Source organism: Pseudorca crassidens, chromosome 15, assembly GCF_039906515.1.
Source record: "Pseudorca crassidens isolate mPseCra1 chromosome 15, mPseCra1.hap1, whole genome shotgun sequence".
Taxonomy (NCBI): Eukaryota; Metazoa; Chordata; class Mammalia; order Artiodactyla; family Delphinidae; genus Pseudorca; species Pseudorca crassidens.
Genome location: NC_090310.1, coordinates 6,965,665 through 7,094,230, shown reverse-complemented (window position 1 = coordinate 7,094,230; position 128,566 = coordinate 6,965,665). Strand labels below are relative to the sequence as shown.

The window sequence follows — 128,566 nt, the reverse complement described above, 5'->3', positions numbered from 1 at the left end:
TTCACAGACATAGCTGCAATACAAAGGGAAAGAGGAAAAACCCAAGGACTGAACTATATCCTGGTTTCAGTCCTTACATTAAAATTACATTGAGGTATAATATTGTACAACTTCATTTTTAACCTTATTTGCCACGCCTTAGAATCTTTTCTAACTAAAAATGAAACAGAAACCCCACAGAAGAATATTGTTTGGTGTTGCTCTGGTAACCCATGCAATTTGTGTGCAGGCCTATAAATTATTAATCTGAATCTATAATTTTATATTTCAAGATGCCTCCACCTATCACTCATCTCAGATTAAATGAAACCGAAAATAAACATGCAAAGCTTCCCCATCCAAACTGAGATCATAGAGTAACTCATAAAGTATATAAAGTATCAAATCCAAACATTTTAATGTTGTACTGTGTGCATTCCCCAATTATAGTGTATAACGCCTACTATACTTCTCATTTTTGTTGAAAAATGCAGTAAGTATCCATTTTAAAATATACCAAAAAGGGCTTCCCTGGTGGTACAGTGGTTGAGAGTCCGCCTGCCAATGCAGGGGACGCGGGTTCGTGCCCCGGTCCGGGAAGATCTCACATGCCGCGGAGCGGCTGGGCCCGTGAGCCATGGCCACTGAACCTGTGCGTCCGGAACCTGTGCTCCGCAACGGGAGAGGCCACAACAGTGAGAGGCCCGCGTACCGCAAACAAACAAACAAATTATCATACAGTAAAATTGACTTTTTGGTGTACAATGCAATGAATTTTAACACTGGTCTAGATTCACGCAGCCACCGCTACAATCAGAACACAAAACAATTCTCCCAGTCCAGAAACCTCCCTCCGTGCTCTCTTTGCTGTCACAACCTTTTCCCACCCCTAACTTCTGAAAACTCCTGATCTGTCCACTATCCCTGAGCTTTGTGAGAACGTCACATAAATGGATCTTTTGAGATTGGCTTCTTCCTCTCAGCATAATGCCTTTGAGATTCATCCAAGTTATTGGTGTATCGATAGCAGTTCTTTCATTTTTATCGCTGACTTAGTCCATGGTATGGATATACCAGTTTATTTACTCATTCACCGCTGGAGGGCCATTTGGATTGTTTCCAGTGTGTGACATTTCTGCGTGAACTGAAAATTTCACTTTGCTAGTGCAAACACCCAAGAGAGGGCTTGATGGGTCATATGGTGAGTGGATATTTACTTGGTAAGAAACTACCAAACTTCTCCAGAGCGGCTGCACCATCGAGCACTCCCGGCAGCAAGGTACATTTGCTCACCGGTCCCATCAGCACTTTACCCAGTGTCAGTGCTTTTTGAAGTTTAGCCATTCTCATAGGCGTGTAATGGTGTTTCACTGGGGTTTCAATTTGCATTTCCTTAATGACTAGCAGTGAGGAACATCTTTTGATATTCTTATTTACCATTTATATATCCTCTTTGGTGAAGTATCTGTTCAAGTCTTATTCACTTTTCAGTTGAGTTCTTTGTTTTCTTACAGTTGAATTTTGAGAGTTTTTTTTATAAATTCTGAATACAAGTCCCTTTTCAGACGTGTGATTTGCAAATATGTTCTCCCAGTCTGTAGTTTATTTCATTCTCTTAGCAGTGTCTCTCACAGAGCAAAAGTTTTTAATTTTGACAAAATCCAATTTATCCATTTGTTTCCTTCTATAGACAGTGCTTTGGGTACCACAAAAGACACTTTCTAATGGCAGGGTGTACAATTCACAATGAAGATATGAAAGTTATGAACATCTGTGCACCAATTTGCAAAGCATCAACATTTTTTGAGCTACACTTATACAAAATATAAGAAGAAACAGACGGAAGCATGTAATAGAAAACTAATTCATTTCTCTTAGCCCAGGATAAATCAAGTGGACCAAAAAAGAAATGAATGTAGAAAGGGTTTAATAGAATATAAAAAGCCTGAATAACATACTAAGGCAAATCCGACTGATCTATATAATGAATACTGTATGCTGAAAACAGAGAACAGATCTCTTTTGCAGGTGCCAATGGAACATTCTAATGCAGACTTTACCATGCATTAGACCAAAGGAAGAAAACACATCCCCAAAAGAATTATACAGTATTTCATCAGTGGTCAGGGAAGAGTCAGAGAGATGGGGCCTGGGGTTGCACTGGGCTGTGGGTCCTGAGAGCGACTCAGAAAGCACTAACCTCCCCATGCCCTCAGGCCCTGTCCAGGCTGAGGAGGGTGGCATCCTGCTGTAGGGAGAGGCCTCTGGGTGTGGGAGTGGAGTGGAGTGGAGGTGTGAGGTCCCAAATTGTGAGGAGGAAGCATCCCTGGAAACTGCAGAGACCATCACCTGTCCTTCTCCCCCAGAGTTTATCCTGCTTCTGCTCTTGCCCCTCAGAACGCTGGGGCAATACCCTAGCACCTCTCACCCGGACCCCGTCATCTTAATGGTCCAAGATAGCTAGAAGGTCTGACAGGCAGAATCCCAGGAGGGAGAGAGCAACGGAGGGAGGGAGGGAGGGACAGTAGGCAGGAAGGGAGGAGGGGAGAGTGGGAGGCAAGTAGGAAGCTGTCCCTGGAAGCGCAGGCACCCACCCCCATCCCTTTTCATTTCTCAGACTCTAGGAGTTAACTTTCTGGAAGTCACAGAAGAGGTGACTGGCTCTGAAGCACAACACCATCTCAGGACAGAGTTCCTGTCCAAAATCCAGGGCCTCCACTTACCAGCTGATGAAAGTAAGAAAAAGCTTAGGGCTTCCCTGGTGGCGCAGTGGTTAAGAACCCGCCTGCCAATGCAGGGCGCACGGGTTCGAGCCCTGGTCCAGGAAGATCCCACATGCCGCGGAGCAACTAAGCCCGTACACCACAACTACTGAGCCTGCACTCTAGAGCCCGCGAGCCACAACTACTGAAGCCCGTGTGCCACAACTACTGAAGCCCGCGCGCCTAGAGCCTGTGCTCTGCAACAAGAGAAGCCACCACAATGAGAAGCCTGTACCCCGCAACAAAGTATAGCCCCTGCTCACTGCAACTAGAGAAAGCCCGCGTGCAGCAGCAAAGACCCAATGCAGCCAAAAATTAAATAAATGAATAAATAAATAAATTTATTAAAAAAAAAAAAAAAGAAAAAGCTTAACCTCTCTGTGTGTCAGTTTCAGTTTCCTGACTGTTAACGTGTTAAGGATTACAGGGTGTATCCCTTTGGAATGTTGTGAGTGAGAATGAAATAGGGTGATGCTTTGCCACGTGATCAGTCCAGCAGCTGGCAAACAAGCCCTCAGTAAATGCTAATGTGGAAGTAACGCTGAGTCTGGGCTACTCACCAACCCCACTCTGGCGTCCCCATGTTGTAGGCATTCACCTTGGGTCTACAGCTGTCCACAGGACCACTGGCCACGCGGCTAACCATGCAGTCAGCCCCAGACAGGCCCTGCTGGCCTCTGCACCACTCCTGGATCCAATGCCTGGTGTCCCTGGACCACAGCCAGTTCATTCAAGGAACCTCTGCTTTGGGATGGCTCTCATTGGCTGGCTGATACCTGCAGGGCAGCCAGGAGCAGCTGGGAACATTTACAGGAGCTCCCTGGGTGTCATAGATAGTATTTAGTTCAACCTTGCCAGCTGTTCCCAAGAAGTCATCCAAGGTACACTGCTAACCTTTAAACCAAAACCATCATCAGAGTTGGCTGGGGCCTGTGTGAAACCAGGATCCGAGCGAGCAACAGTTCAGCGCTCCAGGATCCCTCAGGTGGGTGCTGGGTCACACTCCTGGATCCTGAGTTCCTTCAGGGTTCTGACACAGAGCAGATAAATGATAACACAGGGCTAAGTGCACTCACTGTGAATTAAATTACACTTTTCATTTCTTTCAGAACCATTACAGCTTACGGATGGAAACCAACCCCAGAAGAGTCCTGATTAATCAGTCCGGGTCACAGGGATATGAAACCCCCGCTCCACCCTGTCCTCAGCTAGAAAAGGGGAGAAAATAAAGGATGTTTGATGAACTGCATGGGAAAAACTGTGAACTGGTTAAATATTTAACAGAACTGTGAAAATAAAATTAGACTATCCAGAGACTGGCTTAAAAATGTGTGAAATACTCAAAACTAGCAAAAGAGGGGAAAGGTAAAAAGAGGATGGACGGATGAGTCCAAGGAGGAATCATATGAAATGATGAAACTTGGATCAAGTATGAATGTTAGGCCAACCTTCAGGAGGGGTCACAGGGAGGGGTGGGGAGAGGGGAGGAAAGCCTCTCGCATGGCTCAGGCTCCCAACTCTGCAGATCAACAACCTGGCTTAACGTGGATTGTAGCAGGGGTCACATCAGGCGCCCTCCAGCCCTAGGTGGGGGCAGTCCTGCAGAATATCCTTGGCCTGAACCAGAGCCCCTGACCCGCTATGAGCACGGGGGTGATGGGAGGACCCCGGTGGGAGTGCCGCGTCTGGAAACCCTTTGCAGCCCTCACCCTTCCACCCCCAGAGCGCTCACCCCCCCCCCCCCCCCCCCCCCCCCCCCCCGCCTAGTCGGTCCCTCCTCCGGGAGCGCGCGCAACGGAGACGCTCGGCGCTACCTGCAGCGGCAGAGCCGGGGCCCGGCCAGGCCCACGCCCAGCGCCCTCCAGCGGATGACCACCTCGCAGCGCCCGAGAACCAGTGCGTGTCCGTGGAGAAGCAGCTGGGGACAGCAGAGGTCCCAAGTCACAGAAATCGCAGGGTGGGGACGTTCACGAAAGAAAGGGGGTGGGCGGGATTCCCTGGCGGTCCAGTGCTTAGGCCTCCGCGCTTTCACTGCGGTGAGCCCGGGGTTCGATCCCTGGTTGGCAAACTAAGATACCGCAAGCCGCAGGGTGCGGCCGGAAAAAAAGAAAAGAAAAAAAAGGAGCGGGGAAGGCGGGTACCGGGGTGGGGGACATCATCCCTGAATTGAAACATTTTAGAAGTGTGTTTCAGTCTTGCACTGACGAGGCAAAGGAAGCCTTCATGCGGTTTGGCAAACGTCTGCTATCCCCAGTATCTGCCCCACCTTCTTCCTTAGTATTAGGACAGCCAAGGTTTAGATGAGTAACCTGTCATCCAGAACTTCCTGTATAGCCAGTTATGACTTTAGGATTAAGTTCTGACCAGTGGGATAGAAACTGAAGTGCTGTGTCTGTGATTTCCAAGAAATGTCCTTAAAGGGAGGAGCGATGCCCTTCTTCAGTCCTTCCTCCTTCCTGCTGGCTGGGAATGTAGATGTGATGGCTGAGGCTCCAGCAACCATATTACACCATGCAGTGGAAGCTACATACTGAAGACAGTTAAGTAACAAAATTCTCTGTAAAGGAACGAGGTCCCCGATATCAAGGGCACCCTGCCAACCCTGCATGGCCTACTTATGGGTCCCTTTTATCTAAGAGAGAAATAAATTTCCATTACATTTCATTCAAGCCATTACTGTGTGGTTTTCTGTCTCACATAGCTGAACTGAATCCTAACCAATAAACAGAGGAGATAAGAATCCTTTTTGTTGGCAGAGGTAGGCAAGGACTGTAATGGAAGTAGGGGTTCCCCGTGTTAGCAAAGGTGGGAGACAGAGATGCAAGGAAAGTATCAATAGAATTGGCAGCACTGGTGATAGAAGTCAGATTGATTACTGGATAAACAGACATGGTGAAGGAAGAAATGGATCAAGGATATCTCTGTAGTGGCAGCTGTGTAGGGTGGGGTCACAGAGGACATTGGGGAGGTTAACATGTTGGACTATGTAGGGACAGGTGTCATGGCTAGACAGGTGAGGTCCCTGTGTTGACAAAGGTTGGAGAGAGGCTAAAGGTAAAAAGAGGAATTGTTCCTGGAAGTTCTATCCATTTTAAAGAACGAGTTCAAGTCCCTGTCCATCTCCCTTGGTGGCCAGAGGCGTCCCTGTTAGTTCTTGTATCCGCTGACTGCCCACAGCACCTCCCGCTGACCCACACAGCCTGTTGATCCAGAGGAGGTCAGTTTGGCCTGACTGTGAGGGCAACTCATCCAGCATTTCTCCTCATGTAGTCCTCAGACCACCCTCATGGGACTGCCCTGACGACCTGTTAAAAACACAGACTTAAGAACTCCACTCAATACCAGATGGATCAGCCCCTCTAAACAGCCCCATGATTCTGACGTATACTCAAGTCCAATCCACCTTTTTTTTTTTTTTTTTTTTTGCGGTACGCGGGCCTCTCACTGCTGTGGCCTCTCCCGTTGCGGAGCACAGGCTCCGGACGCGCAGGCTCAGCGGCCATGGCTCACGGGCCCAGCCGCTCCGCGGCATGCGGGATCCTCCCGGACCGGGGCACGAACCCGTGTCCCCTGCATCGGCAGGCGGACTCCCAAACACTGCACCACCAGAGAAGCCCCACCTTTTTATATGTCAGGAAACAAGAGGCCCAGACAACGAGTGTGGCCCCTCCAGAGGTCTCCCTGCCCGTCAGCAGAACACTGAGAACCCAGTCCAGGGCTTGCTCCAATGCCCTGTGGATCTCCCAACACCTGCACCCTTTATCTTGGCTCTCTCCAGTGGTCAGCTGCTAATTTTAAAACTCTCTGAGATGGGGACACAATCTGCATGATCTCCTCCATGCTCACAATCCTGGGACAAACTGCCGGCTGAGGACACACCGTGTCTCCTCGGCGCATCTCCCAGAGCTGTGTGCAGCTGCAGAGCCCTGGCCTCCTTCTGCAGCACCTCCCGAGCAGGCACAGGGCCTGCATGCCCTAGGACTCCACGCAGACTTGCAGATGCTTCTGGCTGGACATTCAACTGACCCCTCCCTGACCCAGGGCCTGGGGAAGCACAGTAGGGGCTCCAAGATCAGAATACCCTCCCCAGATCCCAACCTAACCCCCTACCGGGCCTGCCTGCCCTTCCTCCCATCTCCCTAGTGCAGCCCTGCCCCTGCCTTCCCCATGCCTGCGGAAGGCGGAGAAGGGTATTGACATAACTGGCTGCATCCCCTTTCTGCCCCAGAATCTGAAGCATCTTCATGTGCAACTTCCCCTTCCCTCTCCTACTGGCTGACCTTCCATATTCCACCCCCAGCTCCACCCCACCCCACCCCCGCCAAAATAAAGTTCTGACTGGCTTCGGAAGACTCCACAAATCTAGAAAAAAGGTACAGATGAACCAGTTTGCAAGGCACAGAGACACAGATGTAGAGAACAAAGGTACGGACACCAAGGGAGGAAAGCGGGGGTGGGGGTGGGGGGATGAATTGAGAGATTGGGATTGACATGTATACACCAACATGTATAAAACAGATAATAAGAACCTGCTGCATAAAAAACTAAATTAAATTAAATTAAAAAAAAAGAAATCTCCACAACCAGCCTTGCCCTTACCTGCCATGGATTCCCCCACAGGTACTGCCCCACTGATGCCATTTCCAAGCGCAGGAGCCAGCACTCACCTCTCCGAGGAGGTCTCTGCTGGGCCAACTCCTAGAACATGCCCTGTCTTTTCACCTTCTAAGCTATCACTAGTTCATGACAACCCCAGGCTATAAGCTGTCCCTGACCTCGCTATCTCCGTGGTCCGGGCCTAGGACTTCATGACTACAGCAGTCAGGTGAGGCGACCGCGTGGCACAGCCCGTTCAGGAGAGTGACAAGGAGGCAAGCCCCCATCACCCTCAAGACCTTTATGGGCCATCCCAGTTTCCAAGGCTGGAGCGGCTGCCTTCGGCGCCACCTGGCGGCCGCCGCCAGAAAGCGGAGAGTGGACCCAGCGCGGGCCGGTTCCCGCGGGACGGGTGGGTAGGCTGGAGGGGGGGTCGCCCACCTTATAGAGCCGAGACCAAGCGGCCCAGGGCCTGGCACGTCTCCGGATTCCCGCGGATCCCGCGGTCCTCGCGAGACCCCGAGACCCGGTGCCACCAGGCCCCTAGCGGCGGCGGACGGCCTCGTCGGACGCTGCGGGGCGCTCGGCGGCCGAGTGAGCGTGCGCGCACGCGCCCGCCCCACGCATCGCCCCGCACCGCCGCGCGCTCGCACGCACGCACACCCCGACGCTCGCCCGCGCCGGGCGGTCTCTCACGCGGTGAGCTGGTAGCGAGCTCCCGAGCCAGCTACCCCGGGAGAGGAAGGCGCTTACGCGCGGCGAGCTAGAGCGGGCACACCAAGACCCATTTTTTTCCACCTCACTTCGCGCGCGTGGGGACGCCGCCGTGGCCGCACCGTCCTCATGGGTGACCCCCTCAGGGCGGGACCTGGGGGTCCGTGCGGCCCAGGCCCTTCCGACCAGGCTGCGCGAGCCCAGACCAGGCCGCTCCCACCGGCCGGCCGCGGCGGCCAATGAGAGCCTGGCGTGGTGATGTCATGCCCCGACCGGATCCTGGTGACGAGAAGTCCGAGGTCACCCGTCAGGGAACCAGCGCACACCCACCCGCGGGGGTTCCGGAAGTTTCCACTGCGGCGGCGGCCTCACCCCGCAGCCTCGCGCGTGCCACCACGTTGGCCTTCCTTGTCTGGTGTCCCGGAGTCACCTCTCCCTCCCCCCGGGGGTCTCCTCCCTCTTCGGGGGTCCCCTTCGTGTCCCCTCGTGATCTCATGTTCACATCCTCATTCTCACAGGTGTCACCTTTTCTCCACCGGTGCCACTCGGGCCCTTGAGGGGGTCCTCAACCGCATTTTCACGTACCGGTCCTCCCATGCCACCCCTGCTCTGTCGTGGCCAGGGACGCTCATTTAGTCGGCCCCCAGCCCCGACTTGTCAATGTGTCCAAGTGTGTCCGTCCGTCTGTGAATGTCGGTCACTGCGTTTGTCTCTGGCTGTCACTGCATGAGACTGTCCGTCTGCATGTGTCTGTCTCCGCGGGCTTCTGTCCTTCTATCTGTCCCTGTGGGTGTCTGCTCCGCCGCTGAGGGTCTCTCTGTCGTGTCTGTCACTGCGTGTCTGTCCGTCTGTCGACGTCTGTCACTGGAGTGCGTCTGGGCCCCGGGGTCTCTGGGTCTGGGCTCCGAGAGAGGGAGAGGGAGAGGAGGTGGCGGCCCGGGGAGGCGGGGAGGGGCGGGGGCGGAGACAGTGGGCGGGGGCGGGCGGGGGCGCCGAGCGGCCCGGAGGGGGTGTGTGCGGGGGGCCGGAGGCGGCGGCTGTCAGAGTCGGCTCAGCCTGCGCTGGGGAACATCGGCCGCCTCCAGCTCCCGGCGCGGCCCGGCCCGGCCGCCTCAGGTGAGTCTCCCGCCCCGCCCAGGACCCTCCTCCGGCCCGCGGCCCATTCCGCATCCTGGGAACGGTGCGCGCCCCGAGGGACCCAGGCTCCCAGACAGGACGCCCACCGCGCCCCGGGGCCTGCCCAGCGACGCCCCCCGACGCCCCACACTCACCCTTAACTCTTCCCTCACCGCCGCATACTTAACGATTGCCCGCGCGGGAGACAGCATCCCGCAGGGCCAGCTGCCGCCTCTGCTCTCGAATTCCTGTGGGGACCCCCGAGCGCCGCTGCCCCTGCTCGCCCCCAAGTCTGGGGCCACTGGAAGATGCCCCCTGCTTGGGGGCGGAATCCAAGCTGCGCAGGTTCCTGGAGCCCGGCTGGGCCCTCCGGGATCCCGCGACCCCAGCGCCCCTGCGCAGCTCCCAGCCGAAGCCCCCTCCCAGGCCCAGGCGTCCCCCTCCCGCGGGGACTCCGTCTCTATTTTAGGGGAAGGGGAGGCTTAGCGGAAGCCCCGAGTTATAATTAGCCCCACTCGGGTTTCCTAGTTAATCTCCATCACCACCACCCCAGCTCAGGGCGGCGAGGGCTGGGTGAGGGGTGACCGGCGGGAGAGGGGGGAGTTCCGACCCGGGGAATTTTGATCCCTTGGCTGGAGATGCCGGAACCGCAGCAGCTGCTGCCCCAAAATAGCGCCCCTGCCCCTGCAGCCGGGGATCTCCGGAGCTCCGAGAACGCAGGCGTCCCGCCTCGCCCTTCAGACCCCTTGGCAATGCCCGCGAGCCCCCAGACCCCCGCCCCAAGTTCCCGGCTCCTGGACTCGGGGCGGGGAGCGCCGTCCTTTTCTCAGTCTTTACTGCCCCCCGCTGGCGGCAGCGTGCACCGCAGCATCGGATGGATGGGGGACTCGAGTCCTGTGGGGCCAGGGCTAGCGAGCCTGTTGGCTGAGGCTAGGCGAGGGGGGTGCGCAGTTGACGGGCATTCGCGGGTACCAACGCGCTGTGTCAGACAGTGGATGAGGCGGGGCTGGGTGGGGCAGGGTGTGGAGTAGGCAGGATTTGGGGTACCCCGGGAACTGCGACTCCCACACCCTGAATGCCCAACCCACACCCTCCCAGGGTACGGCCCTGGCCAACTGCATGAGAGGCTGAGCCTTCACGCCACCTCAAGCTCACCCGTCGGCGCCTCCCGTCAGTGAGGGCCCCGCCCCTGTCGGGTGGGCTGTGCGTGGCCTTCGGCCTCTGGTGCTGGTGCCCCGCACTGCTCGAACTGGGCCCAAGGCAGTCCACCCAGCTGGGGGAAGGAAGTGAGGGCGGTGGGTCTTCTGCGGGGCAGGGGAGGGTATTGCTTGGCAGGTCTGTCTCTGTTCCCTGCATTTGTCCGTCTGGGTGTATGTGTGTGTGCCTGATCTCTGTCCCCTCTTGCTTCTCCCTGTCTGTGTCCTTGTCTCTGCCTGTCTCCCTCCCTCCCTCCATTTCTCTCCTTTCTGCCAACCTGCCCCACCTCCTCTGCAGCTCAGTGATAACCCCTGGGCAAGAGTGTTACCTAATCATCTCCTCCCTCCTGGCAGCTTTGAGCCTTCACCCTCTGCCTTTCTTTCTCCCAGCAGACGCCTGCCTGCCCTGGCAGCCATGAGGCCCCCGTGGTGTCCCCTGCACACGCCCTCCCTGGCTTCCCCGCTCCTTCTCCTCCTCTTCCTCCTGGGAGGAGGGGCAGAGGCTGAGGGCCCAGAGGACCCAGAGCTGCTGGTGACTGTGCGTGGGGGCCGGCTACGGGGCTTCCGCCTGATGGCCCCTGGGGGCCCTGTCTCTGCTTTTCTGGGCATCCCCTTCGCAGAGCCACCTGTGGGCCCCCGTCGCTTTCTGCCGCCAGAGCCCAAGCGGCCCTGGCCAGGGGTGCTGAATGCCACAGCCTTCCAAAGAGTCTGCTACCAATATGTAGACACCTTGTACCCCGGCTTTGAGGGCACCGAGATGTGGAACCCCAACCGTGAGCTGAGCGAGGACTGCCTCTACCTCAATGTGTGGACACCGTACCCCCGGCCTGCGTCCCCCACCCCTGTCCTCGTCTGGATCTACGGGGGTGGCTTCTACAGCGGGGCCTCCTCCCTGGACGTGTATGATGGTCGCTTCCTGGCCCAGGCCGAGGGGACTGTGCTGGTGTCCATGAACTACCGGGTGGGAGCCTTTGGCTTCTTGGCCCTGCCGGGGAGCCGGGAAGCCCCAGGCAATGTGGGTCTACTGGATCAGAGGCTGGCACTGCAGTGGGTGCAGGAGAACGTAGCAGCCTTCGGGGGGGATCCAACGTCAGTGACTCTGTTTGGGGAAAGCGCAGGTGCCGCCTCCGTGGGCATGCACCTGCTGTCCCCACCCAGCCGGGGCCTGTTCCACAGGGCCGTGCTGCAGAGCGGGGCACCCAATGGGCCCTGGGCCACAGTGGGTGTGGGAGAGGCCCGCCGCAGGGCCACGCTGCTGGCCCGCCTCGTGGGCTGTCCGCCTGGTGGGGCTGGTGGCAATGACACAGACCTGGTGGCCTGCCTGCGGACACGGCCGTCTCAGGATCTGGTGGACCACGAGTGGCATGTGCTGCCTCAGGAAAGCGTCTTCCGCTTCTCCTTCGTGCCTGTGGTGGATGGAGACTTCCTCAGTGACACGCCTGAAGCCCTCATCAATGCCGGAGACTTCCATGGCCTGCAGGTGACTAGTGGCTGGAGGGGGTGGAGCTGCTTCCTCTAGGCCTGTTCTTCACCTGCCCCTCCCCGTGGGGACCCAGGCATGAGGGGTCCTCAAAACCCACTCCCAAAGGCCCAGGCTTCTGGGCCCCATGGCCCACTCCTCTCCCCTGAGGGCTCAATCCCAGGGTGGTCCGTGGGACAGAGAGGAAAGGAAATGTGGGTGTATTTTCTCTTTCTCTCTTTCCCTTCCCCCATCTCGAACTCTCTTCCTCCCTGGTCCTGGGTCTATAACTGTTCACCTCTCTGGCTCTTTGTCCATCTGTTTCTGTCTGCCTGTCTGTCTGTGCTTCCCCTCCCCCATCCCTCCGTCCTGTCCCCTCAGGTGCTGGTGGGTGTGGTGAAGGATGAGGGATCCTATTTTCTGGTTTACGGGGCCCCAGGCTTCAGCAAAGACAACGAGTCTCTCATCAGCCGGGCCCAGTTCCTGGCCGGGGTGCGGGTCGGGGTCCCCCAGGCAAGTGACCTGGCTGCCGAGGCTGTGGTCCTGCATTACACAGACTGGCTGCACCCTGAGGACCCGGCACGCCTGAGGGAGGCCATGAGTGATGTGGTGGGCGACCACAACGTCGTGTGCCCCGTAGCCCAGCTGGCTGGGCGACTGGCCGCCCAAGGCGCTCGCGTCTATGCCTACATCTTTGAACACCGTGCATCCACGCTCTCCTGGCCCCTCTGGATGGGGGTGCCCCACGGCTACGAGATCGAGTTTATCTTCGGGCTCCCCCTGGAACCCTCGCTAAACTACACTGTCGAGGAGAGAACCTTTGCCCAACGACTGATGAGATACTGGGCCAACTTCGCCCGCACAGGGTCAGCGGGGCTGAGGGGAGGAGGGCCTCCAGGAGCCAGGGAGGCAAGGGGCGGGGGGAACAGACAGAGAGGGAGGGAGACAAGCAGAAAGGGCGGGGGGGGGGGGGCCGAGTTCACAAAGGAAAGGAGACAAAGGGGGAGAGAGAGAATGACAAAGGAGACCCCAAGAGAAGGGAAGGAGGGAGGAAGGCAAGGTGGCAGATCCTGATGAGACAAGGACAGAGCTGAGGGAGGCAAAGAGAAGAGACAGACAAGGAGAGACAGACAAAGGAGTTACCAGAGCAGTTAGGAGTGTGGATTGTAGAACTGGATCAATTGGACCAGTGATGATTTTTTTAGCTGTGACACACACGAATGCACACACACGCACACAGTTTACCTGTCTGAAGAAGGGGACCATAAATATCCCATCATATGGGTGTCCGCAGAAGTAAACATGATGTTTGTAGAGATAGGACTGGGCCTGAGTATATAGTAAGGGCTCAGTAAGTCATAGCAATTTTTTAAATGGGAGAAACAAAGATGGAGCAGAAGAATTGAGGGAAAAAAAGGAACAACAGAAAGAGGGAGGGCAGGAGGAAGGGGAAGACTCCGGAGGACGGAGCATATTGGAAAAGAGAAAGGATGAAGGAGAATGTGGGAGGGAGGAGACGGGGCTCTCCCTGGAGCCTAAGAGGGAACGGCATGGGTCAGGAAGCAGCCTGCCTCCTCCTACTCTCCATCTCCATTCCCCAGCCCCCAGGGGCTGAGCTTTCCCTTTCCTTCCGCAGAGACCCCAATGACCCCCGAGACCCCAAAGCCCCGCAGTGGCCACCATACACGGCGGGAGCGCAGCAGTACGTGAGCCTGAACCTGCGGCCACTAGAGGTGCGGCGGGGGCTGCGCGCCCAGGCCTGCGCCTTCTGGAACCGCTTCCTACCCAAATTGCTCAGCGCCACCGGTACGCAGGGGCCAGCGGGCAGGGACTGGGAGGAGGCGGGGGAGAAAAGGGGCGCGGAGAGAGAGAGGGAACTGGGAGCCGGCCGGGTGTAACCCCTCTCTTCTCCCCCCAGCCTCGGAGGCCCCCTGCACCTGCTCAGGCCCCGCCCACGGGGAGGCTGCCCCGAGGCCCAGGCCCGGCCTCCCCCTGTCCCTCCTCCTCCTCCTCTTCCTCCTCCTCTCCCGGCTCCTGCGGCTGTGACCACGGCCTCTTCCCCCTCCGGCCTCAGGGGGCCCCTCCTCTAATGAGTGGTCTGACTGTGGGGAAGGGCTCCACTCAGGGATCTCCGACCCAGCGCTCCCTGCCTCCTCAAACCGAGAAACTCAAACTGGACAGGGCTGGGGGCAGGGGGGGTGGGGGGGTGGGGGGAGGACACCTACGACCCATCTCAGGGATCCACACGCCTTTATTGTTTAAATGGAAATGAAAAAGCCAATTTTCTTTTTTTATAAAATTATTATTTGGAGCCTGAGCTTGGTGTTGGGGTGGGAGGGAGGCCCTAGGGCTAGATAGCACCCCCCAGTGGGGCTATAACCGCCAACCATTTCTGTCTCTTCTCTTTTCCCCACCAACCCACGGATCCTCCTCCTCTGATCCCTTCTGTCCCCCTGTCTTCCGGTCATTTTCTCCCCCTCCGTCCTCCTTCCCGCCATCCTTCTCTGGCCCCGCCTCTACCCTCGTCCTTCCCCTGGTCTTCCGTCTGTTGCATGTTCTCCTGATCCTCTTTCCACCACCCAACGTGGTCTCCTACATTCTCCGTGTGCCCTCCCTGAACTCACGTACCCCTCCATGTCCGTTCCCGTCCTTCCCCATGTCCTCCCCCCCACCCACTTGCCGGGCACCCTGGCCGCAGACACGCTGGACGAGGCTGAGCGCCAGTGGAAGGCTGAGTTCCACCGCTGGAGCTCCTACATGGTGCACTGGAAGAACCAGTTTGACCATTACAGCAAGCAGGATCGCTGCTCAGATCTGTGACCCAGGAGGGACCCCCTCGTCCCGCTGCCCTGCCCGCTCCGCCCGGCCCCTCAGCTGTATATACTATTTATTTAAGGGTTGGGATATAACACAGAGGATCCCTAGACCCTGCCCACCCACCCCCGACTTTCCCCTGGGGCTCCCCGCCCTCTGCATGCCTCGGGCCGAGCCCCCTCCCCCGCGGTGCCTTCGCCCCTCTGGGCTGCCAATAAACTGTTACAGCCACAGGAGTGTGCGCGCCTGGGGAGCCCGGGTCCGGGCAGAATGCCTCAACCACTGGGATTGAATGAATGGAGGGATGGGTGCTAAATCTGAGGGGTGGGGTGATGGGCGCCCGCGCCACGCCCCCGCCGGTGCGGCGAGTACCTTCCGCCCGGCGAGGTGGAGCTCACGCCTGCGCAGTGAGGACGGCGGCGCGGACGCGGCGGTGCATTGTGGGAGCCCCGCGCGGCAGCTTGGTGGTGGTTGCCGCGGGCCGCGCCACGCGCTTAAACCTGGGGCCAGGCGAGAGCGACCGCAGGGACTGTACGCCCGCAGTTAGCCCAAGACTCGGGGCTGAGAGGAAGCGCTAGAGCCCAGAGTTCTCCCTGGAGTTCGCTCCGCGCCGCCTGGAGAACGGATCTGCCCGGCCCGGCGACCGCCGCTCCCGCCCACCGCCCTGGAGCCGCTGAAGGACGTCCACCTGGGCCTGGCCCCGCCCGGCCGCGGTGGCGGCCGCGCTCGCCTGGCCCTCCTCTCGGGCCATTACATTTACTATCATTACGGCTGCGACGGCGTGGACGACCGGGGCTGGGGCTGCGGCTACCGCACTCTGCAAACGCTGTGCTCGTGGCCAGAGGGCCGGCCGGCGGGCGTACCCGAACTGGCTGCAGTGCAGGCGGCCCTGGAGGACATGGGCGACAAGCCCCCCGGGTTCCGGGGCTCTCGGAGCTGGATCGGCTGTGTAGAGGCCAGCCTCTGCCTTGACCACTTCGGGGGTCCCCAAGGGCGCCTATGTCACGTGCCCCGTGGAGCAGGGCTTCAGGGGGAACTGGAGAGGCTCTATTCCCACTTCGCAGGGGGCGGGGGACCTGTAATGGTTGGAGGGGATGCGGATGCCCGGTCAAAGGCCTTGCTGGGAGTGTGCCTGGGGCCAGGCACGGAAGCCTACGTCCTGGTATTGGACCCTCACTGCTGGGGTGCCCCGAAAAACCCCAGTGAACTACAGGCTGCTGGCTGGGTGGGCTGGCGAGAGGTGAGCACAGCCTTTGACCCCAACTCCTTCTACAACCTGTGCTTGACCAGCTGTAACTCAAAAAAGCAGCTGCCCACCCTGGACTGAGGCTTCTCTAGCGCCATACCCGTTGATCTAACCCATCTCAAAGGCAGAGGCTGCCTGATGTCAGACCCTCAGGAAGCCCCAGCAGAGCCTGGGATCTTTGGTGTCAATAAAGTGGCAAGGCCCAGCCAACCATGGCCCCAGCTAATTTTTGGGAGCATCTGGGGAAGTATATTACATATATACATTAAGCCAGGAGTCACCACGCAAGTGTTTTTATTGGCAGTAGGGCTGAACGTACAAAAACTTCTCAGAGCTGGATGGGACGAGGCAGTCACAAGTATAGATGATGACCAGGAGTGAGGAAACGTGTATGACTCAAAAGAAATCCACATCATCTGGAGCATCCAGGTCACGGTATTCCACAATGGCCCGTGGGTCTCCACGGACCATCCTGTGAGATTAGAAAGAGGTAAGAGGGGGTGAGATTTGAGGGTCCCTGAAAGGGAGTTTGAAGAGGGCCAAGAAAACTTAGACATCTTAGCCCAGTCTCACCTGTTCCGGGGTTTCCCAGGATAACCTCCCTGGCCTCGGAAGGCATCATAGTTCCCTCGGCCAGCACCATAGGGAGCATGGGGATATGGAGGCCCTCCTGTGGGCACTGCAGGGCGAACAGCACCAGCTATGAAAAAGATCAGTGTTGAGTTGAAAAACTGTGACCTCAACTACATCCTAGCTAAGTTTTCTTTCTCCCAGCCCCAGTCCAGGTCCTTTCAACTCCCTCTTACACTTACCTCCATAGCCCAAGATGGGGGGCCGGGGCTGACCATAGGGCATCAGGCCCTGGGGAGTCTGGTGTGGGTAGGGGAGTCCCGGGGTCAGACCTGGGGGGAGTACAATACAGACAGGGACATGAATTACTGCGGGGGGGGGGGGGGCGGGGCAGTGGCGGGAGATGGACAGCTGGCTTTTTAGTAATATGGCCTGAGAGTGAGGTAGAAACTTCACAGGATACAACAAGTTAAAGAGAACCAGGAGGGGCTTCCGTGGTGGTGCAGCGGTTAAGAATCCGCCTGCCAATGCAGGGGACACGGGTTTGAGCCCTGGTCCTGGAAGATCCCACATGCCTCGGAGCAACTAAGCCCGTGCGCCACAACTACTGAGTCTGCGCTCTACAGAGCTCGCAAGCCACAACTACTGAAGCCCGCGTGCCTAGAGCCCATGCTCCACAACAAGAGAAGCCACTGCAATGAATGAGAAGCCCACGCACCGCAACAAAGAGTAGTCCCCGCTCGCCGCAACTAGAGAAAGCCCGCGTGCAGCGACGAAGACCCAACGCAGCCAAAAATAAATAAATAAATAAAACCAGGAGTCTTTGAACAGTCAAGGGAGAGGGAATGGGGCAGACCCTCATGGATCGTATCTTACTCTGGGCAGGGCCAGGTGGCTGAGCTGGCTTTATCTCAGGCAGAGCTGGTCGCTTGGCATCAGTGAGAAAGTTGTTAAAAAATGCAACCTCCTTCTTCACTTCCTCAATTTTCTCTGCATGCTTGTTGAAGATATGTTTGCGTACAAACTCAGGGCCCTGGGTGAACAGAGGAGGGGGTGAGAACCGAGTCAGCAATGAGGGTTCCCTAGCTCCCCAGACCCAACCTGCAAGGACACTCCGCCTCCCCTCTGTCTCATCCCAATGAGCAGTTCCTCCCCAGGCTCTGAGGAGGCTTCCCGGCTGAACCCTCTCCTCCCACAGTCCTAACACACAAATGTCTAACATCCCAGACCTTGAATTTCTTGCCACTGAGAGGGCACAGCCACTTATCCTTGCCCAGTTCCTGGGTGTTGGAGGTCACAAACTTTTCCACTTCCTGCTCAGGGTCTTTGCGACCCATCTTCTGGGCCTCTTCCTCTGAAAGAGATTCCCGCACACTCAGCAGCGGAGTCAGCTTCTCCTCAAATGTCTTCTGCCATTCTAGCACTGTGGTTTTGGAACAGACGGAGAGCAGGTTGGAGAAGGGGGCCCGGAGGCGGGGATCAGAGGAGAGGGTGGCAGAGCATTGCTACCAGAGCAGAACTAAGGCCAGAGGCAGCTGGGAGAGAGGGAAACCAGGAGTGGGAAAGCTGGGAGGTCACCTTCTCCGTGACTGATGCGGTTGGGCGGCATGGGCCCCCGAACATGGATGATGCCACAGCGGTTGGGCATCTCATCCTCATTGGGGTACTCGCACGTGTTATAATAATCCAGGGAATGCACGATGCGCAAATAAAGGAGGAGTTTGTCCAAAACCTAAGAGAAATGAGAAGCTGAGAGTTCCCCATACACTTGCCCCTTTACCGCCCCGAGCCAGGCTCTCCCACGCCCCACACACCCTGCACCCACTGGCACCTTGATCAGCTTCTCATCCCGCTCCACGTTGATCTCTGCAGGGTTCCCTTCCTTAGGAGGCTCCTCAGGAGGGGCCCCCCCACTGCTCCCCAGCAGCTCCTCCTCCTCAGCGCTCACTTCCTCAATCAGGTAGTCAGTGATATTCTTCAAGATGGGGTTCTGCGAGGGCAGACTCTGGTAGGGTGAGAGAGGTAGAGCAGACAAAACTCCTCAGGGTAGCCTAGGAACCTTCTCATTTGAAAAGGCAATGTGGGGCAGAAAGGAGTTCAGGGCTCGGCTGGGCTGTTACATTTGCCTCATTATTTGTCTTAATTTGTGTACGTGTTCTGCCCTAGCCGATAAGTAATCACTAATACCAATCTGTTTTGATGGAAGCTGGAGATGCTGCTCAGGAGGAGAGGGGCAAATACGGGGGTGGGTACAAGGGGGTCAGTGCTACAGACCAGGTAAGGCCAGAGGTGCCCACAGCACATGAGGGGGAACCAGCGGCTTTTTAACAAGTTCCACGAGGAGTCACTAACCGCTGGCAGAGGCGGCGTCCCAGGCTCAGAGGCCCAGAGCTGGGTCCTGTCATCCAGCGTGTGGATCAGCTTGGCCGCCAGCTTGATGTCGTTGCGCACTATCTGCTTGTGCTGGGTGATGCCGTTGATGTTGCGGACACGACGGGTCAGGTCTCTGTTCACACCAGGGCTCAGCTCACACTCCCGGAGCTGGAGGGAACAGAAGGCTCACCAACACTTGCCAAAGAAGAGCCACTCAAAGACTGGCCCGACCGAGCACGCTAGCGATCAGACTGAGCTCCCTAAGGACAGGGACTGGGGTATCTTGTTCACAGGAACAGTCTCAGAGCCAAACCGAGAGACAACTGCATACAATTCACGTGAGCAGACTAAATGGATGAAATAAGGAGCAGATGGATGAAGCCATCAATGAACGAAGGGATCAGAGACTGTGTGGAGCAGGGGGAGCCCCGCCTTCCCTCCCTCAACAGCCCCACTCCCAGACTCACTCGGATATTCTGCAGGTTCCAACAGATCTCTTTAATGTTAACGCTGCGGTCAAAGGTCACCCAGCCACGACGGAAAAACCTAAACAAGAAAATGTCAGCATAATCCTGGGATGGACGTGATGTTGGCCACCAATCTTCCCCTGCACCTTTTCCCCAGGTATCCAGGGTCACACCTCCCTCCATTCCTTACCTCCTCTCAGGCTGGGGCTCCGATAATGCCACGCGCATAAAGCCGGGGTATCTTTTACAAAGCTGGAAAAGCAGAAACAGAAGCCCCACTTGTGATTCAAGGATTCACTTCTTCCTCCAATCCCCATGTCCTCAGAACCCTGGGGAACTGCCTTTTCATCCTTCCTTGGACTAGGAAGAAACAATTAAGGGCTTAAGAATAACAGCACTTGAAAGCAAACCATGCAACCAGGGCCAGCCTCTCTGAAGGGCGTGGGCCCATGGGAAGGGGGCCTCCCCATCAGAGAAACAGAGATGGAGGTCAGAAGCAGTGCCAGGTTATCTTCTCGCTGTCGCCCCCACCCGAAGGAATGGAGCCTGGGTGTCACCCCTGCCCCCAGTACCATTCTTCCCACTCACAGAAATGATCTCAGCCCGGGAGATGTTGGGCGCGATGTTGCGCATGAAGAGAGAACAAGTCTTATGCAGCGGTCGGGGTTTACATTCCAGCCCAGGAGCGTCCTTAGGCTTCTCCCTCTCTTCTTCCTTGGGCTTCTCCTTTTCCTTGAGTGCTTCCTCTATGCAGGAAGTGGTGGGAGTTGGTGAAAATTTATTGTCAATTGAGGAGGGAAGGATAGAGAAGCTGTCAAACCTCCCCGCATCAGTCCCTCCCAAAAGGCCACCCTCCCATCAATTTCACAAACCTCTCACCTCCCCCCGCCACACCGGTCAGTATGAAGAGACTGGACTAGAAACAAAGAGAATAAAACCTACCAGCCTCCTCCTTCTCCTCCTCGGCCTGGCCACTCTCCGACTCCGACTCCGACTCGGACACACTGCCTTCGTCAAAGCTGTCATCACCACTATGCTTCCTATTCCGCTTCTTGCTGCTCTGTAAGAGCCACAGCAAGGGGAGATGAGTCAGGTACCAGGACCCAGCCCCGACACCGACCCTGCGCAAAGGAGAGCCCACCTTTTTGGCTTCTTTCTCAGAGTCTTCTTTCTTCTCTTCCTTGTCCCCATCACCCTCGGATTTCTTGGTTTTGTCATCACTAGAACTGTCGTTTTCGGCCTACAGGTAGAGACAAATCACCAGGGATGCTGGTCTCCCCTTCAGCCTTTGTCAGAGGGCCCCGCCCACCCTCCACAGCTGAGCCCACAAGTTCGCCTCTCCCCCACCGGAGACACGACCCCTGAGGCAGCCGCATTCTCCTGCCCAGGCGGCACAGGCAGCACCCAGAAGCCCCGGCACTCAGACCTGTTTGCCATCCTCTTTCTTGTCATCCTTCTCATTGGTCTTGCGTTCTCCATCGCCCGGGCCTGGTCCAACCCGGCCTTCCTCTTTCTTGCTGGGCTCCCCAGGCTTCCCTGCCTGTTCCTCCTCCTCCTCCTGCTCCAGGATGCGTAGGTCATTCTCTGTACCTCCTTCCATCTTAATCACAGCTACCAACAAAGGGAGCAGAGGTCACCATCCAAGGGCCCTGGCCTTCAGCCTCTGGCTCTCTGTCCATCTATTTCCATTTTCAACCAAGACCTTGGTGACCAGACAATCCCACCCCTCCCAATCCACCCACCTGCATCCAGCATCTTGACAATGGCATCAGCTTTGTCTATGTCCAGCAGAAGATTATCAAACCAGCCGCTCTCCATGAGGGACAGGAATACCCTCAGTCGGTTTTGCAGGGCCCCCCGGGCCTCCTGCCGACGCTTCCCCACCTCATCTGGGTGGTACTTAGACCGAAACCTGGGAAGGAAGTGGGGAGGGAAGAGGCCAAACAGTCACTGGAGGCCAGAGCCAGGACATGGGGAGGGGCCCAGGAAAATCAGGGGAAAGCCCCCATCCTCTCAAACCCACAAAAGATCATAAAAGCAGAGATGAGGGGAGAGGGGTGCACTAGAACCACCCAATCCCCCCAAAAGGAACCAGAGGTTATGCTCTGAGAAGATCTAGGGAAGAGCCAGGAACTAAGAGCTCTGGATCTGGAAAGAGCATGACTACAGGGGGAGCCAGGGCTGGAGGCAGACTGACTGCCCTGAGTATCTGGGAAACACGAATTTTAAAAAGTGTAGTTTCCCAAAGCTTCCCAGAGGAACTCTAAGGAAATAGTAGGCCCCAAAGAACCTCCCTCTCCTTGCCAACCCCAAACTAGAGTCATTAAAAGGATTGCTCCCACCAGCTCCCTCCATCCCTTGGTGGAAGACAGGGAAACCTGAAATCACCAGAAAGGAAAAGCCAAAAAAGGCAGGATACCTTTCTCCCCCCTTGGGAAGATAAGCAGATGGTGAAGGGACAGGGAAAGAGCAAAGGGAGAAACTGAAGTGCCCTTATAACCTCAGGTACTGCCCACAGGGATCGAGAGAGGACAGGGTGGGGCGTTAGGATAGATCATGAAAAAGGAAACACTTAAATTAGGACCCTGGGCAGGGGGGCAGGAGTGGGGGGGAGGGACAGAAGAAATCAGGCTATGCAAAAAAGAAAGGAGAAAGTGAGAGAAAGTCCCAGAAGTCAAAAACAAAAAGGAAAACTAAAGACCAAACAGACTAGGGGGAGAAAAAAAAAACAGGAGAAAGAAGCGTTAGGCAGGAGCAAGAACAAGGACGGAGAAAGAAGGAAAGGTTCACGAGAGAGTGAGACAAAGACACAGATTAGGAAGAAAGAGGAGACGGTGACAGAACAGAACCACGAGTTGAGCGTAAGAGGAAAGGAAAGCCGCAGGCGTCACCTCCAGGATCTTTACCTTGGCCGCTTGGTCAAACAGAGCTCAAGATTTAACTAGCCGCGCCCAGGGCCCATGCTGGCTGGTGGGCCACCGGCTGGCTCCTGGCTGGGGCGCCCGGCCCGGATGCCCCACCCCCGCGGGACTCCGCGGAGGCGGCCCTGACTGACTAGCTGCCTGAGCAATCACATTCAGCTAAACCGCTGCATTGTGCACAGCAGTGCCCTGCCTGTCTGCCTGGCCGGGGCAGCGCCGTCAGCCCAGGGGCTCATGTATGGGCTGGGTATGGTGGGGGTGGAGGTGGGTTTGCTCCGAGCTCCGTCGATGAGCGGGTGTAGTTCCCAGTTCTGGCTCTTTTCAAGGAGGAGGAGCAGAAAGAGGATGAGGAGGAGGAGGAGCAGGAAGGGGGGAAAAGATGGTTGATTAAAATTAAAACATCCACAAAAGGAAAAAAATTAAAATTCTTTTTCTGTCAAACGACACTGAGATCTTTGCTTTTCTTGTCTGGATTCACTCGTTGCTTTTGGGAGGATGCCATGGCCAAACAGGGTCCCGGCGATCAGGGATGACAGTGACCCAGTATCAGCGAGTGGGAAGCAGTCTGCTGCCCCAAGGGAACAGGTGGCTCTGGCCAGCTGCCTGGAGGCGTCTCACTCACTGAGGACAGTGGGGAAGGGAGATGGCGTGGGGGCCGTGGTGGACGTGGAAGTGAGGAGGAGAACCCATCAGCCAGTGCTGTGACGCTTCCCATCCCCCACCCCCAGGAAGTTCTGGATTGGGGAAAATGGGAAGAGGACAGGGCTGCAGGCTCCGCTGGCGGGGCCAGGGGAAACATGCCAGGGAAAAGACAGCAGGAGAGGAGGGGCACTCACCACTCCTCATCTTTATGAGCCAGGAAGAAATCCTGCATCTGCTGCCTCCGGAAATCCAGCTTGTAGTCGTTATAGCGCTTAACTGCCTCTGTCTCATCCACAGAGTCATCCAAAGACAGGAGAAACTCCTTGAAGGTCTTCATCACAGGTGGCGGCACACCCAAGTCGATCTCTGCTATGCTGCCCAGCCTGAGGGGGGGGCCCGGTCAGGAAGTCTTGGTTGTGGGGGAAGAGGGTGGGGGGATGGCGGGCCGAGGTAGCCAGCTGCCCCCTTCCTTCGCCCACCAGGAACATGACCCCAGGCGCCAGCTGCGGCCACCCCCACGGGCACGCCAGTGTGCCTGACCCACTTCTCCTGGCTCCAGCCGTGGTCTTCAGCAGCCCCAATCCATCCCCCAGGCCTACCGACTCCCTTCTCCCAAGAACCCCAGAACCGCAGGTCTTTACCTGGCCTGGATAGGCAGAACATGGTGCTGCATGATGTGGACGTCTGGATGAACCCAGGGCTGAGGGGGGCCATAAGCTGGGCCCCCACCCCCCCCAGCATAGGGCATCTCATAGCCACTGTGGTATGGGTCAGAGCTGTGCTCATCCCTGAGGGTGGGGGACACAAAAGTCAGACAGAGAAGGCCATCATGTCTCCTGAGCGCAAAGGCAGATGGGACAGAGGGAGGGGCACACCTGCCATGTGGTCTCTCACCCAAGGGTTTAGAGGAACCAAAAAAGATGGGTTTATGGGAACTTTGAGAAAAGGAAATGACCAAGAAAGTTCTCAGCAGAAGTGAGGGAAGACAGCTGAGGCCCAGGTAGAACCGAGGCTGAGAAGAGAAGACAGAGAAACCGTGGCCATCTCACCAGTCTCGCCTCATGCGCTTCTGCGGGGGGCTGAGCTCGTGTCGGGGAGGAGAGAAGCGCTCTCGCCGATTCCTGTCATAGTCGCGATATTCACCCCGACTGCGGCGCTCCCGGCCACGGTCCCACTCTCTGGAGACAAGAACAAGTAGCAGTAAGTAAGACACAGTTGGATATCCCAAGATCACACTCTTGGACAGGCCCTTCCCATCATATTTGAGACACGAGGCTAAAAGCCTGAAATTATAAAACTTCCCTCTAAGAGGAAAAAACTCTTGTCTACTTCCATCACTTCAGCCATTTCCCACAAACTGATGGCCTGCCAACTCCTCCAGCCTGGCCTTTTTCCTGAGCTTCAGACCAACATCAACAACCCCTCCTAGACGGCCACTATCACCTCAAAATCAACATGTCAGAATCGAGCCTATTATTTCTATCACTATGGGCCCAAACTTGCTTCCCCTCTCCTGTTTCCCACTCTCAGTTGCACCAACAGTATCGCCAGGTATCCAGTTATCAAGTGTCACCCTCACCACTAATTTGTTGCTGGCTTGTTAATCCTCTGCCTCAAATGAAAGCTGCCCCACAAACTCTGCCCTAGTCCACGTGCCCCGGTCCTGGCCATTTCTCCTTTAAGTGCAGCCTTGGTTTGTCTTCCCTACCTCTGGTCTCTCCCTTTCCTCCACTCCAAGGTCAAAGTGATCTTTCTCAAACACAAATCCAATCATGCCATGCCCTTGCTTAAATGCCAGTACAAAATACTATTCAAAACCTTCCCTGGCTTCCCTGGTGGCACAGTGGTTAAGAATATGCCTGCCAATGCAGGGGACAGGGGTTTGAGCCCTGGTCCAGGAAGATCCCACATGCCATGGAGCAACTAAGGCCATGTCTCACAACTACTGAGCCTGTGTTCTAGAGCCCACGAGCCACAACTACTGAAGCCCGTGTGCCTAGAGACCGTGCTCCGCAACAAGAGAAGCCACCGCAATGAGAAGCCTGCGCAACGCAATGAAGAGTAGCCCCCGCTCGCCACAACTAGAGAAGCCCACATGTAGCAACAAAGACCCAACGCAGCCAAAAATAAATAAATAAATAAATAAAATTTATTAAAAAAAAAAAAAAACCTTGGTTCCTGGCTGTCATTCCAGGTTCTCTACCCGTTACCAGCCAACCCCATCTCCATCGAACAGAATAAAAAAGAAAATCCTCTGCTATAACCCAGTGGTTTTCAAACTGTTCAGTCTTGGGACCCCCTTTACACTCTTAAAAATTACTGAAGATTGAAGAGCTTTTGCTTATGTGCATGAGAGCTCTCAATACTTAACTGTATTCATAATTAGAACAGAAAAAAAACCTAATAATTTTGAAGTTATATAATAACATAAACTACCCATTTATACATTTTTATAAAAAATGGCTATTTTACAAAAAAATTTAGTGAGAAAAGTTGCATCGTTATTTCATTTACAAATCTGTTCAAGGTCTGGCTTAATAGAGGCAGCTGCATTCTCATGGTATATCCTTCCCCATTCAACCTATCATGATACGCTGTTTGGTTGAAAAATAAGAAGCTCTGGCCTCACAGTGATATGTAGTTGGAAGAGGGAACACTTTAATAACCTTTTCAGATAGCTGGGGCTATTCTTTGCTTTTGATACTACCCAAAACTTGGCAAGAGATAGCTGCTTAAAGGCTAGCTGCAATGTTGAATCTGAAACTAAATCAATGAACATTTTGTACTCTATATTAAAATTCATTATTCTACCTTGCTCTTTGAAAAGATCTTCACACATCTCATTACACGGTATCAAAATATCATAATCTTTAGTATCACTCCCTATCTCACCAGAAAAGTCTTTAAAGTAATAGGAAGCTGTCAAGCTGACACTGGTAGATACAAGTTTTCCAAAATTTTAGTTTACACTGGGAAGTTCCACTTCCTCACTGGCAACAAAACTGACAATTTTCCTTAAAGTAACAAGTTCTCTTAACTTTTTTCAAAATGTCTACCAAATACCCAGATATGAATAAGCACTGTTTGATAGCCTTTCATTCAGGTAACAAACCTGAAGCGGGGCGGGGGAGGGGATGAGGACTGTTAGTTCAGCTCACAACTCAATCCCACAAATGCTCCTCCTCAAGGTAACCACCACACTATATGCAGAAGTGCTTTATGCATCCTTCCTATCATCACATGTATTGAAAACCATAGTCAGCCTTCCCTGGTGGCGCAGTGGTTAAGAACCCGCCTGCCAATGCAGGGGACACGGGTTCAAGCCCTGGTCCAGGAAGATCCCACATGTCGCGGAGCAGCTAAGCCCGTGCGCCACAACTACTGAGCCTGCGCTCTACGGCCCTCGTGTCACAACTACTGAGCCCACACACCACAACTACTGAAGCCTGCGTGCCTTGAGCCCGTGCTCCGCAACGAGAAGCCACCACAATTAGAAGCACGCACACCGCAACGAAGAGTAGCCCTCGCTCTCCGCAACCTGAGAAAGCCCACATGCAGCAGCGAAGACCCAATGCAGCCAAAACTAAATTAATTAACTTAAAAAAAAAAACAACATGTAGTCAAGAATCCAATTTAATAAAGTTTAAAATTCTTATTGCTTCATTAATGACATGAAGTGAAACTTTTTTTTAACTGTCTGGTGCCACTGCCTTGATTTGTGCTAAGGCACCAGCAGTTTTACCCACCACTGCTATAGTACCAGATGCCAGTACAGTGAAACAACAATACTGTCTATCTTAATATTACTATGAAAATAGTTGTAAGCTAACAACAAATGCTGGAGAGGGTGTGGAGAAAAGGGGACCCTCCTACACTGTTGGTGGGAAGGTAAGTTGGCGCAGCCACTATGGAAACAGTATGGAGAGTCCTCAAAAAACTAAAAATAGTTGCCATGTGATGCAGCAATCCCACTCCTGGGCATGTATCTGGACAAAACTATAATTCAAAAAGATACACGCACTCCTATGTTCACAGCAGCACTATTCACAATAGCCAAGACGTGGAAACCACTTAAATGTCCCCCAACAAATGAATGAATAAACAAGATGTGGTAAATATATGCAATGGAATACTACTTAGCCATAAAAAAGAATGAGATAATGCCATTTGTAACAACATGGATGAACCTAGAGATTATCATACTAAGTCAAGTAAGTCAGAAAGAGAAAGATAAATACCATATGATATCACATACGTGGAATCTAAACTATGACACAAATGAACTGTTATAAAACAGAAACAGACTCATAGAGAAGAGACTTGTGGTTGCCGGGGGGCGGGGGAGGAATGCGGTGGGAGTTTGGCTTAGCAGATGCAAACTATTTTCTATAGAATGGATAAACAACAAGGTCCTACTGTATAGCACAGGGAACTATATTCACCATTCTGCAATACACCATAATGAAAAAGAATTTTTAAAAAATAATAAAAATTAAAAAGAAAATAAAAAATAGTTGTAAGCTCAGGGGCTTCCCTGGTGGCGCAGTGGTTAAGAATCCGCCTGCCAATGCAGGGGACACGGGTTCGAGCCCTGGTCCGGGAAGATCCCACATGCTGCAGAGCAACTAAGTCCGTGCTCCACAACTACTGAGCCTGCGCTCTAGAGCCCGCAAGCCATAACTACTGAGCCCGTGAGCCACAACTACTGAAGCCCGCACGCCTAGAGCCCGTGCTCCGCAACAAGAGAAGCCACCACAATGAGAAGCCTGCGCACCGCAACCAAGAATAGCCCCCGCTCGCCGCAACTAGAGAAAGCCTGTGTGCAGCAACAAAGACCCAATGCAGCCAAAAATAAATAAAATAAATTTAAAAAAAAATAGTTGTAAGCTCAAAGACCTCTTAGGGATTTTGAGAACCACTACTCTAAAAAAACTAGAACATGTGCTTTTTTCTGTGCACAACATTATGCCCCCAACTCCAAGGTGCACACTCCACCTGTGTCTGAGGAATCCCCACTCATCTTTCCAAGCCTTGCTAGGTGTCCCTTTCGTGTCGCTCTCCCCTACAACACCTCCACCACTTGTCCCCTCCCTCAGATCTGTTCCCTCAACATTTCACATCTTCATCATGACCTCTCATATATACTCATTTGCAAAATACACCCAAGGCCATTTTGCCCCACACTCCAAGCCCCAGACTGTAAACTCCTTAAGGGCAATAACTATACCTTAGCCAGCTTCAGAATTAAGAACACCTTTTGTTGTCGTCTGACATTCTTAGAAGATACTAAACAAAACAAAGTGCCACATAAAGTCTCCACAGTGAAGAGATATACTGACTGAAGGATTTACTGAACTCACTTTTCAAAACAACACTGAATGAATAAATGCTATTGCAATAAGCCACCTCAAACTTTTTCCCTGATAACCTGTTTCCAAATCAAGCCTGCGCCATCAGCTCACCGATTAGATATTTATGATGTCCCTTAGATAAAAGTCTTCCACAGTTCCTTTAAATATCAGCTGTTTCTCTTTTTTTTAATAAATTTATTTATTTAATTTTTGGGTCTTTGTGGCTACGCGTAGGCTTTCTTTAGTTGCACTGCGCAGGCTTCTCATTACGGTGGCTTCTCTTGTTGCGTAGCACGGGCTCTAGGTGCTCGGGCTTCAGTAGTTGCGGCACGCGGGCTCAGTAGTTGTGGCTCGCGGCCTCCAGAGCGCAGGCTCAGTAGTTGTGGTGCATGGGCTTAGTTGCTCTTCGGCATGTGGGATCTTCCCGGACCAGGGCTCGAACCTGTGTACCTTACACTGGCAGGCGGATTCCCAACCACTGTGCCACCAGGGAAGCCCCTATCAGCTGTTTCTTAACAGAAACACCTCAACTATAATTAACTCAAGAACATCCCAAAAAGCTAATCACTAGCTGAGTCAAACCTAATCAATTAACCCAACCATCACTATTCAAAGAACTCTTTCAGTTTTTAGGTTAGACTATTACAAGAAATTTACATATCCTGCTAGGGTACTTGTCTGACAACCTCTCCAGTCAAGTCAATTCTGTAATACTACTTTTTTTGAATCAACATTTTTGGGGTATAATTTACAAACAATAAAACACACACACAAACACTGGTTTTTCATACTTAAACTCTTACCTCTATTGCTTTGATCTGCTGGACATTTCAAAAATCAAGCCACAGCTAGCTCCTTGGCCAAGAGCAAATAGGCTGAACCACATGAAACGGTCAAGTATGAGCGATTTCATATGGTTCGCTCTAATAAAACCTTAAGGGAAATGCAACGAGACTTGAATGCAAGAGAATAAGACGGGGGACAAAATTAAGAAAAAGCAGTGTCTTACCGATCATTCCAATCATCCCCTCGACGTCTTTCATCTCTTTCCCGGGAACGGTCATAGTCGCTGCGCTCTCTTCTAAACTTGTCCCTGCGCCTTCGATCATACTCGTCATCACTGTCACCCATGGCGCGGAAAGAAGGGGCCTGGAGCCCGGACAGGAATAATCGGGGTGTTGAACAATGACGACAGGAGCAAAGGATTCCCCCCCACCCCTTGAGGCAGCACGCCCGCCTCCCTCCGCAAAGGCCAACCTTCCGCTGTCCCCGCCAGCCTAAGCCCTCGGCCCCGGGAGCTGTAGGGATCCGACTCTCCACTCTCCCCCAGGGGCCTCCACGCCCACCTCCCCGCCCACCCGCAGGCCCCTGTCCCAGCTGCCGGCCACAGCCCGGCTCTCCAGGCCCCTCCCCTCCCCCACCAGGGAGCGGTGGTGGCCGTTCGTCTCGCGCTCAGGCCAGCAGATTCTCCCGGTGACCTGGGCCCGCCCCTTGCCTCGGGCGCGCGACGGGGATTGCAAGTGTGAGAGGGAGACACGGGGCTCTCAGCGACGGGGCCGAGCAGACGCGAACAAAGTGGGACAGCAGAAGATGGGCGGTCGGCTCGCGCCGCCCGAGCTGCGCCTGCGTCACCCGCAGAACAGCGCCTCGGCTTACAAACTACAACCCGCCGTGCCTGATCTGGAACCAACTCAAAGAAGCAAAGGCGGGGAGCACCGGGGACTGATGGGAAGGGGCGGGGAGCCGGAAGTCTCGCGCTCTTTCCAGGACGAGAACTGCGGGCGAGAGGAACTACGGGAGCGGAGCGGGACCAAGCGTAGCTTCGGGAGGGAGATAGAACCCTCAGGGCGTGAGGGGAAGTTTCCTCCCGCCGAGGTCGAAGGTCGCGCTTTCCCGGATGTGCCCGGCGTCTGAAACAGTTCGCGTCCAGCCGCTTTCTCCCCAGCTTTGATCACGGTGCCTCCGGACCTCATCGGGGGTGGTTCCCCTTTCTTCTTGCGCAGGGCACGGGTTTGGGGAGTGAGGGCGTTTAGCCGATACGGCAACCATTTTAAAGCATTTTCTACCATTTTGTCGTCCCATCAGAGAACCAGCCTTTGTTGGTGCCTCAGCACGTGCTACCTGCAAAATCCATTGTTCCTGCTCTTCTTCCAGAAAGGCACCCCATCTTTAAGCAAAAGTGGCAAACCCCAACCAGTACTTTGATGAGATCGGTTATAGGTTTAGGGCCTGACCACCAAGCAGGATCTGGGTTGCCCCAGATTAAATGCACCGCCCCCCCCGCCTTGTTCAGTGAGTTGAGTGTGAAGACTTGTTTAGAATAGGAAATGCTGCCTCCCTTGCACATGCTGCAGCCCTGCTCCCAGCGCTGAGAGGAGGGGTGTCTTTACAGAAACTACATTAAAAAGAGTGTACAGTGGAGTTGCAAAAAAAACTGGCCCAGGACTAAGAAGACCCTTCTGAACTTGCTTCTGCCATTTGGGAGCGATCGATGTAAGCTGAAGAAGTCACTTTTTGTTTTGGGGGGGTTTTTTTTGGCCGTGTTGCTCAGCATGAGGGAATCTTAGTTCCCAGACCAGGGATCAAAACTGTGCCCCCTGCAGTGGAAGCTCAGCTTCCTAACCACTGGACCACCAGGGAAGTCCCAGGAAGTCACTTCTTAGCCAAAAACGCAGGCAGTCACAACAACCGTGCTTGTGTTGTTCTGCTGTGAGAATCAGATAAGAAAACAGACTTCAAAGTGTTTTACAAACTCTCGAGGGATTATTATTTCATGATTGGAGGAAGAGGAGACAGCATTTGGTGACAAAGTTATAAAGGTAGATGTCGGGGAGGGTGGTTGATGGGAAGGGAGAACACAGCAGGTGCTCCTGGGGAGACTCAGCAGTCGGTGGTGACGGTGGCTGAGAGCTCCTGGATGCGCCAGGCACTGCAAGCCTTGCACAAGATGTGCCCATCCAGCGGGTAGCAGCCCTGACACTCACCCTCAGACGAGAGCAGCAGCCCACACTCCTGTTCGGAAAGAAGCAACAGCTCTCCATCAGGCCTGGACCCCTGAGTTCCTTCTCCCTCGTGCTCAGCACCCCAGACCCCAAAAACCCTTCTTCCCTTGCCCAGCCCTCCTACCTCACACTTGTAACAGCCAATGTGAAAACTGCGATCCAGAGCTACGATTCGCACGGTCTCCTCCTGACCTGGCTCAGGCATGATGGCCCCACCACACACTGAGCATCTTGGGGCAAACTTCCTGGGGTGGAAGGGAACCAAGGAGGCTGTCAAGCCCCAGGGTTAGAGGGAACTAACAACAGAGCCCAGAGAAGGTGGGATGCAGGAGGGAACGGGAGAGGCCAGAGGTAGGTAGGGTCTTGGATCTTAGGGAAAGAGAGTGATTTTAATGAGAAGGAGGCATGGCCAGGGATGTGAAACAGGAGCGGCTGGTACCGGGATATGAAGGAGAGATGAGGAAGGTGGGTAAGGCCAGGCCAGACATCTTGAGACAAAAGGCGGGGACCCCGCTGACCTGTGGAAGTCCTCAATGCAGTGGATCTGGCTGGTGGCATCCACAGTGAAAGGGATGCCATCGAGGCCGCGGTGGCACACCACACAGGTGAAGCAGCCAGGGTGGTAGGCCTTCCCCATAGCCCGCAGAATCCGGTCCAGGATGGGCTGGGAGCACGTGGAGCACTTCTCCAGGGTGGCCTGTCGGGAAGGAGGGCAGGAAGGTCGGGGGCTGGGGACACCCACGGCAGCCCTTACAGGCATCCTGCCAGCCTACCCATCTGTTTCTGTAGCCCCCTGCATGTGATTCAGTGAAAGGTGGCCTTGAACAGATCTGAGTGCAAGCCCCCGCACTGCAGCTTCCTGGACAAATTATTTAACCTCCCTGAGCTTCAGTTTCCTTCAGTAGTAATATCTGCCTCACATTCCCTTAAATCTAAAATAAATGCCTCGGGACTTCCTGGTGGTCCAGTGGTTAAGAATCCTCCTTCCAATACAGGGGACGCGGGTTCGATCCCTGGTCGGGGAACTAAGATCCCACATGCCGTGGGGCAACTAAGCCCATGCGCCACAACTAGAGAGCCGGCGTGCCGCAAACTACAGAGCCCACGCACCCTGGAGCCCGAGAGCCACAATTGGAGGAGAGAAAACCCGTGCACAACAACGAAGAGCCTGTGTGCCGCAGCGAAAGATCCCATGTGCCGCAACTAAGACCCGATGCTGCCAAAAGAATCTTTAATTTAAAATAAAATAAAATAAATGCCTCACACGTATGAGGGAATATCGGCCTTCCTCTCCAGCAGCCCGTGTATTGCTACTGACTTCATTCATCTCCTCTTGTGTATCAGTTTTAGTTCCCCTGCTTCAAGCCCTATTCCTCTCTGGGGCTTGGATATCGAGTTCCCATCTCAGACTGGAAACCTCCCCCCGCCAGCCCCAACCACTCACCACATAGCAGCTCTCACAATATGCCCTCCTCTCCACGGCGTAGAAATGCTGGCCCCGGAGCTGGGCCCGGCACGTAGAACACACAAAGCAGCCAACGTGAAAGACGCGGTCCAGGGCCACGACCCCGGCCCCATCCCCGACCACATCTTCTCCGCAGCCACCACACCGGCCTGGGGACGGGCAGGGACAGGGTCAATCTGCACAGGCCGGGAAGTTGGATCCACGGGCCTTCTGACTCTCCAGCCCCATCTCCCCTTTCCCGCCCCACCCGGGGTCAGCTCACCCACCGAAGTACTCCCCGCTGGGTGGGTGGTTCATGTCGTGCACCAGCTTCTTGGTCAGCCTCTCCAGCTCCTCCTCGGGAGGCTGGCTCAGGGGGACCTGGGCGGTGAGAATCAGGGGCTTGCCCCTACCTCTAGCTCCTGATGCTGTCACTGAGGGTGACCGGGCAATTCTACCCAGAGAGTTCATCGGAGAACATCCCAGCTCAGGGGCCAGGGGTGCCCCTGCAGGAGCCAGGGTGCAGATCTAGACCCCTTCCTCCTTTATTTCCTGACCTGCCCCCACCCGCAGAGGATCCAGAGCTCCAGTGCCGCAGACCTCTGACAACCGGGACGTGAAACCCCACCCACACCCCACCTGGTCAGCGTCCAGTTGTCTTTGAGGACCCCAAATCCCAGTGCCCAGGGGCTTACCTGGGACCCGTACCCGCCTCCTCTTCCTCCGGCAGAGCTGGAGACCCCAGCAGCCTCTTCTTTGCCCCCCGGCCCTGGCTCGCGGTGGCTCCTATAGCCGGCCCCCCAGACTTCACCTCGGCCTGGGAGAGGGAAGTGGGGCCCCGGGAGGGGCCCTGAGGCCTGAGAGGCCCCCCGCCTGGGGGGGCCACAGCCCCTCACTGGTTGTGCCACCTTCACTTGCACAGGGAAGGCAGGGCCGGCGGGGGTGCTGGCCGTAGCATAGGAGGCTGGAGTGGGGCCCCCATAGGGGGATGCTGGGAGCGGCGGGGGAGGAACACCCCCTCCATTCGGCTTCAGGGAGCCTGAGCCTGAGCGGTAGGCAGGGGGCTGAGGGGGCTCGTAAGCCTGGGGAGAAACGCAGACCAGAAGGAGTGAGCTGGGCCCATTCTAGGACACACATCTGTAAAACCCCCTACCCCATGTGGCACCCAGGCAAGCACTGGTTTTGACAAGGGGCCTCCCTCAAGTGGTTGACAACCTAGTGAGTCTTGGTGACCCAGCTTCCTCCACGCTGGTGTGGGCATCACTCACACAGAGGGGGAGAGCGGGTGAGAGTTCAGAGTAGGGACCAGGCTTGGGAGGGGAGGGGGAGGGGCACGGGACAAGGACCGGAAGGGACAGGGGCAGGACAGGGGAGTCACCTGCCGGTCAGGCCGCCTTGGGGCGTGACCTCGACCCCCGTCCAACTCAGCCAGCATGCTGGTCAGGGAATCTATCTCAGCATCCAGACTTCCCGGGCGCAAGCCCCCCCTGTCTGCGGGGAGCCCCTGGGGATGGAGCAAAAGCAGGGAGAAAGCAAATCACACGGTCTCTTCTCCTGCCCTAAGCCCCCCCACCCCCCAATCCCCGTGCTCACCTGCGAGCGCTGGGTTGCTCCATGGCACCCCACCCAGGCCAGCCCCCGATCCTCCGGTCCCCCAGGGGCCTGGTAACACTGCTCAGATGGGAGGGGGCAAAAATTGACCCTGGGGTGGGGCTGGAGTGCTGGGTTGAGGGAAGAGAGAGTGAAGGTGGGGTTGGGGAAGGAGAGGGTGACACTTGTGGACGCCGCCGTCTTGGGTCCCTCTTCTCCCCTCCCCCACGCCCCCACCCCCGCACCTGGGGTCCGCGGACGGGGCAGGAGGCAGGGAGGGCCGCGAGGGGGCAGGGGCGGCGAGGTCCAGCCGGGCTTGGGAAGGGGCGGCAGTGGCGGGCTCAGCGGGAGGCAGCAGCCACAGGACAGAGGTGAGCGCTGGTGGCCCGGTGGCCTCCTCGGCCGCACTGGGCTGCCTTACCTGCTCCGTGGGCCGCCGGCGGCCCCGAGGCGCCTCGGGGGAGCCCTCTCCCCTGAGGGGCTCTGGCAGGCTCCGGCTGCTTCGGAGTGAGCCAGGTGGGCCCGGACATGGCCTGGAAAGGGGGACCCCAGACAGCGGTCAGGGCCCCACGGAGCCCCGGGCCTCTGACTTTGATCCCTTCTTCTGTCCCACACCTCGCTTGGGACTCCAGGAAAGAAACTTTTTCTGGCTTCTTTTTTCCCCTTCCTCCCTAATTTTGGGTACGGCCACGCCCCCGGTGACGTCACCGCATTCCTGGGGGAGGGTCACGTGGCCCCCTAGGCCCTAAACTGCCGTCCCTCCCCGAGTCGGGCCCCCTCCTGCGAGCAGGGAGGGCTTTCCTCGGGAGCCTGACTCTGGGGGCTGCGGGCAGCCTCCATCTCCACCAGCTTCCCCCAGGCCCGGAGCCCCGGGTCCCGCACGTGGCCCCCTCGCCGCTGGGACGCTCCAGCGCCCCTCTTTCCCCATCCCCCATACAGACTTCTCCCTCTTTCCGTCCCAGCTACCCGCCCCCTCCAGAAACGCCCGGCCAACGCGTAGTGTTTTGATCTTTTATTCACGTTCGGCAGTTAGAAAAATAAAACAGAACAAAAACATCAAAACCCCAGTGGTCGGGGAGTCTGTTGGGCGAGGTGGGGAGACTGAGGTAGCCTAGAGTCACAAGCGGAGACCCAGCCCCCGTCAAGGCACGGCTGAAGGGAGGGAGTGCAGTGGGGGAGGGAGCCCTCCCCCGTGGTGGCGGGGACAGCTGCCCTGCGTTAGTTAGTGCACCGGGGCCCCTCTCCTAGAGACCAAGAGATGACAGAGACCAGGATCCCCTAATACCTCCACCAGGGTCCAAGTCCCACGTGCCAGGCGGGTGGAAGGCGGCCCTTCCCCTCCTCACCCCATAATCAAGGTGGGCCACCCGATTACGATTACCTAGACACTCTCTACTTGGAACAGGCATCAGAGATCAGTGCAAGTGACAGGGGTGACGCCATGAATGAGCAGCGTGGGGCCCAGATCGCGGCTCAGAACTTCCAGCAGCGCCAGGTAGCGAGGATAGCGAGCAGGGTCAGCAGGTGGTCGGGGCAGGTACAGGAAGGTCAGGGCGGTGGCGGGCCCCTCCTCGCCATCCCCACCCTCAGGGCCACCAGGCCCCCCTCCGCCGCCGCGCCCCTGCTGGGCCCGAACCAGGGCGTTGGCGCTACATGCCAGGGCCTCTGCCTCGGCGTCTCCCCGCCTGCCGTTCACGAAGTCCCCTTCCTCCTCCTCCTCAGGCTCCTGGGACGACGCAGACCCCTCGCCCCACACCACCTCCTGCACCTGGGCCCGGATCCTCAGCTGGCTCAGCAGTGCCCGCAGCCGCCCCTCGGCTGCCCCTGGCGCCTCGCGAGGCCCCAGGCACAAGAAGATCCGCAGGCGGGCACTGTGCCAAGCAGGCACCATGCCCAAGATGGTTGCCATCTGCAGCAGGAAGAGGCCGCAGACATCCACGTAGCCGGGCCCGCCCCGGGGCCGCAGCAGGTTGAGGGGCCACACGTCCACGTGATGCAGCTGAGAGGTGCCCCCAGATCCCCGGCTTAGCCGCTCGGGGGGCAGGGCTCCACAGGCCCGGGCCAGAACCACATTCTTGTTCATCTTCAGGGCGTCTGCCACTGTAGCCACGTAGTCCTGGGGACTGAGAGCCCGGGGGCTTCCTGGAGCCCGGGGTGGAGGGAACAGGGTGCTCAGGGCTGGGGACCCGCCCTCCTGGATGCCATCCGCAGGCTCAGAGAAAGCTGGGTCCGTCAGGAAGTGGTCCTGGGGTGCAGCATCGTCGTAGAAACCCAGGACCAGCGTGTTGGGCTTCATGCCACCTGGGGTAGGCAGGAAGGAACCCACAAGAGTCAGACTCATGGCTGAGTTCACACTATGCTAATAGGTGTCCACTCCCACCCGCTGACAGCAGCGTGTGTCAGCCATCAGGTGTGACATGCGCGTTATGCTCGGCCTCTCACGGCAACATAATGCACGTTTGCATAACGACTTTTAGTTTTCCCAAACACTTTCACATGCATTTATTTGATTTATCTCCATGACTAATCTCCCCCATTTAAATAGGCAAAGTTCGCCTTAGGAGTCTTGTAACTAAGAAGCGCTTCCGTTCAGGGGCAGTAGGATGTATTCACTCTGGCCTTCAACACCTTTTTCATGATAGGAGATACAAGTCTGACTCCACTGGCAGACGGGACCCCCTGATGAGTCAAGCTCCTGGCCTCAATCCCCAGGGAAACAGCGCTCAGACCCTGCTAGGGGAGGATGAGAACTCAGGGCTGGGGCTGCACGATCTGTTTCTATGACTGCAAAGCCCTAACGACAGCGTGTCCAAAGCACTGTCCCCTGTGAGCCACCATCTGCACGCTGACTGGGGCCCCCAGCCTGCTGAAAGCACTTGGTGTTTTAACTCATCTGATCCTTGAAGCAACAGTATGAGGTAGGGACTATTACTCACCCCCCTTTACAGATAAGGAACCTGAGACCCAGAGAGGTGAAGTCACTTGCCCCAAGGCTCACGGCTGATAGACACTGGGGCCAGCAAGTGAACACGATGTACCCAGCACCAGAGCCCATTCTCTGAGCCACTAAGCTGGTGTTGCACCAACCACAAAGTCCCCAGTCCCTGCTGACAGCTCCTGGGTTTTAGTATCTGAACAACGAATACGGAATCGGATAATTTCCCCTGTACCAGGGCTGAGTTTACAGGAAGACTCAGACCTCCTCCAAGACCCCTTCTCACGGGACAAAAGGTATACTCAACATCTGCCAGTATATCAAATTCTCCATGCTGGGGGATTAACCACTTAAAGGAAACCTTTTCCTTTTCATTTGAATCATTTTCTGCAGGATGAATTGCGTGAAAGGAGTGGTCTCTTGGTCCAGAGACCAAGGGTCTCTCCCCAACAAAAGGTGGGGCTGAGGAGAGACGAGCCCTCAGACGCTCCAGGTTCTAGCTGACAACGCTTGATAACACCCCTAAAACACCTTGGCAGGTGGGAACTCCAACTGATCTTGCAAATTAAACTAGTCACACCTCCTCCTGAGCATTTCCCGGGGTTCTGATTGACACCGACCAGGGCAATGTCCAACACTTGAACTTTAGCCAGATTGTAAGTGGAGCAGGAAGCATGCGTTCAGAGACGGCACAGACGCCAGTCCCGGGGTTGAGAAAGATGGAGGCGCTGAGCAGGGATCTGGAGGAAGCTGGTGAGCTGGGCCGGAGGCCTTGGCACAAAGACACAGTCACGGAGCTGCGACTGTTCCACTCCATGCGACAGCGTCAGACCCACACACCCCTGGCATCCTTCGTAGTCTCTGGGAGCCACGTTACACGGCCCCCTACTTCTCTGCTGCTCGCAAGGCCCAGCTGAGATACCATCTCATCACAAAACCTCTGCCGGCCACATTGGTGACAGTGGTCTTCCTCTCTCTGAACTCTGGTGGTTAGAAAGCATCTACCCTAGATCTGATGGGGCAGCCCCACCTCAAATACTTCTCCCACTGCCCCCTGAAAGACGACGTGTTCTGCAGAGCCTGTGCCCCAAGCATGGGTCAGAAAGAAAACAAACAAACGGTGTCGCTCCATCTCTAGTCCTTAAGGCATCACCTCGGAGACCTTATCACACACTGTCTTTTATCTTTGAGAACCGAGTCCTGTCTGCACTAGATTGTGGGTTCCTTTTGGAGTTTGCAGTCTGTGGTTGACTCTCTGGGGGAGGGGAGCAGAGATTGAGAGGGGCCACGGAGTGGAGCAACTCACCAAGACCTGAGATCCGCAGCAGGTGCTGAGCCCCCTGGCGCACGGAGGGCGAGAGGGTGAGGTCCACGAAGGCCTTCACTTGGGCCCGGTCCACCAGGCTCAGCCACGCCCCGTACTGCGGCTGCACGGGGTCCGAGGGCAGGGAGTCTGCGGAGGAGGCAGGCAGCCCATGTGGGCCAGATTCACGTACTTTCTCCTAGAGTCCAAGTCCACGTGGGCAGAAAAGAAAGGTCTGGGCAGGGGTATGGCTGGTAGGGAGGGTCATCTGGGAAGAAGCACGAGGCTTCTGGGGCACAAAGAACACAAAGAGCTTCCGGGAAGGGGAGGGAGAGAGAGGTCAGGGCGGAGGGGTGAGTGGAGGGCAACTGACCGAGGTCTCCCAGGGTGACATGGCCCAGCACATAGAGGCCCCCTTTCTTGAGCTGGTTGGCCAACCGCAGCAGAGGCAGCGCGCCCCGGGGGTTCCCCACCAGCAGCAGCAGCTGAGGCCGCCAGAACTTCACGTGGTCCTTCCGGACGTCCAGCCGGAGCAGGTACTTCCGCACCTGGGGACCAGGTGAGGTGACAGGAGGAAGGGCTCCGGGGCGCGGCGCCCATTCACCACCTGGGCCGGAACCAGCGGCAGGCAGCCGGGGGAAGAGGAGGCCTCCTCCGGGCGTTCCCGTCCCAGCCCCCCTCCCCTCCCCCCTCCCCTCCCCCTCCCCTCCCCCCTCTCCCCGCTCCCCCCACCTGATGGAAAAGCAGGGCCTGGCTGACGTAACCCCAGCTGCTGGGGCCTCCTCGAGCCGTGAGCAGGGCAGAAAGCAGGCCCATGAGAAGCAGGGAGCCGCCAGCGGCCCCGGGGCTGATGAGGAACATCATGAGCAGGCAGGAGGCCACCCCCAGCAAGCACGTGTGCCAGGAGAAGAGGCTGAAGGTGGGGCTGGGGGCCGACACGGAAGGAAGGAGGCTCGGGGCTGCCCCGACGGCGAGCCGCCCCACTCCATCCTCAGCCTCCGCCCGCCTGGTCCCCGGCCTCCCCATTCCTCCCTCCCTTTCTCTGGGGACACAGGCATCTCCTTCGCTCACCGGAAGTTGGGGGCCGAGGCCCACTCGAGGCTCAGGCAGGACAGGTCCACGGCAGCATAGGCCACCAAGTAGAAGACAGTGACCACAGCGGCCAGCGTGTTCAGCTTCCCAGCCAGGAGCACCAGCTGGACAAGGACCAAGAGGCTGGGCGTTCATCCACGCGCCCCGCTCCCCATCAAACGCCAACACATACTGCCTTTTCAGGCACGTCTCCCAGTGCGCGTCTGACCCTTCCTGGTCCCGCGAGTGTAACGGGGGGGGGGGGGGCTTACGGTGAGGGTGAGGGTAGCTTGAAGAGGAAAGCTTACCTGCACTAGGCCCCAAGAATACAGCACGGCTCCCCAGGGGTTCCCCCCTTGGGATATAACCTTAGCTGGCGCCAGGATCACTCCTGTGCAAACGGAAATGCAGCAGACACATCAGCCTGGGCCAAGGGGGGGACCAAGACAGACACGGGAGGGTGCGCTCAGAGCCGGGCACGAGGCAGGGGACAGCGCACCAAAGAGGTTGTCCTGGGCCAGGGCGTGGAGGATGCGGGAGGCGCCGATGAGGGAGCTCATGGAGGCTGAGAGCGACGTGGCATAGATACCGGTCAGCACCAGCGGGGGCCACAGGCTGATGGCTTGGAAGAACCCGTAGTCCTCCTGCAGCAGGATCCTACAGGGAAGGAAAGGAGGAGGATGCAGATAATAAACGTGCCTCCATCCTAGGGGCCTGGTGAGAACAGTTCTCACAACACTGGCTGAGGTTAAGCACTGGGTATTCTGAGCTGACCCCAGCCCCGATCTCAAGGACCGTATTAACAGATCAAGTGTGCCCAGGGGTTAGACTTGGCATTCACTGGTTGTCGTTGGGCCGCTTTGGATTTAATCACAGGGTGGACATTCCCAACAGTACGTGCACAAGAAGCCAAATATTTATGGAAATACAAGTTGACTAGAAAGCTCTTCCCCACCCCACCCCCAAGCCAAGTACTTACAATAGTACCAGGCACAAAGCAAATGCTGGCTTCCGGTTGGCTGTTACCGTGTAGCCAGCCCTCCACATCCAGGGCAGCAGCTCTAACTCTCTCCCAGTGGGAGGAACAGGCCCCATTTTCTCCACACCGCCCAACAGCTTGGGTATCTGCCCCCACCCCGCCCTGGCCCGTGCTTCCCTGGGCGATCCAGGTGTGACAATGCCTCCATCCACCCCCTCAAGGACCAGGCTCACCCCCTCCCCAGGCACCTGTCGCAGGTGAAGCTGGAGAGGAAGAAAAGCAGGATGTAGATGAAGAAAGTATAGGCAACGGCAACAATCGTGCCCAGAGGAATGGCCCGGCTGGGATCCTTCAGCTCCCCTGGAGGGCAGGGAGCAGAGGGAGGGAGGTCAACCCTCCACCACGCCCTGTATCCCTGAAGCCTCAGTGCCCTGTAGGGGCACAAGGTGGCAAGGCAGCCCCCTGCCCCAAGGACTCTCACCTGACATGTTGGCCCCAGCCATGATGCCTGTGCAGCCGTTAAAAAGGACGGCAAAGACGCTAGCAAAGGTCATCGTGGCCCCCGTGGTGTAGTCCTTGGCGTAGCCAGCTGAGGAGAGGGGAATCGTTCCCAGGGAGGAGAGGGGATCAGCATCCGTCCTAGGGATCCGGGTGTTTTGGCCCTGCTACCCTCTCCTCACGTTCTAAACCTGCCCCCACTGCCTCTCCACCAGCCTCACCAGCTCACCGAGACCCCAGCCCTGACCCGTCTCTGGCCCTGGCTCAGCTGACCTCATCACCTCCTTCTCCCCACACTTCTCCGTTCCTCCCTCCAGGCCTTCATCCACGCTCTTTCCTCAGACGCCTTCCCTCCACCTCCTGTCTGAATTTCCCAACCCCGCTCACGCCACCTCTAGCTCCACCGGCCCGCGCCCTCCCCGGCCCAAACCCAGGTCTCCCTCCTCTGGACTCCTCTGTGCTTCTTGTCTACTTGAATTACACTCGGTCCTATTATGCAGTTTGTTTCCTGAATGTACATCTTATCTCTCCAACTAAACAAGTTCCTCTAAGGTAGGGACTGTCTCGTGGTCACTCTCGTGCCCAGCTGGGTCAAACAGACAGCGGCCAATACACGCCCAACAGATCTTAATCAACCTGTACTGCTCCAGGTCCAGACCTCCCGCCCCTGATTTTCTCTGACATCTCTTCTCATCCAGGAATTCCAAGCCACACACACACGCACACACACACACATACACACACACACACACACACACACACACCCGCCCCTCGCCCTGAGAACCCCAGGGCTCCTGCACCCAGCTCACCGCTTATCCAGGGATTCCAAGCCCCCCCCCCCACACACACACACACACGCCCGCCCCTCGCCCAGAGAACCCCAGGGCTCCTGCACCCAGCTCACCGCCCATCCAGGGATTCCAAGCCCCGCCCACACACACACGCCCCGCCCCTCGCCCCGAGACCCCCAGGGCTCCTGCACCCAGCTCACCGCCCAGATTGGCCTTCAGGGTGCTGCTGTTGAAGCCGGTGAAGTGGCCAACCTGGGGCGGCAGGGAGGAGCCGTTGGGGCCAGGCCTAGGGGTCAAGGGGATGTCCCTGGGCCTCACAGCCACAAAGCTGACCAGCACAGAGGCCAGGGAACCAGAGACCAGCAGGAATGTGAGGAAGGAGGCGCGGGCGTAGAGGCCGGCCCCCAGGGTGCAGACCCCGCCCACCAGGCCCAGCAGCAGGGAGCCGTAGAGCAGGTTCCAGCCGTAGCCCTGCGGTAGGGTGCGGAGCCCGCTGGACCCCGTGGCATCTGTAGAGAGGAAGGAACAGAGTTAGAAAGCCAGCCCCCAAGGAGGGACCCCAACCATGACTCAGAGCAGGAAGGGACCCCATCTTTGGCCCACCAGTCCTCAGAGAGGCCATCTTTCCCACTCTCCCGCCCAACTGTACCCCAGCATCCTAGCCCTGCCTGGTGGGTACCACCAATCTTGCTCTGTCAATTTTAGGAGTGTTAATCTGGCCTCCCTGACTAGATGGGAAGCTCCTCACAGGCCAGGACATTCTCTCGGATGTCTGGATGTCTGCACGAGGCTGGGCACAGAGCAGGAGCTCAAGAAAGTTGAGCATCTCTCCTGGAGAGGGCTTCTCTCCCTGCCATGATCCCAGAATCCCAGACCCGGCAAATCCTCAGAGCTGCCCAGACCAGCGTGGGGAGCACAGACCAGCCCCGAAGACATCAAGCATGGCCTCCACCAGCCCCAGCAGGGAGACAGCACAGCCACAGACGTTAGCCAGGTAGAACATGAGGCCGATGCTGCCCCCGACCTCAGGCCCCAGGGTGCGACTGATCATGACTGAAAGTGGAAGCAGGGGGTGAGCGTTAAGGGAAAAGAAAGTGAACTGGAGCGTGAGGAAGGGCCCGGCACGAAGCACCATACAGCTGGCCCTCCAGGCCTCCTCTCCCTGAACACACGGGACTGTGCCCAGAGGCAGTGCGTCCCACTGCAGCCACTTCCAAGCCACGTGGCTTTGCCCAAGTCACTAACGCTCTTGAATGTCCTCGTCCATAAGCTGAATACTACCTAACTGACAGGACGGCCGAGTAGAACCAAAATTGCAGCTGGGAAGACACCTGGTGAACTGGAATGCAGCACTACCGAGTCAGGTCGCGTTTGCCCCCTTCCCCATACCAACCTGTCTGCTGGACATTCATTAGAACTTGTCCCCTCTTGTCCTACCCCCCAGGGGATGCAGGGAGGGGCCCTCTCCTACCCCCTATAGGCAGAAGAGCCCAGACCCCTGTCCACCGAGGTTGGAGGATACAGTAGGCTCCGCCCCCTCGCACAGCTCCATTGGTAGCGATGGCACAGACGGAGAGGACAGTGAGTGCCAGGATGAGGTAGGCAACCAGGAGCATGGCCAAAGCCTGCAGCAGTCCAGCGTGGCCCACCACGAACCCTGCGACAGGAGTGGCGAAGCAGGTGAGACGGCAGCTCAGCCATCGCACCCCCCACCCCACCCCAAGCCCTTCATCCACCCGCGTCTCCCAGGGCCCTTCCCCAACCTCATCCCAGTCCCACCCCACTGCACCCCCAAGTAAACCCCTGCCACTCACCAATCCTCAAGAAGACAACTATACTGAACATGGACAGGACCGTGGGTACCACCACACCCAGGAAGGTGGAGAGCTTCCGGGCAGGCGCCCCTCCAGGACCCCCGGCTCCACTGGCAGGGAAGGAAACCCCCTCCTCCCCCAGGAGCCGGTAGGCCAGCAGGGGAGAGTTCTCATTGGCCATGGTCGACAGCGGGCAGAGGAAGCCGCCAATGGGTTATGAAGCCTGCAAAGAGTTTGCTGAGTGGAAGGCAGCTCCGTGGAGCCCCCCACAAAACACCTCTAACCAAACACCCAGAAGCTTCCCCAAAAAGGAAACACACACACAGACACACTCACGTTCACCAACAACTCAAAGAGTTAGTGGAGGGCAGACTGGTCCCGGCCACTGCCGCAACAATGGCAGACTCTTAAGCCTCAGCAGTGGGTACCATGGCCCCTCCCAGCTCCTGAGGCCACCCCTTCCCCCGTATCCCTGAGACTAGGGATGGCAGTGGCTCTGGAAAGGTGCAAAGATCCTCCGCCTTCTTAACTAGCAGCGCAAGAGGAAGCAAATCCTCCAGAAGGGAAGTGAGTGATGGGCAGGAGGCCCTCCTCACCCCATCCTCCGGAGTCCTGAGCCGCCCCCCAAGATCCTCCATGCAATCACCTCATCCCCGGGCGATAAGAAACTTCCGAATCTTCCAAAGCCCCACCCTCCATCAACACTCTCCCTCAACCCATCTCAAACAGCCTCCTCTTTCCTTAATCTCACCAGATTCCTCCCACCCACACGGGCGTCCCCCAAACTCCACCGCCCCAACAACTCCTCGACGACCAAAACAAAAACACCGTCCGGCGACACAAGGTGGTCCTCCTCCCCGCACCGGTTCCTGCCCACTTTCTCCCAGGGCGGGTTGGAGGGGGCCGAGATTCGCTCCTCCCCGGCCAGGCGCACCCTCACCGCCCGGGTGTGGCAGGGCGTTCACTTACCCACCGGAGGATGCAGCCGCTCAGGAGTGATCCCCGAGAGCCGGAGGGTCCGCTACTGGCGGAGGGGGCAAGGGTGCCGGAAAGACAGCTGTGCCTACCGGGATGCCAGGCCTCGAGCCTGACCCACCCCCAGCACACAAGCGCCCCATTGGTCCCCGGGCTCGGCCCCGCCCCGTGGGCGAGCCCGGGGAAGCCCCGCCCCACCCAGCTCTCGCTGCCTGCGAGGCTCCCGCCCCACGTGCGACCCGGGTGCTGCTCGGGGTCGCCACTTGGACGAGCGTCTCCGGCAGGGTGTGGGCCACGGCTCCCACTGCGCCTATCACCCTGGTGCAAACAGGCCCCCGCCGCGCGGGCGGGACCCCACTCGGAGCTCGGAGGCGTCCGGAGGAGACACTGCTGAAAGGGGCGTGTCGTGACGGCGGAAGGCCTCCGGCAGGTGGGCGGGGCCACAACACCTGGCCCAGGTGCGCCACCCGGAACGCGGGGCCCTACTCCTCCAGCCTCTCGGATCCTTGCAAAGCCCACCAGGTCCTGGCCTCAGCCCTCGCCCCTGCGGCGCCCTCCCCTCGCGCCCTGTCCAGCCCAGTGGCTGCTCTCCTCTCTTCCGCCACCAGAGGGAGCCATTGGCCGCCGATCCGGGCGAGCCCGGGAGGCGCAAGCTGCCGTAGGCCGGACTGGTCCCCCGCCCGCTTTCGCGCCTCCCCGCAACGTTGTCCCCTCCAGACTTTTGAACCTCTGAGAGTTAGGACCCACTCCTCACTCTACAGGTGCCATCAACGTCGGCACCACCTGGCAACGTTTCCTCATCTGTAAAATGGGGATTAACTAGACCCTCCCGGTTAAGGTTGCTGTGAGTGTTCAATAAACTAATAGGCACTTGAGAACAATACCGAAATGTTCAACAACTTATTTGCATACGGTACTACATGAAATATGCATAACCACTTTGTGAGGTAGATCCCGCTATGATTTCCATTTTTCACATTAGCAAATTGAAGCTTGGAGAATTTCAGTAATAATTTCCTAACTTTATAGAGTCCTTCATGGTTACACTGTCATTTGAGCCTCAGGAAATGAACACCGCTTTTCCTGCCACTGGCCTTTGGCTGTAAATTATCTGCAACCTTTCCCTAGGAGAGGAAGAGGCTCAAAGCAGCACAAATGTGGCTTTGCCAGGAAGAGGTCTCATGAGCAGTTAATCTGGCATTTTCAGTGGTCATCTCTGCTACCCACAACACGGAGCTTGGCTCCTGGGTCTCTCCAACATCCCTCCTGTCACAATTTTTGGTGATTTCAACATCCACATGGATGAGACTTCCAACACCCTGGGCTGGCAGGTGCTTAAACTCCACTTCTGCATAGATCTCACCCTCCATCCCACCCAATGGTGATGCCTAGACTTTGTCATTACCAGTAATGTACCCTCTCCTCTTTTCATTCACCACTTCTAGTTATGCCTGTTGAGGAAAAAAAATAATCTGACACTTGCTAAAACAGTAAAGAAGACTTTATTCAGAGCTATTGAAATAGGTGTCAAGACTCACAGTAGGGGAGAGAGAACGGGCTCAACTCCAAATACAGCAAAAACAGCTGGGGATTTAGAGCCCACAAGCAGAATGAGGGGGTCAGTGAATGTAAAATTACTAGGAGGAAGCACCAAGCATTGGGGGATTCTAGCTAAAGGGACTTAACAGGATCCTTGCTGAAGGCAGGCCAGGGTGATCAGATATGAAGGGTGGGTGGGTTCTCTCTAAACTGAGCTAGGAAGGCCCAGCAAGGATGGGGGCTAAGGTCGAAGCCTAGTCCAGAAGAAGGTTCAGAGGAAACTGACTGAAGTTTGGTCAAGGGTAGGGTCTTTGTCATGCCCTGACCCGAACACTCCTCCACCTCACTGGTGCCTCAATCCATCGATCCTGCCCTCTGCCCACTGTCCCCCACTCACTTCCCTTCTTCCCCAGCTTAAAGTTCACGGTCACTGAAAAGCACTCCCTTGCCCCTCTCTCACTTTATTACACCTCCTGGCAAAATCACAGCCCTGGTAAATGCAACTATCCTTCCGTTCAGTCTCCTTTGCTGGTTCTTCCTCATCTCTTGTCTCAGCTGTGGAGCACTCCTAGGTGTTGGAGCCACAGCCAAGAGGCCACTGTGGACTGGAGGCTCCACTGAGCACTGGAAGCTCAGTCCACAGACATCTTTTCACCACTCACACCCACTCCCTTGGTGATCGCATCCAATCCTCTAGTTTTAAATACCATCTCTATAACAGTGCCTTAAGGGTGTATCTACAGCCCAGATCTCTACTCTGAACTTCAGACTTCCAAGAACATACTAACATCTCTGCTCGCACATCAAACGGGCAACTCAAACTTGGCATATCCAAAATCCAACGCCTGAACATACCCCCACAACCTACGCCTCTTGTGCTTGTCCCACTTGCCCAGGTGCTTAGGTCAAAAACCTTGGGGTTGTGCTTGAAAACACTCTTACACCCCACATCCAACCCATCAGCAATTCCTTTGGCCTCTACTTTTTTTTTTTTTTGGCCTCTACTTTTAAAATACAACCAGTATCCAACCCCAATTTACCACCCTAGTCCAAGTCACCATCATCTCTTGCCTGCATTATTGCGACAGCTCCCTGACTGGTGGCCCCCTAACTGGTGTGTCTGCTTCTGTTCTGGCCCCTACATTCTATTCTCAACAGATTAGAGTGATGCTATTAAAGGAAGTATCCATTCATGACACTTCCCTTTTCAAAACTGTCCAGTGGTTTCCCATTTTCCTCAGAGTAAAAATCAAAGTCCCTTAAGGTAACCATACTTACCTTCTGATTCACCGACTACAGTCCAGCTACCAGGTTATGCCTACTGCCTTAGCATAAGTATTAACAGCATATCCTTCGCTCAGAAGTGACCCAGAGCGGTCTACATATTACATGGGCACCCTACGCATGAAGCCCTACCCGATCTGCATCCTGCCCTCACCTCTGCTCATCTCCTGATCTTACCCCACAACGACCTCTGGGCTGTGTCCAAGAACGCCCTGTGGGCACACAGGGCATGAGCCCCCTTTGTCTTCTGAACTCAAATATTATCTTCTTAGTGAAATCTTCTCTGCCAGTCCCATTTAAATATTGAACTACACCTTCCTTCCCATCCCACTTTCCTATTTTTTTTTCTCCATAGCTCTTAACACTAATACATGTCGTTTACTTGTGCATCTTGTTCATTGTCTATTCCCAACAGAAAATTAAGCTCCACGAAACAGGAACTTGTCTTTTCTTCGCTGCTCTAGCTCCGGTACTTCTAACAGCCCCTGGCACTCGAGGGGACCTCAGGAACCATTCCCTGACGGTTCTGGGAACCATCGCGGACCTGACGGCTTGCTCCTCACGTGACTGCATTGGCCCCGCCCCGCCCACTGTGAAGGGAATATGGCGGCGCCCAGGGTAGCCTCAGAGAGAGGACAACCAAAGAGAGGGCGCCTGCTTGCTAGAGCGTCCACGCCGCCGCCTAGTCTGCGGGCGCGTCCTGGGAAAGCGTGAATTCTTAGGCGAAGTGCTGGTCCTCCTCCCCACCATTTTTAAAAGAAAAAGGAATTAGCTAATCCTCAGAAACTGCCTGGGCTGACCTGCCTACCGTCTCCCCACCGCTTGGGATTCTCGGGATTCGAGGCGTGTAGGACGAGGTTGTGGGATTCAGTATCTAGATTTTTCTCCCCTCGTGTTGGCTCCCACTTATTAGGTCACCTCGGGGTGTCCCTCCAGCCTCCAGTTCTAGGAATCCCCGAACACACACCCGGACCGCCCCTCGGAGATAGGACGTCCAATCCCCGCCCCCGGGTGCCCAACTCCGAGTTCAGGCCCTAAATGCCAATTCCCCGGCGATCGAGCCTCCCTACCCCCGCCGTGAGCTCCCCAGGATTAAGTCTCGTGAATCCGGACCCCCCCTCCCCCAGGCCCCAGGGGCAGATGCGCCCTTGGCCACCGCCCCTACAGTTTCCTGCAGACCCAGCAAACAAAAGGCTCGGGAAGAGAGGCGAGGCTGAGCAGGGCGCCCTTCCTGCAGGAACAGCTGATGGAGCGAAATGACCCAGGAGGGAGAGGAGGGGATGGATGAAATTCCAGGGTTCCTGGAGGACCGCAGCGGGAGGCCAGACTCCTGGATCCTGGGGAGGGAGGGAGGGAGTACAGGAAAGCGGCGGTGGAGGGCCCAGGCCGGACCCCGGAGTTCGCTGGGCTCTACCAGCTCCCAACCGCCCTGGTTGGGGGGGGGGGTGTCAACACTGGATTTCAGGTGAGCTCTCAGGCCCCCACGCTGGAATGGTGGGGGCTGGGAGAGGCCTGAAGGGCTGCGTCATCTCCTCTGGGCCCAGCCTACCGCCCCCTGGCCCGACCTGCTACCCTCGGTGCAGGCCCCACCCTGGCCTGGCTTCCTGCTCCTCCCGAGGCACGAAGCTTTCCCTGCCAAGCTCCACGAACTAGCCCGGGGGCTTCTGGTCCCATCAGGACCTCGGTAGCCTAGCCCCCAGCCACGAATAGTCCTTATATTCCCCCCTAGAGCCATTGCCCCTGCCCCCATCCCTGTCAAGGATACAATGGTAAGGGAAGGGCCCTGTCCAGTGGGTGGGGGGGATGCTGGCATGGAGGGGGGGGCTTGGCCTCATATCCTGTCAGGCTGCCAAGGGAAGAGAGGAAACAAAAGACTTCCCCCTGCTGGGACAATGAGCCTCCCATTACTTCTCCCCCCCCCTCCCTCCCGCACTACCCACCCCCAGCCCTCCCTTTAAGCTCTGGTCCCCAGCCCCCTTGCCTCCGTTCTCTCTACCTCCTTGCCTTCTGGTAGCCTTGGCCTCTGTGGTGAGCTCTGCCCTTCCCCCGCCCTCCTTCTTATCAGCTCGCACTGATGCTTTCTCCCAGTCTTGGCAGTTTCGGTCCTCTGCCACTCCATCAGTGCTCAGGGTCCTTCCTCTTCCCCATCACCAAGATTGGGGGCTGGCTGAGCCAGGCTCTGGTGACTGTTAGGGGCCAAATCACACCCCTTTAATGTCTAGTGGGAAGTAGGGGCTCCACAAGAGAAAGGGTCCAAGGCTGAGGGAGGGAAGTGCCCGGCCTGGCCTGGGTGAGCGAGGAAGGAGGAAAAGGACACGTGTGTCCTACGGGTCCTTGGAGGTGGGGCTGGAAGGCTGTCCTGTATGCTGAGTGCGGCGTCAGGCCCACCTGCTGGCTACTAGCTGAGTGCATTGCACAGGTCACTTAACCTTCCGAGCCTGTCTCATTTTTAAAGTGGATATCATGACAACGCCCATCCGCTTACGGGGTTCCTATGATGATTTAAATTCGATAATGCTTGTTTAGAACAAAAAAAGGTGAAGTAGTAAAGCTTTCCTCAGTCTTCCCAATCTCTACAGCCTCCCCCACACCCCCATTCCCACTCCCCGCAGTTTCCATCGCCATCATACGCCAATAACTCCCAAACTGGTATCTCCAGCCAAAAACCTGTCTCTGAGCTGCAGACCCATTGAGCTCAGATCTAGCTCACTTCTGGCCCCGCCTGGATGGTGCACAGGGATCTGAAACGCAACATGCCCATCATCTTCCGGCCCGTTTCACTAGCTCCCACCAAGCTGCCCAGTCCCTCACCGTCCCAGCCAGGCTCCAGGTCCTGCCCACTCTAGCTCCTTGGCGTCTTTTGAATCCTCCCCCCTCCCCCCACCACACTCATCCATGTCAGTTCAAGTCCTCACTGTCATTTGGAGAACTGCATTTGGTTTCTCTGCCTTCAACCTTGATCACTTTCAATCTATTCTCCAAAGTTGTACAAGTGGGAACAAATCTGACGATGTTGCTTCTTTGCCAAAAACCCTTCGGTTTCAGGTCTCCAGCTCACCCATCGTCACTATCCCTGCACCCCACACCTTGGCGATGTGAACGCTGGCAGCTTGAGGACAATCTCACCACATCCATGCTTTTGTACTTGCTGTTCCTTCTGCCTTGAAAGCAACCTTTCCCACCAGTCTCCTCCAGGACTCATAGCATCATCTTCTCCAGAAAGCTCACCTTGAACCTGCAGGCTGGATTCGTGTGCTTCCTCTGTGATCCCATAGGACCCTCTGCCTGCCACCCTTTATGCTCAACACGTCGCCTCCTGTGTTCTGTTGAGGTTTTATGGCAATTTCTACCCCTGGGCTGTCAAGTCCTAGAAGGTAGAGGATAACTTTGTATTTCCAGGCCTGGTTCATAGTAATTCTTCAAAAAGTAATTATTGGGGCACTTCCCGGGCAGTCCAGTGGTTGGGACTCTGCACTTCCACTTCAGAGGGGCACGGGTTCGATCCCTGGTCAGGGAACTAAGATCCCACATGCCTTGCGGCGTGGCCAAGAAAAACCCCATGTGTGTGTATATATATATATATATATATATATACAAAAAATTATTGCTGAGTAAATTAAAGAATGACTAATCAATAAGGGGATAAATAGTCCACAAATATTTATTGAGCATTTACTATGAGAAAGCCTTGCGTGGGACTTAAAGCAGTGAACACAACGTATGTTGCACCTGCTTTCATGAAGCTTAGAACCACATACAAGCAAATATACAATCACTAATAAATTAAGGCATGTGTCTATTACAACTTTGCATATGATGAGTTCAGGAAGGTTTGTGGTGGTCATAGGAGCAGTGGATTCAGGTTTTTTGGGTCCTGATGCTTTTGTTTGTTTGTTTAATTAATTTATTTAATTAATTTATTTTTGGCTGCATTGGGTCTTTGTTGCAGTGCGCGGGCTTCTCATTGCGGTGGCTTCTCTTGTTGCAGAGCACAGGCTCTAGGCGCCCGGGCTTCAGGAGTTGTGCCTCGCGGGCTCTGGAGCACAGGCTCAGTAGTTGTGGCGCACAGGCTTAGCTGCTCCGAGGCATGTGGGATCTTACCGGACCAGGGCTCGAACCCGTGTCCCCTGCATCAGCAGGCGGATTCTTAACTACTGAGCCACCAGGGAAGCCCGGTCCTGATGTTTTTACAATTTGGGGGAACCCTCCTTAAGAAAACAAAAACAAAACCATGAATATAAAATTAGGTGTAAAAGTTAATGTTTACCTAGATTGAGAAATCACAACCAGTTGCAATGTTAAGGTGATAAAACACCATAAATATTACAAAATCTAGAAATATTTGTAGTTAATAGCTGCCAGCACATCGCTATAATAATTTCATGTCCTGTTTCTTAGATACGAACTCTTTGACCACCTCTTCATATGATAATGATTTTATAATATTATTTTCTATTCTCTTTGTCTCTCTGTCTTTCTCTAGTATGGCCAATTCAATTTTTTTTTCTTTCATTGTTGAGAGTTTATAAAAACCTCATTGAGCTCTACAGCTTATTATTGGTACTGTCAGAATCTCTATCAAATTCCTTTCGTGTAAGAGGTGCGAGATTTGGGGCCATTTCAAACATTCTCCTACTGTGAGTCACCTTGAAAACTGTTTAAATTGATGGCACTCATTAACCAGGGTGGTGAGAGGAGCCTGGAAGGTGAGGGGTGCCTAAATTTAAACTTGCTGAGCTCCCAGGTAAACTTAACTCTAGACTTGATGGGGTCAGGTGGGCCTTACAAGGGGGACTTGGATATGGGAAAAGGAGTGATGATTTCTACAACTGATGGTGAAAGGGGTGATTTGTTTGTTGTTTGTTTATTACATATAGAAAAAAGTCCGAACTCCAAGCCCACTCCAAACAACTGTAACCAGGTGGATAGCAAAGAGAAAACCCTACCAGCTGCTGGGGGAGAGGTGTGCTCCACACAGGCACTGCCACAGCAATATATTGATCATGGACAGGGAACAGGGAGGACAGCCACATATTTGGGCTGGGAGGACAGTGAAGTGCTCTAAGTGCTCTAATAATGAAGGAAGGAGGGCTTGAGATTTGTTTGGGTCTGTGGAGCAAGCATCAAACCAGGTAGTGACATGGGTGCTCGCCTGTGTGATGACACTCAGTGGAGACTGAATTCGCTTGCCTGCGAAGTGGTCCGAGGGTGGAGGAAATGACCTCACACCCCCAGGAGAGACCGAGGGTGATTTTTGAGGATAGGAGTGAAAAATCTCAGCTGTCGTCTCCATGGAAGAGGGAAATAATGGGATTTCCACCACAGTATAGACCTTTGAGGTGAGAAGCCCTGTTTTACAAATCTTGCAAACTGGCACGGTGATCACCTGGCACACAGTAGATGTTCAATAAAGCTTTCATTTTAATCATTCCTTGTTTGGTGTACACTAGATATTAGGAACTGAATTACCTGCTGGGGGATGGGGGCTGATGACCTATGATGCGGGACCAACTGGGTATCTTCTTAGCTGTGGTGCTTTGCTCGCTCTAGCTGAGGGAGCCCTGGTGCTCAGGGGGTCAGAAATACAGGGTTTGAATCTGCGGTGAGCTGTTGCATCTCTTCACCCCTCCAGTCTCATCAGCCCCTTGCTCCACCCAGCCTCATTTCTCCGTGCACCTGGGTTTCTCTTCAATTCCGGCCATGCACCGACTCCCCCCGCCCCAACCATGATGATGAACTACATCCCCCATCAAAGGAGACAATTCAAGCAACCAAGAGCCTGAGGTGGGGTTGAGGGCAGGGCCCAGGAGGAGACACAATCATAACTCTTAGAGGCTAGAGAATGAGTGCAGAGTGAGAGCAGGGAAAGGTGAGTCCGCAGGAGATGGATAGCCTGGAGGAGAAACTGAACAAGGGATACTGGGCTTGGATCGGGGAGGGAGGAGGGAATTCCCAGCCCTGGCCTGGTCTGCCTGGCTCCAGCCAAGCTGGCTGTTTCCTGCCCCCTGTGACCCCACCCCCACCCCGGAGCAGGACCCAGGCAGGGCTACGAGGAAGGGCAAGGGTGTGGGGAGCACCACTTGTGGCAGCAAGATAAGTGCACTGGGACAAGAGGTCACTGCAGGCCTGGCTGTCCTCGCTGTGGGTTAGAGGGGCTTGGCAACCCCCCAAGCACCAAGGACTCCTCTTTCCCTCTCTCGGCTGCTCAGCTCCTCTTACTCGCCCCCCCTTAAATACCTTCTGAGTCTAAGCTCTTTCCTTCCAGCTCTTCTGGGAGGAGCTGCTTTCCTGGACCCTCCCCTCTAACTCACGAGATTTGGTAGGGGGTGGATGGCGACGAGAGGAAAGGCCCTCCCAGCCATGCCGAGGGCCCCCAGGAGCCCGACAGGAAACAGCCTTAGGAAAGACAGACAGCAGCAGCCCCGGCCCGAGCCCCAGGGGTCAGGACTGAGGGTGTCGCGGAGCCCTCCTAATCGCGACGGAGAGACTGTGGACCATGATCTGGGAATCCGTCTGGGCCCCTCACTCTCTCGGACCCAACTACCTTTTACTTACCCTTGCTTCCTGGGTTTTCTACACTCCCCATCTCAACCCAGGTGCCCCTCTTCCTCTGCACATTTTTCAGCGCTGCGTTGCGCGCACAGTAGGTCCCCAATACTTAATGTTTGTTGAATGATTGTGTGAACGTTCGCTCCAGGCGTATCTAAGCTGAGACCTCTGCCTTGGGGCCCGCTGGGCCACCCTCCATCTTTAAAATTTTCCCCCAAACACGGTCCCCTGCGCCAACCAGGGGGTGGTGGGAATCCGAAGTCCGCGGGAAGATCGGATAGGGCTTCGAGCGTGCGGCCCTCCATGCTGCGGGGTGTGTTTCTCTGCTCCCTGGTGTCTGCCGGGCTCGGACCTGACCCGGGGGTCCCTGGGCTCTGGCCCCGACACGCGCGGTCCGGATCAGGGGCGCACGGCCACGGGGCAGGTCTGGGCGGTCCCCGGGCTCCGCACCCGCCGCCCCTCCCCCTTCTCCAAACTTTCTCCCAACTTCCCGACCTGCTCAGCTCGACGCCCCGCTCCGCTTCCCTCATGAATTATTCAGCAGCGCGCGCTCCAATCAGCACGCCCCGGCCCCCTCGCCTCGCCTGGGCTGGGGGGTAACTCCCCCCGCCCCCCGCGCGCCCGGCCCTCCCCGGCCAGGCGCCGCCCGGCCCAGCCCCAGCCTGCTCGGCCCCGCGCCGCAGTCCCCTCCCTCCCGCTCTCGTCCCCGCTCCGCTCCCACCCTCCCTGCCGACGCGGAGCGCACTCGGCCCGGCGGCGCGAGCAGCGCCACTCCAGGGAGGGGGGGAGAGCGCGAGCGGCCGGCCCACCCCCAGCCACCCGGGGCGGGACCCCGAGGCCCCGGAGGGACCCCGACTCCAGCCACGTCTTGCTCTGCTCGCGCCCGGCGCGGCCGCTGCCAGGACGCCCCCGCCCTCCTGTCTGCGCGCGCGGCTGGGACGCGGGGCCACACCTGGGCGCCGCCACCGGGTGCCCGGCGCGCCCGCATGGGCCCGCGCTGAGGGCCCCGACCGAGTTCAGCGCGGGGAGTCGACGTCCACCCGCTCGGGGGGGGTTTAGACCTGGGGGGGCTAGGGCCCCCCAAACTCGGATCGGATCCAACCAGAGTGAGGCGGCGCCATGGAGCTCCGGGCTCTGCTCTGCTGGGCTTCGCTTGTAGCCGCTTTAGAAGGTGAGTTTCCTTGGAGTCACCCCGCCATTTCTGGGGCCCCCCGAAGATGGGCCTCGGGGTGGAAGGGCCGACATCTGTCTCCCCCAAACCCGGCACCCCAACAGCGAACACTCCGGACCAATAGTGCTAGCCCGGGAGGGGGGCGGGGAGGAGGCGGCCCAGCGGGGAGTGGAGTTTTCTTTTGTTTGGGAAAGAGATGGAGGCGAGCTCTGTCCCGGGACATGCCCCGGTCCCGGCTCCCCACACTCTTACTCCGGACTCCAGACGCCCTTGGCAGCCTTTCCTTTTCTCTCCAATTTTCTACTCCCATCTTCAAAACTCTTTCCAAAGTTTCTGTCCTCTCCTCCCACCTCTGCCAAACAGGAGGAAACACTTCTGGAGGAACAAGAAGACAAGGCAGAACTTTGTGCTAGCCCATAAAACTACCCCACCCCCCCATTCCGGAGCATTCACACCTTGACCCTACAATTCCACACACCGCCGTGGGGATGGCCACCTTCTGCACTCACACTCCAAACCTCCAAATCTCTCCCAAAGCCACGGCCCCTGCGCCAGGGAGGCCCCTTCCCTGGTTTCCCCAAGCTGCACCCCAGCCCTTTAAATGCTGTCTAGACCCTGCCTCAGTCCCACCAGAGTCCTTTCCTCTAACCCTAGGCCGGCAGAAACTGACCTACACAGCCCTCGTGTCCCCTGAACTCAGCTTAACTGCTGTCTACTTGTCTCTCTTAAACTTCTAATTTTTCTGCATCCCCCCACCCCAGCCAAAATGTTACTTTATCCATGAGTCTCTGCCCTCCCCCCAACCCCTAGAGGGGGAGCCAAGAGCCCTGTAAACCCTCCTCCCATGGCCCTAATCTCCTTTCAATGAGCTGCCTCCTTCCCCTCCTTCACTGCCTGGAATCAAAGGGGTCTCTGGGGAGTGGGCCATGGGGGGCTACTGAGGAGAAGGAATCAAAGGCAGTTAGAAACCCCTCTCCCCCAGGCTGGGCAGTGCTGCTCTGGGCTGGGGATCAAAGGCTGGGTGTGGGGGAAGAGGAGAGACTTGCTGGGCTCGGGGAAAGATGGGAAAAGAACTGTGGGAGAGAAAGGGGAAAGTAAAGCAGGGAGAAAACCCGTCGGGATGATGTGTGGTGAGAGAGAAAGAAAGATGCAAAGAGGAACAGGGAGTAACTTCTAATTTCTATTACCTCAGTGCTTTCTGGGCCCGAGGCCCATGCTGAGTGCTTTATGTTTTCAGGGTTCCAACAACCCTGTGGGTGGGATGTATTGTTGCTCCCATTTTACAGATGAGGAGACTGAGACGAGAGTTCAGTCTTTTATCCAAGGCTCTGTGCCCCAGGGATGGTGAAAGGTGGGAGACAGAAAGCAGAGTGACAGTCAGAAAGAGAAATGGAGGTGGACGGAGAGCGGGAGAGAGAGGTGGGAGGCAAAAGAAGTGACAGATCAAAGAGAGAGGGTGAGAGAAAGTGAGCCGCTCAGAGCGCCCGGGACAGCCTGAAACAGAGACAGTGTATAAATTGGAGACAGGAAAACACTATCCAGTCTGGAACAATGGAGGGTGGAGACGGCAGCCTCTATCCGCCCCCTTCCCAGAACCCGGGCATCCTGTCCCCAGCGTGCTGGGCTGTCTCCCGCCATCCATGGGGGCCCAGGCCTCACCCCCAGCTGCCTGGCCAGGGTCCCGCCTGACCCCTTGCCCTCCGTGGACATCACCTGGTCCCTGGGAGGAGGCTGCCCGCCCACCTGCCTTCCCTTCTCTCCTGCAGCTCCCACCAGGGAGGGGGGCCCTGGTCCCAGGTGTGCTGCTGGCTCCCCTGGGGGCCCCCTCTCGGCTCCTCCCAGGGCAGGCCTGCAGCACCCCACCCACAAATCTCCGAGGGGATTCCCCTGCCCTCCCTCCCCCTCCTCAGCCAGGGGCGGGGGGCGGGGGGGGGGCTGTGCAGTTTCTCCTAATCCCCACCTTCCGCCAGAGCCGCGCCCCTCTCCTCACCAGAGAGAGGCCAGAGCAGAGCCAGGTGTGCTCACCCCCCCCCCCGTACACACACCCCTAAAATCTCCTCCCCTTTTCCTTCCCGTAACCAAATCCAGATGTGAGGCCCCTGCACACAGGGGCCCAGGGCAGGAACCCGAGCGTCCCGGCCTCCAGCGCTTCCTCCTCCGAGGGCAGCTAGCTGGTGGGGAGGGAATGGGGGGTCAGGGCTGGGCCTCAGGAGGTCAGCACCACCTTCAAGGATCTGAAGGGCTGGGGTGCTCGGTCTGAAGGGGGTGGGGACGGAGGCAGCGCGTTCTTTGGGTTTGGGAACAGACTGCAGAGGCTGAGGCAGGCCCTGGTGGGAAGGGTGTCCCTGTATCCCACCTCGGGGTCAGGGTCAGGTCTGGGCTCTAGCTTAGCCCTTTCTGAGCTGTTTGCCTTTTTCCCCTTTCAGCATCTGTGTCCCCCCTTCTCCTCTGGGGCACAGCAGTTCACAGAGGCCTAGATCTGGGAGTCCCGAAGGTCAGCTCCGTGCCTGTCAGCTGTCAGGGGCGGGGCTGGCACTCAGAAAAGAGGCTGGGAATCTGGGCTTGCTGGGGGGGCAGAGGGCAGGGCTCGCTCCCCTCCTCGGCCTGTCTGTCTGTCTCAGCTCCCAGGGGTCTGGGCTTCCTGGTGTCTCTCCCAAGCGCTTACTGACTCTGTCTGTCTGTCTGTCTGTCTTAGAGACCCTACTGAACACAAAATTGGAAACTGCCGATCTGAAGTGGGTGACATTCCCTCAGGTGGAGGGACAGGTAAGAGCTGGGGCTTGGAGAGAAACCGAGGGAGGGGGTCCACCTGTGCTCCTGCTTCCCAGGCCCCCCCCCCACACACACAGCCGTCGCAGCAGCCGAAGCAGGTACCCTCTGAGCCCTTGCTCTCCAGGGGTCCCCCCGCCCCTCGTGGCTTTATGGCACTGACCTTCACCCACCCACTTAGCAGCCCCCAGGCTGAGCGCCCTTCTCCCCGCAGTGGGAGGAGCTGAGCGGCCTGGACGAGGAGCAGCACAGTGTTCGGACCTACGAGGTGTGTGACGTGCAGCGGGCCCCGGGCCTGGCCCACTGGCTGCGCACGGGCTGGGTGCCCCGCCGGGGCGCCGTGCACGTGTATGCCACGCTGCGCTTCACCATGCTGGAGTGCCTCTCCCTGCCGCGGGCCGGCCGCTCCTGCAAGGAGACCTTCACCGTCTTCTACTTTGAGAGCGACGCGGACACGGCCACGGCCCACACGCCAGCCTGGATGGAGAACCCTTACATCAAGGTACCCAGGTGCCCCAGGCCAAGGTGGGGTCTGGGGCCGGCCTGTGGTCTAGAGGTGCTGGGGGCGAGAAGCAAGAGGCCCAGGTCTGAGGAGGGGAGAGGGTGGCCTGCTGGGCGGGACAGCCGCTCTACTCCATGTGCTGGGGCCCCCTACACTTCCCCATTCTCTGAGTACACTTCGCCCCTTTCCAGCCCCCTGCCTTCGCACCAGCTGATGCCTCACCCTAGAATGCCTTCTCTCTGCCTCTCCCACCCAACTCCTCGCCTTGTAACTTCCGGCTCCGAGGTGCCCCCCGGGACGCCTTTGCTGATGTGCCCTGCCCTGGGGTCCCGCCTGCCGTAGCACTCATCACACTTTTAATTTATCATTAGCTCATCAGCGTTGCCTTCATTTCTGGTTCCTTGGCATGGAGTCCAGGGCCTGGCACAGAGTGGGTGTTGATAAGTGTCTGTAGGATGAGTGAATGCACAGAAAGGGGGTGCGGGACAGTGGCTGGATGCATCATAGGAGCTCGGCGGGTGTTAATGGACAATGTTGGGGCCTGCAGGAAAGCGTACGTTGGGAACGGTGGAGAGAAGGTTCTGGAACAGGAGGCAGGCAGGTCAGGGAGAGGGTGAGCTGGAAAGAAGACAGTCCAGCGGGGTCCTGGGGGAGTGGAGGACAGCGGCAGTGAGTCTCTTCCCCAACCTGGCAGGTGGACACAGTTGCTGCTGAGCACCTGACCCGGAAGCGCCCCGGGGCCGAGGCCACCGGGAAGGTGAACGTCAAGACGCTGCGTCTGGGCCCGCTCACCAAGGCCGGCTTCTATCTGGCCTTCCAGGACCAGGGCGCCTGCATGGCCCTGCTGTCCCTGCACCTCTTCTATAAGAAGTGCGCCCAGCTGACCGTGAACCTCACCTGCTTCCCGGAGACCGTGCCTCGTGAGCTGGTGGTGCCCGTGGCGGGGAGCTGCGTGGCCGATGCCGTGCCCGCCCCTGGCCCCAGCCCGAGCCTCTACTGCCGGGAGGATGGCCAGTGGGCTGAGCAGCCGGTCACGGGCTGCAGCTGTGCTCCAGGGTTTGAGGCCGCCGAGGGGAATACCAGGTGCCGAGGTGAGGGCCAGCACTTCCCCCACAAAGCTTGCCCGTGTCTGCAGGAGGCCTGGCTGGTACCCTGCTCTTGGATCCGCTTCTTAAATTTCCATTTTAAAAGTTCTTTATTCTCCTGGGCACTCAGTTACTGGAGGGTGTGTTTTCAGGGCCCCCAGCACAGTTCTGAGCTCTCCATCATTTCCACACTCATCCTTCTATCTATGTCCAATTCCTTTCTGGGCTGTGGGACTGTCCTCGGGGCTGGGGGACCTTATTGGACTCAGAGGACAAAGGCTTCACGGTCTGTAGTCTTTTTCGTTATGGTTTTGTCAAATTTACTGATATTGAATTCTCACGTAGCCTTTTCTCCAGAGCAGAGTTTCTTAACCTGGGTTTTGTAGGTAAAATGTAGGGGAATCTGTGAACTTTGGTGGAAGGGAAAATAAATGACCATTTCTTTGCACTCATCTTTACCTGAAATTGGCCACTCCTCTCACGGAGTGTCAGCCACAGCCCAGCGGTCGAGCAGGACCTGAGACTTGGGCCCCATTCAAATCCTGGGTGTTTTCACAGCCCATTAGAGATGACGCAAGACTGGCAAAATGTTGTTTTTCGCTCATGGTGACTTCAGTATTTCCTCGCCTGTCAGCCTTGCCGCTGTATCTTGTTGGTACAGAAACACACGTTGCTGTGTTGCAAAGTTTCTTCACGTTTCGATCACTGTTTTTAGTTATTTGGTTTGCTTGGTAATCTGTGTATTTTGTGGTGTGCATTTAAAATCATTCCTCGGAGCAGGGGTCTGGGTTTCACCCGGCTGCCGTGGAGCGGCCGGGGGTACACGTCCGGGTTCAGACCCCTGGTCTGGAGGGAGGTCTTCTCTTAGAGGTGCGGTTTCTGAGCTTCTCCCTCCCTGTTCTCCCTTTTGCACCTCGTGCGACTTTAGTAGCTGCCGAATGTCCTTTTTTTGGTCCCCCCCCCGCTGAATGTCTCTGATGGACGCTTTCTCGCAGCCTGTGCTCAGGGCACCTTCAAGCCCCTGTCTGGGGAGGGGTCCTGCCAGCCGTGCCCAGCCAACAGCCACTCCAACACCATTGGCTCGCCCGTCTGCCAGTGTCGCATCGGGTACTTCAGGGCCCGCACAGACCCCCGAGGTGCACCCTGTACCAGTAAGTGGCCAGTGACCCCTGGGGTGGACCCCCGACCCCAGTCCCATCCTCCCACACCTTCCTCCTCTTGACCCTGGTCTGGTGCCCGGCCAAGACAAGACGTCAGTGTGGCTGCCTGTCTGTCCCACTGCCCGTCCCCTGCCCGTCTGCTCAGCCTCTGCCTGACGTCCTGGTCTCCTGCAGCCCCTCCATCCGCCCCGAGAAGCGTGGTTCCCCGCCTGAACGGCTCTTCCCTGCGCCTGGAATGGAGTGCCCCCCTCGAGTCGGGAGGCCGAGAGGACCTCACCTATGCGCTCCGGTGCCGGGAGTGCCGCCCCGGCGGCTCCTGCACGCCCTGCGGGGGAGACCTGACCTTCGACCCCGGCCCCCGGGACCTGATGGAGCCCTGGGTGGCCATTCGTGGATTGCGTCCTGACTTCACCTATACCTTCGAGGTCACCGCCGTGAACGGGGTGTCCTCCTTAGCCAGCGGGCCAGTTCCATTTGAGGCTGTGAATGTCACCACTGACCGTGAGGGTGAGACTGGGGGCTGGGGGCAGGGGGCAGCCTGTGGTCGGATGGGAGAGGCGTTGGTGGGAAAGGCTCGCGAGGGATATGGACAGTCTAAAGGCCTGAGGGGGAAAAGGCAGCAGCTGGGGAGTGGGATCCCCAGGAAATATAGCGGGTCAAGGCCTTTGGGGCAAGAGGCAGAAAGAGAATTAAAAAGATGCAAAAGTGGGGCTTCCCTGGTGGCGCAGTGGTTGAGAGTCCGCCTGACGATGCAGGGGACGCGGGTTCGTGCCCCGGTCCAGGAGGATCCCGCATGCCACGGAGTTGCTGGGCCCGTGGGCCATGGCCGCTGGGCCTGCGCGTCTGGAGCCTGTGCTCCGCAACGGGAGAGGCCACAACAGTGAGAGGCCCGCGTACCGCAAAAAAAAAAAAAAAAAAGATGCAGAGGTGGACTGGAGAGTTCAGGACGGGGCAGAGAGAGCCACAAGGAATTCCGGAAACAGCTGGGGGACCGAGACAAGTGTGGCCAGTAGAGGAGGAGCTGGGAAAGATGAGAGACAGACCTGCCACGATCAAGGGCCCCAAGGCATCTGTCTCTTGCAGTGCCGCCCCCAGTGTCCGACATCAGGGTGACTCGGTCATCACCCAGCAGCTTGAGCCTGGCATGGGCTGTTCCCCGGGCACCCAGCGGGGCAGTGCTGGACTACGAGGTCAAGTATCACGAGAAGGTGAGACCAGGCCCCGCCCCAGGGGTGGGGGTGGGCAGTGGGACCCGCTCCAGGGACCAGGACGCCTGAATTGCAGCCCTCTGCCACGTACTAGCCAAGTGACCTTGTGTCAACCCCTTGGCCTCTCTGAGCTTAATATTCTCATTGTAAAATGCTTAGGATAGGACTTCCCTGGCAGTCCAGTGGTTAAGACTCTGTGCTTCCACTGCAGGGGGCATGGGTTCGATCCCTGGTCGGGGAACTAAGATCCCGCATGCCACGCGGCGAGGCCCCCCCCACCCCCCAAAAATGCTTAGGATAATGGAACCTATCCCACAGAAGCACTACAAGGATTAAATGATATAATTAATGCAAAACACAAGGCACAGTGCATCCATAAGTGAGCACAAAGGCCGCACCTGCCAGTCAGCAGGACAGAGATGCTAGGGATGCAGGCCCGGGGCGGGGGGAGGCAGAAAGAGCAGTGGAATCTGGGGGCCCTGGCTCACGGCCAGTCCCCTCTCCTGAACAGGGCGCAGAGGGCCCCAGCAGTGTGCGGTTCCTGAAGACATCAGAGAACCGGGCAGAGCTGCGGGGACTGAAGCGGGGAGCCAGCTACCTGGTCCAGGTGCGGGCGCGCTCCGAGGCTGGCTACGGGCCCTTCGGCCAGGAGCACCACAGCCAGACCCAGCTGGACGGTGAGCCCGGGGAGCCGGATGCAGGTGGGGTTGGCTGACCTGACCAGGCGGGAGGCCTTGGCTCTGCCCTCAGGACCCCCAAAGCCACAGCCCCACGCTTCTCTTTCTCTCAACCACGAGGCATTTTGGCCTGGGGATAAGATGTAGAAACCAAAAGCAACAGCTGGGTGTGAAGGCCAGCTCAGCGGCTCTCCAGCTATGTGACCTTTAGCAAAAAGTTGACCCCTGAGCCCCAGCTCTCTCATCCAAAAAAATGGAAATATGAGGCCTCTCTCACAGGGCTCCCAGGATTAACTGAGGGGACACTATGATAGATTTTGTATGCTGGCTCAGTGGTTTTCTAAACTTTTGAACTTTTTTAACCATTTTATTGAGATATGACTCATACACCATGATTCACCCATTTAAAATGTATAATTCATGGGCTCCCCTGGTGGCGCAGTGGTTGAGAATCTGCCTGCCAATGCAGGGGACACGGGTTCGAGTCCTGGTCTGGGATGATCCCACATGCTGCAGAGCAACTAGGCCCGTGAGCCACAACTACTGAGCCTGCGCGTCTGGAGCCTGTGCTCCGCAACAAGAGAGGCTGGGATAGTGAGAGGCCCGCGCACCGCAAGAAAGAGTGGCCCCCGCTTGCCACAAATAGAGAAAGCCCTCGCACAGAAACAAAGACCCAACACAGCCAAAAATATAAATAAATAAATAAAATTTAAAATAAAATGTATAATTCATTGACTTATAATATATTCACAGAGTTGTGCAACCATCACCGCAATTAATTTTAGATCATTTCAGCACCTCAAAAAAGAGATGCTTATAACTCTTCCATTACCTCCCAGCCCCTGGCAAACACTAGTCTACTTTTTTTTTTTTTTGGCGGTACGTGGGCCTTTCACTGTTGTGGCCTCTCCCGTTGCGGGACACAGGCTCCGGACGTGCAGGCTCAGCGGCCATGGCTCACGGGCCCAGCCGCTCCGCGGCATGTGGGATCTTCCCGGACCGGGGCACGAACCCACGTCCCCTGCATCGGCAGGCGGCCTCTCAACCACTGCGCCACAGGGAAGCCTAGTCTACTTTTTGTGTCTGTAGTTTGCCTGTTCTGGACCTTTCATACAAATGCAGGCACACGATACGGTCTTTTGGGACTGGCTTCTTTTACATGGCATGATGTTTTCAAGGTTCATCCGTGTTGTAGAACGTGTCAGGACTTCATTCCGTCTCGTGGCTGAAAAATACTCCATTGAATGGCTGCGGCACATTTTATTTATCCATTCATCCGTTGATGGACATTTGGGTTGTTTCCACTTTTTGGCTACGAACCTTTTCATTTTTAGCCTTTGGAACCTTCTGTTCAAGTGGAACCTTTTGTGGTTTCCAGTATTTATAACAGAACAAAATCAAACCCACCAAGGCTGGGAAACTTCTTTGCTTGCCCTGAGGGACTTGAGGGGAGCCCACGGGCCCGCCGGGTCCCCCTGATCACCAGTTCTTCTCCAGAGAACGAGAGCTGGCGGGAGCAGCTGGCCCTGATTGCTGGCACGGCGGTCGTGGGCGCGGTGCTGGTCCTCGTGGTCGTCGTCATCGCTGTCCTTTGCCTCAGGTGAGGGCTCTGGGCACCTGGGGGCCCCTGCGAAGCCCTGTGTAGCTGGCCACCTGCCCTCCTGCTCCAAGGCAAACCTCCCCCGATGTCCCGGGAGCCTGTTTTCACCTGGAACCTTCTCTGATTCCCATCCTTCCCCTCTGGAAACATTGAGATGCGTGACTCAGTTTACCTCTTCTTTCCCATCGGCTACAGGAAGCAGAGCAACGGGAGAGAAGCTGAATACTCAGACAAACACGGACAGTATCTCATTGGGCACGGTGGGTAGGCCCATCCTGGAGGAGACAGGGCTGGGGTGCAAGCTGTGAGCCAGGGACCAGGGCATCTGAATGCAGTGGTGGCTGACAAGCCCCGCGTGATTCCTCAGGTACTAAGGTCTACATTGACCCCTTCACTTACGAAGACCCTAATGAGGCTGTGAGGGAATTTGCCAAAGAGATCGATGTCTCCTATGTCAAGATTGAAGAGGTGATTGGCGCAGGTGAGAGGAAGATGCCTGGGTGCCCGGGTCGGGGGGAGGGGTGGGGAGAGGGACTGCAGGGCCGGACCTGGGGTTGGGGCCGGGGGGGGGGGTGGGACGGGTCAGGAGAGCTGACCCTCGGCCTCCTTCCTGAAGGCGAGTTTGGGGAGGTGTGCCGGGGGCGGCTGAAGGCCCCAGGGAAAAAGGAGAGCTGTGTGGCCATCAAGACCCTGAAGGGCGGCTACACGGAGCGGCAGCGGCGGGAGTTCCTGAGCGAGGCCTCCATCATGGGCCAGTTCGAGCACCCCAACATCATCCGCCTGGAGGGCGTGGTCACCAACAGCGTGCCCGTCATGATTCTCACCGAGTTCATGGAGAACGGCGCCCTGGACTCCTTCCTGAGGGTGAGACCCCCTGCTCCCAGCTTTCCGCGTCCACCCTGTGCTCCCGTAGTGCAAGCAAGGAGCTCAGAACCCAGGACAGACAGTGGGTCCTGCGTCACTGCGCCTCTGCCCTTCATTCTCCACCAGGGAAGGTGGAGTCCTGGGATTGGTCTCCCTGTGGAGCTGGCTGACCCTGGGACATGGAGGGGTTGTCATCTGTCCTCGTGACAAATATTTACTGAGCGCCTCGTTGTGTAGCAGCCACTGTACTGGGCCTCGGGGGATAGAGCCGTGACCATCTCTGCTCTTGGAGAGCTGGTGGCGTAATGGGGGAGACTGAAGATTAACAAGTACAAACAAGGTTTTACAAAAAGTAAACATGATTTCAGATGTGAAAAAAATTAAACAGGATCATAGAAATGAGAGAGAAGAGCTCATTTTTGCTACCTTAACAAAACTGCATGAATTTTATTATTTTTTAAACTTTCCTATGCATCTTCTGTAAAAAACCAAAACTTTCTTTTTTTTGGCCGCTTCACGCGGCGTGCGGAATTTCCCTGACCCGGGATTGAAGCCGCTCCCCCTGCAGTGGAAGTGCGGCGTCTTAACCACTGGACCACCAGGGAAGTCCCCAAAACGTTTTTCTACATAACAAAGTAACATTGCGTTTAACAGAATTACAACAATTCCTTGGTATCACCTAATGCCAACTTGATACTCATATTTCTCTAGTTGTCCCCCGAATGTCCCAGCATCCAGTTCAGGATCAATCACTGCACCTGTGGTTTTGTTTTGAGCCTTTTCTACATCCAGGACAGTCCCTTGCTGGGGTTCTGATACACTGAAGGGCTGGGCCACTTGTCCACTTGAATGTCTTATCTTCGGGATTTATCGGATTCTTCCCTGTGGGGTCATCTAGCTTGTTTCTCTGTGTTTCCTGTAAGGGAAGCAATGTCTATTAATGTTGTGCTAAGTTCAAAATTAAACGTCTGTGGCCAGCCTACATCAGGGGGAGCCGTGTACTTCCCGTGGCACCGCATCAGGAGACACAGGCTACCCGGCTGCCAACACGAGGGATGCTGAGGCCTGGAGCACTGCCAGGATGGCCTGACCCTCCCTTGTGGATACGGGAGTCTGTTCCATTGTCCGGTTGCAGGAAAGGGAAGGGGGTCTATCTTAGAAGAGATGACGTTTGGGTAGATGAGAAAGCCGGCCATGAGAAGATGGGGGGAAGCGTGTCGGGGGCAGAGAGTAGCAACCCAGGGTGGGCGGGATCCCAGCCTGTTTGAGAAGCAGAGAGGCCGGTGAAGCTGAACCAGGTCAGCAGAGGAGTGATAGTGGATCACGTTGCGGTTGGCGGCTGGGCCTCGTGACCTTAGAAGTTTGGATGCGATTAGAAGTCTGAGGGGAAGCTTTTCAGCAGGAGAGGGAGGTGATTTAAGGAGATCCCTCTGACGGATGCTGGGGGATAGGAGCCGATGAGAACACTGGCATCATTCAGGCCACGGGGGCTGCAGTGAATGCGCACAAGTGGTTGGTTTGGGGTGCGTTGTGGAGGCACGGTCAGCAGAACTTGCTGATGGACTGTAAGCCGTGGGAGTGGGAGACTCCGAGGTCTCTACCCTGAGCGTCTGGAAGTGAGTCCACCAGCTGAGATGTGAGGCGTGGGGTGGGTGCAGGCTTGGAGGATGGATTCAGAGTTCGGTTTCTGAACTCTGTGTTGCTGGCCCTGGAGGGCTGCCGAGGGTCCCCTGCGTGCTAGCTGGACCCAGAAGGTGGGCTGAGTTAACTGTCCATGACTGGTCGGCTTACCTGGTGAGAGGCAACTCTATAGAGCTCAAGGTCGGGCTTTAGACCTTGGGTTTGGTGCTGTGGTCACTGATCACACCCGATTCCTCACTGTTCTCTTGCATCCTGCATACAGTTGGTCCAAGAGGGCCGAGCGAGACTGTGGCAGGTTCAGCACCGACGCACGCATCTCCACCTGTCGAAGGGCGGCTTCAGAGCACGCTCGTAACTGTCAGCGCTCTGTTGCTGTCAAATAAAGAGAACATAGATCAAAGGCATTTGTTGAGTATTTCCTGGATGTAAAGCACTGGATGTAAAGGTTAAGTGGAAGAAAATCTTAAAATGTCTCCTTATAATCTAATTACGAGAGACTGAAAGCAAATATTTGAAAGTGGGACAACTGTAAGCATTGTGTCACGATACCATAGTAAGAGCTGAGAGAACTCAGGGTAAAAGAAAGGAGGGAGGGACTTCCCTGGCGGTCCAGTGGTTAAGACTCCGCATTCCCAATGCAGGGAGCCCAGGTTCGATACCTGGTCGGGGAACTAAGATCCCGCATGCACGACCAAAAAATAAAATAAAATAAACCGTCTATAGATTTCAAATAATAAAATTTAAAAATAGAAAATAAATAAAAATAAAGACATTTTTTTTTTTTTTTTTTTTTTAAAGAAAGGGGGTGGTTTACCTGGGATGTCAGCAGGCCAGTCCTACAGGTGGGTCTGTGAGTTGGGTCTGGGAGGGACAAATACTGTTTAGAACATGGAAGGAAGGGGGAGCGGTGGGTGAGCTGTCCGAACCACGCCCCCGCCATGTCCATCTCCAGCTGAACGACGGCCAGTTCACCGTCATCCAGCTCGTGGGCATGTTACGGGGCATCGCTTCGGGCATGCGGTACCTTGCTGAGATGAGCTACGTCCACCGAGACCTGGCTGCCCGCAACATCTTGGTCAACAGCAACCTCGTCTGCAAGGTTTCAGACTTTGGCCTCTCCCGATTCCTGGAGGAGAACTCTTCTGATCCCACCTACACGAGCTCTCTGGTGAGGCTGGGGCGCAGGCATATGAACTAGGTTCTTAGGGCCAGGTGAGCAGGGCAGGTTGGAAAGTTGGGAGGCTGAGGGCTTGACAGCTCTGGTCCAAGACAGGTTGTAAGAGTAGACTTTGTGGGGGCAGGGGGGGCAGCTTAAGGAACCTGGCTACCGGGTGTCTAGGAAAAGAACAGAGTCGGGGAGCTGGGTGTTTGGGTCCCAGAAAGAAAGGAGGCCTGAGCTGGGGGAAACGCAAAGGTGGGGGGCAGAATGCCTGAGTCCTGTGAGTCCCCCAGCTCACCTTTTCCTCCCCCATCTTTAGGGAGGAAAGATTCCCATCCGATGGACAGCCCCTGAGGCCATTGCATTCCGGAAGTTCACATCTGCCAGTGATGCCTGGAGCTATGGGATTGTGATGTGGGAGGTCATGTCATTTGGGGAACGGCCATACTGGGATATGAGCAATCAGGATGTAAGTGTCCTACCAAGCTTTCCTGGACGTCCTCTCTCTTGGGATATGGGGCGGTGGGGGGTGGGGGGTGGGGGGGGTTGGTTCTCAGAGAGCTCATCACTGCTTGGTCCTTGAGGTGGTGAGGGTGGCGCTGTGAGGAGCTGATCTCTGTATCCAAGGGCTCAATACAGCCTATCTGGTCACAGAAGGACACAGCGATGGAGGGCAGCCTTGGGAAGTTACATGTCTGGATCATAGCTCACGCGCTTCTGGGACGCTGAGCCGCAGCCAGTGGCCTCGGCCCTGGCCGGGAGCACCCCCCAGAACTGCCCTTCTGGGGGTGCTGTAGCAGCCATCCCAGCATCTGTTAAGTCGCCGTTTCCCTGGGGTCCTTTGGCAGCCTTGTTTTCCCTGACGTCCTCACCCAGTGCTTCTACCTGTCATTCCAGGTGATCAATGCCATTGAACAGGACTACCGGTTGCCCCCGCCCCCAGACTGCCCCACCTCCCTGCATCAGCTTATGCTGGACTGTTGGCAGAAAGACCGGAACGCGCGGCCCCGCTTCCCCCAGGTGGTCAGTGCCCTCGACAAGATGATCCGGAACCCTGCCAGCCTCAAAATCGTGGCCCGCGAGAATGGCGGGTGAGGACCCCAGAGGATGGGCCCTCTTTCCTGCACTCTGCCATCCCCTGAGAACCTCGCTTCCCCCTGAGAAGTATCCGTCCCGTTGGTGGTATGTGGGATGGTCCCTGTCCACCTCTCCAGGGCTGGGCTCTACGTCGCCACCCTGACACGGGCTGGTTCTCAGTGTGTCCTCCCCATCCTTGCCTCCCAGGGCCTCGCACCCCCTCCTGGATCAGCGGCAGCCTCACTACTCAGCTTTTGGCTCTGTGGGCGAGTGGCTTCGAGCCATCAAGATGGGAAGATACGAAGAAAGTTTTGCAGCCGCTGGGTTTGGCTCCTTCGAGCTGGTCAGCCAGATCTCCACTGAGTAAGTCGTGGCAGGAGATGGAGGTGGGGGAGTGGTGAGGGCCAAGCAGCCAGGAGGGGTGGTGCCTGGGGACCAGAATCAGGTCCATAGTTTCAGCAGGGGCCTTTGGGGTCAACTCCTGGTGCCAACTCTGTTTTCTAAAGCCCCTCCCCTGCCAAAGCAGTAACAGCTGCAGGGGCTGAGAGCCCCAGGATTCTTCCCGGTCAGCTGTGCGCGCCTCACCCCCTTGCACCATCTCAGCCCGGGGCCATCTCGCTCCCACCTCGCAATCTGTATGTATCTTCGTGCATCTGTCTGCATTCCAGACCCTGCTCTCACATTAACGACGTGTCAACTCTGGATGCTTTCCCACCCATAAAAGGAGAAGGTTGGACTAGGTTTTGGAGAGCCTTTCCAGCTTTAATGTTAAATGGTTTTATGATTCCAACGCCTCCCCAATACTGGTTTTCCCTAGCTGGCCTCTCCCTGGTCCTCCTTTCTGCCTTTCCATTTCTCTCCCAACGACTCTTCTTGCCCCAGGTTTGAATCACAGAAATAGAAGGAATATAAACCCAGACACAGAGGGTCCAGGAGGCCCTCCCTCTCCCTGGAAGGCAGGTCCTGGGCCAGTCTGCCCCACCAGGTCTGGGCATCTCCTCCCTGACTTGCTCTAGCCTCACCTTGACACGGGTTCCCTGACACGAGCTCTTGCCCTCCATTTCTCACCTCTTCTTTTTTCCTTATCCCCGTCTCCCCGCATCAGGATGGGGCTGGGAGCAGTTTGTTTTTGTCCTCTCCCGCCCCTTCCTCTCCACCCACCCAGCTCTTTCTTTCCTTCTCCTCTCTCTCTCTCTCTCTCTCTCTCTCTCTCTCTCAGCCCGCCCCACCTCCTGCATCTCGACCCCCGCGGGTACCTAGCCCCGCTCCTTACTGCGGCTGCGCAGAACTGTGGAGGCTCCTAAATCCTCCGGAAACTGACTGGCAACTATTGACGTCAGCCCCCTTCCCCGCCGGCCATTCTGATTGGCGAACAGTCCCGAGGCGAGCATGGGGTTTTGGTAGGAGAGCCGCCCGGGAGCCCAGTGGCCTCACCTAGCTGTTCATTCTTCCCCAGGGACCTGCTCCGAATCGGAGTCACTCTGGCAGGGCATCAGAAAAAAATCCTGGCCAGTGTCCAGCACATGAAGTCCCAGGCCAAGCCTGGAGCCTCAGGAGGGTCGGGGGCACCAGCGCCCCAGTACTGACCTGCGCCTCCTCGCCTGGCCCCCCAGCTCTGGAGCGGCAGGGACTCCCACGCTGGGGACACCGCTCCCCTTATTCCCGGGGCAGAATCGGGTGGGGACCCAAGAGGCTCCCATCCCCGGGCCCCACTGGATTGCACTTTGAACCCATGGGGGCGGGGAGCTGGTAATTTGGAGAGAAGGGATTTGGGGATTCGGCCGTACGGGAGTGTAGAAATCAGACCCTCCCCAAGCGGGGAACCCCAAACTGAGGGTGTGGGAGCCCTTCCCTCGGGATTGGGTCTGACCAGAGGAAAAGAAGTGCCCAGAATCTGCCAACATCCCGGGGGGGGGGGGGGGGTTGGGCACAATCCCCACGGCCTCCCTCCGATCCCCAATTAGAGCCCCCAGGTGCCCCTCCTCACCTTGAAGGGCAGCGACCCTGCAGACCAAAGAAAAGGGGGGACTAGCCTGCGAGTCGTGAGGCAGGAAGGGGCGGCCTGGCCCAGTGACAAAATCATTGGACTTGGATGTCCCAACCTTGCTGCTGTCTCCACCGAATTCGGTTTTCCCTTGTAAATGCCCCTCCCCCATCTGCTGCCTTCATATTGAAGGTTTTTGAGTTTTAGTTTTTGTTTTCGGTCTTATTTTTCCTTCCCTTTTTTTTTTTTTTTTTTTATACCGTCCTTGTAACTTTTTGTGTTAGAGGGGACCTGTTTATCGCCTCCTTTGCCCAAGTTGAAACAGGGACCCATCGTTGTGTGTTTCCAGAACAGTGCCTTGGTCACGCCGCAACCCCAGACATTTCCCTGCCCCCCCAAGTACCCCTAAGCTGTGTCCATGAGGGGGTGTGGGGGGCAGTGGTGTTAGAAACAAGAGACAGACACTGGTGCTTGGAGGGGTTCTTAAATTATATTTAAAACAATTGTTTTGTATAAATAAAAGAAAATGGAAAGCGTCCTGGCTCTGGGGATGATTGGGAGTGGGGTGGGTGGAGGGTGGGGACTGGTGTGAAGGAGCTTTTGAGCCAGGCTGAGAGGGGTCGGAGGTCTGGAGACGGGGCTGGGCGCTTGGTTCCCAGCCCCACGGTGTGTTTGAGGTGGTAGGGTGGGGGCAGTGGAAGATGAGTCATCGGCAGCTGCTTCTAACGGCTCCAGAGGGCTCTGCCAATAGCCTGGGGCACCTCCGGGATGGGGTTGCCCTCCCTCCCCTGCCCTGGTTCCCTAGCCCTGGCAGGGGGCTTTGTGAGGCAGGGGAGGCCTTGAGCTCGGAGCCCGGCCCTACAGCCCCCTGAAGGGGGGAGGGGGGAATCTGGGGTGGAGGTCCAGTCACATGAAAGAGACAGATGTGGGCCAGATGTTGACAGCTGGGGTTGGTTTAGAGGCAATGTGGGGGGAGTGTCTGCATCGGCTGTGGAGGAGGGGCAGAGGCTGGAGTGGAGGACGTGGACCCCCCACAAGTACACACACACACACACACACACACACACACACACACACACGTGTGTATAGATGCTGCGCTAGGTTGGGAGGACAATTCCCCCTTTCAAGATGCTGCCCAGGCAGGTTCTCCCAGCCTCTTGGGAAGGGAGGGGAAACCACCTGAGTGTCTTCCCCTAACTTCTCCCTCCCAAACAGGAAGATGAGATGAGGGTGGGGGTCAATCCCCCGAAGTCTCTCAGCATCTTTGGTTTCCCAGCCTGCCCGCCCCAGGAGACAACTGCAGGGGCAGCCCTGGACCGGGTCAGGTTTGTCAAGCTGGTGCAGCCCTGCCATTTCTGCATCTCAGCTGACCCCTGTTGTCGTGTTGGGGTCAGTACAGGACCCCAAATCACAGTCTCTGCCTCTCCCAGCCCAGGAAGCCTCCAGCAGTGATCCTGTCCCCAATTTCCTGCCTCTACAACTGCCTTCGGGATTCCTCCCTCGATGACACGGCCCAGGTGTTGTACCCTAAAAGCGGGTGGATGGGAGTCCGTCCTGCCGATGACAGCGGGGGTCTGGGTCCCCCTACTTCCAGAAAGAGGAAGTCTATCTCGAGGATGCTGGTCCAGGCCACCTCCTTCGCTGCCAACCAGACATCCAGGCTAGATAAGGAGACCTTAGCTGGGTGAGGGGAGGAACCGAGATCAAGGGGGCAGGATATAGATGAAGAACAGAGAGGCAGAGGATCAAAGAGCAGGAGAAGGGAGCTCAGTGCGGGCAGGCATGCCACCGGGAGCCCCGTGATGCCCAGGTTAAAGCACGGCCAGTCCAGTTCCAGAATGCCTGAGCCTTCCTGTCACAAGCTCCAGAGTGTGAGCTGCTCCCCCCAGCTAAGGGGCTGGGTGGCCTGGCCAGGGGCACCCCTCCCTTGGAGCCCGTTCCCCAGCCAGCTTGGGTCCTGCTTCCTTACATGAAGGTGGCTTCTGGGGTCATTTGGAGGACAAGCACAGAATAAGGATTCCTTTCTAGAACCCAGGGTCCTGCCTGTTTTGGCATCCCCTGTCCTTGGGGGTCCCACATCCTGAGCACCCCCGTTGACAACCTTCTTTTTCTTGGAGCCCAAGCAGGATGTCCCACCCCTTCCCCCAGGACCTGCCTGGTGAGAGGCACGAGGCACAGGGGTCAGGGTGGGAATGTTTGCACTTTGGCCTTTGGCTGAGGTGAGCTGCTCACTCCTAATAGGATGGAGCTCCAAACTCCTCCCAAGCCGGCCCTCAGACTCCACCCTCAGTTACCATAGGAACCCCAAGGCCCTTTTGGTCACAGGCCGGCCGGTTCACCCTTTGGAAAAAGCCACATCCCCAGTCCTTAGCCTCTGCCCAGCGCCTTAGTCGCATCGTTAGAAATGGAAAACCTCAGGATCACCTTTCACTACCTGCTGGTGGGGAGCTCTGAGGCCAAGTCCGCCAAGAACAAGGATTCCTGGCGTGAAGTCTTTTCTCCTGTATCCCCGAAGCAGAGGGCCGGTGGCCCACCCTCACGTGGCTTTGTCTAAGGGACAGACAGCCCCTCACCTCCGCAGACCTCTGTTCCCCTCCCCTCTGGACGCTCTGTGGAGCCCCCAGCCCTAGATCCTCACACCCCGTCTCCCTCCTACTTCTCCCCTCAGGACCCCCCTCACAGAGCCTTTCTCCACCAGAATCATGTACAAATTCACGTCTCAAAAATAAATAATTTTATGTCTCCTTCTTCTGTGGACAACTCAAAACTGAGCGACTTTGAAGGCATGGTCTGGAGCAAAATCTGAGAAGAAAGCGAGAAAACCTTGTATTAGAAGCAGACCCGACTTCCCGGAGCCAAAGCTGTGGACGGTGGGGCTGGTGCTCGCCGGTACCTGGCAGCTCGTCTCTGGTCTGGCCCTGCATTTTCTCCCTAGAGGGCGTGGGGAACAGACACCAGCTTGAAGGTCGGCGCCCGCTCCCCGTGTTTGCTCCCCTACCAGCCGCCCCTCCTCTTCCCCTTTCCTGAAACTCACCCCCTCCTCTTCCTGGAAATGCATTCTCTGGTCACTGCTGACACTATGACCAGCACAGTCACCAGCAATCCCAACAGGATGACCGCAAAGTTGGAGGCTTCTGGGGCATGGGGAAGAGAAATAGGGATGTGGGATAGGAAGAGGTGGCAGAGACACTCCCTTTCAGTCCTCGGCTGCCACCCTGGAGGGATTGCATCCCCTACATCCCTGGTGGCTGTTTCTCCCTCAAGGAGGCTGCTGCTCCCAGGGGTTGCAAGGCCTTGGTGCTGCCCTCCTGCTTCTGGACACACAACTCCCATGAACCTTCTAAGGGAATGTTTATCCAGTTGGTCCCCTAGAGTCCAGGGTATTATGTCAGTCCGTGCTTCTCAAAGAGTAGCCCAGGCATCACTTCCATCGGTCACCTGGGAGCTTGCGAAAAATGCAGATCTCTGGGGCCCCCTCCAGACCTACTGAATCCAAATCTCTGGGGATGAGTCCCGGAATGAACAAGGTAAACAAGACAGCCCTGCTCCACCCCGATCTTAGGCACGAGGATAAAGTTGGAGAACCGCTGGCCCAGAGGCTCACAGGAATTACAGTTTGGGATGGAGAATACCAATAAAAGGTACTGGAGGCTCAGAGGGACACAAGGGAGGGGAATAACAGCAGGGTGAGGCATACAGAGCTCAGAAGTGGGGAGCTCAGGATCAGACAGAAGATTCCAGAGTGTGTGGGTAGGAGATGGGCAAAGGGACTCTGAGATCCTTGAAGGACACTGACCCGGCTAATCTGTAGGGATCATATTATAATATTATTACATTTCATATAGTAATATACCACATTGATACTATACTATCTATTATACATCTATAATAGATATTATAGGGTAATACTATATTATATGGGATAATTCTGCGGCCATTGTTTGTGGGGAAGGGGCTGTGAGGATACAGGCTGGGATGAAGGATACAGGCTGGGATACAGGCTGTGAGGATACAGGCTGGGATGAAGGATACAGGCTGGCATACAGGCTGTGAGGATACAGGCTAGGATGAAGGATACGGGCTGGGATATACAGGCTGTGAGGATACAGCCTGGGATAAAGGATACGGGCTGGGATATACAGGCTGTGAGGATACAGCCTGGGATGAAGGATACGGGCTGGGATACAGGCTGTGAAGATACAGGCTGGGATGAAGGATACAGGCTGGGATACAGGCTGTGAGGATACAGCCTGGGATGAAGGATACAGGCTGGGATACAGGCTGTGAGGATACAGGCTGGGATGAAGGATACGGGCTGGGATATACAGGCTGTGAGGATACAGCCTGGGATGAAGGATACGGGCTGGGATACAGGCTGTGAGGATACAGGCTGGGATGAAGGATACAGGCTGGGATACAGGCTGTGAGGATACAGGCTGGGATGAAGGATACAGGCTGGGATACAGGCTGTGAGGATACAGGCTGGGATGAAGGATACAGGCTGGGATACAGGCTGTGAGGATACAGGCTGGGATGAAGTTCTTGCCTGGCTTTTTGGGGGGTGGCACATCCCGAGGCTCCGTGCAGAGGTGTCCCCCGTAACCAAGCTCACACTCACAGGTGAAGTGGGTTCCCTGCTCCTGGCAGCGACCATCATTCTGACAGGGGTTCTGTAGGCACGGGCTGTCTGCAAGGTTGGAAGGGGTTGGGAGGGGGGTTCTGAGAGGGGCTTCTCCACAGCCAGGGAGAGGGGCCTGGGGGCTGGGACGCCAGGGAAGAAAGCAGCAGCTGACAGAGACTCGCCAGGTCCACTGGCCGGGTTTCCAGTCCTGGCTCTACACTCCCCGAGCTCTGGGGAAACTGCTCACCCTCTCTGAACTCCATTTTCTTTACCTATAAAGTGGGGATGCTGTGCTTACCCCCAGGTGGTGAGTAAGGACTAAAGGAGATCCTGGGAAGCTAACGCTGGGCAAAGGGCCCAGCACGGTGCCCGGCAGAGAGCAGAGGCTCAGAGAAGGCAAGGCCTGTGCCTTTGCCCCTCCCGAAGAAGACAGAGTGGGATCGCATGGCATGAACTTCCTGACACTGATGAGATGGAGTCCCAGGCACAGGACTGGGAGGGATGCTCCTCGGTCCAGGGACACCTCCACCCTCACCCCCACCCCCACCCGCAGCCCGCTGTCAAGGGCCGGTCCAGGCTCACCTCGGAAGCAGCCACGAGTGAGGTTCCCCAGGGTGCAGATCTCCCCAGGGCTGCAGCTGAGGGGCTCACACAGCAGGACCCCCGAGCTGGCACAGGTGCAGCGCTGGGAGCAATCCTCGGTCACGAAGCCGTCACCCTGCTGGAGAGGGAGAAGGGGCGGGAGGTGGGGTTCTGGTTCACCTCCAGAGTCTGGCTCTCCTTGTCTGCTCTCCCGAGGCCTCCCACTTCCAGCCCGGACCTGGTAGTAGATGCCATTGTTGGTGCAGCCGCAGTGGGCCAGGGGGAGGCTCTGGGCACCGCTGTAGATGTAGCCTGGGAGGCTGGCACAGCCCTCCACGCAGGGGCCCTTGCAGTCCCTGGGAGCTGCCAGAGTGGCACAGGAGGCTGGGCAGGGTGTCATGCAGCTCTGATAGACGGTATTGGCTGGACACGGCAAGGCTGAGGGGACAGAGGGGACAGAGTCATAGTCAGAAGGTGGCTGCGCTGGGGCTGGCCCCCCACGTGTGGGCAACGAGGTCACCCAACAGAGCACAGAGCTTGGTAGAGGCAGGGGAGCCAGAAGAGTGGACCAGCTTTACGTGTCTTTTTGTCTGTGACACCAGCACATGAGGTGGAGCGAGGATGGGCACCGGCGAGAAGGAGCAGGACGGGGTGATGGGGTGACAGGGTGACAGGGTGACGGGGTGACGGGGCTGAGGCTTCGGGTGAGGGCACAGAAGGAGTTAGTTCGGGAGGGCGTTGACAAGGGGAAAGTTCAGGGCTGGGGGAAGCAAGGCAGGAAGCCAAGGTGCGGGTACCGGTGGGGGCTCAGAGCGGAGCAGAGGGCGGAAATGGCCGGGGGCAGGGGAGGAGGCCAGGAGCCCGCGGCTGGGGAAGGTCAGGGCCTCACCGCAGTGGGTGTGGTTCCGCCAGCTGACTGGGTTGGCGCCCACCTCCTGGCAGATGATGGCGTACCCGCTGAGGACCTGGCAACGCCGCTCGTCCTGCTCTTTGGGGTCCCGGGCGGCACACAGATCAGACACACAGTGCCTGGGGGGATGGCAGGGACAGTTGGGTGCTGTCAGAGAGGGGGAGGCAAGGAGACCCGGCCCCACAGAAGAGGCCCTGGAAGCCCACCAGGCAGTGTGCGTGTGTGCATGTGTGTGTGTGTGTGTGCGCGTGCGTGCGTGTGTGTGTGTGTGTGTGTGAGACAAGTACCAAGGCCACAGAGAGAACTGTGCCCAACAGAGAGCCGATCAGAGAACAGGCCCCAGGACCTGGAGAAAGGCCATTCCCACGTGGCCTGGGTCCCCGACTCACTCCAGGAAGGGTTCCGGGGCCACAGGCTGGTGGCAGGCAGCGAAGGGGCCCTGGGGGTCCACCAGCACACTACACGCCCGTGTGTGCTCGATGAGCTCCAGCTGCTCCGGGCTGCATTCTGACACATGAAAGCCTGACGCCTCCTCTTCTTTCACTTCCTCCTCTTGTACCTCCCTGGGGCAGAGATAGTGAAGGGCCAGGTGAGGCCCACCATGGCTGTGAACTTAGGAAGAACTGGGGGGGGAGGGGAGGGGAGGGCTCGGGCACAGACCGGGATCCACAGGGCAGGTGCCCCACAGTCAGTGGGAGGGGAAAGAAACGATGCGATTAGGAGAATCAGGCCAGTCTGAGCCCTTGACCTCGGGGTTCCTCCTCTGCTGAGGATATGGGGGTGAGCAGGGTATAAACAGATACTACGGTGTCGCTCATCGCCCCTCCAGCCCAGGCTGGGCCTCCCTGCTCAGAGCCCCAGGCCTTTCACCTTGAGAAGCGGGGGAGGCCTCCCTTGGTCTTCTTCACCTCCCAACTGCTGCCAAAGACAAGGAGGTTCTGGGTGAGGGCACCGTCGGGCAGCATAAAATCATTCCTCTTGTTCTGGTCGTAGTTGCCGCACAGGCCGCGCACAAGCCTTCGGTACGTGATGGGCAGGGAGATCACTGCAGGAGGAAGGGGTCCCAGCATCGAAACTCCCCACCTCGTCACTTCCCACCCCTCCTGGGTCCTCCCGTGGAGCTCGGGGGCCCCACTCCCAGGCAGAGGTCCTTTCACTATGTTCGGCCCAAGACGTGGTTTTCCCTACCCCCATCCTTGGAATGTCCCTGCGGCCCTCCGGTCCCCACGCTCAGGTACCTGCGTTGTTCTTTCCATTGAAGCTGATGACCAGCTCAAAGTCTGTGATCAGATACAGGCGGTGGCCTCGCATGGTGACCCGCAGCTGGTCGTTGGGCTCGTAGGGGATGGTCACCTTCTGACCGTTGACCTGGAGAAGGCAGACAGGAGCCGCACGGAGGCCTGAATCAAGGTGACCCTCTGCCGCTTTGGCCTCTGTCTCTCTGCACATCTTGGTACCTCTCGGTGCCGTCATTCCGGGCAACAAGATACCGCAGGAAGCTTTGCTACCCCGAGTGGCAAAGGCCTCCCTGAGGTCTGCTCCTGTTGCAGCCTCAGCCCCTTCCTTGCAAAGAAACTGGCAGGTGGGTGCCCTGGTACTTCTTCAGCACAGCTCCACCCTCACACTGCATGAGTTTCCCTTCTCTCTCTCCCCTGCCTCTCTCCCACCTTGTGTGTAATCCCACTGCCCTCCTCTGCCCTCCCCCCGACAAGGAGGTGAGTGTGGCACTGATTCTGATTTCCAAAACTAGGCAGCCTCTGCTGGGACCTTCCCAGGGAACACAGAGTCCTGGCCTCACCTGCTCCAGGTGGCCTCCCATGGCCCGACCTGCCTCCCCAGACCCTCCCGGCCTGGCCTGGCTCTTACTACAAGTCCCAGTTCCGTCTGGAGCTGGACTGTGTAGCCGTAGACCGTCACGATGATTTCGTGCAGGAAGATGGGGTTGAAGGACGGAAGCACCTTGTTGCGGCCCTCCACGACCAAGGGCTCCACCCCATCAGGGAGCACGTCCAAGGTCTTGATCAGAAAGTAGGTCATGCGGCCCTGGAAGCGGTAGCTGAAGCCATCAAATGTGCGGTAAGTGGGGTCCCCATAAATTGTGCATTGCTCCGACTCTGAAAAGAAGGGCCAACGCTGAGAAGGCACCCTGAGTGATGTAACTGCCCCAGAGCCCCTCACCTGCCTGGGGCCTCCCGTCACCTTCCCTCTTAGCCCTGGGCTCCCCGTGGACTTGATCGTCCACTTTCTCCCTCTCCCAGCTTGAGAGGATCTCCTTGTCTGGTTCCCTCTTTTTGCCCTGAAGATAGCAGATCCCAGAGAGGATCATGCAGGCGACCAGGGAGCTGGTAAGAGCCTGAGAGCCTAGGCCCACTCCTGCCCGCGCCGGGTCCCTCCCTCTCCAGAGCCCCCAGCCCAGGCCCCTCTGGCTCCACCTCCCCGAGGGCCCCCTTACTCTCGGGTGCGCAGTAGTCTTTGCCGTCCTTGTTGGGCTGGCACTGGGAGCCCGAGGGGCAGGCGAAGGGCCCGCACTGAATGACGCCCGCTCTGCAGGCACACCTCTTGGAGCAGCCTCCGGAGAACCAGGACTTACCCGCCTGCAGACGCCGCAGGAAGAACGGGGAGTGAGAAGCGAAGGGCCAGCTCCCTTTCCTCGACGACTTCAGCCTAAGCCTACAGTCTGATGGCTCACTGGGCACGGGCCAGAGGCAGTCCCCGCGCCATCTGCACCCTTATGGACCTGTACCGCCCCCTAGAGGCGTTGTGCTGGGTGTGTCTCACACAGGCTGCTCAGGAGGTACTGCTGAACCCATCTTACAGATGAGGAAACTGAGGTCACAGAGGTCCCCTGACTCGTGAGTGGTACCATCAGGATTCAAATCAAAGCCACCCTACCGGCTGCATCCCTGTGGTTTGCATTTCTCAGTCCCCAAACCCAAACCACACACCCTCTAGCCCACCCAGGAGGCCACCCTGCCCCATCACCAGCCTTCACACCCAGGGCCAGCGGTGGAGGCGTGGGTGGCCCAGGCCTAGAGAGGCACGGGAAAGGAGAACATGGCATCCCGAAGGTATGTTACCCCCACCCCTACTTCCTGGCCCCACTCACAGGGAGGGAGTTGCCCTGGGCGTCCCTGCAGCTGCACTGGCTCCTGGGCACACACTGCTGTCCACTGAGCACGTAGCCGGGCTCACAGTCACAGCCCTCCTCGCAGGTGGAGGGCACTCTGGAGCCTTTGCACTGGCCTTCCGGGTCCCAGCAGGAAGGAGGGCAGGAGGGAATGCAGGTGGTGTAGACGCTGTGGGCGGAGCAGTCCAGAGCTGGAGGCGGGGGCGGGGGGGGGGGAACATTGACTGAGCGTGGGCTGTGTGCTGGCTCCGAGGACAGAAGAGAGCAAGAACTGGTTCTCCCCGCTCAGCGTGGGAATCCGGGGTCAGCCCGCAGCCGCAGCAGCGCGACCCTGGTGCATCTGGTCAGTAAGCATGTGACTGGCGTGTGTGTGTACGAGGTGTGACAGGAGCACAGGGCAGGGAGGTATCCACTGCGCTGGAGGAGCTAAATAAAGCCCTTTAAGTAGAAGTAGTTGCAAACAAATGGAACTGTTCACAGATGGGAAGATGTCAGTCTTCCCTAAGTTAATTTAATTATTATTTAGTTTTTTGGCCGCGCCACGCGCCATGTGGGATCTTAGTTCCCCGACCAGGGATCGAACTTGTGCCCCCCATGGAAGCGCAGAATCCTAACCACTGGACTGCCAGGGAAGTCCCTCCCTAATTATACATTTAATACGATACCCCCAAAATACACCAACAGGATTTTGTTTTGTTTTTTAATAGGACAAGATGATATTAATGTGGAAATGAGGATCTAAACAAAGCAGAAAAGCTGGGAAAATTCTAAAACAAACCAAAAAAAAACTGGGGAAAAAAAAAAACCAGCAGTAGGTAGTGTATGTCCTTACCAGAAATCTAAACACTATCTAAACTCTCAATGACCACAACATTGTGCTGCTGGTAAATGAAGATAAATGGAGCAGTGGAAGCGGAGAAAAAGGCCCAGAGAGGGATCCAAATACGTGTGGGAATTTAATATAAATCATGGCATCTGAGTCAGTGGAAAAAGAGAGAATGGTCATTTAATAATACTGGGAAAAAATAAACACAAAGTTGATTCAGTTCTCATCCTACACACCAGGGTAAATCCCCATGGATCAAACATTTAAATAGAAAAAAAAAAGAAACAATACAAATACTAGAGCAAAACACAGGCAAATTCTTTTTTAACTTCAGAGTGGGGAAGCCGTTTGTAACTAAGGCTCAAACTGCAGAAGCCATAAAACAAAGATTATTATATTTGACCTCACAAATACATATATATATATATATATATATATATATATATATATATATTTTTTTTTTTTTTTTTTTTTTCCTGCATGGTAAAAAAGAGTGAAAGATGAAAAAAAGAGACCTGGACAAAATTTTTGTAACTCATGGCACTAATGAAGGGCTACTCTCTGCAGCAGACAAAGGACATCTATAAAACATTTCAACAAAGACCAACAAACCAGTGGAAAAAATGGTGAATGGGTACGAAGAAATCACAGAAAGGGAAATCCACATTGCTCCTGAACATAGGAAAGAATGCACAACTTCACTCATAATAGGAAAAATACAAATTAAGGCTCTTTTTATCTTTCACGTATCAGATAGGCAAAAATCCAAAAGCGCGATAATGCTGTGTGTTGGCCAGTCTGTGGGGAAATGGGCACTCTCGTATGTTGCTGGTGGGAATGTAAATTCCTCAACCCCTATGGAAGGCCATTTGGGAACATCTCTCAAAAGCACAAATCCACACAATCCTTGATCCAACAATTCCAGGTCTACAAATTTATCCCACAGATAAGAGACACACACGTAGAGAATTGTATCTGCATGAGGTTATCCTTGCAGCACTGTTTGCAATAGCCAAAGACTGGAAACAACTAGAAAGTCCATCGCTAGAAGACTAGTTAAAAAAATTATGATAAATGAATTATGACGCAGCTGCAAAAGAGAATGAGGATACTCTTTACATATCTGACGGGGAAGGACCGCCAAGCTAGTTTGTCAAGTGAAAAAAAATAAAGTGCAAACTACTGTGTCCCGTCTGCTGTTTGTAAGAAAATACAGAAAAAAAATTTGCATTTGTCTGTATGTGCAGAAATAAAAGACTTTTGGAAAAATACTCAGACGCTGAAAAGAGCAGGCTGGGACCAGGGCCCCTGGGGTCAGGGAGAGGGAGACTTTTCACTGGGGATCTTTTAATATTTTCAAAGTTTTTGAACCATAGGAATGCATCACATAGGAAAAACACCGTAATCACTGTTTTAAAATTTAAAATGTTCTTGGGAACTTCCCTGGTGGTCCAGTGGGTAAGACTCTGCGCTCCCAAAGCAGGGGGCCCGGGGTTCGATCCCTGGTCAGGGAACTAGAACCCACACGCACGCCGCAACTAAGACCCGGTGCAGCCTAAATAAATAAATAAAAATAAAAGGTTCTGGAATTAGATAGTGGTGCTGGTTGTACAACTTTGTGAAGATCCTGAAAATCAGTAAACTGTATACTTTTAAAGGGTAGAAGAATATGCTATGTGAATAATAATTAAAAAAAATTTTTTTTAAAGGAAAGAGCTAGAGGAGGACGCCTCAGAGTCTGCCAGGAGGGGAGAAGAAAGAACCTTTCGGGTGCAGGGCATGGTATGTATAAAGGAAGGGAGGGGTGTGGGAAAGCGAGGCCTGTGTGGAGAATGGGATGGTTTGATGCAGGTGATGCTGGCGCACAGGAAAGTGGCGTGGGGGAGGGGCACAGCTTGCAGGAGCTCCAGGACATCTCAGAGAGGAGCTTGGACTTGCAGGTAACAGCCGTGCAGGGGCCTAACACGATCACATTTCTTTTGGAAAGGAGCTGCTGACAAGCAGCCCGTGCGGTCCTGGTGGTGTGGGGCACTAGCTAAGAGCCTGCCGTAAATGGTCCACATCAGAGAAAATGAGGTCAGAAATAGGTCGGGAACAACTGAAATGGAGAATGGGGGCGCTTTCGGAGACACACAGACGGAAAGAGGGTTTGGGAGCAGTTTGGGGGCGGCCCGAGGACACACTCACGGCAGAAGCTGCTGTTTCTCCAGATCGGAGGCTTGATCCCCTGGGCCTGGCAGGCGGCCCCGAAGGCTTGTAGGGACTGGCAGAGGGCATGGTTGAGGCCTCCAGACTCACAGAGGCTGTGGGTACATCTGAGCAGGAAGGGACTGGGAATCACGCGGGTGGCACACTTCGCCCAGGCTGGAGCCTGGAAAGCCGCCTGGCATTGCTCCCGGGCTCTTGCCAGGTCAGCTGCCCGGCAGTTCGTGTTTGGCTTCTCCTGAGGTTCTGCTTCAGTCTTCTTGTCATCTTCTTGGCAACTGGGAAGGGAAAGGGCGTCATCATAGGGACGGCCACTGCCTCATCTATGATAGTGACTTGGCGCTCCCAAACCACACCCTGAAGACGCCTCCTGTCTTCACCGGGAAGCTGGCCTGAGCTCTGGCCAGCCTTCCATGTGGCCTCGGTCTCCTCCCACGTTTCGAAGCCAAGACAGGAAGACTTTCTCGTTTCCCCATATAGGTTCCTGGGACCCAGACGCCATTGCCTGTCAAGTTACACGCACAAAGGACCACTCTGGTCTTCCCATCCAGGTGGGCCATACGGTCTAGAATCCCAACTCGTGTTCCTATGCAAAGGCAGAGGTTCTTCGGGGACAATTACTTTGGGTCGATCTCCTCGTCTTGCCAACTGTCCACATACATGATGTCATCCAGGGCTAGTTCGTCATTAGGCATCAATAGGTCGTCTTCTTCCTCGCCGTTGAAGTTCCCGCACATGCCGCAGGTCTGTGTGGGCAGAGGGGATCCAGGGATCTTCAGTGCCAGGGATGGCAGAGGGCATTTTTTGTCGGCATCCCCTTTAAGAGAAAGGCGCCCCCCTCCCTGCAGGCTGACTCCCCCTACGAAGAGACCCAGGTGTTTTCCTCACCTTTTCATAATAGGCTTTGGGGATTTCGACCTCTAGGAAACCATTGCCGTCAAACTTGACTTGCACCCCAATGTTGATGGTGAGCACGGTGTAGCCGTCCCTGGAAATGACTTTGACTCCCCGGATCTGGGTGGTCGCCGGGAGGGTGACCCGTGTGCCATTGATCTACAGAGGAGGGCAGGACCCGTGAGCAGGAAGAAGGACCAGAGCCCCATCCCCAGAGCCCATGTCCTCCCCGCCGGCCTCGCTCACCAGCACTTGGTCTTTCCTCAGGGTGACCAGGGTATTGAAGATGTCCACGTGGACCTGGCGGAGGTAGAAAGTGTGGGGCTGGTCTTTCCGCTTCCCATTCTTGCCACTGATCTTGAAGAAAGGCAGGTCCACGGTGGAGTGGCATATTTTCACCAAGACGTAAGTGCAGGTGCCCCTGACCGCATGGTAACTGCCATCGAAGCTTGCGTAGTGGGACGCGTTGCGGAGGTGGCACTCTCCCATCCCTGGAGGGCAGACAGGTGGCTGAGGAGTGGTCCAGCCTCTAGCGAGAACAGGCCTTCTCCCCTGCCTCAAGGAAAGGATGGGAGGAGAGGGAGCCTCAGAAGGGAAGGAGACAAAGAAGAGAGTCAAGACACGAGGAGGTGGGGCAGGTGTCATTCGGCCAGGGAGAGACTTCTACTATCCCGTCTAAGTCCACGGCTGCCACGGGGAACCGTGAGTGAACCCCAAGGAGCCCTTCTTGATAGAGGGGGAGTTGGGGAGCGTTGGCCTTGGTGGCTGAAGGTCCTCCTCCACACTCAGTGGAGGCCTACCTGCCGCCCGGCACCGTATCAGCCCATCCCGGGACCCGCACATCTGGCCAGGCTCGCAGGCGGTCTGGAGGCAGGAGATGTTGTTGTGAGCGGAGCAGGTGCAGAGCCTGGAGCAGGTGTTGTCCGTGTACCAGCTCTCCCCGACCTGTGGGGCGCAGGCATCAGTGGAGCCGATAGAAACTTGGAAGCCAGAGGTGGTCGGAGCCACCCGCACCCCAGGGCCCGCATGAGGCTCGCTGCCCTTGGCTGCCTGCCTCCATCGCTAGCCTTCCTCAGGCTCTTGGCTTCTGGATTTGCCCCTCAGCCCCCAGCACTGGCCCACCCTGCCCCTTTTCAGGCTCTGAGCCCTCTGGCCCCCAAACTCGGGGAGCTGGGAAGGGCAGGGCACCCCCTGTGGTCTGGCCTCTCACCGGGTGGTAGGATCCCCTCTGGCTGGTACAGCCACACTGGCTGAGGGGCACACAGGAGGTCCCACTCAGGATGTGGCCTTTCTGGCACTCGCAGCCCTCGGCACAGGGCAGCGAGGACGGGCAGTATGATGGAGCGCTCAGGCTGAGGCAGGTGGCCGGGCAGGGGTTGGCACAGGTGCTGTAGCTGCTGCCCAGTGGGCAGTTCAGAGCTAAGAAGAAATCGGTGTTTAGGAAGGAAGAGTGACTTCCAGCTCTCTGACCTTGGGGCATCAAGAGTTCCTGGGAGGGACTTCCCTGGTGGTCCAGTGGTTAAGACTTGGCCTTCCACTGCAGGAGGTACGGGTTTCATCCCTGGTTGGGGAGCTAAGATCCCACATGCCTCGAGTCCAAAAAAATCAAAAACATAAAACAGAAACAATACTGTAACAAATTCAATAAAGACTTTAAAAATGGTCCATATCAAAAAACTCTTAAAAAAAAAAAGAGTTCCTGGGAACGTCCATCAGACGAATGGATAAACAAAATGGGGTCCAATCAGACAACGGAATATGGTTCAGCCTTAAAAAGAAGGAAATTCTGGTACTCGCTATGACATGGTGAACCCTGGGAATATAACGCTAAGTGAAATAAGCGAGTCACAAAGAGATGAATACCATGTGATTCCACTTAGACGAGGTCCCTAGAGTCTTCGAATTCACAAAGACAGAGAGTAGATGGTGGTTGCCAGGGGCTGGGGGAGGGGATGGGGACTCACAGTGTTTAATGCGGACAGAGTTTCAGTTTGGGAAGATGAAAAAGCTCTGGGGGCGATGGTGGTGATGGTCGCACAATGAGGTGAGTGCGCTCAATGCCGCTGGACACTTAAAAATGGTCACAATGGTCATTTTTATGTTCTGTATGTTTTACTACAATTTAAAAAAAAAAGCGTTTCTGGGAAAGAAGAAAGGTCACAGAGCTGGCCCAGGGAAGAAGGGAAGGAGGCAGTAACCAAATGAGATCAGAACTTTTTTTGGGGCCACGCCCCATGGCATGTGGGATCTGAACCAGGGATCGAAACGGTGCCCCCTGCGGCGGACGCGCGGAGTCCTAACCACTGGACCGCCAGGGAATTCCTGGGAGATCAGAACTTTCTGGTGAAGTGAGAATCGGAGGGAGGCTCCCAGAAGAGGGAGACAAGTAGAGGCTGGGGGCTGGGCTCCGAGAGACCGGGGAGACGGGAACAGAGGAGGGTCCCACGTGGGGCCTGGGGGCCGTGCTGCGAAGGGAAGAGTGAAGGAGCAGAGTTTAGGGAGAGGGAGAGAGGGCAGGGCTCTCGGGACTCCCCCTGGCTGTCAGGTCACTCACGGCAGAAGGTGGTGTTCCGCCAGGCGAGGGCCTGGCCTGCGCGGGCGCACAGGGACGCGTAGGCCTGCAGGGAGCGGCACAGGGTCGAGGTGTCGCCCTTGGTCCCACACTGGCCGTACACGCAACTGGTGAAGCTGGAGTGCGGGGCCACCACCCCGTGGCACTGGGAGAAGGGTCCTGGATGAAACGTAGGTGAGACTAAGCTTGGGGAGGGAGCAGAACCACGCGGCTGCTCTGGGGCAAATTCAACATCCATTTCCATCAGAACCCGTAATTATTGAGAACCTACTGCCTGAGATGCAAAAAACGCCACAGATCCGTCAGCGTTCCCAGGTGACCACTGCCTCTGCATTCCCTCTGCCTGCCTCTTGAGGGCCACTACTTCCTGTCTCACCCTTCCTCCCTCCCTGCTCAGTGCCCCTCCTCTGTCTCCTGCCCCCGGGGAGCAAAAAGGGGCCCCCTGCGTGGCTTACCCTGAGGGTTCATTAAGATATCACAGTTCTTATTCCAGGCCTCCGTCACTTTCTTCCCCAGGCACCTGGGGGGCCCGCCACCCTCAGCAAAGCAGCTGACAGAGGAGGAGGGGAAAGGACAGGAGTTTAGGATTGGAGGAAGCTTTCCAAAAGCCAGAGCAAAAGTGGAGAGGGAAACAGGGAGGGGAGTAAGGACGGGAGAGGAGAACAGTGATGGCCTCAAGTAGTAAGGTCAGCAGATGCAGCAGGAAAGCACAAGGTTAGATCTCAGGGTGGACTTCCCAAGAGACAGATCAGTCATCAGCTCCAGGAAAGACTGGGGATGCACAGGGAACACCTCCAGGCTGCCCGCCAAGCCTGCGCCCCTGGTCCGGCTCCGCCCCCCCCCCCCCGCCCCCGTTCCGGCTCACCCAGGTTCAGACAACTCATTTAGCTTCCAGGAGGCCCCCAGCTTCACGGAGCTGACCGCAGGCCTTTTATCAGGCTGCAGATTGTCATCTAGGCTGTTGTTGTTGAAGTTCCCTGCAGGACGGAACAGTCAGCAGAGGCCTTGAACTCATCCCCGGGACCAAGAAGCATCCCTCCCTCTTCATGCAACCAACCAAGATGAGCCCTTTCTCTTCCTTCATCTTCGGCTTCCCTTCATGCCTACCCTAGCGCACGACACCTTCAACCAAGTAAGAGGTCGACAAGCACCAAGGACACCTAATCAGATGTGTGGATGAGCAGGACCGGGACAGGCTCCAGCCCATGACCCCGGCCTCACCTGCTGGTGCCCTAGGAACTCACCGCACATCCCGCAGAGCCGGCCAGCGTAGGAGGAGGGCACGGTCACTTCCACCAGGTGGTTCCCATCATAGCGAACTTGAAGCCCGAAGTCCGTGTAGAGGAGGATAAAGGAGCCACTGGACCTCACGTTCACCCGGCCTTGTGCAGGCCACACGGGCAGGGCCACCCGGCGACCATCCAGCTACAGAGGCAGGGAGGACACTGTAGGGAAAGGCGCCTGGGACAAGGACAACAACGAGGCCAAGACCAGGGAGCAGGAGGGGGTGGCGGGGGTGTCTCAGAAACTGGGGCTGCGTCTGCCAGACAGGGCCTGCAGGCAAGGAGACGCGGAGAAGAGATGCAGCGTGGGCTGGGGGTGGGGCCGGGGAGGCCGGGCGCAGGCACGCACCATGACCTTGCGGCCTTTGATCATGGAGATTCTGAGGTTGAAGACCTGCACTTGGACGGTTTTGACATAGGAGGCCTCCAAGTTTCCGCCGCGGAACTCGTTGGTGGCACTCACGACGAAGTAATTTTCTGGGGACCTCAACCAACAAGGCTGGGTCAGGGTGTAGGTGCAGGTGCCCATGAAGTGGTGCAGGGCTCCGTCGAATGTCAGGTAATGGGGGTCCCCCGAGACAGTGCAGGTAGCGGACCCTGGGCAGGAGGAGATGGCGTTCAGAGAGGCACTGACCCTGAGCTGCCATCTTGGCGAGTCCACATTGGAATGGTACCCACGGCTCAACGGGGTGGTTGGTGTGACTTGGAGAGGTCAAGGTCAGGGACCGCCCCAGCCTCACTCTCTGGGTCCTTGAAGACGCGGCTTTGGCTCTGGGCAATTGCCTTCCAGCCCCCTGGTTATGCTCCAGCTCTCTGCGTTAGGACAGGACCATGCCTTTGCTCGAGGCCACATGGGCAGCCCCCATGAGCACCTTCTTTCGACTGCTCACCTTGAGCGTGGCAGCCATAGATGCCATCCTGCCGACCACACACCTCCTGGGCCTGGCACCTCCACTGCTCACAGCGAGTTCTGTTGCTGCCCTCGCAGATGCAGAGCTGTCTGCAGCCTGGCTTGAACCACCGCTCCCCTACCTGGCGGACGGACCGAAGGAAGGGAAATAAGTTATCCCCTGATCGATTAGCACTGCTATTCAGATCACCAGCCTGCTCACCAGGAAGGCATTCGTGTCATCCCAAAGCTCCAGGCTTGGTTGCAAAACCCTGGCATCCGCTCACTCGTTCAGTCATTCCACTGTTTGTTTGTTCACTAGTTCAACAGACAGTTATCATCTGCCTTGTGCCAGGCGTCAGGGATTCAGTAATGAGCTGGATGGATGAGGTCCCTGCCCTAACAGAACTCACAGTCCAGAGAGGGCAGTCAACACGTAAACAGATAGATCACGTGGTCCAACACACTCTGCACCCAAAGACGATAATCAGGGCACCCAGGGAGAGTTTCGTGCCATTGACACAGGCGATCGGCACTCGCCGCGAGAGCTTAGAGATGCTTCTCAGGAGGGCTTCGAGGAAGAAGCAGCATTTCAACAGGGCCTCAAAGGAGGTGAGAGTGGCTAACAGGCATAGTGCCTGGGAGGCCGAGCAGCGGGGAAGGGCTGAAAAGAAGGTGAAACTGAGAGAGCAAAGCGCAGACGAGGAGAGTTCCGTGGGCCAGCCTGGAATGCTGCACCGAGCAGGGAGAGCCCAGGGGACACCAGGTGGGAGGGGGCTGGGATGGACATCAGTGTCACCCCAGGCCTCGGGTGAGGGACAGGCAAAGGAAGAGAGAGAGAAGTTTCAAGGATGAGAGTCTAGCTCCAAGTGCTGCCTCTGAGAAGATGGTGAAGATGGGGCCCAGGTAGCAGCTGAAATCCTTCAGCAGAGAAAGGGACCCTCAGTAGGAGAGAGAGAGTACAGGTGAGATGCAGACATGCCTGGGCCTTCAGAGGATGAGAAACCGGGAAAGTGACTCAGGGATGTGATGGGCGGGGAAGATAGGAGGGGAGAGACCTAGGGGTCCCAGGCTCTGCTGGGCAGCGTGGGAAATAACTGTGCTATGACTCCATCCCGGTCTGCAGGGATGAAAAGTACTAGAACTGAAGAAAGAAAAAAGGAAATTAGACCTAAGCCTGAAGTTCCTTAATCCCAGCCCGCCCCCCGCCCCTCCCCCCGCCCCTCCCCCCGCCCCCTGCTTTTTCTCTCCTGCCCACAAGCTGGCCGTAGACTTCAGAGCTGGGATGAGTGCTTTCTGGCTGCAGGGCTGAGAGAGTCCCAGCCCCAGCGGCTCACCTTGAAGTAGCCGGCCGTGGGGTCAAGGCAGCCACATTCGGACCTGGGGACGCACTGGAGACCGCTGAGGACGAAGCCCGGGTCGCACTCGCAGCCCTCCACGCAGCGGTTCTGGCAGGCCATGCCCGAGAGCTCGGAATGGCAGGTGTCGGGGCACAGCTTGGCACACAGGGTGTATCGGCTGTTGGGTGGACAGGCCAGCGCTGGCAGAGCGGGGGAGCACAGGTGAGGCGGGATGGGGAAAAGAGGAAAGAGGCAGCTCCCAGCCCAGAGTTCAGAAGGCCGGTGGCTAGAGTCTTCCGCCCCATCTTGAGAAGAAGACAGTGACTGGGAGAAACCACCGAGGAGCTCAGCTTCCACGTCCCGGGCCTGGAAGGGGGCCTGCAGGGAACCGCCAAGAGGCAGGACCACGGGAGCAGACTGACCCAGAAGCCTCAGCGGCACTGCTGTGGAGGGTGCAGGGGAGCAGAGGGAACCCAAGTGGTCCCATCAAGGCCCCAAAGCAGGCTCCCCAGAGGGCTGGGCCACGCCCAGGAGCTGTGGGGCCGTCACGATGCGCCATCCCCCCCACCAGTCTGCACTGTATCCACATTCTGTGTATTCTACGTGTGCATCCCTCGACCTGGGTGTGAATTTACACACACATGCATTGCTCTGCATACCCGTACCTTCAGGTAGCTGGGAAAGCTTTCTTTCTTTTTTCTTTTTTCCCCCAAAGAGCTTTAATTAAGACTTTAATAGAGCAAAAAGAGGTCGAAGTGTAGTCAGGGCCCAAATCAGAGGTAACAAAACCAAGCTGGATGCAGGCTGAAAGGGTTGCCTGGAAAATCCACAGCTGGGAGCAAACCCTGGGAAGGCTTTCTGAGTTTGCAGGTGACCGTGTGATTTTCTCAGCGCATGTTTCTGACTCTGCAGATTTCCCTGTCCTAGTGTGGAGGCAAAGGGGTTCCACCAGGGCGCCGCCCAGCCTGTGCCACCACTCTCAGATGCCGCCGGCCCTCCACTGCGTTTGCGTCTGAAAGAAGGGGCCCTTCATCTTGGTACAACTCACGGCAGAACTGGGGTCCTCTCCAGGGCTTCACCACGTAGCCGGCATCCTGGCAGGTCTCGGTCAAGGCCGACATGTGGGCACACAGCATCTGCTGCAGCCCCTGGAAATTACACATGTCAAACACGCAGTTGTCGAAGAAGGAAGAGGCCCTGAGGTGAGGCAGGCAGGCCCTGAGGAGAGAGGCCAGGTCAGAAGGAATGAGGGGGCAGAACTTCCCGCCTCCTGCCACGGAGGACCTGGTCCCCCCGCCATGGCCCTTCCTGTCCCCCCACCCCGGGCCCCCCGCACATACTCAAAAGGTCCGTGAGCGACCGTGAGCCGTCCACAGAACTCTGGCCCTGACACAGTGTTCTGCAAGGCAGTGTCGCAAGATGGGGGAGATGCCCGGTTCTCCTGGCACCTGGAAGAGACCCACCCCAAACGCCCTAAGGACCGAGGCTCACCTCCACGCCCAGCCCGCCCCAACAGTCTCCCGGCTCTCGGCATCCCCTAGTGGAGAACATCTGAACACCAAGAGGTGGGAAAACTTGGAGCCGAGCAAGCAAGAGGCGGGGCTGCCCACAGTCACCTGGGGACGACTGACTGATGGTGGGGCTGGGGGTGAACGTGGTGGCAATGAACTCTGCTGGGAATGGGAGTGGGGAGAAGAATGACAGACGTGGGGGTGTGCAGCAGAGGAGAAAAGGGGTGATGCCAGTCGGGATTCTTGGTTCCTCGAAGGGGCAAAGGAGCAGGAGGGTGGAGACAGAGGCGGGGAGGCCCTCACTCGTGGTCTTCATCCTCCGAGGCCCGCCAGCTGATACCCAGCTCCGTCTCATCTCGCGCTGGTCTACCATCCGGCTTCTGGTTGTCGTTGCTACTGTCTCCATCATAGTTGCCACAGAAACCGCAGAGTTTGCCAGAGTAGGTGCTGCGGGGGGGCCGGGGGGAGGGGAAGAGGAGGCGTTAGTGGAGAGAAGGGGCCTCCGGCATCTGAGGGACCACAGCAGAGAGGAGATGAGTCGCGGGGGCCACTGGCACGAGGCGGGTGGAGGATGCAGAGGTGCAGACTCGGAACAAGGGTTCCACGCCAGGCACCAGGCACGCAAGGGCCCCAAGCTCTCACTCTCGAGCCACCTTGACGTCTCCCCTCGTCCTCTTCTGCTCACACTTCATCTTCCAGCCATAACAAACTTCTTACTGGCCCTAAGACATTCTACTTTTTCCCTCGCAATGACTGTTCACTATTTCTATAGTCTTTCTTTCCCTTGTTTGGCCATCTGAGGAGCTACTCATCCTTGAAGACTGCAGTCAAGGGACCACTCTTCTGAAGGCTCCCACGACTCATTAGCAACTCCTTCTAGAACATTCCCAAAGCCTTGTGTATATATCCTGCTACTATCACACTGCCCTGAAACCATTTCCTCCCCCTCCTCAACCAAAGGGAGGCCTGTCCGTTGAGCTAGGTGTCTCCTACCCACGACTGAGAATTAGCGCCTGGGATGGCAGGGGCCGGGGATGGGAGGGTCCCGGGAGAGGGAGGGGCAGGGTGGGAGGAGTGGTAGCTGCCTCGCTGGGTCGCCCCCTCACCTGGGCACGCTCACAGACAGCTGCTGGTCACCATCCCATCTCACCCGCAGACCGAATGCCGTCTGCAGCTGCACAGATCGCCCGCTTGGAGTCAGGAAGATGCCTTTAGAAGGTATGGCTGGGAGGGTGACTCGCTGATCCCCAACCTGGAAGGCGGGGCCGAGGGAGGAGACCGAGAGACAGATCCGGGGGTCAAGGAGGACCCCCAGCGGACTCCCAGATCCCCACCGCCACGCTAATGACCTCTTCTGCTCCACGTGGAATGCTCTGGAGGAGATGGGCGGGACAAGGCCACAGCCAAGGCCGGCAGCCCTGCAGGGCTGAGTGGAGAACGGACTCACCAGCGTGTGTCTGCCCTTGAGCAGGGTGATGGTGGTTTCGGGCAGAGTCACGTAGACCTTGCTCAGGCAGGACACGCCCTCCTGTCCTCGCTCCTCATTCTTCACCGTCAGCCTGAAGAATGGCTCTGGGCAGGGAGAGGGGCGGAGAGCACCCAGGGGCTCATTCCAGAAGCATTTCTGAGCACCCACTGAGGGTGCCACCCCCAACCGGCCCTGCGCCCTGCGAGGATAAAGGGCCACAAAGGTGGCGGCTCTACGGTTCAAGAGGGGAGGAAGGACCCTGGCAGGAGTGGGGCGTCGTCCAGAACAGCGTGGGGCTGTGTGCCACGAATCTGTCCCCCCAGGGCACAGGGACCTCCTCTGCCAGGCACTCCCTAGTCCAAGCCAGCCAAGGAAGCGACGGATCCAGAGAGGAGTCCTAACCCGCATTTTCCCCATGGTCTGGTCCTCACAAAGTCCTGCTTGGGGATGGACGTGTCATCCCTTGCTCGACCGCCGGCCTTGCTCCCATCTTGCCCCTGCCAGCGGCTCTGGCCCTTTCCTGCCGGCCAGTGCGCCCCATGCCCAGCTCTTCTGATCTCAGACCCCACGCCCAGGCCGTCGGGGGGCATCTCCAGGGGCCTACCCGTCGAGTTGCCACAGGGTTGGGCCAGGATGTAGGTGCACTTGCCCATGAAGCTAAAGTGCCTCCCGTCGAAGGTCAGGTAATGAGGGTCTCCGTAGATGAAGCAGGTGGCAGTGCCTGCCGAGGGGACACCGGGGACATGTGAAGCTGGTTCACCAGGCCAGGCCCCAGGGCCCACCTCACCCACCCAGTGGCCTGCCCGGGCTCCCCTGGTCGAGGGAGGGATGGGGACCCTGGAGTCACACCCACGTAGACAAGTGGGAAGAGCCTGAGGGTCTCACCATAGGGGTGGCATCCGTACTGGCCATTCTTCAGCTGGCACACTGTATGTGTCCCGCACTTATAGGGCTGGCACTCCGTCCGACCGCCAGGCTGGCAGCGGCAACGTTCTGTGCAGTTGGGGCTGAACCACCCCGTCCCTGGCTGAGGGAAAGGGGGCCGGAGTCACGAGGCCGTAGCTCCTGGGCAGACTCTGTCATCCCATGCTGTAGTCCCCTCTCCTCCTGCAGACCTCACCTTGCTCAGACTCCTCTCCTCATTGCCTACCAGATATTCCTGCTCAACCCAGGCCCTTTGCACGTGCTGTGCTGGAACGTGTCCCTCTCCCTCTCTCTAACCCATTCCTGTGCAACTAGCGGAGTTCAGCTCAAGGGTTGCTACCTTCTCAGGAAGACTCTCCAGACCTCCTTGACTACCTCTGGGTACCTTTCCTTCCCAGGACTTACCACAATTGCACTTTTATATTCATCTTTGTGAGTATTTGATAAGCGCCCCTGCGAGGGACCATGTCTATCTTTACTCACTATCTCAGCGCCAACACGTGGCACAGCGCCCGGCAAAGAGTTCTCATTTAATAAATACTTACTGAATGAAAGAACGAACCAACATCCTATGTGCCCCCCGGAATCGGAGAGCAAGGACATGCCCTATTCGTGGTTACCCCAATGCCGAGAGGTTTGAAGGTACCCAATAAACGTTTATTGAATGCATAAGTGAACATACAATAAGTTCGTATGTGTCTCCCGGGGCAGAGGGAAGAGATGCTTGGTACTGATGGTTGTGACAGATAGTTCTACCCAGGCTGCAGCTGAAGCTACTCCCAACACTGACGCAGGGACGCCCGGGAGACCGGTCAAGACGGCTGGAGGAGGAAGGGGCCCCCGAAGAGGCAAGCAAGAAACTCGGACGCCCCGTGGGGAGAATGCCGGAGCTGAGAAGAGGAACTGATGCTAATGAATAGCTGACTGAACTTCTGCTTCACAGGTCGCATATATTTACCATAAATTGCTAACAATGGTGATTAGCATTTATTAAGTAATTGCTCTGTGTCAGGATCTAATCTCACCTTCACAACAACCTAATGAGGTAGAAAATCTTGTTGTGCCCATTTTATAGATATGGGAACAGATCTGAAGAAGGCAAGAAAGAACTTCGCCCAGGGTCACTCTGCAAACGAGTGGCGGAGCGGGGATTTGACCTCAGATTGGCCTGCCTCTTGGGCGGCTCTGTCCAATACAGTGGCCACCAGCCACATGCCACTGAGCTCCTGAGATGTGGCCGGTGCAAACTGACACAGGCTGTAAGTGGAAAATACACACTGGAGTTTGAAGACTTAGTAGGAAAAAAAAAAAAAAGGTACGCAAATGATCTCATTGATAACCATTGATTACAGGCTAAAACGGGTAGATGACTGGAGTTAACTTAACCTGTTTCCTTGTACTTTTTCTTTTTTTTGTTTTTTGGCCTCACTCGTGGCTTGCGGGATCTTAGTTCCCCAAGCAGGGATTGAACCCGGGCCCTCAGCAGTGAGAGTGTGGAGTCCTAACCACTGGGCCACCAGGGAATTCCCTCCTTGTAGTTTTTTTTTTTTTAATGTGGCTATTAGGACAAGTAAATGCTGTGTGAGGTTTGCATGCCATCCCTCTTAGACAGCGCTGGCCCAGAGCCTGTGCTCCACCAGAATCTCCCGGGGGGATGGGGATGGGCATCAATTAGGAGAGACAAGAACAGTATCTCCTCTCCTTTGACCTAGCCTATCAAAATTGGCAAGTTCCGTTGGAAGAAGGTTCTGGAATGCCTCATTCTGCCCTGAAAATGCCTGAACACACTCAGTGTCCAGGGCTCTCTGTATACTCAGGGACCCCTGACTTTCCTCAGGATGGAGATGAGGGCCCTGCACCACCTGGCTGGTCTATCGTCTAATGCATCATGGCTGCCAGTGCAGGACGGAGAAATACAGAAATATCAAAGCTGCCAGGAGCACCGAGGACAGGGCCACGGGCTGACAAGATCTTCCACACAGCCTAGTGTCAGGCTGGGCCAAAGCAGGTGCTTCACAAGTATTTATTGTGTGAACAGAGCTGAGGGACTTCCCTGGTGGTCCAGTGGTTAAGACTCCGCACTTCCACTGCAAGGGGCACAGGTTCAATCCCTGGTCAGGGAACTAAGATCCCACATGCCGTGTGGCGTGGCCAAGAAAAGAAAATAATAAAGTTAAGGCAAAAAACCACACACCGAATGAATGACTCCACCACCGTGTCACAGCTGCCGGCGAGCTGACCCCTTGGGAATGTCCCATGGAGCCAAATTCATGTCACCTGGGGAGCAGGTGGCGCTGGACCCCAGGTGTTCTGCTCTCAGTCTCCCTCAGAGGATCTGGGCATCCTGGGGTCTCACCTTATAGTAATTGTCATTGTAGGAGCAATTGCAGGAAGAGGCATTGATGCAGTGGGAGTCGCTGAACAGAAAGCCAGGATCGCAGACACAGCCGGACTTGCAAAGGAGCCCACAGCTGGGCGCGGGGCTCTGGCAGGATGCTGGGCAGGCGCAGCGCTCGTAGTGGGCATTCGGCGGGCAGCTCGCTGAGGGGAAAACAGCCTCCGTCAAGCCGCCGGCTTTCCTCCTGTCTCCCCTCTACCCCCCACTCCCGTTCTTCTTGAAGAAGGAGGTCCATGTTACTCCGCCATTCAAAGGAAGGAAGTCCTGACACAAACTACAATCTGGATGAACCTTGACAACAACATATGCTGAGAAAAAAGAAGCCAGGTCCTCGGTATGAAATGTACCGAACAGACAGAACGCAGATTCGTGGTTGCCAGGGGCTGGGGGGCGGGGGGAATGGGAGTGACCGCTAACGGGTACGGGCTTTCCTTATGGGGTGATGCAAATGTCCTGACATGGAAAAGTGAGGATGGCTGCACAGTCTTGTGGATATGCTAAAACCACCAAATCATACACTTTGAAAGGATGAATTTTTACAGCAGTGAATTATATCTCAATTAAAAAAAAAAGCAATAGTAAGTCTAGTGCTTGGTTCCCAACAACTCCCGCTCCCCCATGCCCACCCCACCGCGGCCCTCTCACTCAGGGTCGTCCTCATCATCCTTTCTAAAGTCATCGTGTCTTGTTCCCCTCTCCTCTGAGACTGCAGTTTTCTACTGGAAGCGTCCGTTTCCCCAGCCCTCTCCCCTCATCACTGTCTCTGACTTTCAGCTCTTTGTCCAATGCTCCACCACAAACCTGGAGTAGGTCTTGGGGTTGCAGTGGTGGCCGGGGTCACAGTGGTCATGGAGGTACTTGGCATCACGAAAACTGTTGGCCAGGTGGGTACAAGAGTTGGGCTGGGCTGGGGTGTCGTGGGAACTGTGGGCCTTTCAGTGGGGACTGTGGGTTTTTCCGTGGGGATGGTGGTCCTTTCGGTGGGGACCGTGGGTTTTTCTGTGGGGATGGTGGTCTTTTTAGTGGGGATGGTGGTCCTTTCGGTGGGGACCGTGGGTTTTTCTGTGGGGATGGTGGTCTTTTTAGTGGGGAAGGTGGTCCTTTCTGTGGGGACCGTGGGTTTTTCTGTGGGGATGGTGGTCTTTTTAGTGGGGAAGGTGGTCCTTTCGGTGGGGACCGTGGGTTTTTCTGTGGGGATGGTGGTCTTTTTAGTGGGGAAGGTGGTCCTTTCGGTGGGGACCGTGGGTTTTTCTGTGGGGATGGTGGTCTTTTTAGTGGGGAAGGTGGTCCTTTCGGTGGGGACCGTGGGTTTTTCTGTGGGGATGGTGGTCTTTTTAGTGGGGAAGGTGGTCCTTTCGGTGGGGGCCACAGGTTTCCCTGTGGGGATGGTGAATATTTCAGTGGGGACGGTGGGTGTTTCCTCAGGGGCCACAAGTTTCTCTGTGCAGACAGGGGTTTCAGGAGGGCCAGTGCAGGTAACGGCAGGTTTGGAAGGAGGCGCTACTGATGCAGGTCCTGCAAAGAAAATAAATCCCTGGAGTTTAGTCAGAATCGTACCACCCCGCCCTTGACTCACATCTAATTGGAATGGGTGCGCTCAAAGCAGTAACTCATTCACGCCTCTCCTTCTCCTCCCCGCCCCAGCCTCCACTCAGGTAACACTGACCAACACCATTCCTAACATACGTCCGATCTTGCGCCGGGTACAGGAAACAAATAACAAATAGGATATCAGCCTTCCCTTTGGGATCACCATTCACTAGGTGAGGGGTCTGACCCCAGAAATCCACGGCGTCAAAGTCCCACTCACTCAAGCAAGCATTCTGATGGGGCTGGGAAGGTACGGGTGGGCAGAATATAGGGAACAAAGCTGCGTGAGGACTCGACACAAAAGAGGACTTGCATTTTAAGCAGCTCACGCAGAGAAGCCCAAGAGATGGTCATCCTGGAGCATGGCCCCCTTTCCGGGACCTGGGGTTTTGTCTTACCATGACAGGTCCCGTGACTGATCGAGATGAAACCCAGAGCAACAATGAAGGCGGTGCTGGTGCCCCTCTCGGCCTCAAACATCAGCTGAAGGTACGAGGGAGAAAGAAGCAAGAGAGAGATGAAAGTGAATCCCCGTCAACTCAGCGACTCTCTGGGCAGAGGGTCTGTCCTCTGCTAAGATGTCGCCTTGTTCTGGCCTCAACAGTGCAACGGGGGCCCGGGCCCCTTCCAGGAGCCAGAGAGCCTCACAGGGAACACAGAGCACCCTCTGCTCTGCTGTTTTTCCAGTGTCTCATCCTCTCAGCCCTGGTTGTGCTCCCTGATCCCAGGCGTTATGTCCCCCTCACCTGGCCTCACAGTGACACTTAAAGAGCGACTCTCTCTGTCTCTCACCTGCATGGGCTGTTGATGTCCCGAAGGGACGGTGATGGAGACGTTCAGCCAGTCAGCGCTTTGAGACCCAACTCGTTCCCAGAGAGGAGTTGGGGAGCTGTCCGCAGGGCTCCCCAGCAGAAGCCTGAGCTTTGTGCCATTCCCGAGGCCATACATGTGGTAGGTAAACTCCACACAGATCGCACCCGGGGCACAGAAGGTCCGGCTCGTCAGTCTGAAAGACTGGCCTGCCTGGGAGAACTTGTCAGCCTCAAGGTAGACAAAGTGACCCTCTGGGCAAAAGAAGGGAACAGGCAAGGTGAGAAACCTGCAGAGGACAAGTCTGGTGCTTTCTTGAGCGACATCTTGCTTTCCAAATGGGGATCTGATGCAAACACCCAAACTCCCCACATTGCAGTGGGGTGTTTGTTTGTTTGTTTTGTTTTCTTCTCTGCTCATTTTAGACTTCTAACTAAGAAGGCAGGATCAGAAAGAAAGGGAAAACCAAGCCAGCAACCCAGATTCCTTTGTTGGCTGCACCAGTCAATGTCTTGACTGAAAACGACCCAGTGGATTTTGAGGCCTTGGGCTCAATGAAGCACTATACCTGGATCTTCTGGGGGTTTCAAGTGACCCCAGAACCACGAGAATCCTCAGCTCACTCTACCTCTGTGGCCTCCACAGCTCTGGCCCATGGCGGCTTCCCAGGAAACACCCGCTGGCTGACCCTCACCGCCCACACCTTGCGCCAATCATAGCAGTCCACCCCCTCGCTGGAGCAGATTCAGTAACTCGTTGGCTTGAGGGGTCCTCCATCTCCTCACCTCCATTAAGGGAGGCTCCCGAGGGGCCTGTACCCTGGATGAGCGTGTTTTTACTTCCCTGGGTCCAGTGTCCGCCATCCTGTAATGCCTGGACCCAGTCACAGAAGGGATGGGCCTCATCTTCAAAGTCACACTGAGGAAAGCTCTCTGGGGGATCAAAATGGGAGATGGGAGAAATCTGGGCCATGCTCTCTATTCCTCCCCCATCCCCAACCCCCATTCTCAGAGCTGCTCTCACCCCCGCAGGGAGCAATGCTGATTGCATCCACCGCCACCACTGGCTCTGGGATCTCTCCAAACACGCCCACCACGGTGAACTGAAGAGAGAGGGAGAAGGGGCCGGGAGTGAGCAAACAGCCCAAATGTTCAGCCCCCTCCATTTGATTTTACTCTCTTCAGGGACCCAGGCACCCGGCTTCCAGGGCCCAGATCTTCAGTCCTTGTCAATAACAGGTGCGTCTCCCACGTCCAAGGAGACCTGACACCTCCTGCTCCTCTGTACCTGAATCTGTCCCTGGCCTGTGTAATTGACAGAAACGGGCTGCCAGTTGGGTCCGGGTTGTCCTGAAAAGAGTGTGTGTTTCCGGCGGCTGCCTACAATGGAAGGAACCCAAGAGAGCAGTGAGATGACTGGGGGCTGGAAAATGACTTCAAACCTATACTCAGAAGGATGAGTAGCAGAGGGACCACTTGGAGTGGATTCCCCTCCCCGACGTGCAAGCACGTCCTTCTCTCTCTCACTCTCCTGGCATTTTTATCTATTTTTCCAGAACCCTGTGCCTTCCGCTCCCAAATTCCACTCTGCAGAATCATCTTGCAAGTATCCCAGGTTTCCCCAGACCCCAAGAGATGCCCCCACGTTTCCTCGTCAACCCAACCCTGGGAGAAGAGCCTCAGGACAGTGTAAATGCCATGACGTTGTCACTCTCACCCAAGTCGGAAGCATAGACCGTGAGGGCTGCGCCAGGAGACTGGCCACGTAGGGTGTAGTGAAAGGACAGGCTCAGGCAGCCGAAGGACTGGAGCACAGGGCTCAGGAGGGCAGAGCTCTGCCTCGGTTTTGCATTCTTGGGGTCCAGGAGCATGTAGAAGCCACCTGGGAAGGAAAAGGCCAGTAAAGTGGGGGATGGCACAGGGATAGGGGCTGCGAGGGCAGGGAGCCTGGCCCTGGGGAGCCCTAACAGTTGCCTAGGATCAGCCGGCGCTGAGATGGGCCTAAACCCATCACACGACTGGCTGAGGCCTCGGTTCCTTCCAGAAGTGCTTGGCAGGTCTCGGTGAGGACGCGGGCGCCGCCCAAGAAACGCGGCATCCTCTCAGAAGCAGCCAGAATCCTGTCCTTTGGATTCAGACTTTTGAGGTCCCCCCACAGTCACATCCTCTTCCTTTTCTTAACCCACAGGACATAGCTGATTCACGCCAAGTGGTGAGAGTCCCGATCTGATGCGGACCGGCAGGGATCTCCTGCCCCCTGCCGCCAGCTCACGCAGCCAATCAGCCTGGACCTCGCTCCGTGACGCAACTGGTAGCCATGGGAAGGAGGGGGGAATTAAGGAGGCCTCCGACCGCGCGCACGCACGTGCCGGACGCCCCACGGGGTTCTGCCTGGAGAGTGAAACCCGGAAAGGTGTCCTTCTGAAAGGGAGAGAAGACGGCTGAAGAGGAGGGAGTGGGCAGAAGTGCGAGAGAAAAGAAAGGAGCCAACAGGGAAGAAGGAGGGAAAGAGTAAAATGGTGAAAGAACGCAACAAGTGTCCATACTGGGACGTCTGAGAAATGGAAAAGGAGATGCGGGAGAGAAAGAGGAAAGGTGGAAGAACGTAAGGAAGGGAGCAAGGTGGAAACAGGAAGAGAGAGAAAATGGAAACAAACAAACAAACCAACCAACCCAACAACGTTTACTGAAACTGCTGGGCACGGGACTTGGTGCTAAATCTAAGGGGAATGCAGAGATGGGCTGGCCCTGCCCTGTTCTCCAGGGGCTTAGAATGAGCGTGGGGTGGGGTTTTCACCAGGTCTTTCTAGAAAGCGAACCTCAGGCAGCAGGAAAGATCAGAGGAAGGAGAGCAAGGATTTGGGGGGAGGGAAGGATGGAGAAGAATGGCCTCTGTCCTTGCCCCATCCCTTCAGTGGATTCGCATACAAAAAAACCCAGGTGATTCTTTTAAACGTAAGTAGATAAGGTCACTCCTCTGCTCCAAATCCTGCAAAGGCTCCCCATCCACATAGAATAAAAGCCACAATCAGTCCTGACAATGGTCTGCCCCTCCTAGGACCCGTCTGAGCTCATTCTCTCCATCCCAGCCACGTGGCTCCTTGCTGCACTTCAACACCCACCCCCCAAGCCACTGCTACCTCAGGGTCTTTGCATGGCTGGCCCCACTGCTTAGAATGTTCTTCCCCTCGATAATTTCGTGCCTCACTCCCTCACCTCCTAAAAGTTTGTGCTCAAATGTGACCTGTCTGAGATCTACTCTGACCACCCTATTTGAAACTTACAACCCACCCTACCCTGCTCTCCCGATCCCCTTACTTTGTTCAACTTTTTTTTTTTTTTCTGATAGCGCTGGTCATCTTAAAGCTTATATAATTTACTTCTTTATTGTTTCAGGAACTGTCTCCTCCTTGTCCCCCACCATCCTCTGTCTGTTTTGTAAGCTGATGCATCTCAACGGCCTGGGACTTGGCATATTGTAGGTGCTCAATAAATATTTGTTGGATGAATGAAGAAGGAAGGGTGCCAGGGAAAAGAGGTGAGGAGTCGGCTGTGTTGGGTCTACCGGCTGTAGGGCTTTTGGGGTGGCAGTGGGGGAAGCTGGCTGGGTGCTTAGAATCTGTTTTCTGTCCTGTAACTTAAGCTGATGGAGGTCTGAGCTTGCTGACTTTCGCCCCAGGCCATCCCAAGAGAGTTATTGTAGGGTGGTCAGGCAAGCATCGTAAACTCCCGCAAAGGTCACTAGAAGCTCAGAAAGTCAAAGGACGGAAGAAGCATGGCCATTACTCACTACCAGGGCTAGAGAAGTCATCCTCAGGCCCCACGTTCGGCACCCCTGTTGACCCCTTCTTCTGGACCCACTTGGCCCCAGAGGCCGTCGGGATCCAGCTCCAGCCACAGAGATCATTTGGAGTGTCAAAACTGCACGTTTGCGTCTTGCAGACTGAGGGAAAAGGAAAGAGGAAGGATTTAGCTTTTTCTAAGGGGAGGCAGCTCAGAAAAGTATGCCTCAAACACAACATTGTTAATCAACTATACTCCAATATAAGATAAAAATTTTTTAAAAAAGAAAAGTATGCCTCAGTCTGGAGTCAGAACCCTTGAGTCTCAGTCTGGGTCCTAATGTGAGCCACGGCCGGCTTGCAAGCCAGATATGGACTTGCTCCCCCGCGGCTGTGTTCCTGGCACGGATTACTTAGGCTGCCCAAACCTCAGTTTCCCCATCGATAAACTGGGAACAACAGCACTGGCCTGTTGTAAGTTACACCCCGTGTGGGAGCATCTCGCACAGTTCCTGTGCTCAGTAAGTGTTGGCTCCTTGCATGCAGCTTCTGGAATGTCCCTTCCCTTGAATTCGCTCCCCTCAAATCTCTAACATCAGCCTAGAGTGCTAATTCTGGATAGATCTGGGGTAACAGCCAGGTTGACCAAATGTCCAGGTTTGCCAGAGACTGAGGGGTTTCCTGAGATGCAGCACTTCCGTGCTAAAAGAGGGACCGCCCAGGGCAAATCAGAACGGCTGGTCACTCTAGGACAGGTGTCACCACAATTCTGTGTTCCAGGAGAACGTCTCTTTAGATGTGGCTGCTTCAGGGGTCAAAGGTGTGGGGTGTGGAAGTAAAGGGAAGCAAGTCGCCCCAGCTCTGGAAGAAACCAGGCTCTCGGTCCCTGAGCTACTCCTGCCACCTGGGCAGATGTATAGGCGTGGGGGGAAGAGGAGGAGGGACGGGGGCTCACCCCGACTGCAGGAGCCCCGACGGATAGAGATGGCATCCAGAGCGATGTCCAGATAAGCCGTGCTGCCCCTGACTCCTTCAAATGTCAGCTGCGGGAGGGAGGGGGGATCACCCACGCTGTGAGCCCCTTTGCCTCGGGCTCCCACTTTCCTGCCTGAATTCAGGTGGCCCAGCCCCCGTGCCCCTCCTTGTCCCAGCCCAGCCCCTCCTGGACCCCCCACAGCCAGAGTCCCACTGGGACCCCAGGCCGTGTCTTCGGCCTCACCCGACTGGGCAGGATGCGCCCGATGGGCACCGTGACGGCGGTGGGTATCCAGGAGGGGCTCTGGGTGTTCCTGTGTTTCCAGAGCACGTTGGGGCGCTTGCCCTTGGGGTCCGTGGTCAACAGCAGCTTGAGCTGGGCGCCCCACGACGGCCCGAACATGTAGTAGGCGAAGCGCACGCAGAGGAGGCCTTGCTCCCATACGGGGGGGCTGCGCAGGCGCGCCACCCCGCCCGGGCGGAAGGTGTTGGAGTCCATGCGCAGGTAGTAGCCCTCTGGGGGAGGCAGAGCCAGGGATGGTGAGGCCCTGCCGCCCCCCTTCCCAGAGCCCGGGTATCACTTCCGGCCGCCTCCCTGCACCCGGATCCACCAGTGTCCACCTCCCAGATGCCTCCCTAAACCTTCGGCTTCCTCACTTCCATTGGGGTACCCGCCGGGGGGCGCGGTGCTGCTGGTGGGGGAGGGCTCACTGGCCCGAGTCCAGGCCCCGTCATCTTTAGACACTTGGCTCCAATCACAGAGGGGTTTGGAGTCATCCTCAAAATCACACTGGGTGAGAACGGCTGGGAAGAAAGGGCCACTGTGAGGCCAGGAGAGGGCAGAGGGGAGGGGGTCGGCTGCAGAGCCAGTGGGGCTGGGGGGGGTTAGGAGGTGGGGGGAGGGAAGCAGAAAAGGGTTGCAAGGTGGCCACTAAGATTTAGGGTCCAGAGCAGAGATTTGGGAAAGGGAAGCTGAGAAATAAGTCTTCTCTTAGGAGAAATTCAGGGCTGGGGTTGGTGAGGGGCAGAATGACTAGGTCAGGGGTTGCAAACGGAGGTCGCAGGCAGGCAGGCTTGTCTGGGAAGCATACATTTGTTGTTGTTCATTTGAATGTGGATGTTTCAGGCAGGACTTGTACTCTACTCCTCCCCGGTTCCCTCCCCGCTCCATCCTCTGAGGGCTGCCCTTCACACATTTATTACATATTTATGTCATCACCCTGCCTGAGGGCACCTGGGGTGGCCACCCCTGGGAGGGACTGAGCAGCCCCGGCTTCCAACTCACAGTTTTCCCTCGAGCTGCTAGAGACGGGCTTCCAGTCCAGAGGCTTCTCTTTCCTTGGCATTGATTTGGAGACAGAGAGAAAAAAAATAAATGTGATCCTCATCGTTACCAAGAACTGTTAAGCCTCCAGGACTGTGAGCTTTCTGGAGGATTGTTCCTTTCTTTTTATCCATATTGTATCAACGTGTATGCAGTGACATGTATTTACTTGAAGGTTTTCAAATAGGTCACTCACAGCCTTCTCACCTTAAGCTGTCATCTGTCTCCTAGAAAGCATCTCCCCTCCAAGTTCCTCACATCCCCACTGGTCCCTCCACCCCTCTATGCCCTGGATGTCACCCGCGGGGTTCTCTCGCATGAGAAAGAACCAGTTTCTTTGTATGGGAATTCTCACGCAGCGCCTAAGCGTTTGGCCGTGAGCAATCTCCTTCCTTCAGGTCGAGCTCTTCCTGTGCTATAGCTCAAGTTTTCCCCACAGAGTAGGGACTGTATGCGTCCCATGTTGCCAGGTAGGTGTCAGGGATGGTATTGCCCCAACTGAACACACAGATGAGCAACACCTTAGAAATTCCACAGAGACGCCAGCTGCCCTTTTCCAGGTGGTGTGGGCCACGCAGAACAGCCCTTTGTTTTAGTAGTTCAAGTCCTGCTCGTTCAAATCCCCTCAAACAAGCTCCAGGACACCAAGCCACCCATCATTTCTTGCTGCTTCCTACTTGCTGTCTGTCTGTCCGCTGGGTCTGCTCTGGGTGTTGTCCTTTTTCTGAGGGCCCGACCTCTCTCTCCTCCCCTGCCATGCTCAGACCTGTCTCCCCGGCTCTGCACCTCCTTCCTCTCTCCTCGCCCTTCAGCTCTGTCCTGCTCGCACTGAGCTGCTCACGCATCTCAGGTCCAGGCTTCTGGGCTGCGGGGCTCCACCCATTCCTGTTCAGCATCCTTCTCACACCCATCACTCCCGCCTTCCTTACCAGGGCCGTGCCCTTCATCGCTAGCCCACTTGCCCCTTCCAGCTTCGCCCCTCGCTCTTCCTCAGAGCCACCCCCAGCTGCCCCCTGAGCCCAGCTTACCGGGCAGGGGTAGGCATGAGGCCCTGGCCCCAGGCAGCCCCCAGCAGCAGCAGCAGAGTCCAGACTGGAGGAGCCATGCGGGACCTCAGAAGCAGCTCTCAAGGGAGAGGAGAAAGGCGGAGTGAGGGGCCCAGGCCACCTTATTCACCCCCACCCCTCCTCGCTTGGCACCCTCCTGAGGATGCCATGAACACTGGACAGAGAACACAAGAAAGCTCTGGGAAATGAAAACTGTGAGCGCTGAAATTTAAAAGCCAGTAGAAGAGTTATACATTGAAATCAAGAGACATCAAAATGAGAGCAAGAGAGAAGGAAAGGAAGAAAGAAAGGAGAGACTTGGAGGGTTGGTCCAGGAAGCCTAACATTCAACCAGAAGGGTTCAAAAAAGAAAGAACAAAGGAAAAGAAATTACTTAAGAAAAACCACAGAAGAAGATTTCCCGGAACAGATGTAGGAGCCTCTTGATTAAAAGGGGTCTGGTACGATGAATGCAGAGAGACCCATGAAAGGCACGTCATGAAATTTCAGAACATCAGGGCTGAAGAGAAGATCCTAAACACTTTCAGACAGAAGAAAGCAGGTCACGTACTAAGGATCAGGAATCAGTGTGACACGGGACTTTTCACTAGCAACCACGGATTCTATGAGGCAGTGGAACATTGTCTGCAGAATTCCAACAGAAAACCATTTCAAACCTAAAGTGCTATAGCTAGCAACAGTATCCAAGGCGATGGAAAAATGGAGTAAAGTGAGGACTGAAAATGCTTCTTGGCAAAGAATTGAAAAAGACAAGTCACAGAGGAGGACCTACAAGCAGCCAGTATACGTTGGAAAAGATGTTCTGCTTCTGGGACTTCCCTGGTGGTGCAATGGTTAAGACTCCACGCTCCCAATGCAGGGGGCCCGGGTTTGATCCCTGGTCAGGGAACTAGATCCCACATGAGTGCCACAACTAAGAGTTTGCCTGCCACAACTAAGGAGCAGGTGAGCCACAATTAAGGAGCCCACATACGGCAACTAAGGAGCCAGCAAGCCACAAGTAAGACCTGACACAACCAAATAAAAATAAATAAATAAATATGAAATAAAAAAATTTTTAAATGTTCTGCTTCTGTTATAAGAAACGAAATGCTAATCAAAACTACAACTTTCATGTTGACAACAATTTAAAAGATTGAAGCATTGAGTGTTGGCCAGAATGCAGGTAGACACACTAAAATACATTGATGCTAAGACTGCATGTTGGTGAAAACGTCTTAGAAGATAATTTGACAATGACCGTTTAACTTTCAAATGTGCTTATCTTTGACCCAGCGATACCTTTGTAGGAATCTTCCCACATAAATACGTGCGTATTTTCACAAAGATGTACATACCTTAAAGACGTTACTTGCAGCATCATTTACAATAGGAAAAGAAATCGAGGTTACCTAAATGTTTGCCAGGAGTTGTGTGTTTGGATCGTATTCAAGGAATATTATTTATACAAAGGAATATTATACAGGTATTAAAAAGAATGGCACTCCTCAAAAAATTGACAGTAGAATTACCGTATTGCCCAGCAATTCCACTTCTGGGTATATGCCCAAAAGAATTGAAAGCAGGGACTTGAACAGATACTTGTACACCTATGTTTATAGTGGCGTTACCAAAATAGCCGAAAGGTGACAGCAACCCAAGGGCCCATAGACAGATGAGTTTTTTTTTTTACTGAGATGTAGTTGATTTACAATGTTGTGTTAATTTCATATGCACGTGTTTTGAGTAGAGGTGTAGAGATGGAACTAGGACACACAGACAGCTGTTCATGGTGGCTCCCTCCGGGAGGGGGTGGCCGGGCTCTCCATGCATTCTGCATACTTATGCGCACGACAAGGATGTTTCCAGGCCTTCCTGTGTAACGGGTGTGGTTCATTATAGGGACCTTAGTGAAAGCCATTTGAGGAGCCTGGTTGGGAGGAAATCAGACTGGAGGGTTCAAGGAGGGAGCGGAAGTTGAAGAAGGAATCCCACCAGGAGGGGACAGCGTTTTGGGGCTGTTTGGCCATCTAGAGGAGACTCGGAGGGCAGGTGCTGAAGTTAGGACGAGGTAAGGTCTTTTCAAAATAAGAGAAATTTGAGCCTGTATAAATACTCATGGGAAGGTGGGTGGGAAGAGTTCAGAACGAAAACAGCAGGAGGGGCAAAAGCCAGCTCTGTGATGGGGGGCGGTGGGGGGATGCACCATGCCGGTGCACATCTAGCGGCTTCCATTTTATCTGTGAAGTGGCAGGTGAATGGAGAAGGTTCTGCTGGCAAGAAGGTCACAGGAGCGCCCCTCCCAGGCAAGCTCCCTGGTGGTGCTGCCCACAGCCAGCAAGTCCCTACCTCCCAGCCCTGCCAATGCTAGCCCTCCCTCCGCCGCCCACCCCTTTCCACCTTCTGCCAGGCTCGACAGCTGTATCAATGTGCCTTCCTGGGGCTGGACAGATAAGTGCTTTGCTACGGAGCGGAGCGTGGAAAAGGAATCCGTGACTCAGGTCACTGATGACGGGAAGGGAAGGGAGCTGGTTGGGGAAGGCTTTTGGCAAGAGGTGACACCTGAGGGGCTTTCTGAAGTATCAAGAGGGACTTCCATGGCGGTCCAGCGGTTAGACGCTGAGCTTCCGCTGCAGGGGGCGCAGGTTCGATCCCTGGTCGGGGAACTAAGATCCCCCATGCCACGCGTTGTGGCCAAAAAAAAAATACCAAGAGATGGTAACTAGGCAAAGAAGTTGGGAAGGCATATTCCAGGAAGAGGGAATGTTCAAGCTTAGAGGGAGCATGACACTTGGAGGATAGCTGAGCGTGTGTGTGTGTGTGTGTGTGTGTGTGTGTGTGTGTGTGTAGGCAGGGGTCCTGTCTTGGAGGACCTTGAATGCCATAGCTTTGTGGAGCCACCAAAAGTTTTGAAGCAGTGGGTGTGACTTGATTCCACTTGCGTTTTCAAGAGGCTACTCCAGCATCCCCAGGTGGATATGGATGAAGGAGGGGCTGGGCAGAGCCAGGGAGATGGGAGAGGAGGTTGTGGAAGGTGAGAGATGGGAGGGGCCGATGGACGCTGATGTCAAGGTAGCGGGAGTGGGGGATGCAAGTGGATCGAGATCTCTCCAGGAGCCGCAAACAGCAATTCTTGCCGGCTCACCTAACTGAATCTCATGTTCTCCCTCTTTCTTAAAAAAATGTATTTTATTGAAGTATAGTTGATTTACAATGTTGTGTTAATCTGCTGTACAGCAAAGTGATTCAGTTGTACATATATATATACTTTTTCATATTCTTTTCCATTATGGTTTTTCACAGGCTATTGAATATAGTTCCCTGTGCTATACAGTAGAACCTTGTTGTTTATCCATCCTATATATAATAGTTTGCATCTGCTACTTCCAAACTCCCACTCCATTCCTCCCCCAGCCCCCTCCCCCTTGGCAACCACAAGTCTGTTCTCTATATCTGTGAGTCTGTTTCATTTGTTTTTGTTTCATAGATAAGTTCATTTGTGTCAAATTTCAGATTCTACATATAAATGATATCATATGGTATTTGCCTTTCTTTCTTTTTTAAAAAATATTTATTTATTTAGCTGCGCCGGGTCTTCAGTTGTGGCATGCGGGATCTTTTAGTTGCGGCATGCAGGATCTAGTTCCCTGACCAGAGATTGAACCCAGGCCCCCTGCCTTGGAGTCTTAACCACTGGACCACCAGAGAAGTCCCTGTCTTTCTCTTTCTGACTTACTTCACTTGGCATGATAATCTCTAGGTCCGTCCATGTTGCTGCAAATGGCATTATTTCGTTCTTTTTTATGGCTGAGTAGTATTCCATTGTATATATGTACCACATCTTCTTTATTCATTCATCTGTTGGTGGACATTTAAGTGCTTTCCATGTCTTGGCTATTGTGAATAATGCTGCTATGAACATAGGAGTGCATGTATCTTTTTGAATTATAGTTTTGTCCAGATATATGCCCAGGAGTGGGATTGCTGGATCATACAGCAACTCTATTTTTAGTTTTTTTTTTTTTTGTTTTTTTTTTTGCGGTACGCGGGCCTCTCACTGTTGTGGCCTCTCCCGTTGCGGAGCACAGGCTCCAGACGCGCAGGCTCAGCGGCCATGGCTCACGGACCCAGCCGCTCCGCGGCATGTGGGATCTTCCCGGAACGGGGCACGAACCCGTGTCCCCTGCATCGGCAGGCGGACTCTCAACCACTGTGCCACCAGGGAAGCCCTATTTTTAGTTTTTTGAGGAACCTCCATACTGTTTTCCATAGTGGCTGCACAGGTGTACGTTCCCACCAACAGTGTAGGAGGGTTCCCTTTTCTCCCCATCCTCTCCAGCATTTGCTATTTGTAGATTTTTTTGATGATGGCCATTCTGACCAGTGTGAGGTGATACCTCATTGTAATTTTGATTTGCATTTCTCTAATAATTAGCTATGTTGAGCATATTTTCATGTGCCTGTTTCACGTGCCAATCTCATGTTCTCTTCATCGCAAAATTCTTGTCCTCATTTCCCGCATGTGGAAACTGAGCTCTAGAGAAATGATGTCAGTTGCCCAGCAGAAGGGCATGGTGCTGACGGTCCCTACGAGGTGTCCTGCCAAGTCCCATGGTTCCCTGAAGTGCATCTAAATGGGGCCGGGGTTCCATCCCAGCCAGAGCAGATCTGCCTTTGTCAGTTTCATCAATAGCAAGTCTACGTGAGAATGCAGCTAAGAGGGTGGTTTTGCCGCTTCTTAAACACAGCATTGACGCTTGCTCATGGCTCTGTCTTGGCTGGTGGGCTAGCCTGGCAGCAAGATGAACTATCGTGAATCCAGAGTTCCTGTATCCCACGCCCAGGTGTTCCTAGAAATCTTCAGTTTCATTCCCTTTACTTTGGCAGCCCCCGTCCCTACTGTCAAATCTATGCCCAGTGTGCCTGGCCTTGGCCCCTGACATGTGACAGGGTTGCCTGGGCCAGCCATTCTCATGAGCTGTCAGGGAGGGGCCGGTGCTGTCATGCCCCAGGTGTTGGAGCGGGAAGTCCCAACCCCCTTCGGAGTCCTGGGGGCTCCTTCTGCCCAAGTGAGCACCCACAGAGCCCACGGAGGGGGTCAATCCCGAAAAAGAGAGATCCTCTGCCCCTTTATATCAAAGCTGGGGGTGTAAAGGATGTCCAGCCCAAACCCTGATCTCCCCTTCCTCCAGAGCAGGTTAGGAGAGCATTCAACAAAGGGACAAAGCCAGGAAAGGGTTAACCCAGGGAAAAGCAGCAGAAGCCAATTGATCCCCAGCCCCTCCAGGTTAGGCAATAAGTCCTCTGAGGGCTGCTCTCGCTGACCTCCCTCTGGCGCCGCAGAGCTGGACGGTCACAGCTTCCAGCCTGTCTGGGGGTGGGGGGTTGGTGCTCAGGCAGGACAGGAAGGAATGTGGTGTGGGAGGGAACCATGGGCTCTGCCTTTTGGGGAGTCCAGAACGGGCAAGGCCCCAGAGGCTTTGTCACCTGACAAGACTGACAGGAATAGGTGTGAGGGACCCTGGGATGTGGAAGAACCTGGGAATCACTCCAGGAAGCTGCAGCCAGTCCTGGCTTCCCTGTGTGTCCTTGGACACTTTGCTCATCTGCTCTGGGCTTCAGTTTCCTCATCTGTAAGATGGAGAGACCAGCACAGCTAAGGTTTTTTAAAAACCAGAAATTGTGTGTGTGTGGTATAATTTTTTTAATAACTCATTTTTTAGAATCGAGGAGGGAGTTTATCGACATTTGGGCATGACTCACGTAGGCTGGGAAACCATCCTGCTGTCTGTTTTTCTGTTGCCAATAATCTTTTATAATGTCACAGTTTTATGATGGAATTTTAAGAGGAATGAGCCTTGACCAGCTGGAAATAATGTAGCTAACATTCAGCCTAGATTCCAGTGTCTGAGAGGCCTCATTTAGCTAACTCAGCTCTAGCAACAATCACCTACTGTGGGAGACCAGTAGACTGAGTAGTTCCAGGAGAATCCCAGGTGGCCTGGAGGCTGGGGTCAGGCGGATGCATTGGTCAGCCTGATGCTCAGGCCCAGGAAGACTGTTTGGGCCAGTGGTACCCAGAGCCAAGAGGCTGCAGTCGAGGTGGGAGCTGGCGCTGCAGGAGGCAGATGAGGTGGGCCCCAGTGCTGGGAGATTTGGTGGTGGGGAGGGTGATAGGCACTTTCTGCCTTTCCAGGGAGGAAGTGGGCACCGGGGGCAGGGGATGGAGCGGGAAAGAGTTGGTAGCGAGAAGTGGATGGGACTCATGCCTCTCTGACTGAAGCTGTTTCCTCTCCTCTGTCCACTCCCTCTGCTTTCTCTTCTCCCCATGATCCTTGCTTCTAGTAGAAGAGGGACCCAGAGTCCAAGAGCCTGGCTCCTGGTCCTGACACGTCCTCTCAGTGTCTTACGACCTGGGCCAGACCCATTCATAATCTCTCCGGATCTCGGTTTCCTCCTCTGCAAAACGGGGATCCTCTCCTGTCTCTGCCTTCCTCATGGGGTTAGGAGAGCAAATGTGAGACTGCCCGGGAAAGCACCTTGGAAATCGCAAAGCACTCTACAAACAGAATGCGTCTCCATGAAACAGTTATGTAACCCGCTGACTCAGAACCGGGCTGAGCTGGCTCCTGTCCCACCCGGAAGTCAGAAGAGCTGGCTTGGTCACTTACCTGGAGGAACTTAGTTTTACTTTCCCTGTCTGACAAAAGAGGATGATGCCCTACTGTCCTCCTTTTTTCATGGAGTGATGGTTAGAATCAGAGCAGATCGTGTAAGTGCCAGAGATTAATATGTTGTTAATCATCGTAACAGTGGTGCAGAAGAAACTTTACACCCCTGGTCCGCACTTGAAGAACCTGGGAAATCTGGCCACGCCCTCCTTGCATATCTGTGTCTCTTCGCAGGGACTGTGGGTGTCACCAGGTTCTTCCCATCCAGGCCTCTCAGCGCCCCCCCCTCAGGACCCAGTCACATGCCAAGCTGGCTCTGTCTACGCCTACATTCATGAGCACCTGTCTTTTTGCCACCAGGACTGCCCGCTCTAGGAGGACACTGGGCTGTGAGTGGCACAGACCGTCTTTCCAAGTTTCCTAGCATTTAGTGCAAAGGCTGGAACACGGTAGGCACTCCGTAAATGTGGAATAAAGTATTTTTTTTAATATATTTCTTTTATTTACTAAATCAGAGTTTCTAAAACTGTTCCATCTGTCCTGTAAGATGTTCCACGAAAAAGAAAAGGACTCCTGTCTAAAAGTTCATGAAATAGGAAACCCTATTCCTTCCTTAGAGATTTATCAAGCCCGCTAGCACACTAAAGTCTGTGAGAAGTCCTGTAGTCGAAAAAGTGATTTAATTTTTTTGTTTAACATCTTTATTGCAGTATAATTGCTTTACTAAAGTATGTTTTAAAATTACGTTCTTAACCTACTCGCCCATCACACCTGACCCAGGTCATATACTTCAGGTTCTGTTAACTCCTTTTTTTTTTTTTTTTCTTTAATTGAAAGCAGTAAGAAGTCTGAAACGAAGTCGAGGAATAAGGTCAGGAGGAAAAAAGATCCAGGGGATGTTTAGGCAGCACATCAGGCTGAAAGGTGGACAGGACTTTGGGGTTATGAGTCCCAGCTGTTCAAGTCCCAGCTGTAACTTACCAGCTGGATTCCCTGGGCTTCAGGACAAGTCTCTTAGCTTCAGTTTTGCCAGCGAGAAAGAGAGATTCCTTCTTTCCTGATTCACAGCGTTGGAGCAAGAACCGGATGGCATGTGTGGAAATCATAACACGAATTTTTATCGAAATGCACAAGGTCAGAGTCCTCAGGGTTCTATAGCTTGTAGATTACTCTAGCATTTCCCAAGAGGGCCTGAAGAGGGCACTGTAGCCCAGAAGCAGGGTTGGCCAGAGTGAAAATTCTCCTTGGGTCCTGCCCTTGGCTGACTCCTCCCACCACAAGTTCACCCCTACCCTCTCACACACATATACTTGGCAAATACCTTCCAACCCCCCAACCTGCCCATATTCTTCCTGCCGCAGATTGCAAAACATTCCCTGCTTTGTGCATGTTTGCCGGGGTGCAGGCTGACTTCTCCGTTTTGTGATATAAGTGAAAGACCGATCCCCCCATCCATGTACGATAATGGCCAGGATCGGGGGTTCCCGCACAGTTCTGTGACAGCTTTTGCTATCTGCACAGGTCTCTCTCGGGCGTTACTTTGCAGCTGAAACATTATTTCTGGGAAGGAATTTGAAATTGATTGTCAGGGGAAAGGGTAAAATTAGAAGTACGAATTCCCTGGCGGTCCAGTGGTTAAGACTCTGCTTCCACTGCAGAGGACACGGGTTAGATCCCTGGTTGGGGGACTAAGGTCCCGCATGCGGTGTGGCCAAAAAAAAAAAAAAAAAAAAAAGAAGCAAGTAGGGATCAAGTGTGGAGTTGGAGTGAGTTTGTCCCATGTCCCCCATCCCGGGGGAACTGGGAGGGCTCATGTGGCAGAAATAAGAAGAAGAGGGAAGGGGCTGAGTGCTGGGAGGATGGGGGATCCTGTCATCTTGGCCTCGGGCAAGGTACTTTACTTCTTCATCTGTACCATGGGAATGACTGCAGGGCCATTCTCCCAGGGCTGTGTGAGGAGTAAAATGAGGTCACATAAGTGAACTACCTGCAGTAGCTCTGGGCAGAGTGATCGATCAACAAGATGGTTGTCTGGGAAGTTGGTTCCCACTGTACCCCACTCTACTACTGCCCCTTTGGCAAGTTTCAGGGTAGAGCATTCATGGTAACCATCCCCAGGCAAGGAAAGTTCCACTGGATTTAGAGGGTGCTTGTGTGCTGAGATGGCAAAGGCTGGTGCTGGGCTTGTGGCATTAGAAGAAGCGGCCACAGAGAAGAGGGTCCAGCAGGGAGCATGGGCAGCTGCCGCCAGCCCCCAAAGGGGCCCCTCCTGCTGGCTCCTCTGTCCTTGCCGGCAGCCGAGGCTCACTAAAGACATCAGCCTGGGGATTTTCCTGGCGGTCCAGTGGTTAGGATTCCGTGCTCTCACTGCCAGGGCCCAGGTTCCATCCCTGGTTGGGGAACTAAGATCCCACAAGCCGTGCGATTCAGCCAAAAAAAAAAAAAAAAAGACTTATCCTGGGCCAGATGCCTACTGAGGACTAGCCTTGAATGGAGCCACGTTATTGACCAGCGCGGGCAGAGCTTGTGGCCTCAGGCCCAGTGGGGTCAACAGGTCAGACGGGCCATGCGAGGCAGCACGTAGGGCCCGGCCCCCTCCACCTCTGGTTTCCCGGACCTGCAGCCTGCTGCCAGGATGGGGGCAGAGCCAGGGAAGTAGGGGTCTCCCGGGAAAACAGAAAAGCCAAGGGCCAGGTTGTGGTTTCAGTTCTTGCCAGTGAGATTGAAAAATACACCAGACTTGGACCCAGTGAGAGCCAGGAGCCAGCCCCCATCCCATCTTCACGGCTCCCACCACCCTCCTTATCCAGCGGGCTCTGCTGTCACGGAGTCCCCATGAGACCCGGAGAATTCATGGCTTGCCCCCTAAATTCTCCAGTCCGTCCTGTCCCTGCTTGCTAGGTGCAAAAGGAATTATTTGCCCTCCAGCTTGTCCCAGCATCACGCAGCATCGCGGTTCTGCAAGGCACTGAGATGAGTATCAGTGTCTCCCCAGCATGGCGCTGTCCCCAAGTTTAAGTTGAACTCTCTGAATTCCTCCTGCTTTGGAGACTCAGGCTGACCCTGTGACATCCTTAGATCTGAGTTGAGCTCTGAACAGTTCCTCTAGCCCCTGAGATATCACCGCTGGCCCTGGAGTGTCCGTGGGACAGTCTGGCGCTGAGCTGATGGCCCATCGACAGGGGTTGGGAGTGGAGGTGCAGAAGGCGTGGCACAGGCAGTGGTGGTGAGCGAGGTGGTGGACGTGCCCGGGGTGGGAGCACCGGGTCACCTGTCCCCTCTCCTGCAGGCCTCCCCTGTGTACAGCGTCAGCTTTCCCCGCAGGAAATTGGAGTAGATTCGGAAAAGTTTGCACAGAGTATCAACAGTGAACGTTCGGAGCGGGGCTGCAGAGGAGGCTGCGTTTGGAAGGGGGACGGCTCCCTTCTGCCAAGGAGAGAACAGGAGGTTACCAGTGGGGACCCCGGCAGGAGAGGGAACTTGGGACAGAATTGCAGCAGGGATGCCTTGGCGGGGCCATTCTCCCATTTCACAGAAAGGGCAAACACAAGTGCGAGGGAAGGTCCTACACGTACCTGGGCTCCCAGTGCCCGAAGCAGGGAGGTGAGGCTGCGCAGGCCGCTAACAGCTTTGTCCACGTGCAGCTGCAGGGCCTCGGATGGCTGGGACAAGTTGGCCAACAGGGCCTGGCCCTGCAGGATGGCTTCTGAGAGCAGGGCCAGGCCCTGCCAGACTTCCACAGCCTGCTGCTGGACCTAAAGGGAGTGGAGACTTGGAGTTAGCTGGCCCAAGCCAGCCCCGCCCTCCTCCCTCTCGGCAGCCCCAAGCAAACAGTTTTGTTGAATGAATGAATGAATGAACAAATGAATAAATGAATGAACATATTCCATTCAGCCCTCATCTTTGCTGCTCTGTTTCTTCTCTCTATCATTCTCCTTCCTGCCCTAGGAGGTTCCCAAAATGAGACTCCCCAAGAGGAAGGAAAAAGTGAACTCACCTCCATCCTCTTCCAGGCATAGAAGTTAACCTTGGTGTCCGGGACAGTGATGTTCTCACTGAAGCTGCAGCCCTCAGCACAGCCCAGCTGAAATGCACAAGCCTGGAGTCAGGGGCCCCAGGGGCTCCTGCTGGCTTCACCCCTTACCTAGCTTCCAGGTGTGCACTGGGGACTACCACTCTTATTACTTTTACTGGGGGCTCTGGCTCCCCGCTTCCACCCCTGAACCAAGTGCCGGGGGGGGGATCCAGGTTCCTGGATCTTGGGGGAGACCCTGGACCCCTGAGGGTGAGTTCTGTGGAAGGTCCTGGGGAGGGGGCCTCACCGTGGCATTTTCGGCCTCCCTGGCCTCCAGGATGTACCTCTCCAGGACTCGGCTGTCACAGATGAGGTGTGGGGGGGCGCCCAGGACTGGGAGGCCCAGAGGAAGCAGCAGCAAGGACAGCAGAAGCAGCAGAAGACATTCTAGGAGAGAGAGCTGGGCTGAGTGTGAGGCCGGGACTTGCAGGAGAAGGGGTGGTTTGGACCTGCACGTTCACCCATCCCGCTGCTCTGGCCCCGCGAGTCCTCCCGACCCGAACCTTGCGACCGCTCAGGCTCTGCCTCCTTTGCCTTCATTCAATCCCGCGGCCGCGTGCACACCCCACCCCCCAGCTACCGGCATCCACTTCTCCCGGCCAAACTTCAATCCCGGTGTGACAGAGGCTTCCCCTCTCGCAGATCCGAGTTGTTGCTCCCAGACCCAGGTATCAGCTCCCTCGGCACCCACGTAGCCGCCCCTCTTCTCCCTGGACCCCCAGTCCTCCATCGCGTCTCCAGCTCAGATTCCGACTTTCCCGGGGACTCCCCCCAGCCCGGCCGGCAGGTGAAGGCTGCCCCACCCCCCTTGCCCTTCCGGGGTCCTTGGCAAGTCGCAGGTCCTTGAACCCGGCCACCCCGGGGCCAACAGCCCCAGCGGTAAATTCCTCCTCAAACAGGGGCCGGGCGGGCGGGCGCTCCCGCGGCCGGGAGTACTCACCGCGCACCCCCATCTCCGCGCCTCGCCCGGCCCCTCAGCGACCTGGGGCTCGGCGGGTGCCCGCGCCGGGGGCCCGCATCCCGGGAAGCTCGGCGGGGCAGAGCCACCCCGCCGCCCGAAGGAGGGGGCCGCCGTCCGGGGCGCCGAGCCGGGGTCGGGGCAGAGCGCGCAGGGCCCGGGGCCAGGGTCCGGAGGACGGCGCGGCGAGGCGGCCGGCCGGGGTTGGCCCGGGGACTGTTGGCCCGGGGAACTGCGGCGGCGGCCGGGGGTCGGGGCTGTTATCAGCTGTGTGCGTGCGTGTGGGGGGTTGGGGGGGCTGTGTGCGTGAGGGGTCGCGGGAGGGGGGGGCCGGAGGGGTCAGAGCCGGGGGCAGGACGCCTGGGTCGGGGGCTCGCCGGGGCGGGAGCCGAGCTGCCGCCCCGTCGTCGGACCCCAGGGTCCCGGGAGGGGCGGCTGGGTGCGCGCAGCGGGACGGGCAGAAGGCTGCGCTGCGAGAGCAGTGCCATTCTGGGAAAGGCTGGGGACCCCGACGTCCCCCCAGGGAAGGGGGCGTCCCGGTTTTGGGCGGGGACTCAGAGCTGGGGCTGTCTGGGTTCTTGCGAGGAAGCTAGGGCTGGAAGCCCGGAAGGTGCCTGCGGGGCAAGTCAGTGGCCTCCTTCTCACGATCCTAGTTCTTGTTCTAGAAACCAGTGTTCTTGTTGAGAAATTTAACGGGGCCGCACAAAGCAAGAAACCTGAGGGGGTCTTCTCCCCCACTCCTCACTTTTGAAGACCCTGAAAACCCAGAAATTGAACTTTTAGGTTAGCCTGCATGGTAAAATTCTTAGGAGCTCTGAAATAGAGTGAACCCCCAGAGTGATGGCCCTTGGGATTTGCAGCTAAGCCTTTGTGGCTTCTAGGAAGCCCTGAGGCAGCGGGGGAGCTCCCGGGGGGGCGGGGGGGGGCAGGAGTCCAAGGCTAGCTGGCTTATCAAACCTTGGAAAGTGGCCTGAGTCCCTGAGCCTCAGTGCTCTCACCTGTCAAATGGGCCTCATGAAAGCACCAGTGCCAGCTCATGCAGCTTTCATAATAGACAGGGAAGTCCTACAAATACCGGCGGTTATTTATACATTCATTCACTCCCTCCCCAGTCCCATGATATTAGAGATACCTTATTCATGCGTTCAGTGCCTTCTTTGTGCAAGACAATTGACTAAGAACTTTTCAGGACAAAAAGGTGTTTTGAGCCCTAAGTCCTGCCTCCTGGAGTTTGTAGTTTACCATAGAGATAAGGTGGGGACACGGAACTGTGCACGAGGACTGGAGTGTGCAGATCCGAGCTGTGAGAGTTTGGAAGAGGGGGAGCTCACCTCTAGCTGGGAAATCAAGGAAGATTTGATGCAGGAGGTGACAACAAGCTCAGCCTTGAAGGGTGGGTAAGATTTCAATGGGAAAAGATGTGAGGTGGGTGCAGAGGCCGGTCCAGCCAAGTGCTTGGTGGGTCAGGTGTGTTGGGGCGAAAGGTGGGGTGGGGGAGGGAGAGGTGGAGATCAGACTAGGGTGGCGGTTAGGGAGAGGTCAGGTTGTGAAGGGCCTTGAATGCCCCTCTGAAGAATTTGGAGTTTGTTTGGAAAGATGGGAAGTATTCATTCATTCATTCATTCAAGAAATATACATATAAGAGTACCTACTCTTGGCCAGAGACCTGGGGATAGAGCAGTGAATGAAACAGACAAGAATGCCTGCCCCGGTGGAGCTGACATTCTAGTGGAGAGATGGATGATAAACACAGAGAATGAATAAAAGATAGAGGAGCTCCAATGGCTAAAAGAACTAAAAAGGCCCAGGAGTGTTGGAGGAGGTGGCAATTTTCGATGAAGCAGGCAGGGATGCCTGCTGAGAGGTGACAGAGGTGAGGGAGGGAGATAAGGGGTGGGGGGAGGAGCCTGATCAAAGAGGGGTTCAGAAAGATGAATGCGAGGGGTGGGGAGGCAGAGGCTTGTGGGAACTAACGAGGGCCCGAGTCGCTCCCCTGCCCTCCGCTCACTGCGAGCCTGCTCTCGGGGTCCTCCCCGAACCTGGTGTGCGGCTGCTGTGGCTCTGCACACCTCACTACGTCCTCTGGTCCCCGTTTCCTCCTCAGCACCCAGGCAGCCTCCCAGCCCCACTTGGCCCTCAGAGCCCAGCTCTGGGACAAGATCCCAGCTGTGGGACAAGCACACGCACACTCACGTCCACACACGTCCGCACATGCGTTCTGTCCCGACCCACAACACACCCCCCAGCCTCTGCTCTCTGGGTCCCCTGACTCCTGCGTCACTGCCCTGACCTGACCATGGAGAGGGGCCGGGGACAGATCGGGGGTGGGGGGGAGTAGACACAGCCGGAGGAGAGGAGGAGCCGTTCGGGCTGTGGGACCTGCTTCTGCCCTCACACCGGTTTGTCAGAGGTCCCCAGGCCCCTGCCTTCGAGAAAGGGAGATGGGCCCTGAGCACCCAGCCCCTAGCTGCTGGGGCCTGCTGGACAGGGGTGATGCTGGCTCATCCGCTGGGGCTTTGGGAGAGAGAACTGCGATGCAGCCTGGAAGAGAGGGCAGAGTAGAGGATCTCAGCTCACCCTGCACCCAATCCCTAAGCTGTAGTAATCCTACCAAGAGGGCAGAGGCTGGTTTAGGAGCCAACTTCAACCCAGGTGCTTGTGGATACTGCCCAGTAGGGTCCATGCATCCAGCCTTGACAGCAGGGGCCCCTGAGGAGCAGGAAGCTACCCAGGGCTCTCCCTCCGATGCCCACCACCCCCCTGCCAGTGCCCCTCCATCTGCCTGTTTGTATTTCTCTGGCACGGGGCTGGACCAGTGCCAGGACCACCGCGGAGGGTCTCCACACCATCCCCTCCAGTTATCCCCAGCCCTGCCACTAGAGCAACTTTCCCACTGAATAGCTCGTTCGTGGCATTCCCCAGAGCAGGAGCCTGCAGCGGCTCCCGGTTGCCTCTGAACTAAGACCCTCTGTGCTCTGCCATCCACCTACCTTTCCAGCCTGTTCTCCCACTTTGCTCACTCCCACTCGCCTGCATCACGTGAGCTCAGTTAGATGGTTTGCTGCTTCCTGCCCTTCGCTCACTATGTGCCTTCCACCTGGATCACCCTCCCCCTCCCACTATGGCTCTCAAAAGCCCAAACCCAAGCATTACCTCCTCTATGAAGCCTTCCCTGATACCCCAGCAGGAAGCTGTCTCCCTGCTCTGGGCTGCCATCCTTTATGTACACGTCTTAGGCCTCTCCTGACCGGGCCACCATATACAGCTGTCACAGTTGAGCACTGCACAACTCCAGGGGGCGCCATTCATATCGACCCTGATGAGAATGGTACTCTCTGGAGTCATGCAGCACAGGTGCTCTGTTAACCGGAGGAGAGAGCAAAGGACAGTGTAGGCAGGTCTTGTTCACCTGGGAGGCACTGGGCACCCAGCATGTTGCCTGTTTATGGGCTTCCCTCAAGTGTGGTTTGCATTGTGTGGTCCCTCCACTCCAGACACCTCAGCCAGAGAATGGGAGACCTAGAGGGAGGAAGTGAGCTCCTCATCCTCTGAATGCTTGCTGGAGCCATGCCTGGACAACCTAGCTCTGGGTTCGTGGGGGCCTCAGAGGCCTCCATCTACTTCCTGAGCAGGCAGCCCCCCGAGGCGGGGTCTGAACCAGAGGATGGCGGGGGTGGAGGCAGGCTCTGTTCCATGGAGTCTTCCTGGCAGCCAATTCAGACTGAAAATCCAAGAAGCAAATTTACAGCCCCCTGAGCTGTCGCAGACCCCCAGGCAGCACGAAGTCCCAGCTGCCTGGAGTCGTGTAGGGGACGAGGGGGGCCTCTGGACTTCTCCTCCCTCCTCCTTTCCAAGCAGTGACTTCTCAGCTGGGCTCGGGAGTTCAGCCAGCAGCCCAAAAGACCTTCTGTGCTGGGAAGTGAGGTGGCCGGGACCTTGGAGGGTGCGGTGGGGGAGGGCTTCCTGGCGCTTGGGGAACTGGGAAGGGAGTGAGGACTTGGAGAAGGGATTCCTGCCAGACAGCTAAAGGAAGTCCTGTGCGAAGGTCACTTTGGAGAAACTGAGGGAAGTTCTGCTTACTTGGCCACAGAGTAGCCAGTAGAACCAGACATCCGGGTTTCTGTTCTCAGCGAGCAGCTCTGTGGCTTCAGCAGGCTAATGGGGCTCGTCTGGCAAACAGGGGAGCCCAGATTGGAGGCCTGAGCTGTGCCACTAGCGCCTGACGTGGACAAGTGACTTTACGTCTGAGCCTGGGGATGGTAAAAAACTCTAGTAATCGCTTGCCAGGGCCGTCGTGGGATTATGTAACGCCCGGCACGGGATAATCAATAAATGCTAGCCATTATCACGGCGCCCTCCGCTTTGCTGTGGCTGCTACCTGGCTTTGGAGGCCTGGAGACCAAATCTGCGGCGTGTTCGCCAGCCCTCCTCCGGCGCCCTCCACTGTTCCCTCTGGGGAGCTGGGCGTGGGTTCACGACACCTTATCTCCGGTGTTGTACCTTTACCAAACAACTCACTGGTAAAGGTCATGGGGATAGTGGGGTGCGGATGGAGGTACCGCCGGGTGTACACATCCACTGCTCTTTGCAGAAACTTGCCACTGAACAAAACTGAGTGAAATGGCATCACTGTGGGAGCTGCGGGGTGGCAGGGGGTGAAGACACAGATATCAAGAAAAGTCTCACACTTAGTTTATTCAAAGCCTGGGGCCAAACAGGGGTTTCTTGTCCCATTAACATGGGTCTCCTCCCAAGGGAGGCCCGGAGAAGTCCCAAGGACGTTGGACTGCATGAGGCCTGAAGCATTACCAGGCCAGCTTCCTTGGTTACTTGTCTCTTGCCTCTCCTCCAGTGCTTGAGTCCTTGAAGGAGGGCGCCCACAGCACCAAGACCTCCACCTTGGGATCCAGAAACACTTCCCCAGATTAGGTTTCTGTGAAGTGTCAACCCCATCTTAGGATCTCTTGCTCACAAGTATGGCTGAATATTCCCAAGCTCCTTCCCATGGCACCCATCCTTTATCAGAAGACAGAGCTGCTAAGTTGGTCAGAGTAGCTTTCCTGTCCATGCAAAACTAAAACTAGAAAATCCTAACTTAAAACACTACTGGCCATATCAACGAGAGTAATGTTTTTCTCCCATGTAAGATCTTTGCAGGGGTGCAGTCGTGAACACAAAAGTTTCATTTTGTTAACATGGGGCTTAAGGATTTTGCATGAACTCTATTTTTTTTAATTTTATTTATTTAATTTTTGGCTGCGTTGAGTCTTCGTTGCTGCGCGCGGGCTTTTCTCTGGTTGCGGCGAGTGGGGGCTACTCTTCGTTCCTGCGCGCGGGCTTCTCATTGCGGTGGCTTCTCTTGTTGAGGAGTACGGGCTCCAAGCACGCGGGCTTCAGTAGCTGTGGCACGCGGGGTCAGTAGTTGTGGCTTGCGGGCTCTAGAGCGCAGGCTCAGTAGTTGTGGCACACGGGCTTAGCTGCTCCGCGGCATGTGGGATCTTCCCAGACCAGGTCTCAAACCCAAGTCCCCTGCATTGGCAGGCGGGTTCTTAACCACCGTGCCACCAGGGAAGCCCTGCGTGAACTCTTTAGGCTCTTCCTACTTGGAGGAACATAGGCCAAGATCTACTCAAGGTAGTTTATAGAAGCCTTAGACATACTCTTAAACCTCCAAGTTTAGCAAATATTTTCCCAAATTGTTCATGGTTCACTGATAACCAATGAGTTACGAGAACCTATTGCTTGACAGAGGCATCCTCCGATCTGTATATAAGCAAGACCTGCTGTTCATGTCTTATTTCATCAACCAGCAAGTAATTGTAGTACTTTCAGGAAAGTATATTTTTCTTGCAGCAAACAAGATTCATAGACTCTGAGCTGGAAGGGACCTAGGACATCCCATGAAGGTGAACTTCCACCCTCTGCTTGCACACTTCCAGTGAAAGATATTTGGTGTTTCTAAGGGAGCAGAGACTTGTTATAGGGTAGCCAATAACAAGCTGTCCTCCTGTGCATGCATACATCCAGCCATTCATCTGTCAGATATTTATCAGTTACTGGATTGCACAACGGAATCGCTGCTTCTCCTTGAAGTCGTCTCAGCAGTTTGATAAGGAACTCCCCTGATCACCCCACCTAGGGAACAGACCAAAGGAACAGGCTTTGTAAAAAAAAAATAATAACGTTTTCCTGTTACAAAAACAATACAGGATCACTGACCAACTAGAAAATATGGCTAAACCAAAACACATCAATTAAAAAGCACCCATAATGTCATTAGGAAGATGGAGTCATAAGTGGTCATTTTCACAGACTTCTCTCTTGGTGGGATAACATTTGCCTCACCCCCAAATCTGTGTAGCGGGATATCTCTTCCCTAAGGAACTACATTTGACACATGCCTCTAGTCCAACTTCCCTATAGGCTCCAGGGTTTGTTCCCCCAACTCCTGACCAAGCACTGGGAACTCACCTAGAAGGATCATCCGCCCATCCAAACCAGTTCATGAGCTCTGAGGGCCTCCCTTCTTCCCTGCCACGCGTGCCACAAAGTAAAAGCCGACAGGACTAATAACCCAGCCTTGTAAACCAAACACACACAGATCACCTTCCTTCCCCTCTCCCCATCCCCATGAAGAGGCTCAAACCATTCCTTAGCAAAATGGCTCAAGCTAACAATAGTAGCCCTTACTATTTTTTGAGCCCTTACTAATGCTAGGACAACTCCAAGCACCACGTAAATGATTTGTCTTTTTAAATCTGTCCTTTTTCCTATTAGTTTTTAGAGAACCAGGAGTTTATACCTCTCCAGGCAGACCTGGCGCCTAACACAGATTCCATACAACCAGTGGGTGCTCAATAATACTACGGATGATGAGAAAAGGTCTACACTCACCTCCAAGACGAGCGTTTCCAATCTGGCCTCTGGGGATCTGTTTTCGAAGTAGGAGGTCATTTCGCACTCTCTGTGGGCTCCATAGTGGTTGAGCAAAAGGGAGGGAAACTGCACCTGGACACGCCTTCTACCCCCATCACCTCCCAAGCTGTGATGGAAGACGCTTCAGAGAACCAAAGAGGGAGGGAAGCAGAGGCCAGCACTGGCCTCCCTGCAGAAGGAATGCAGAGCTCCCTGCCCGGTCCACCACGCATGGACTCCAACAGATGCGGGAGCTTTCCCCACGCCCCCTACCTGCCCTCACACCCCTTCTTCCTTCGGTGGCAATGACTAGGGGCTGTTTCCGCAGACCTGCCACTGAGGGAAGCCCCATGGGCAAGCAGTGAGAGAACTCGGAGTAGAAACAACAAACAAATAAGCTGGGAGACGTAGCTGCCAAAACAAACCAAATGCAAAAGGGCTGCTGCCACCACCTCTGCTGGGCCCAGGCCAGGAGCAGAGAGCAGAGCACATACGTGCAGGGACACACATAGTTCCCTCCAGCTCCCTGCCGGCTCCCCACCCCGTTACTGGGGGCTCCTGGACAAGGGAGTCTTGCAGTCAAGGCTGATAGGGAGGGACTTTGCTGGCGGCGCAGTGGTTAAGAATCCGGCTGCCAATGCAGGGGACACGGGTTCGAGCCCTGGTACGGGAAGATCCCACATGCCACAGAGCCCGTGCACCACAACTACTGAGCCTGTGCTCTAAAGCCAGCAACCCACAACTACTGAGCCTGCGAGCCACAACTACTGAAGCCCGCACACCCAGAGCCCGAGCTCCGCAACAAGAGAAGCCACAGCAATGAGAAGCCCGCGCGCCGCAACTAGAGAAAGCCCGCGCAGCTACTTTCTAGCTGCCCGAGTGACCCTCCAGTCCCAGAACACACCCTGCTTGTTCATGAATCCCCTCTGTGCATGCTGACCCCTCTGTCTGATATGCCCTCTCCCCTCTCTTCTGCCTGGCAAGCTCCTTTTCATCCTTCAAAACCCAGGTCAAAAGGTGGAACCATCTGAGACCTCACCAGGAAGTTAGCCATTTCCTTCTCCACACTTCTGTATCGTGGCTATTCTTACTTCTTACGTAACACATCTTACTCATTTCACAAAAAATAGGTATATCCACCTTCCCAACTAAGTGGTGAGCTCCTTGAAGGCAGGGGCCATTTCATACCCATCTTTGTATCCCCAGGGCCCAGCCCAGGCCTTGGTTTACAGTAGGCACTCAGCATGTATTCAGTTGTTAGAATGAAGCGCTAGTCCTTCTGTAAGGAGTTCACTTTCCTGAGTGGCTGGCAGTCACTTCCGCAGCATGAATCGCTCGTCAACAGGAATACTCAAGCCAGAGGGAGAGGTTTTGTTAAACGAGGAGGCTAATTTTCAGAACCCCAAACCAAACTGCCTTCCAAATTCTGTTACTAACATTTAGATCAAAGGCCTTCAAACTCCTGTGACCTCGCCCAACAGTAAAACTGATGTCATAACTAGCACGTATGTGTCTATATACACATCTATAACTGAAAGTGTCAACAAGATATTATCATTGAAGTTGTACTTTTTTTTTACTTGCTTTTTAAAAGGCTTTGACCCAGTAAATTGATTTCCAAGACCCACATATGGGTCACCACCCACTTTGATAAAAACTGCTTTAGGTGACTTGTTTGATAAACATGAAAAATCAGATCCTCCTACAAATATCCCAACAAAAAAGTACTTATGACCTGTGTGCCCAGTAATTCAAAGGGAAGGCAATCCTTTCCTGCTTAGAACAGCCCAGCCACAAGGGTCTGAAGGGCTCTGGACCATAGCTGTTTAGAACAATTTGGGCCCCACAGGACCAGGAATCAAACGAAGCAGTGTCTCAGTCCCTACCCCAGGCTGACACAAAGGAGGCCCCCATCTTTGTTTGCCCTCTTCACCCTTAAACCCTCACCTTTCCTGGGCCTGGGAACCGCCAGCAGAGAACCTGATGCTTTCCTAGCATACAACTACACCCCAGCTGCACTCCAGCAGGTAAGAGTATATACTGTATCTGCCCTGCCTTCTTCTGTGAGGATGAAATATTTTAAAGCAAACATTGGAATTGTCAGGCTTCTGCACTGTACTAAAGTTTGTTTTAGGTTGCAGTGTCCGTAGTACAATTTATGCTTTCTGTGACGGCAGGAAACACTGGGGTGCCCCTACTGTACCTAAACCCTTGTAAAGTTCTTTCCTACTCTCCTTTCCAGAATTTACACAGGGGAGAGGCAGTGCAGCGTGGTGGCAGGGCACCAACACAACTTGATACTTTTTATTGTATACGACAATGGTTACAGACCACAAAGGTTCAGGAGGCCCCACTGCTTGGGCCCAACAAAAGACAGTATTTGCCCTCTCAATTCAGAGTCCTCTGGGCTGCGAGGGGACAGGCTTTTTCCTACATGGCTCTGGAAGAAGGTCCAGGATAGCACTCAGTACAAGAAGAGCCACATCTGAGCCTAGCTGTACGGGGGTGGGCGGATAAGGTGGGCCAGCCTCATCTCAATCACTTGGGTGTGACCCTGAAGACACGGATGTGGATGGCCGAGTTGTTGCGGATCCGGGTCAGCGGCTCTCGCGTATCAATCTCTGGTTCCAGTTCATCGACAAGCTCCACGGTGGAGGTATTGGCAGCCACCTGCAAGGACCCGAAGCTGCCAGCCTGCAGCTGTAGGGCAATGTTGATGGCGCGGTTGATGGCCAGGCCCAAGCCGTGGATGTAGATCTCACTGCATGCGTTCTGACCCCGAGCCCCTCCATCCAGCAGTTTCTGGCAGCGGGCCAGCTGGGCCTTGAAGTCAGTCTTCATGTTGACATAAATGTCATTGGGCCTCCGGGGCAGGCGGTGGGGGAGCCGCTTCCGCAGGGTGTACTCCACCGGGTCCAGCTCAGCCTCGACGGCTCCGCGGGGCTCTCGGTTTTCGGCCATGCTGTGTGCCCTGGCACGAGGAAGAGACGACATCAGCCAGGGGTGACGAGCGACCAACGCTTCCTTTCCCACCCCGTTTCCTGCCCAAAGGGTGAAGCCGGGAGAAGGCGCACTCGACGCCTCTATTCCCTTCCACTCACCTCAAGCTCCCGCATCTCCCCCACCCCCAGTTCCTACTCATTCATCACATCGCCCCCAACCTCCAGGCCCCTCCACCGCCCCCTTTCCCCAGCTCTTCCGCACCTACTCTCTCCGGTCCACAGTGCTCTCCACGCGCCGCGGCCCGCTCCCCTGCCAGGGCACTCAAGCGTTGCGCCGACCGGCCGGAATATAGGGCGCTTCTCGCGACCCCCAGGCCCCAAGAAGGAAAGGTGAACACCGCCGGAACGCTCGAGCGCTAGAACCCAGCCGGCTCCTGGCTCCTGGCTCCTGAAAAAGGTGCCGAGTGCGCACGCGCGCTCGGCCCCTGCAGCCAAGCCCGCGGGATCCACGAATCGCCTTCCTGGCCTCCGTTCTCCCGCCCCTTTCCTGAGAGCTCGCAAAACCGCGCGATGTGTTTGAGTAACGCGAGGCTTCCGGGGGGGTGATGGGATCTACCACGTGTACGCCTCCCAGGCGGGGCGCAGAGGCAGGAGGCGTGTACCAAGTCGGAGCTGGGGAGGGTCTGGGAAGGGGAGGTCAGCTTTCCTGGGCCAATCCGAGTCCCCGGTTCGCGGAGGTGTCCCGAAGGGGAGAGGGGAGGAGAGGAGGCTATTGTAGGGGCGTGGAGGATTTGGGGGTAAGGGTCTTCCAAAGATAGCAGGGAGGGCAGCGAGTTCCATAGAACGTGATCGCGAAGGGGTCTGAAGTCAAGTCTGCCCTCTCGCGTCCATCGCAGTTCCTCGGGTCAGAGGAGGTGTGGCAGAGTTGGCAGAACTGACCTCCCGCCCAAGGTTCCTGTTGCCCAAAGACCGAGGGCGGGTAACGAGTGGCGAGGCCCGGCCCTTGGCGGAGGACAGCTCTCCGGGACTCCTCGCAGTTCACGGGGACCCGT

At 55.9% G+C, this 128,566-nt stretch overlaps 9 protein-coding genes across 20 annotated transcripts; 3 read left to right on the top strand and 6 right to left on the bottom strand.

Annotated features, from left to right (window-relative positions):
* The first annotated feature begins 9,053 nt into the window (after positions 1 to 9,053).
* ACHE (acetylcholinesterase (Yt blood group)) lies at positions 9,054 to 15,341 on the top strand. 4 transcript variants are annotated; one of them, XM_067705801.1, is made up of 5 exons: positions 9,054 to 9,167; positions 10,754 to 11,843; positions 12,204 to 12,688; positions 13,459 to 13,628; positions 14,521 to 15,341. In XM_067705801.1, exons 2-5 carry the CDS (start codon positions 10,779 to 10,781, stop codon positions 14,640 to 14,642), a joined length of 1,842 nt encoding a protein of 613 aa, XP_067561902.1. In that variant the 5' UTR covers positions 9,054 to 9,167; positions 10,754 to 10,778; the 3' UTR covers positions 14,643 to 15,341. The 4 variants fall into 4 exon arrangements, with proteins under 4 accessions (XP_067561902.1, XP_067561900.1, XP_067561898.1 ...); XM_067705799.1 differs by having other exon boundaries at positions 9,061 to 9,167; positions 10,757 to 11,843; XM_067705797.1 differs by lacking the exon at positions 14,521 to 15,341 and adding an exon at positions 13,741 to 14,042 and having other exon boundaries at positions 9,061 to 9,167; positions 10,757 to 11,843.
* Positions 15,342 to 15,386: 45 nt separating this feature from the next.
* Positions 15,387 to 16,092, top strand: UFSP1 (UFM1 specific peptidase 1). The gene has a single exon (XM_067705804.1). The coding sequence runs from the start codon at positions 15,535 to 15,537 to the stop codon at positions 15,961 to 15,963; it is 429 nt and encodes a 142-aa protein (XP_067561905.1). The 5' UTR covers positions 15,387 to 15,534; the 3' UTR covers positions 15,964 to 16,092.
* A 67-nt stretch (positions 16,093 to 16,159) lies between these two features.
* Positions 16,160 to 29,910, bottom strand: SRRT (serrate, RNA effector molecule). Of its 5 annotated transcripts, none has more exons than XM_067705793.1 (20): positions 29,628 to 29,910; positions 29,216 to 29,355; positions 23,905 to 24,033; positions 23,497 to 23,643; positions 23,050 to 23,238; positions 21,035 to 21,204; positions 20,719 to 20,903; positions 20,434 to 20,532; positions 20,235 to 20,352; positions 19,881 to 20,038; positions 19,483 to 19,544; positions 19,293 to 19,371; positions 18,805 to 18,993; positions 18,284 to 18,457; positions 18,031 to 18,184; positions 17,682 to 17,875; positions 17,329 to 17,485; positions 16,695 to 16,796; positions 16,456 to 16,582; positions 16,160 to 16,354 (listed from the first exon to the last, which is right to left on the bottom strand). In XM_067705793.1, the coding sequence occupies exons 2-20, from the start codon at positions 29,335 to 29,337 to the stop codon at positions 16,279 to 16,281; spliced, it is 2,631 nt and encodes an 876-aa protein (XP_067561894.1). In that variant the 5' UTR covers positions 29,338 to 29,355; positions 29,628 to 29,910; the 3' UTR covers positions 16,160 to 16,278. The 5 variants fall into 5 exon arrangements, with proteins under 5 accessions (XP_067561894.1, XP_067561893.1, XP_067561897.1 ...); XM_067705792.1 differs by having other exon boundaries at positions 29,702 to 29,910; XM_067705796.1 differs by having other exon boundaries at positions 16,160 to 16,298; positions 29,702 to 29,910.
* A 1,037-nt stretch (positions 29,911 to 30,947) lies between these two features.
* On the bottom strand, positions 30,948 to 34,772 carry TRIP6 (thyroid hormone receptor interactor 6). Of its 2 annotated transcripts, XM_067705802.1 has the most exons (9): positions 34,664 to 34,772; positions 34,246 to 34,373; positions 34,031 to 34,156; positions 33,348 to 33,734; positions 32,940 to 33,033; positions 32,653 to 32,822; positions 31,727 to 31,905; positions 31,333 to 31,453; positions 30,948 to 31,218 (listed from the first exon to the last, which is right to left on the bottom strand). In XM_067705802.1, exons 1-9 carry the CDS (start codon positions 34,770 to 34,772, stop codon positions 31,087 to 31,089), a joined length of 1,446 nt encoding a protein of 481 aa, XP_067561903.1. In that variant the 3' UTR covers positions 30,948 to 31,086. The 2 variants fall into 2 exon arrangements, with proteins under 2 accessions (XP_067561903.1, XP_067561904.1); XM_067705803.1 differs by lacking the exon at positions 32,940 to 33,033 and having other exon boundaries at positions 31,080 to 31,218.
* On the bottom strand, positions 34,664 to 44,759 carry SLC12A9 (solute carrier family 12 member 9). Of its 3 annotated transcripts, XM_067705790.1 has the most exons (15): positions 44,603 to 44,759; positions 43,634 to 43,856; positions 43,342 to 43,476; positions 42,741 to 42,872; positions 42,020 to 42,328; positions 41,012 to 41,119; positions 40,779 to 40,890; positions 40,051 to 40,208; positions 39,860 to 39,942; positions 39,552 to 39,676; positions 39,213 to 39,405; positions 38,854 to 39,028; positions 38,484 to 38,630; positions 35,624 to 36,543; positions 34,664 to 34,775 (listed from the first exon to the last, which is right to left on the bottom strand). In XM_067705790.1, the coding sequence occupies exons 2-14, from the start codon at positions 43,812 to 43,814 to the stop codon at positions 35,651 to 35,653; spliced, it is 2,751 nt and encodes a 916-aa protein (XP_067561891.1). In that variant the 5' UTR covers positions 43,815 to 43,856; positions 44,603 to 44,759; the 3' UTR covers positions 34,664 to 34,775; positions 35,624 to 35,650. The 3 variants fall into 3 exon arrangements, with proteins under 3 accessions (XP_067561891.1, XP_067561890.1, XP_067561892.1); XM_067705789.1 differs by lacking the exon at positions 34,664 to 34,775 and having other exon boundaries at positions 35,240 to 36,543; XM_067705791.1 differs by lacking the exon at positions 34,664 to 34,775 and having other exon boundaries at positions 35,240 to 36,543; positions 44,607 to 44,737.
* A 9,901-nt stretch (positions 44,760 to 54,660) lies between these two features.
* EPHB4 (EPH receptor B4) lies at positions 54,661 to 71,413 on the top strand. Its single transcript, XM_067705788.1, has 17 exons — positions 54,661 to 55,151; positions 57,847 to 57,917; positions 58,135 to 58,422; positions 59,117 to 59,513; positions 60,503 to 60,658; positions 60,842 to 61,174; positions 61,751 to 61,875; positions 62,387 to 62,552; positions 64,050 to 64,152; positions 64,348 to 64,412; positions 64,520 to 64,633; positions 64,769 to 65,016; positions 67,610 to 67,825; positions 68,136 to 68,285; positions 68,714 to 68,907; positions 69,101 to 69,256; positions 70,350 to 71,413. Exons 1-17 carry the CDS (start codon positions 55,100 to 55,102, stop codon positions 70,477 to 70,479), a joined length of 2,964 nt encoding a protein of 987 aa, XP_067561889.1. The 5' UTR covers positions 54,661 to 55,099; the 3' UTR covers positions 70,480 to 71,413.
* Positions 71,414 to 73,596: 2,183 nt separating this feature from the next.
* ZAN (zonadhesin) lies at positions 73,597 to 104,971 on the bottom strand. The gene is made up of 46 exons (XM_067705787.1): positions 104,869 to 104,971; positions 104,241 to 104,387; positions 103,828 to 104,099; positions 103,564 to 103,651; positions 102,617 to 102,769; positions 100,544 to 100,708; positions 100,115 to 100,206; positions 99,851 to 99,929; positions 99,613 to 99,759; positions 98,810 to 99,081; positions 98,416 to 98,500; positions 97,229 to 97,942; positions 96,386 to 96,570; positions 93,991 to 94,132; positions 93,710 to 93,826; positions 93,085 to 93,209; positions 92,744 to 92,889; positions 91,941 to 92,084; positions 91,467 to 91,574; positions 91,175 to 91,344; positions 90,124 to 90,326; positions 88,788 to 88,929; positions 88,247 to 88,494; positions 87,859 to 88,039; positions 87,480 to 87,591; positions 87,070 to 87,164; positions 86,597 to 86,773; positions 85,253 to 85,461; positions 84,843 to 84,987; positions 84,289 to 84,533; positions 84,037 to 84,201; positions 83,770 to 83,894; positions 83,131 to 83,426; positions 80,097 to 80,308; positions 79,443 to 79,584; positions 78,857 to 79,104; positions 78,229 to 78,358; positions 77,861 to 78,035; positions 77,380 to 77,553; positions 76,970 to 77,109; positions 76,319 to 76,518; positions 76,081 to 76,219; positions 75,424 to 75,564; positions 73,912 to 74,011; positions 73,771 to 73,808; positions 73,597 to 73,679 (listed from the first exon to the last, which is right to left on the bottom strand). The coding sequence occupies exons 1-46, from the start codon at positions 104,969 to 104,971 to the stop codon at positions 73,639 to 73,641; spliced, it is 7,677 nt and encodes a 2,558-aa protein (XP_067561888.1). The 3' UTR covers positions 73,597 to 73,638.
* Positions 104,972 to 115,397: 10,426 nt separating this feature from the next.
* EPO (erythropoietin) lies at positions 115,398 to 117,652 on the bottom strand. The gene is made up of 5 exons (XM_067705225.1): positions 117,454 to 117,652; positions 116,947 to 117,086; positions 116,622 to 116,708; positions 116,200 to 116,379; positions 115,398 to 116,050 (listed from the first exon to the last, which is right to left on the bottom strand). The coding sequence occupies exons 1-5, from the start codon at positions 117,650 to 117,652 to the stop codon at positions 115,892 to 115,894; spliced, it is 765 nt and encodes a 254-aa protein (XP_067561326.1). The 3' UTR covers positions 115,398 to 115,891.
* A 9,194-nt stretch (positions 117,653 to 126,846) lies between these two features.
* POP7 (POP7 homolog, ribonuclease P/MRP subunit) lies at positions 126,847 to 127,995 on the bottom strand. Of its 2 annotated transcripts, none has more exons than XM_067705785.1 (2): positions 127,777 to 127,995; positions 126,847 to 127,543 (listed from the first exon to the last, which is right to left on the bottom strand). In XM_067705785.1, exon 2 carries the CDS (start codon positions 127,531 to 127,533, stop codon positions 127,111 to 127,113), a length of 423 nt encoding a protein of 140 aa, XP_067561886.1. In that variant the 5' UTR covers positions 127,534 to 127,543; positions 127,777 to 127,995; the 3' UTR covers positions 126,847 to 127,110. The 2 variants fall into 2 exon arrangements, with proteins under 2 accessions (XP_067561886.1, XP_067561885.1); XM_067705784.1 differs by having other exon boundaries at positions 127,781 to 127,994.
* Positions 127,996 to 128,566: the final 571 nt, after the last annotated feature.

Coding starts and splice junctions, on each gene's coding strand:
- ACHE (XM_067705798.1), top strand. CDS start 10,779: ATGAGGCCCCCGTGGTGTCCCCTGCACACGCCCTCCCTGGCTTCCCCG. Junction 12,689..13,458: donor GCCAACTTCGCCCGCACAGG/GTCAGCGGGGCT, acceptor TTCCTTCCGCAG/AGACCCCAATGACCCCCGAG. Junction 13,629..13,740: donor CAAATTGCTCAGCGCCACCG/GTACGCAGGGGC, acceptor TTCTCCCCCCAG/CCTCGGAGGCCCCCTGCACC.
- UFSP1 (XM_067705804.1), top strand. CDS start 15,535: ATGGGCGACAAGCCCCCCGGGTTCCGGGGCTCTCGGAGCTGGATCGGC.
- SRRT (XM_067705793.1), bottom strand. CDS start 29,337: ATGGGTGACAGTGATGACGAGTATGATCGAAGGCGCAGGGACAAGTTT. Junction 20,904..21,034: donor TGTCAAGATGCTGGATGCAG/GTGGGTGGATTG, acceptor CTTTGTTGGTAG/CTGTGATTAAGATGGAAGGA. Junction 18,185..18,283: donor GGGATGAGAAGCTGATCAAG/GTGCCAGTGGGT, acceptor CATTTCTCTTAG/GTTTTGGACAAACTCCTCCT.
- TRIP6 (XM_067705802.1), bottom strand. CDS start 34,772: ATGTCCGGGCCCACCTGGCTCACTCCGAAGCAGCCGGAGCCTGCCAGA. Junction 34,374..34,663: donor GCCGGCGGCCCACGGAGCAG/GTAAGGCAGCCC, acceptor CCCTCAACCCAG/CACTCCAGCCCCACCCCAGG. Junction 31,219..31,332: donor TTGGCTGTTACAAGTGTGAG/GTAGGAGGGCTG, acceptor CTTTCCGAACAG/GAGTGTGGGCTGCTGCTCTC.
- SLC12A9 (XM_067705790.1), bottom strand. CDS start 43,814: ATGGCCAATGAGAACTCTCCCCTGCTGGCCTACCGGCTCCTGGGGGAG. Junction 42,329..42,740: donor GCTTGATGTCTTCGGGGCTG/GTCTGTGCTCCC, acceptor TCCTCTCTACAG/ATGCCACGGGGTCCAGCGGG. Junction 39,029..39,212: donor AGGCCCTGCTTTTCCATCAG/GTGGGGGGAGCG, acceptor CCTGGTCCCCAG/GTGCGGAAGTACCTGCTCCG.
- EPHB4 (XM_067705788.1), top strand. CDS start 55,100: ATGGAGCTCCGGGCTCTGCTCTGCTGGGCTTCGCTTGTAGCCGCTTTA. Junction 68,908..69,100: donor GTGGCCCGCGAGAATGGCGG/GTGAGGACCCCA, acceptor CTTGCCTCCCAG/GGCCTCGCACCCCCTCCTGG. Junction 69,257..70,349: donor GTCAGCCAGATCTCCACTGA/GTAAGTCGTGGC, acceptor ATTCTTCCCCAG/GGACCTGCTCCGAATCGGAG.
- ZAN (XM_067705787.1), bottom strand. CDS start 104,971: ATGAGGATCACATTTATTTTTTTTCTCTCTGTCTCCAAATCAATGCCA. Junction 91,575..91,940: donor TCGGAGGATGAAGACCACGA/GTGAGGGCCTCC, acceptor GGTCTCTTCCAG/GTGCCAGGAGAACCGGGCAT. Junction 76,519..76,969: donor GCGGAACCACACCCACTGCG/GTGAGGCCCTGA, acceptor CTGTCCCCTCAG/CCTTGCCGTGTCCAGCCAAT.
- EPO (XM_067705225.1), bottom strand. CDS start 117,652: ATGGGGGTGCGCGGTGAGTACTCCCGGCCGCGGGAGCGCCCGCCCGCC. Junction 117,087..117,453: donor TGGGGGGAGTCCCCGGGAAA/GTCGGAATCTGA, acceptor TCTCTCTCCTAG/AATGTCTTCTGCTGCTTCTG. Junction 116,709..116,946: donor GGGAGGCCGAAAATGCCACG/GTGAGGCCCCCT, acceptor TGTGCATTTCAG/CTGGGCTGTGCTGAGGGCTG.
- POP7 (XM_067705785.1), bottom strand. CDS start 127,533: ATGGCCGAAAACCGAGAGCCCCGCGGAGCCGTCGAGGCTGAGCTGGAC.